This window comes from Lissotriton vulgaris, chromosome 6, assembly GCF_964263255.1.
Source record: "Lissotriton vulgaris chromosome 6, aLisVul1.2, whole genome shotgun sequence".
In the NCBI taxonomy this organism is placed as follows: domain Eukaryota; kingdom Metazoa; phylum Chordata; class Amphibia; order Caudata; family Salamandridae; genus Lissotriton; species Lissotriton vulgaris.
Window position 1 is genome coordinate 589,576,676 of NC_141694.1, and position 144,179 is coordinate 589,720,854.

Here is a 144,179-nt window from a genome sequence, read left to right on the forward strand (position 1 = left end):
GGTAGTGTACAACGGGAGGTATAGGAATCTCAATATATTAAGACACTGAAATATCCTGCTTTCACAGAAACCTATATGCAGGTCATTCAATCTTCAGAGATTTGCAGATGAAACACAAAACTACCCCCCCCCCCTCCCCCAATTAATGAAAAAAGCAACCCCTGCTCAAACCATAGTACCAAACAAATATGGATGTCCAGCCAAAAAACTAAGCTTCTAAATACATGCCAACACCTGGGTCAGTGTAAACTGCAGTAAAAAGGGGCCTAATTGAAGAACTGTTCAGGGAGAAGATTCTTGCTGGGCCCCTCTCACATTCTGTATTCGGACCCCAGGTGGCAGAGAGCCTGGACAGATGCTGTCAATTGAAGATGATTTGATCATGCCATTAGTTTGATTGGCTACCAGCCAGGGAGGCGCAGGCTAGGTAAGGCAGGGAATATGTGTTTAATTTACTACTTCTCTGCCACTCCAACAGGTGTCCGACCTAGGCTGTGGGCTGTGCCATGCTACCACTAAGTGTGGGTGACAGTATACTGTTTGCGAGAAAGTGTCACTCATAGTCGTTGAATGTCACTCATAATTACACTGAAGTTATGAAAATGTCACACATAAGCAATCTGAAACTATGGCAGCTTTGAATATATACTGTTGGAAAGCAGGGCTGTAGGTAATGCTTACTGCTCATGACTCCGCAAGCACAGTTCAGCAATACTCCAAATCCGCTCACACGGAGTCCTTCTCAGGGAAGGAAAGGCTGGCAGTCCTTGCAGAGTGTCAGAGCTGTCTGGAATAAGGTTTTGTGTGGGTGGAGTATGTAGAGTAGTTGTTGACTCATTGACCACGCGGACAACTGCTTTTGTAGGGAGCTTCTTTATTCATGTCTTACAGGCATGGTGGTCAGCAGTGAACTGCCCTTTCGTCCCCCAGCTCCTCCCTTTCCTCCCGCCCTCGGCCTTTCCTCGGGCTGGTCCTAGTGCCTGACCAGTGTGGTCACTGGGCACTGTCTATTGACTACATTACATCTCCCCCCTCGGTGGTTGATGACACAATGACATGTCCCTGGTCAAGTCACAAGTTCGTTTCTTTAAGGTTCTTCAATCAGACGCGATGGTTTCTTAATCACACGTCTGGGGCGTGCTTGAGGTTCAGAGTTGTCGCTCTCATTCTCGTCAGCGATCCCCATGGGTAGCGAGCTGTTGGTTGTCAGTATCTCGGGGTCTTCTGGCTCCAGTTTGGGATTGGCCAGTAACTCGGTGACAGTGGGTCCGCACTTTTTGAAGTATGTCACATTTCTAGTGAGTCTCTTCCCTTCGGTCTCCGCGGTGATCATGGTTCCCTTTTGTTGGATCACTTTGAGGGAAACCTCGTTATATCGACAGTCTGTCTTCCGGTGCTGCTCTTGTCTTGCCAGCACCCAGTCTCCTTCTTTTATTTGCTGGTGGGCCGCATGACGTCGCTCATCAGCATAGTCTTTCATCTTTTCCTTCTTTTCTTTGTCTCTTGCCACGATCTCTTTCTGATCAGAGTCAGTATCCAGTTCTGGCGCAGTCAGGTTCATCATTGGTATTCTGGTGCGCACTGGGCGTCCTAGCATGATGGTAGCGGGACATTTGCCCGTGGTGGAATGAGGCGTGTTTCGATAGGCCCGCAGCACCTCGTCAAGTGCTGTCTGCAGGCGCTTTCCGGTGAGTTCTGCTTGCTGGAGGGTCCTCTTGACCGTGGCCATGAAACGTTCAATCTTACCGTTGGCCTGTGGCCATAGTGGCGTGATCTTGCGGTGTGCGAAGTTGAGGTGTTGGGCGAACTCAGCAAAGTCGTGGCTTTTGAAAGGTGGTCCATTGTCCGACTTCACCACTAGGAGAATTCCCCATGCGGCAAAGACCTCTTCTAGGATGGGTATGGCACTTGATGCTTTCGTGGAGGCGCAGAGCTGGGCGATGGGGAATCTGGAGTATTCGTCCATGATGACCTGGACATATTGGCCCGAAGAAATCATTGGCAATGTGTTGCCAGACGCCCTCCGGTAATGGGGACATTTGTAGCAGTGCAGGGGGGTCTGGACGACTTACGAGTTGACATTGCGGACAGTCCTTCAATGTCGCCTCCACCATCTGATCTAGGGTTGGGAACCAGACCCTTTCGCGGAGTGCTCTTTTTGAAGCTACCACACCCCGATGTCCCTCATGCGCTAAGTTGATGACCCCTTGTCTGAGTTGTCGTGGTATTACTATTCTCGTGTCTCGTAAGATGAGTCCATTGGCGGCTATCGACAGTTCTTCATGGACATGTTTGAATGCCGCCATGTCAGTGTCGTTTTGTCCATTGCTTGACTTGCGTCTCCAGCCGTTGGTTTGGATCATGTTTTTCACTTCTTGCAGAGTGGCATCTGTTTGTGTTGCTTCACAGATGGCATCCAGTGGTACAGCCGGAGGCCTCGCTTGATTCACTACGAAGTGAATGTACTCATCCGATATTGATTGTTCTGGTTTGTTGTCTTTGATGGGGTGTCGTGACATGGTCTGCCGGGTTTGCATCCTTGCCTGGCTTGTGGATGATGGTGTATGTGTACTCTTGCAGCCTTAGGCCCCACCGCTCTATTCTTGGTGGCATTTTCGCTTTCGGGTTTCCGAAGATTGTGATTAGGGCCTGGTGGTCAGTTATGAGTGTGAAGTGTTTTCCAAAGATGAAGATGTGGAAGTGTTCACACGCCCAGACAACCGCCAGGCTTTCTTTTTCTGGTTGCGAGTAGGCCCTCTCTGTGTCCGTCAGGCTTCTGCTAGCATACGCTACTATGTGCCTTTGGTCTCCTTCCCTGTCATACTGTGCTAGGATGGCTCCTAATCCTACAGGACTGGCATCCACCGTTATCTCCGTATTTATTGTTGGGTTGAAGTATGCTAGGTTCTTTGCTGATTCAACAGTTCTCTTAATTTCCCGAAATGCTCCTTCACACTGGGTGGACCACTGGAAAGATTGCCCTTGTTTAGTGAGCTTCCTTAATGGGTAGCTTAATGTAGCATAGTCAGGAATATATCTGGAGCAGTAGCTGGCCATACCTAGGAACGGACGTATATCGCCAACGTCCTTCGGGCTTGGTGTGTCATTTAACGCTGCTACCATTTCTGCGTCTGGTTGCATTCCATTTCCAGAGAATAGGTGTCCGAAAAATTTTAGTGTTGGTTTGTGCAGTTCACATTTAGCTTTGTTAAGTGTGAGGTTTGCGTCCATCAGTGCTTGACAGACCTGATTCAGCGCTTTGTTGTGTTCAGCTGCCATTGCTCCGAATACGAGGATGTCATCACTGTTGTTCAGAACCTGTGGGATGTGGTGTATTGTTCTCCTGATGGCCTCTTGGAATATCTCTGCCGCTGATGACACTCTGAAACTTAGCCTCTTATATCTGAATAGTCCAAGATGTGTTGAGAATGTTGTGATGTATCTTGACCTTTCATGCAACTCTAGCTGATGGTATCCTTTGTTAAGGTCCAGTTTTGAAAATATCTTTGCTCCGTTGAGGGACGTGATCATGTCACTGATGTGTGGGCCAGGATGTCTCTCTCTTTTGATGGCCGTATTGGGCGCTCTCATGTCTACACACAGACGAACTCGGCCCGTTTCTCCTTTCTTTGGGACCACCACGACCGGGGAGACCCACGGGGTCGGCCCCTCCGTTCTCTCGATGATGTCTGCTTCTAGCAGTTCTCCGAGTTCCTTCTCCACGGCTTCTTGTAGGTGAAATAGAATTTTTCGGTGGTGTTGTGCCACCGGCGTGACTTGTTCATCTATATGTAGTTTTATTTGACAGTTCTTCAGTTTTCCTAGACCTTGGAACAGCTTTGGGAATTTTCGGATGAGTGCTGGTTTGTCAGTGACTCTGAATAGGATATCTACCAGTTTCAGCCGTTCGGCAGTTGCCAGGCTCAGGAGGCAGTCGGCTTTGGGCCCTTCAATGACATGGATGTACGCTGGTATTGTCCGATCTTCATATGAAAGGTCAGTTTCGAACTTTCCAAGGCACGTCAGTGGCTTTTCAGCCATACACGTATACACTTGCACATGGGCCTCCATTAGTTCGGGCGGTGGATTCATCCGGTGATATTCAGTGGCTGGTAGATAGTTTAGTGTTGCCCCACTATCGAGCACAAACTGGGTGGGGTGAGAGCCAACGTTGATGTCCAGACGCGGGTATTCCTTTAGTTGGTCAAGGTCTGCCACCCGATAGAGGTATTCTTTTCGGGGAACGGGTGATGGAGATCGAGATCCTCTTGAGGATGAACGCCGAGACTGACATGTCCTGCAGGAGTGGCCACTTGATTGTGACGACCCAGAGGATGAGTCACGTTTGTCTTCGACAGCCCTGACATGATGGTGACTGTTTGGGTATCGTCGGTGGCTTCCCTTGTGATCGCTCTTCGACACTGCCCGCACATGCTTTCAAAATGGTTGTCTCTCCCACATTTCCGGCATTGCTCACCCAGTGCTGGGCATGCATCTGCATGTGGGAAGTCGTAGCCGCATCGGAAACATTTGGTTTGCTTGTCCGAGCGTCCTTTCGTGTATCTCGTGTCTTTGTGCCCTCTGTGGGACTGGTGGTGATGTTTCTTAGACCTGGACGAGTGATCACTTGGCGGAGACCGCCGATGTTCGTGCCGAGACTGCATCCTGAAGGCTTGTTCCGGTCTCTCGCTTTTCCCGCTTTCCATGCTCTTTGCGTAATCGTCAGCTTGCTCCTCTACTCTCGTCATGTCCACGATTTCTGCTAGTGTGTAGCTTTTCTTCAGTAGCTTACGTCTCAATGGTTCAGAGAGGCATCCTTCTATGACTCTTAGTCGCAGAGCGTCTTCCTTTGAAAATTTGTCAAACTCGCAGTGCTTTGCTAGGCGGTTCAGATGAGTCACAAACGCCTCCATTCGTTCACCTATCTCCTGCACGGCCCTGTTGAGGGTGTACCGCTTAAGGTCAACGTTCTTTTTGTGCAGGAATTTACCGTCCAGGGCTTCCCGTGCTTTTGTGTAGGACACCAAGGATTGTTCTGGTAGTTCTTTCAGGACCTGGCCCCCGTCTCTGCCAATCAGGTTACTGAGGAAGAGTAGTTGTCCTTCCTCGTCAGTTATCTTGGATGCTTTTATGAAATCGTCAAAGTCTTCTATCCATTTTTGCCACCGCAGGCCATGCTCCTGCCAGATTCGATAATGAGGGGTTCGGGGTGCCGCAGAAGAGATGCTCGCGACGTACTCTCAGGGGCAGGGTCAGTCATTGTTCGCTCGTAGTGCCTGCCGTCTATTTCAGTCCGTGTTCACTCTCTCTCTTGGCCGGTCTCGTTGCACTCACCAGTGCTTGTTCGTTGTTTGCGTTGCACTCGCCAGTGCTTGTTTACTATGTTTGTTGCACTCGCTAGTGCTTGTTTATTATCTTTGTTGCACTCGCCAGTGCTTGTTTATTATCTTCGTTGCACTGACCAGTGCTTGTTTGTAGTTTTCGTTGCACTCGCCAGTGCTTGTTTATTATCTTCGTTGCACTCACCAGTGCTTGTTTGTAGTCCTCGTTGCACTCGCCAGTGCTTTTTTTTCGTTGCACTCGCCAGTGCTTGTTTGTAAACTTCGCTGCACTCGCCAGTGCTCGTTTGTTACTTTAGGACCTTTGCCTGACTTCAAAATGGCCGCCGGCAATCCCTCGCAGGGGATTGGTCGAGACTGCCTGACTTCAAGATGGCCGCCGGGAATCTCGTTTTCGGCGGGATTTCGGCCGATTTCATTCAATTTTCTACCGGGAGTCTGGCTGGGTCGGCGTCTTCACTCACCGAAGCCAGGGAACCGCCGCTGGAGACACACAAGGTAGAGAGGCAGTCTTCTTCCTTTTCCACCGCCGAGGTGGGCACTCGGTGGGTGGTCTTGCCACGCTTCCGCCGCCAAGGTGGGCACTCGGTGGGCGCTCTTCAGGTACGTGTCTGGCCCAGCTTCTGCTGCCGAGGTGGGCACTCGGTGGGCGTTCTTCTGGTCCGCTTTCGCCGCTGAGGTGGGCACTCGTGGGCGTTTCAAGTCGGCTTTCTTGTGGTCCGCTTTCGCCGCCGAGGTGGGCACTCGGTGGGCGTTTCAAGTCGGCTTTCTTGTGGTCCGCTTTCGCCGCAGAGGTGGGCACTCGGTAGGCGCTTTGGGCAACCGAGGTGAGCGCTCGGTAGGTCCCTGCACAATTCTGCCGCCGAGGTGGGCACTCGGTGGGCGTTTTCTTATCTTGGCACGCAGCGCGCTCGAGCCTCCGGACGTGGGGCGAGCTCCGGGCCAGTCGGTCGCTGCAGTGGCAATTCACAAGCGCAGGGTGTCTTTAGCCTCGTCGCTAGTCGTTGTTGACTCATTGACCGCGCGGACAACTGCTTTTGTAGGGAGCTTCTTTATTCATGTCTTACAGGCATGGTGGTCAGCAGTGAACTGCCCTTTCGTCCCCCAGCTCCTCCCTTTCCTCCCACCCTCGGCCTTCCCTCGGGCTGGTCCTAGTGCCTGACCAGTGTGGTCACTGGGCACTGTCTATTGACTACATTACATCTCCCCCCTCGGTGGTTGATGACACAATGACATGTCCCTGGTCAAGTCACAAGTTCGTTTCTTTAAGGTTCTTCAATCAGACGCGATGGTTTCTTAATCACACGTCTGGGGCGTGCTTGAGGTTCAGAGTTGTCGCTCTCATTCTCGTCAGCGATCCCCATGGGTAGCGAGCTGTTGGTTGTCAGTATCTCGGGGTCTTCTGGCTCCAGTTTGGGATTGGCCAGTAACTCGGTGACAGTGGGTCCGCACTTTTTGAAGTATGTCACATTTCTAGTGAGTCTCTTCCCTTCGGTCTCCGCGGTGATCATGGTTCCCTTTTGTTGGATCACTTTGAGGGAAACCTCGTTATATCGACAGTCTGTCTTCCGGTGCTGCTCTTGTCTTGCCAGCACCCAGTCTCCTTCTTTTATTTGCTGGTGGGCCGCATGACGTCGCTCATCAGCATAGTCTTTCATCTTTTCCTTCTTTTCTTTGTCTCTTGCCACGATCTCTTTCTGATCAGAGTCAGTATCCAGTTCTGGCGCAGTCAGGTTCATCATTGGTATTCTGGTGCGCACTGGGCGTCCTAGCATGATGGTAGCGGGACATTTGCCCGTGGTGGAATGAGGCGTGTTTCGATAGGCCCGCAGCACCTCGTCAAGTGCTGTCTGCAGGCGCTTTCCGGTGAGTTCTGCTTGCTGGAGGGTCCTCTTGACCGTGGCCATGAAACGTTCAATCTTACCGTTGGCCTGTGGCCATAGTGGCGTGATCTTGCGGTGTGCGAAGTTGAGGTGTTGGGCGAACTCAGCAAAGTCGTGGCTTTTGAAAGGTGGTCCATTGTCCGACTTCACCACTAGGAGAATTCCCCATGCGGCAAAGACCTCTTCTAGGATGGGTATGGCACTTGATGCTTTCGTGGAGGCGCAGAGCTGGGCGATGGGGAATCTGGAGTATTCGTCCATGATGACCTGGACATATTGGCCCGAAGAAATCATTGGCAATGTGTTGCCAGACGCCCTCCGGTAATGGGGACATTTGTAGCAGTGCAGGGGGGTCTGGACGACTTACGAGTTGACATTGCGGACAGTCCTTCAATGTCGCCTCCACCATCTGATCTAGGGTTGGGAACCAGACCCTTTCGCGGAGTGCTCTTTTTGAAGCTACCACACCCCGATGTCCCTCATGCGCTAAGTTGATGACCCCTTGTCTGAGTTGTCGTGGTATTACTATTCTCGTGTCTCGTAAGATGAGTCCATTGGCGGCTATCGACAGTTCTTCATGGACATGTTTGAATGCCGCCATGTCAGTGTCGTTTTGTCCATTGCTTGACTTGCGTCTCCAGCCGTTGGTTTGGATCATGTTTTTCACTTCTTGCAGAGTGGCATCTGTTTGTGTTGCTTCACAGATGGCATCCAGTGGTACAGCCGGAGGCCTCGCTTGATTCACTACGAAGTGAATGTACTCATCCGATATTGATTGTTCTGGTTTGTTGTCTTTGATGGGGTGTCGTGACATGGTCTGCCGGGTTTGCATCCTTGCCTGGCTTGTGGATGATGGTGTATGTGTACTCTTGCAGCCTTAGGCCCCACCGCTCTATTCTTGGTGGCATTTTCGCTTTCGGGTTTCCGAAGATTGTGATTAGGGCCTGGTGGTCAGTTATGAGTGTGAAGTGTTTTCCAAAGATGAAGATGTGGAAGTGTTCACACGCCCAGACAACCGCCAGGCTTTCTTTTTCTGGTTGCGAGTAGGCCCTCTCTGTGTCCGTCAGGCTTCTGCTAGCATACGCTACTATGTGCCTTTGGTCTCCTTCCCTGTCATACTGTGCTAGGATGGCTCCTAATCCTACAGGACTGGCATCCACCGTTATCTCCGTATTTATTGTTGGGTTGAAGTATGCTAGGTTCTTTGCTGATTCAACAGTTCTCTTAATTTCCCGAAATGCTCCTTCACACTGGGTGGACCACTGGAAAGATTGCCCTTGTTTAGTGAGCTTCCTTAATGGGTAGCTTAATGTAGCATAGTCAGGAATATATCTGGAGCAGTAGCTGGCCATACCTAGGAACGGACGTATATCGCCAACGTCCTTCGGGCTTGGTGTGTCATTTAACGCTGCTACCATTTCTGCGTCTGGTTGCATTCCATTTCCAGAGAATAGGTGTCCGAAAAATTTTAGTGTTGGTTTGTGCAGTTCACATTTAGCTTTGTTAAGTGTGAGGTTTGCGTCCATCAGTGCTTGACAGACCTGATTCAGCGCTTTGTTGTGTTCAGCTGCCATTGCTCCGAATACGAGGATGTCATCACTGTTGTTCAGAACCTGTGGGATGTGGTGTATTGTTCTCCTGATGGCCTCTTGGAATATCTCTGCCGCTGATGACACTCTGAAACTTAGCCTCTTATATCTGAATAGTCCAAGATGTGTTGAGAATGTTGTGATGTATCTTGACCTTTCATGCAACTCTAGCTGATGGTATCCTTTGTTAAGGTCCAGTTTTGAAAATATCTTTGCTCCGTTGAGGGACGTGATCATGTCACTGATGTGTGGGCCAGGATGTCTCTCTCTTTTGATGGCCGTATTGGGCGCTCTCATGTCTACACACAGACGAACTCGGCCCGTTTCTCCTTTCTTTGGGACCACCACGACCGGGGAGACCCACGGGGTCGGCCCCTCCGTTCTCTCGATGATGTCTGCTTCTAGCAGTTCTCCGAGTTCCTTCTCCACGGCTTCTTGTAGGTGAAATAGAATTTTTCGGTGGTGTTGTGCCACCGGCGTGACTTGTTCATCTATATGTAGTTTTATTTGACAGTTCTTCAGTTTTCCTAGACCTTGGAACAGCTTTGGGAATTTTCGGATGAGTGCTGGTTTGTCAGTGACTCTGAATAGGATATCTACCAGTTTCAGCCGTTCGGCAGTTGCCAGGCTCAGGAGGCAGTCGGCTTTGGGCCCTTCAATGACATGGATGTACGCTGGTATTGTCCGATCTTCATATGAAAGGTCAGTTTCGAACTTTCCAAGGCACGTCAGTGGCTTTTCAGCCATACACGTATACACTTGCACATGGGCCTCCATTAGTTCGGGCGGTGGATTCATCCGGTGATATTCAGTGGCTGGTAGATAGTTTAGTGTTGCCCCACTATCGAGCACAAACTGGGTGGGGTGAGAGCCAACGTTGATGTCCAGACGCGGGTATTCCTTTAGTTGGTCAAGGTCTGCCACCCGATAGAGGTATTCTTTTCGGGGAACGGGTGATGGAGATCGAGATCCTCTTGAGGATGAACGCCGAGACTGACATGTCCTGCAGGAGTGGCCACTTGATTGTGACGACCCAGAGGATGAGTCACGTTTGTCTTCGACAGCCCTGACATGATGGTGACTGTTTGGGTATCGTCGGTGGCTTCCCTTGTGATCGCTCTTCGACACTGCCCGCACATGCTTTCAAAATGGTTGTCTCTCCCACATTTCCGGCATTGCTCACCCAGTGCTGGGCATGCATCTGCATGTGGGAAGTCGTAGCCGCATCGGAAACATTTGGTTTGCTTGTCCGAGCGTCCTTTCGTGTATCTCGTGTCTTTGTGCCCTCTGTGGGACTGGTGGTGATGTTTCTTAGACCTGGACGAGTGATCACTTGGCGGAGACCGCCGATGTTCGTGCCGAGACTGCATCCTGAAGGCTTGTTCCGGTCTCTCGCTTTTCCCGCTTTCCATGCTCTTTGCGTAATCGTCAGCTTGCTCCTCTACTCTCGTCATGTCCACGATTTCTGCTAGTGTGTAGCTTTTCTTCAGTAGCTTACGTCTCAATGGTTCAGAGAGGCATCCTTCTATGACTCTTAGTCGCAGAGCGTCTTCCTTTGAAAATTTGTCAAACTCGCAGTGCTTTGCTAGGCGGTTCAGATGAGTCACAAACGCCTCCATTCGTTCACCTATCTCCTGCACGGCCCTGTTGAGGGTGTACCGCTTAAGGTCAACGTTCTTTTTGTGCAGGAATTTACCGTCCAGGGCTTCCCGTGCTTTTGTGTAGGACACCAAGGATTGTTCTGGTAGTTCTTTCAGGACCTGGCCCCCGTCTCTGCCAATCAGGTTACTGAGGAAGAGTAGTTGTCCTTCCTCGTCAGTTATCTTGGATGCTTTTATGAAATCGTCAAAGTCTTCTATCCATTTTTGCCACCGCAGGCCATGCTCCTGCCAGATTCGATAATGAGGGGTTCGGGGTGCCGCAGAAGAGATGCTCGCGACGTACTCTCAGGGGCAGGGTCAGTCATTGTTCGCTCGTAGTGCCTGCCGTCTATTTCAGTCCGTGTTCACTCTCTCTCTTGGCCGGTCTCGTTGCACTCACCAGTGCTTGTTCGTTGTTTGCGTTGCACTCGCCAGTGCTTGTTTACTATGTTTGTTGCACTCGCTAGTGCTTGTTTATTATCTTTGTTGCACTCGCCAGTGCTTGTTTATTATCTTCGTTGCACTGACCAGTGCTTGTTTGTAGTTTTCGTTGCACTCGCCAGTGCTTGTTTATTATCTTCGTTGCACTCACCAGTGCTTGTTTGTAGTCCTCGTTGCACTCGCCAGTGCTTTTTTTTCGTTGCACTCGCCAGTGCTTGTTTGTAAACTTCGCTGCACTCGCCAGTGCTCGTTTGTTACTTTAGGACCTTTGCCTGACTTCAAAATGGCCGCCGGCAATCCCTCGCAGGGGATTGGTCGAGACTGCCTGACTTCAAGATGGCCGCCGGGAATCTCGTTTTCGGCGGGATTTCGGCCGATTTCATTCAATTTTCTACCGGGAGTCTGGCTGGGTCGGCGTCTTCACTCACCGAAGCCAGGGAACCGCCGCTGGAGACACACAAGGTAGAGAGGCAGTCTTCTTCCTTTTCCACCGCCGAGGTGGGCACTCGGTGGGTGGTCTTGCCACGCTTCCGCCGCCAAGGTGGGCACTCGGTGGGCGCTCTTCAGGTACGTGTCTGGCCCAGCTTCTGCTGCCGAGGTGGGCACTCGGTGGGCGTTCTTCTGGTCCGCTTTCGCCGCTGAGGTGGGCACTCGTGGGCGTTTCAAGTCGGCTTTCTTGTGGTCCGCTTTCGCCGCCGAGGTGGGCACTCGGTGGGCGTTTCAAGTCGGCTTTCTTGTGGTCCGCTTTCGCCGCAGAGGTGGGCACTCGGTAGGCGCTTTGGGCAACCGAGGTGAGCGCTCGGTAGGTCCCTGCACAATTCTGCCGCCGAGGTGGGCACTCGGTGGGCGTTTTCTTATCTTGGCACGCAGCGCGCTCGAGCCTCCGGACGTGGGGCGAGCTCCGGGCCAGTCGGTCGCTGCAGTGGCAATTCACAAGCGCAGGGTGTCTTTAGCCTCGTCGCTAGTCGTTGTTGACTCATTGACCGCGCGGACAACTGCTTTTGTAGGGAGCTTCTTTATTCATGTCTTACAGGCATGGTGGTCAGCAGTGAACTGCCCTTTCGTCCCCCAGCTCCTCCCTTTCCTCCCACCCTCGGCCTTCCCTCGGGCTGGTCCTAGTGCCTGACTAGTGTGGTCACTGGGCACTGTCTATTGACTACATTACATCGTATGCACTATGCAAAAGCGCCCAGATGACGACTACATTTCCCAGCAGGTCATGCACTCTCAGGAAGTTTTGAAATGCAGCAGTTATGCAAATGAAGTTTGACGTTGTGTAGAAATTAATTTTGATCTGGTTTGAATATTTAATAAAAACTTTCCAAAAGATTAAAGGATTTTTACATTACACTTGAGGTTTAGCCTGTGACAAAAAGTTAAGAGTTCTTAAGTCAGGATTATGTTGCACAGTTTATGCATCTATGTCAACGCCTAAAGGGGCAGAATTACAATTACTGGCGCATCCCTGCATATCGGCAAGGATACGCCAGTAATTGTGCGGCGCAGCTCCGCCACCCTTGATGCGGCGCATCATGGGGCAAAAACGGCACAGATGCGTCACTCATCTGTGTCGTAAAAGCGGCGCATTGCTGGAGTTGCTTCACAAGCGCAACGCAGCTCCAGCAATGATCAGGGGGGCCCTATGTGTACAATGCTGCGTCAATCCTTACGCCTGCTTCAAGCAGGCGCAGGGTTTTGACGCAGCATGGGCCTGAGTGAAATTTTGTAGATTTCACTCAGCCACTTTTGGGAGGCGTTCCAGCGCCAGAACGCCTCCCCCTGCAATAGTACGCCTCTTCTGGCGCAGGGCTTTACAACGTGACGCATCTGGGAGATGCGTAACGTTGTAAATACCCCGCACCATGGTGCATCTTTTGCGCCTCCGCTGCGTCACAAAGGGACGCTACGGCAGCGTAAAAGCAGCGCAAGGGGCTTGTAAATCTGCCCCAAAGTATTGTAGATCTGCTAAAGCCTATAAGAATTGCTAAGAGGAATTCAAAAATATGAATGTTTGCTAATTCCCTTTTAGTCACACAATAGTCAAGCAGAAACTATAACTCATCATCAACAGAAGGCCTAGTTATATTACTCTTTAGATAACTACATCAAGGTTTGTCACTACACACTCTGCTAATGATGTGCTTAGTGACGAATCTTAAGAGCTATTAAGTGCCACTATACTTATATTTAAGATAATCCTCTCTTGCATAATGTTTTATGTTTAATCTTCACAGCCCTGGACAATATAGCACTCAGCATAAAGAACGGACATAGGGGAAGGATGGTCACTTATCTTTATTGCACTGGTGTAACAATACTTGAGTGGGGGCCCTTGCAATGCACGTTGAGGACCCCCTCTGGACTCAATTCGGCGCTCTCCGGCCAGAGTACTGTGCTGAGGGCCCCCCTGGAACTTGGGGACCCCCGCACTGTGTGGGATGCGGGATCTGTGTTACACCACTGGTCTATCTGTTAAAATAGCCCTCATCATGTGTGGAGTTGCTCTCCACACGTCCTCTTCCCTCATCCCAGCCCTCTGGAGCCCCCTTCTCCATCTTGTCCCTCCCAGGAGGTTTATTATATCCAGTTCCTCTCTGGGGCAGCTAGACCGCTGACCAGCTTATGCAGGCGTGTCCTTTCCCAGATGACATTACATCTTGCATCTTTAATTTCAAGAATTACAAGTTCAATATTAAAGTACAGAGGGGCAGATTTATGTTAACTGGTGCATCCCCAGGGATGCGCCAGTTAACGTGTGCCACAGTGCGCACAGCTCCGCCACCCATGGTGCGCCGCATTTATAATGCGGCGCACCATGGTGCAAAAACGGCACAGATGCGTGACGCATCTGTGCCGGAAATGTGGCGCATTGCTGGTGTTGCGTCGCAAGCGCGACGCAGCTCCAGCAAGGCTTGGGGGTACACCATCTGTACAATGCTGCGTCAAGACCTACGCCTGCTTCAAGCAGGCGCAGGGTTTTGACGCAGCATTGCCCTGAAAGTGACTGAGTGAAATCTCATAGATTTCACTCAGCCACTTTCAGGAGGCGTTCCTGCGCAGGAGCGCCCCCCCCCCCTGCGCAGGAATGCCTCCTTATGGCGCAGTGCTTTACAACGTGACGCATCTCCTAGATGCGTCACGTTGTAAATAGGGCGCATTGTTTGCGCCGCAGTTGCGTCAAATAAAGTGACGCAATTGCGGCGCAAAGAGGCGCAACAGCCTCATAAATCTGCCCCAGAGAGTTGGCTACCCAGGCATATCACTAATGTACATCCATGTACTGTTGCAGTTAGATTTAGGAGTTTATTGAGAAGTTGGTATAGATTGCTCTTTGCCTTCAGATACCCTCTATGCATCGCAGACATAAGTGACCAGCAGAAGTGACGAGTCAGAGGGGTGGAGTCCAATGGCCCCATTTTCTCTCCTATCACATTCCCGTTTTTGACACTAGCCCTCATATCCTTCTGTATGTGGTCATTGGAGGAGGCAGTGAGAGAGGGAATAGTACATCATTGCCTTTGGATTCCGAGTACAGGGTGAGTGCTCTTGGATATATATATATATATATATATATATATATATATATATATATATATATATATATATATATATATATATATATATATATATATATATATATATATATATATATATATTACCTACTGGCGGTCGCCAGTAGGTATATATAGTTATGATTTTTTCTCTATGAAACTTTTGAAAATTCTATGTCTAATAACTTTGGCGTTTGTGCACGGAATCGGCTGAAATTTTCAGGAAAATGGCACATTTTGTTTTTGATCAGCCCCTGGAAATTTGGGGGGGTTTCATCAAGGGGGGGCCGAGAAAAAAGGGGGGTCCAAAAACGCGTTTTTCCCATTCATTTTTCTATAGGGCGTTTGGCCTCACTTTTAGCTCGAACGGCTGAAGGGATTTGCACCAACCTTGGCAAAATTGTAGGGACTGTTAGCCCGATGTGCCTTTGCTGGGTCTCAATATATGTGCTCCAGTGGATTTTGAGAAATTAACGTTTTAAAAAAATTATATATCTGTGACAGCGTCCTGGATAGCGCACCAGTTCGCGTACTTTTCGCGTAACGGAGCTTTGCGAAGCAAAGCTGATTGGCTCTCCGGTGTCTGTCAACATTCTAAACAGTCCGTAGCGGCCGCCATCTTGTCTCTCGGTAGGATCGAGAGACAAGAGGAGGCGAAAACGAAGGGGGAAATGAAGGAAAGGGGGCAAGGTAGACCCCTTCTGACCCCCTAGGATTGATGAGGGGGGATATTAAAGTGCCCCGCGGGGCCAAAAAAAAAAAAAAAATTGTTTTTTTTCGTGGGGTGCGCCCGGTTCGCGTACCGGAAAGCGGTCTGGGGAGCGTACTATAAGGAAACAAGAATGATCGACTTTTAACTTATTGTATGTTTATTGATTGTTCGTTTTGTTTTTTTTTTGTTTTTTTTTATTTACGTAGCTACATGTAGGTATCCATGTAGAGTCTATAATTTAATAAACGCCGTCTCCTTTGTAGATATCTTGCTTGTTGTTAAAGAAGTTATTGTGGTATATGGAATTCATACCATAGTCTGTCTGGAAAGCCGGAACAACATGGTGGCAGGAGATGATAAAGAGATGTTAAATACACATTGGGGATTATATAGTGGGAGAAAGGAAGTAACTATGAACAAAGTTAGTATGTAACACAAAAAAGTTGCACAGTATATTTTAAGTCTCACTTTATATTATATCTATTTTGGTACTATTTCATAATTTACATATAAAAAAGAACAATGTCTCAAACTATTTTTAATTTTTAAATAAAAATTTATTGTTGTGATTTTTCAAAATCTAAAAGAATTTCCAACATTAATTCATCAGGTATGTCCTCCTTTTCATTCCATGATTCAATTTCTTCTACACAATTAATTAAGTCTTGGTCCAGAGAGTGATCCATAAAGTCTATTTCCTCTTTGTCTTCTTTAGGATTGTTTTCCATTTCAATTTCAAATGAAATATTAATTTCATTTTGTTGTCCTTCCATTTTCTTGCTGTAAATTGCATAAAAAATAAATATATCAGTACAGATAGGGCACTGTTGGGTTTCAGTACAGACAGGCAGTTTGGTTATTTAAACCATGTTTTTTTCTTTGGGCAGTGTATGGTATCAAATTGGAAGTAGAAATATGAAGAAAATTATCAAATAAACTCTTAGTCAATTCTGAATTATACTAGAGAAGTCTAACTCTATCCTTAACTCAGGGCCGGCACTAGGCATGGGCAGCGTGGGTTGCCGTTCAGGGCCTCGCACTCAGCCCACCAGCATGGGGCCACGCACTGGTGATGTGTCCTTTTGTTTTCCTGGAGATCTATCACAAAGAAAGGTGTCGCCTGCAATTAAGGTCCATTGGCGGGGGCCCCCTCCTTGGGCCTCTCATGGATGGTGTCAGGAGGTATAGGGGAGGAAGAAGGAGACGCTCCTTCAATTGCAAGGAGACCATTCACAGACATTGTGGGGGGCCCATTGTCCAGCATTTTGGCGCACCCTCAGTTTTAACTTTTAGACCACAATCAATTCTCACACCTATGACATTCTAGCAATTTTTTTTAAAAAGGGAAGGTAGTTCTGAAAAGAACTTTTTTTTATTATTTTTGATGTTTTATATTTTTTTGTGTTTTTTTTGAGGAAGGGGAAACAAAAACTGATTTGCTTCAAAGGGCTCCACAGGAGCAACAAAAAAAAATTACTTTCTAGGACGTTTTGGACATTGATGATTTTCATATGATCTATTTATTAAAGTAATACTCATCTCTCCACATGAAATTAATTTTCCACATGCTACACAAGTGAATCTCATCTGCCCAAAGTTCTTTTGCAGATTTGGGACCGTTTCCCTTGCCTCTGACTCACTTATTGCTAAGTCATTGGTGGATGTTTTTGCCGGTTGGGGGTTATTCACCATATCTCGAAGTTGCGCTTTAGAATAATTAAGAGGGTGCCACCTCTCCATGTGCCGATGCATGGTATGATTACCATAGCTATATTTTTTTTCGGTCCCTCTCGAGAGTTTTTTTTTGCAGATGAGGCAGGTAACGAACCTGGCATTAACTTTCTTTTCATGAGAAGGAAAAGAAAAAAATTGCCAGATAAAATTCACTTTCACATGGGACGTTCTTGGCATTTCTTTCAGAAAGCCACTTGTCCCTTGCTCCTGTTCCTCGTCTTCCTCTTCTTCTTCTTCCTGGTCGAAGATGACCTGGCTAGTCGGTCCTCTCTTATTTGGTGGTGGAGGAGGTGGTGAAGATCCACCAGCTGCAGCTAATACAAATGCCATGTCTTAGCAAACAAAAACAGGTCTTTCTCTCATAAAAATGAAAGTCGGAGTGAGGAAAAAAGGTGGGACTTTCATCATTTGAGAAAAGAAAATGTTCTAAACCAATGAAAAGTGTTTGTTTTACGTCATATGATCAAGCGTTCCATCATTAGGAAACTAAAAGTAAAATCAACCAATGAAAAGTTTTATTAACTAGTCACATGACCTGTTATGCTTACGTTCCGCGTTCCGCGCCGCGCCTCCGATCGATTCCGGGGATTTACGTTTTGCGCCTTGGTTCGCGTTCCAGAACGCTTCCGGATGCGCTAACGCAGCACGTCATAAGGGGCATTACGTAGTAACGCGATATGTTGCGTTTACGGGACGCGTCACGATGTGCCTTTCTAACGCGGTATTTGCACTAACGGAACGTTTACCGGTTCGCGGATCGGCAGCGAAACAAGAAAAAATAATTTAAACTATAATATAAATTGAATTAAAAAAATATAATACAAATATATATAAAATATATTTGTGAATTAGAATAAAAATATATGTTACAGCTATAGATATTAGCTTTCAAAAAACCAATGAAATTCACTGAAAAAACCATAGGTTATAGACCATATATAGTTAGGGATTAGCATTTACAAAACCAAGAAAATTCACTGAAAAAACCATTGGTTATAGACCATATATAGTTAGGAATTAGCATTTTCAAAACCTTAATTTACTCGCACAAACCATAGAAATTCGAATATATAGTTAGTTGCAATAACTATATATCGCGCACCCGCAATCCACTGCTGATAATGTCACATATTACATCATTCATGACATGGTCAGTGACATCACTGATGACATCACTGATGACATCTCAAATGACATCACTGATGACATCTCATTTGACATTACTTATCACATCACTGATGACATAATTCATGTGATAATACGATGAACCTCTTCAGACTCTAATATAATGTTAGATACAATTAGTGTAAACAGACACTCACAGACTGTCACTCATCCATGGAGTTACTCACACACCTAGTCAGTCATGCAAAGAATCAATCACACCTCCATTTCCTCAACTGTACAGTTATACATACTTTACTTATTCAAACATATTCTAACACATATTTACTCCCTTATACAATCCCTGATACAAGTTCACAATGATTCATACAGCCACTCTCACATTCACTGTCTCTTATGCACAGTTATTTATATATGTCATCTCTCACATGTACTGTGTTTTACATATGTACTTACTTTGACATGTAGCACTGAGATATCCATTCACTCACCAATACACTCATGCACACAGTCAACTGCCCATACAGCTGTTTCCACATGCACGTTTGAACCCATACATCTAGTGAATCAACTGCTCACACATCTATTCACAGAGTCACACACCTCCCAGCCACCCCCACACACACACTCACTCTCCCATACAAATACTTGGGCAACCAATCAATAACCCATATAGTTACTCATATAGCTACTGATCAACACATGCAGCAGTTTACAGAACAACAGATATAATGATGCACAAATTAAGACAGTTTAGTCACTAACCCATGCACTCAGTGAGACACATTTAATCATTCTCTCATACAGTCAGTCATGCACCTACTAAATCCTTCATCCAGACACTTATACATCCACTCATTCTTCAATATGTAAGACATATTTTAACTTTACAGAAACATACAATCACTGGATGATGTCATCAGTGATGTCATCAGTGATGTCACTGACCATGTCATGAATGATGTAATATGTGACATCATCAGCAGTGGATTGCGGGTGCGCGATATATAGTTATTGCAACTAACTATATATTCGAATTTCTATGGTTTTGTGCGAGTAAATTAAGGTTTTGAAAATGCTAATTCCTAACTATATATGGTCTATAACCAATGTTTTTTTCAGTGAATATATATATATATATATATATATATATATATATATATATATATATATATATTCTTTCATACCATGCTCATACGATTGAAGAAGGCGCTGACTCCGTGAATCTGAATCCAAACTTTTATTCTTAGATCAGTGTCTGCTTAGACGCGTTTCGGCGTTGCCGCCTTGTATATATATATGTCACCTAGAATTGATGTGGGGAACTTCTCAAAGATAAAGCATTGTTTGTATTTTATAATTGACATAAAACAGTACAAGGTGCAATCGTCTGTGACTCAGATAATGATTGTATTTATTAGACATCTAGATCTTAATTGGTTTGAAACATGCAGAAGTTTATTCAATCAAGATACACCACTCAGATATGATTGTAACAAAATACTGCAGGATGTTGACTGATGAAGAATCACAATTAAGAAGAAATATTGCCTTTTCTCATGCCCAGTATAGGAAATGAAAGCAGATTGAACCCCACAAGGTAATGGAATGTGAAACTCATAGAGAATAGTCAAAGCTGACATTCTTCATAACATAAACTCACTACAAACAGTGGCTAATACATATCATGGAAAGTATTTGACACCAGAACAAACAGTGCAGAATGCACGGCTGGAGCAAAATACATGGCACTTGAAGAAGCACAATAAAATTAAAAGGCACCTAATAACCGACATTTACATCTCATCTTCCTTATTTTAATTACATCCCCATTTAAAGTTTGCTTCTTTGCACGTGAATGACAGGGGGTCATACTAGATCAATACACAGACTACCACAGCCTGTGATGCAGGTGGTAGGGAGCATTCCATGACCGACCCATTCCTGACTCTCTTTCATAGTATTAGAGAGAGTTATCTACATTATTGTCTCGAACTTCTGCCATACAAAAGGTGATGGGAGGCTCCTTCTTTTGCCCACCATACCACTTCAGATTAGACTCAGCCATATACAAATCAGTTGGTCCTGCTCGGGAAACATCCTTTACAACGAAACTTTTACCACGCAGTGCCTTTACCATTAAACTTTTACAACGCAAACCATTACAACGCATTGCGCTGGGGGGCGCTCTAGGATAGGGAATAAGTTTAATTTACTATCCAACACCTTCCCTAGTGTCCACGGGGACTGGAGTTGGAATAGTAAATTAAACTATTCACTATCCAGCACCCCAAAGCGCTATGCGTTGTAAAGGTTTTCGTTGTAAAAACCGCGTTGTAAAGGCATGCGTGGTAAAAGCATGCGTTGTAATGTCATACATCCGTCCTGCTCTAATAGAAATATTCCAGCCTAAACGTCCAAGCTAGGTCCTCTCTGAGCTGGAACACAAACAACCTAAGAACAGCTTCGGCCTGATATTGGGCCTCTTCAGCTAAATGTAGCTTGCTTTCAGTGGCAAGACCCTGCAGGGGCCTGAGGGGCTCTGCTGAGTGCAATGCGTCCCAAAGAATCCTACGTGAAGTAAGTCTCTTTAAGGCCCTAAAGCTGTTGCCTGAAAGAGGAGAACAACAAACCTGGCTGTCATTCAATTTGGGAAGTGCTCAAGTCTACTAACATTGGATTGGGACACTCGCATTCAACTTCATGAAGGCACCTACAATTCTGGAATAGTGCTATGTCTCACTGGATCATTCAAGTGTCTCAATGGAAAAATGTTTTTTTCTCTTTTTAGAGTTTTATATAGCACAAACTAGACCTAAATGTATCAGGTATCAGAGGGCTTCACATGTGCACCAGTTGCCATACATGAGGACATATTCATTTTTGTTAGGCACGGGGAAATTAAGTGATTTGCCCAGAATCACAGGATGTTGCATGTCCTTGCCAACACTCAAACCCGGTTCCCCAGATTTCAGGTCGACCGCCCTAGCCGTTGGACCACAGCCTCTCCCCGAGTGTTGAATTCTCTGGTGGTGCCTAGTCTGTTTGTACATCCTGTGAATAATGCATACCCACCACAATTTAAATTCTCGCAAGGCCACTGTCAATTCTCTCACTTGTACACTTGTATCGACATAAACTTAGGTTTAGTCAGTAACCTGTGCACTCTCCAGGGAACGACCTGATTACCTGGGGTTTTAAAACTAGGAAGTCCTTCAAAAATAGAAAACAGAATTTGCTGGTGGGAGATTGCTTCCAGCTAACTGGCTTCAGGATCCGCGATGGGCGCTGACGCAAGGGACAAAATAATGAACGAGGAGGTTCGTGATGAATTTTCCAGAAATCTAGATACAATAAAAATTTGCAGTCACTGACCAGCTGGGAAAATTAATCTGACACCCAAATCCCAATACACTCTGATCAAGGTATTTGGAAAGGCATAGAAAGAATTAAACAAATATGCTCAGCCTTTGGTAATTTATGTTTTGGATTTTTTTAATGAAAAAGAGGCACTAATACCTTGTAGTGTAAATGTAGTAAAATACAGCAGTTTTGTAGATACAGGATAGTAATGATACACAAGACTCTAGGGTGCTTATTTTTATGGCCCCTGCACCACTTGAGCGACAGTTTTTGTGACGCTCCGGTGGCGCTGTGTCCTGATCCATATTTACAAGCCAGTGCTAAGCCACTTTGTTTGGCTTAACCGATTCTTGGAAATATCCTTCACTTTGAAGCAGTTTTCTGTGTAAAAGATGCATGCAATGGGTGTTGCTGCTGGTGTTCCCGGCATCACCCATGCCTTTTTGACACGGCCCCAGATTTACAAGGAAACGTAAATCTGAGGCAGTGCCAAAAATGTAAACCTCCCCAAGGGAGGTGTATGGGTGGGGCAACGTGGAGAAATACTTTTATTTCTTCTTGTTTTTTTCTCTTTGTATGTGTGCTGCGTTCTGAATTTGTTAACCAGTGCTAAAGTGTTTGTGGTCATTTGTTAAAACATGGTATAACTGGTCCACATCTGCTTGGTACATTTAAAAATACAGAGATATTTTAACGGTGGACTGTTGTTTCTGCATCTCACATCAGTTTCAATTGCATCAGGTCTCTTGCGCAACAAGCCCTTGCACCAGCCGTCAGGTGATGCCACTGTAAGTCAGATCCTAAGCAAAATAGAGAGGTTGGGCGTGCATCAGGTGATGAAGTCCAAGAAGCCAGTATTTAGTTTTTGAAATTATTCTTTATTTTCAATCAGTTAATTCTCACAGAATAGGTGATTTAACAGTCAGCCAACCCGTTTCGTTCTCATGACGAGAACGGCGATAATGGGCTTGCTAATATGTGTTATAGAATTCCAATAGAAGCCCAGGTTAGATGTCCTGCACATCTAACCATGGGCTTCTATTGGAATCCTATAACGCATATTAGCAAGCCCATTATCGCCGTTTTAGCGTCCGTTTCCTGCCGCTAAAACGGCGATAATTTTAACGAGGTTCTTGCTAACATACCCCTAATTTCGTTGCGCGCTATGCAACGTGTAGCCGATTTGAATCTTTTAAAATTTAGGCTTTTAATAACTTTGTCAATTTCGCACGATTTAATCTCAGAACGTGAATTCCTTGACCGGTTGTTACCAGTTTAAACCACTTGGTGGCACTATTGGTCCTCAAATAATACAATGTTAACTTATTGTCCTTGCCTTAACAAACCAAACAACTCTGTTCATGCCATTTATCGGGGCACCTCGAGGGCCTTACCTGCCCCTTTTTAAAGTTTGAATTATTGCTGACCTTGTAACCCCGACAGGACAGAATTAGTTGCCCTGCAATTTTATTTATTATCATTGCACATTTTTTTTTTCGATAGTTACCCTAATGGTTCAAACACCTTGCAAATCCCCACCCTTGCGCTTATCACTTGAATATTTAGAGCGCCCTTACTTCATTTCACCAAGTATTCTGAGTTTATTCATTTTAGATATATTACTGAGGCCTACTGAGGCCCTGCGATACCCTATTTGTTTCCAGAGGAATAGCCTGGAACACAGACTTGACTGAAAGATCGCTTTTTCTATTTTGACACGAGAGGTGAGGTTATTCAGCCCTAACTACAGTCATACCACTAACCTCATCTAGATACTGCTATGCTACTATATACTGACTCCCACTTTTACTACTTTTGGCGTATAGGTCACATTGGACCTAGGGTACATTGCACCCATTATACCTGTAGAGTGCGATCATTCTCAACGTTTCCCTTTAACTTCAAAGAAAAGATACTCGCCTACTGAGGTGAGACCTGACTGTTACTTCAGGTTTCCTTGAGAATCGTTACTTACATCCTTTTAAACTGATAGGTGAGGTGCACGGCAACCTTGCTTTACAACCCTTGAGTCCGCTGTCCTCTTGCTTTTTCGTACATATTCATTGGTTGACATTATTTTTAGACACCATTCTTAAATTATTAGCTAATGTGCACGTCTGGCTTGCTTTACTCTCCCTTGCTCACTGTTTTCTACTCTTTTGTGTATTTATACTAATTTTTCAGAGTTTAAATGTGTTCTCTGCCACATGTTAGACATGTGTGTCTTTTAATTGTTAGTTTTTACAAACTAATTCTGTAACACTGTCTGTTACAAAAAAGTGTTTTTGTTCATAAGATCTATGTAATACTTCACTCTACATCATAGAGTGTACTGAAACTACCTAGCAAATGCGTCTCTCCCTTCATGTTGGAGTTTTATATAAATGTTAAATTAATTATGTTTCTCACTCCCAAGACATGGGGGAACTCATGTGTCTCTTTGCTCTTACTTCATCTCTTCAAACACTCAACTACATAGCAGAGAGTACTCTTGAAATATTTATAATTGCTCATCAGCTTTCATGTTGGAGTTTTTAAAAAATTGTGACGCGACTATGTTCTTGACTTCTCAGACATGGGGGAACTCATGTCTTTCTTTACTCTTTCTTCTTTCCTCCTTTTTTTCTTTCCCTGTTCTGTAAAGTTATTTCCTCTTCTAAATGTATGTTTATGTTAATATCAGCCCAGAGGAAGTTCTCATAATGAGAACGAAACACGTTGGCTGACCGTAAAATCACCTATTCTGGGGCGACACCGCCTTCCGCATCCAAATGGGCAACAGAACTTGACAGATACATGATTGCAGAGAGAGAAGTCTTTGTAACCCGGGGGTGTCCTAAAAAATGGGACAGAAAATGGGCTAAATGGAATGCTTACTGGGGTGTCCTATGTCTATCCCCAGTGGCGGAGTTGGAACTACATAGAACTATGGACAGAGATGTGACTAATATAATGTGATTGCTTCGCTGACCCATGTATATTGTATCATGATGTGAGCAACTGGTCAATATTGTCAATCGGTAACATATGTATGTTTGTTATACTTTAATTTAAAAAAATAAAGAAAGAAAGAAACACCTATTCTGTGAGAATTAACTGATTGAAAATAAAGATTCATTTAAAAAACTAAATACTGGCTTCTTTGACGACATCACCCGATGCACGCCCAACCCCTCTATTTTGCTTGGTGCATTTCATTTACTTACTAGCTTACTCGTCGCGCGTTGCTGCGATCTCAGAAGAAAGGAAATTTAAGGAAATTTGTTATGATAACATTCAATTTACATTGTGTCATTGTTATTGAAACTTAGTCATTTTAATATGGAAAACATTTTAAAGTGTTGTTTTAATTCTGTTTATTTATTCAAGTGCTTGTGGATACACAGTATTTTTAGTTTTTTCATCTGGTGCGTACAAGAATAAATCAGAAGGTTTTCCGACGCGTGAGCTGGCCACATACAGTTGGCCATGTGAGAAGCACGGATTCTCCAAATCTAGTCCACACGCTTGTAGCGATTGTCCTTGTGCTTTGTTGATGGTCATTGCAAAAGCGAGTCGCACCGGAAACTGTAAACGTTCAGTATTGGAAAGATTATGAGGGCCATGGGGGGACGGGGAGCCGATATTTAACAATTTTCTTTTTGCCAGAAACCTTCGCAAGAGTGTACTCACCAACTTTTAACAAATTATTATTAATTTGTTTTTTTTTGCCAGAAACCTTCGCGGGAGTGTAACCAACAACTTCCCAAAGTTTCATGCTGATCGGATGAATGATGTGGTATTGCATAAAGGACAAACAGACATACTTTCGTTTTTATATATATAGATAAGGCCTTAATAAACTAGTACTACATGGACATAGGGCCTATAAACCAAAAGTTACTAGTCAGCCTGTAACGCTTACACTGGCACCCACTTAAGTAGCCCTTATAAAAATGCCCCAGGCCTGCCTCTGCAGCCTGGGTGCAATTTTAAATTGTCAAATAACCCTTTTGCCAGGCCTAATCCTCACTTTTTAATACACACAAGTCAGCCCTAGGGTAGGCCCTAAACAGCACATGGGGCAGTGTGTGCCAGCATATAGCAGGGTTCTTCTCATTGCACCATGCCCATGTGCTAGATTCCTCTATCAGGGTGAAATCTGAAACAATATATTTATTCCTCCTGGAGAAGAAGGTAAGAAATTCCCAAATATCCCGAACTTACCTCTAACAGAGAACTGGTGCGGCGTGAATAGTAGTAGAGCAATGCTCTATTACACACAACATAAGTTTAGCACAGATAGCATTAGTACGTTTCCTTTATACACACCCACACACCCACACACACACACGCACACACACACACACAAACACACACACACACACCTCACAACCAGCAGCAGAACACACTTCTTTCACCCACAGAGCAGGGGCATCATGAGCTGTAGCTGGACAACCTCTCGCACATGCAGCACCAGCAGAAGCACCAGGCTACACTCTTGCCTCACACACAACACAGGTGCAGGTTAAGCCCATGCATTTCTGATTACTCGGTGCACCATGAGCCCTTCTGCTCATGCCTGGTGATTACTGAAAAATTGACCAAGTCCCAGTTACCAAAAATGCAGCGCGCTTCCAATGCTGCTGGTGCAGCCCTGACTAGAGGCCAGCAGCAAGGACTTTGAGCTAGGGTGGTACATGTTGCACTGAACACAGCAGATTCATAAACCCGGGTGCCTGCCGAGCTGCTGGGGTCCTCATAATAGGAAGCAGTAGAGGCAGTGGTCGAAGTGGAGGGGATTTGAGGGGCATGACGTGCCCATATTTTTTAGTTTTAGAAAAACAGTTCGCCTACTTTTTGAGTAAAGACAACCGTCCTGGGTCAGTTAATTCAAGTTGAAAAGCTTCAGCTAGAGTGTAAGGTTGGGAGTTTCCTGTAATGTGAACCCGAGGGGTGACAGACAGCTAAACAAGCCTTCCTGCCAGGGTGCCTGCTGTTGTAAAAAAAGATGTAAATGCACGCAACTGGAGAATCTGAAAATATAAAAACTCCATGGAAGCCAGTATTGGCTTTAATTGATGGAATCACTTGAAGATTCCTGATGACATACACTTATTCTTTTTGAGCGGCATTGCAAGGTAGCTATCAGCTAAGCTGTGAAGTGTGTGTTTTTAAAAGACAGTTATAAAATAAATTGTACTACATACAGTCTGGGTATTAGAAGTTTCATAGCGTGTGATAGTGCATTTTCCACTAATTAACATAACTTGCATTTAATTTCCATTTAAACTGTGTGTTATTTTATATGTACTTACCTCAAGATGAAATTTTTTAGCCATGCTTTTGACCACGCCCCTTCACTCACCCTGCCAGCATTGCACGCACGCTGCCACCATCTGCCTTTCTTATCTCTTCCTCCGCATAGCTCGCCATTAGTTTCACTTTCACGCCGTGCGGCCATTGCTTGTTTAATTACTCACAATGCCCTGTTCTTTTCTTCTGGAAGGCGTTTGTTTTACCAACTTTCTTGTCTGCTCAAAATTGTGCACACCTGGCAACAACGTAGCCTTATGCTAATTGTGAGAAATACCAGGAGCGTAAACCGGTGCACTTTTTATCCTTCTTCTATGTGTATCACTAATGCTGTGAAACGCTGTACAGTCAGAAACAGTTCTATTTCCGGGTCACAGTCACAAGAATGGCGGTCCTGGCATCAAATTCAAATATTCCTATAGTAGTCTTTGACGTTACTGTAAGGGGGCAGGTGAGGTGTTTTACGGAAGGGGAAAGGTTAGGACACTCCTGACTTCTTATGCTGTGTTCTGTGCGCACAGTAGTTAACACGCTCCCTTCCGACTGTCGCCGATATATACCTGGTGTAGCACCTTTTCCTGCCCCATGTGCTGCACGTTCTCTTCCATGTGGTTCCGTATAGACCGGCATCGCCAAGTTCACCCTTTTCTATTAACTGTCCAAGGATCTGTCTGTCTCTCGCTCTTTACTTTCGTAACTGGTGGGTATACCCATATCGTGTGATTTCGTGAACCAGTCCTGGCTTTTTAGTCCACAAAATGTTACTTTCTGCTAAGAACTTCTAATTTCGATCACATCATTTTCGTGCATGGCTACATTTTGGTGTGTATGCGATTAAGAATTGAATATAGAAATCTGGAGAATTTTATTTTCCATTTTACTTGGACTATTTAGTTATAAGAGCGGAAACTAAATATCCTCACTTTTAACTCACAAAACCATGAGTCTCTAAGTTAACTAACGCACTAAAACATAGCTAAGTTAAATAACGCACACCAGGAATCATAAGTTAATTACTAAATGCTCGCATTTACAACATTGAAAGAATAGGCTCACCAATTATTTTATGAAATCAGTGTTGTCTGAATTCATGGTATATATTAAATCTCCATCCGATACAGCAATTCACTACCCGTCAGATAGTAAATATCACAAACCTACGTGCATTTGCGGTAAGAGAATTTGCAACAACAGTAGCTAATAACAACAAGCATTGGCATAGCCAATAGGTATCGCCTTTGGGACCTTATAAGTGTTTAGCCATGCAACAGTTGGTGTTGTTGCACCAAGGATATTCTGCTGCATAACTAAATACTTATACGGTCCAAAAAGCGAGACCTATTGGCTATGCCAAATGCTTGTTTTTAATGCACTTCAACCACTGCGTAGAGGCGATGCTGTGGCTCACGTAGGAAGCAGTAGTAGAGGCACGGAGAGGGGAGAGGAGCTGCTGTGGCAAAAGAAGCGGTTAGAGGCTGAAGTTGAGGCACGGAGAGGAGCAGCTATGGCTATGGCAGGAGGCTGCAGTGGAGTCATGGAGCAGGAGAAAGATTTACAAAATGCAGAACACCAGGATGGGCAGCAGACATCCAGCAGCCACTGAGGGGAAGAAGGGTGGGGTTTAGAAAAAGATTCGGCCCAGTAACAGGATGAGACAGCAGTCTACAGGCGTTGGGAGGGTGCTGAGGCGCACACCAGCAGTAGTGCACAGAGACTGTCATCTTAAAGGATGGTATCAGTGGAAGGAAGAGGACAAACCTAGGTGGCAAGAATCGCCCATAACCACAGTTGTTATTGCTTGCATCAAGGAGGAGGAGTAGGGAACAGGCAGGCTCGGTCCCTCTTGGATTTGCATTTTGTTAGCCATTATGGCTAAAGGCCGTCCATAATGGCAAAGAGATGTAAACAGCGAAGTCTAACTTATTCTGAGTGTAATATTTAAGTTTCCAAAATATTATAACAGTACATTAGACAAAAATATTGCAGAGTTAATTTGAACCATGGTTGCTTCATGTTCTAACCAGAGCTTTTTATAATGCTCCACGTAGGTGCATATTATGCATATGAATATAATAACAAGGGTTAATATAGCAGTGTGAATACTGCAGTGTTACAAAACCCAGTTTTTCTAATGTAAAATTCAACGGTATTCATTTTATCAACCTTGAAAATATGAAAGGGTGAGTGAACCCAACCAAGATTTAAACCTGCGGATTTCCAGTTGTACACATAATTTAGCTATCTTACTGGCTGGCACATTTATGCATATGTAAAACATCACAATATTGGTGCTATATGAAGTCTGTGTGTTTTTTAAGGCTGGACTGGACTTTAAATCTCAGACCCCAGCCTCAAAGAAAAGAAAAGGTTAGTAATCCCAAAGGAAAAGGAAAATGAAAAACAGACGCAAGGGATGCAAATAAGGTACTGCCACAAAAACAAACTAGCCGGTAAAAAGTGAACCTGAACAATTCAAAAACAGTTGTAAACCTATCAGACATAGAGCTATTAAGCAAGAAAAATACATTTTATCATTGGGCCTCACCTGCTGCGCACCAATAAACTTCAATTATGATCAAACAATTTGTATACATTTGTGAGAAAACTCAAACTTCAGAAACACTTTCATTCTCATGTGATGGAACCTATTGCCCAGAGTGAAAAAAGTCACCCGTTCGGCAATTTGGCAGTGGCGGATCTAGAACTACTCCAGGACTTGAATCAACTGGAGAGGGAAGGCCATGTCAACAGTACTCAACTTGGTGACAATTTGGGGTTAGATCTCTTTTGTAGGATAGGGTCACCATTCAAACCCAAGTCTGTGTCCACAACAATCATGCCGAGGGATGGGTAGGGCATATTTTCAGAACTGGTTACTATTGGACCTGAAAAGACTGGCAACAGAACTGAGCAAAAGATGTAGACTAGAGAATACAGGGAGAATGCATGACTACAATGCAGTGGTATTGTAATGCGTCAATCTGACAAGGGGGGCAACATAGTGCTGTTGCCCCATAATCTCTATAAAGCTGAAACGTACCTGCAACTCAATGACAAAAGTTGTTACAGTAGAATGTCACAGAATAGTTTCAATGTTATCAAAGACAGGTTTCATGAAGTGTTATCCAGGTGGCGTGGGATGAGTCTACTAACAAATGATGAATTCAAATTTTTGAAGTTAGAACATCCAGTTATTCAGATCATGTCTTTGATTCCCAAAATCCACAAACATCCAACCAACCCCCCGGGAAGACCTATCCTATCAGCAATAGGGTTGTTATTTGTTACAACTTCTAAATACATAGACCACTTCCTACAAGAGTATGTATGGAACTCACCATAATTTATTTTAGATACTAGTGATTTTCTCAAGAAGGTGTACAATATTACTTGGGATGACAGTTATGTCTTTATTACCCTGGACGTATCATCCCTGTACACTAGCATCCGACATGAACAAGGATTGAGGGCAACTGTAATGTCTGGATTTTCTGAGTAGGTGGGATCAGCCCCCAGGGGCCCCTCCAACCCAGCCAGAACGTACTCACCTTCCCTCCTCAGGACTCCTCTATCGAGGCACCTGGTACCTACCTGAGGATGGGGAACTCGCAATATACAAGCTCATATTATTAAAAACACCACTAAATCTATAGGGATACTAAGAATACTCACTGATTACTAGGGATATCCATACCCTACACCACACTTATTCACATCAGTTGGTCTCGCGGCCACCCTGACCCAGACCGTTCTACCCTAGGGCAGATATGACACACAATCCGGTGTGTCTACACACGGGCCTGCAGAACCCAATGCTCCCTTTTCCAAACTGTTCGCAATCCTGCGAAACTACACACTAGTTCAACCACCTAGTGCTCTCATTTACTCAAGCCACAATCCTGTGGGTATCGGCACTGGTCTCCCACCCAGTGTTCTCACTAACGCCGCATATCAACGACGACCACATTCCTATGAACACCTATACATATATATATATATATTGGGAAGTCTCTTCACTAAGGGTCTGCTACTACAATAATATTAATATCTCAGTTGTCTACTCGGGATGAAACTACAATAATAACTTTGAATATAGTTCCAGATTATATAGTGTACTCCCTGCTCTTGGCATCAAAGGTCCACTCACTCCCTATTTATGTGATCACCACTTACCTGATTGGGATTACTCATCCATTCACGTAGTAACTACCTAGGAGATACATTTACCTTCAGTGAACAAGAATACAAGGGGACACGTGCCAGTTTTCTACAAACTGGGGGTTGTTTTATTATAACAATATAAACATTTACACAGATCAACAAAGGCTATAGGTAGAACACACCGCTTGAAAGAGAAAAGATTAAACATAACAGGAACACTCCGCTGAAAGGGAAAAGATTGGACATAAAGTGTAAGTGTAGCTAATGTGATGAAAACAATATCACCTGATTAGTGTGAAGTCTTGTTCTAGCTGTCATCTGGGTTCCTCTCTCGTCTGTGCCTTGGCTCATCTCAGACTCTCTCTCTCTCCTGCACTCTTGGGTACACCTCTGCGCTGATCACTCTGTCTCTGGACTCCTCTCCCCCACACGAACTGTCTCTCCACCTTCCGTCTTCAATCTTAATGGTTCCTGCCGCTCTGATCACCGTTCATTCCACTAGCTTATTCACTCTGTCTCTGCGCCAATGTCCAATTAACTCCATCTGCTCCCATAGGTTAGTCCACGAGCTCTCCTCTATCTCTTCTAAAAGGCATTACTTCAGACTCCAGCTATTCACACCTCCTCCTGATAAGCAACTGCTTCTGACTGCTTCCTTCAGTTCCAGCTCACTCTTCAACTCAGCTCTTCTCCAGCTTGAACCCTCTCTGCTTGACTCCCTCTGCTCGACTCTCTGGCTGACTGACCCTCTGCTTGACTCTCTGCTTGACTGACTGACTCCGCCTCTGCACTTCACAAATATAGAATGCTGTTTCCTCATGGAAAGTTCCAGCCATCAGCTTCCTCCCACCAATCCCATGCACCAGGCTCCTTGCGCTAGACGCTCCCACAGTGACCAGTCTGCTTGTTTCGTCTAGAGACCTGAGCCCGGGAACAATTCCTGATTAGATTCAGCTCTGGCCGGTTCTCTCCGGTCCGCTTAGGGCGAACAACAGTTATAACTATAAACATTGCCTTTGCCCTGAAAAGCCTCCCAGTTTCATCAAAATGGAGTCCCTCTAGCTCTAGGCCTGTAGGCCTGAAAGGGGTGAAATGCTCCTTAGCTCTGTCAGAATACCTACATAAACCATACCAATGTGTCTAATATGTCAAAGCCAATAGGCAATAGACAGGTTAAAGTCAAGAATAAAGGCATATTAAGCAGCTATTCTCTTATAGGTCTGGAAAAAGGGCTTAAAAGGGCCAACACAGGCTAAGAATACCTATACTAGATGCGAGCAAGACTAATGATCTATATCACTGCTAAATAAAGCCAAAAACTCTGCCATTACATTGCACCCTAGATCCTTATCTTGCGAGCATCTTATAAACAACAACAACCATCAAAACAAACATCAACATAATCTATCCAACATAGGCTAAGAATACCTATCCTAGATGTGAGCAAGATTAAGATCTATATCACTGCTAAATATCTCTGCCATCCACCCTTAGATCCTTATCTTGCGAACATCTGACAAACAATAACATCTAGATAAACAAACATCAACACAATCTATCAACAAATCAAAACCTAAAAAACTCCCTAAAAACAATGACAACTCAAGAAAATTCCACCTGAAACTCAATTGTAGGTAATAGAAACCTAAAAACAAATCAAAGCACCCTTGACTTGAATGCTGAAACATATCTGATAACAACAGAAACTAACCAAAGCATCCTCAAACTAAATGTGCCTCAACTTCTAATGATAACTGGTGAAATCTAGTGATGTAGGGACTTATGTGTTGAATGAAAACAGCAAGGGGCCTAAATGGGGCCTACTTCGGACAACTTAAGGCTAAATGAGGCCTACCTACTATTGTCAACTTAAGAACTAAATGTGTCTCAACTCCTAATGAGAAAACAAGAAAGGCCCTAAATGAGCCCTACGTACTATAGGCAACTTAAGCTAATGATGACTCATGAAACTATTGGTGTAGGGGCTTGTTTGTGGGATGAAAATAACAATAGGCCTAAATGAGGCCTACCTGCTGACATTTGTCAATTTAAAGTGAAATCTGAGAAATACAGTTGCAAGGTCTGGGCAAACATTAATACATAATCATACTAAAAGACACACCACCCAGAACAATCCAAATTTTAAGGTAACCACCCTTTGATCAATCAAGGTGAAAATGTAAGAACAGTAAAAAACTACAACAACCCCATTTGTACAAGATAGCTGGTGTAACATTAAGAACACATGTGGGCACCGCCATTCAAAAAAAAAGTCCTTCATTGAAATCACGCAAAAACTGTTTTGAAGAAAACAGAAAAACTATAATAGGTGACATATTTTTTGCTTTAAAAGTGGGGCCTGCTTGTCCAAGGGATTATTCATGAAATCCTTTTAAAATTCTGTCCAAAAGTCTTCAGTGTAGGCCACCACCCTGCATCCTCGGTATCCGGACACTTCCTCCAATGCGGCCATCCATTACCCGGTCTGGTCTGGTCTGGTCTGGTTCCATCATCCAAAAATAATAAACTAAAATAAAAACATGAAAGTAAAAAGCTAAAACAATAAAGGGAGTGGGAGGGGGGTGGGCCGACGCACGCACGCACCACAACCCAGCAACCTAGGAACAAGAGAACAAGTATCATTATTCTTGTAAAATAAAATTTTCCATTTAAAAAGCACCCCGGGTGCCTTTCATTATTGAAAAGAAAATATCCTAATTAATTAAAAACATTCAAAATTTAACTTTTAATAACTTTTCGCAGGGCCTAACATACCCTAATCCTTCCTAAGCCAGTCCCACCCTTCAGAGCAGGAGCCATGCTACAGTGGGAAGCTACTTTAAACACTGCAATATGATGAGCCTCTCTAAACCAGCCCCTCCCTTCAGAGCAGGAGCCAGGCTACAGTGTGAAAAAAAAATTTGGATTACCGCCAAATGATGAGCTCACAGCATCAGCAGGGCACTGCAAGCCTCCCATTTCCCTGATCAGAGAAGCCCGCCCAGGCTCACTACGACTAACTAACACCAAGGGAAGAGCCAGGTCACCCCGCCCTTAAATAAACAAGCCGTTCGCGGAAGAAAATTGAATTGTAGCCAATCATAACAAACAGGGACGTGATCGAAACTTGCACAATGAAGGAAAAAAACTCGTCTGCACAAACCAGCTGGTCTGCCAAGGTCGAAAAACAAATTTCTCATGCCTTATTTTCTAACTAACGGAAGCTAGAATTTAAAAAAAAATTCTGTTACAGTGTACTGCCAATTAAAAAAGCTCCAGTTTTTTTTAAAAAAGACGTTAGTCCAACTAATTCAGCTAAAGGCAAGACACTTAAAATATGGGCACTTATTTAGAAAGGGGCAACTACCTTTGGCACACAAGATTATACATTCTGCATTTGAGAAAAAAAACGAATTAACATGGTCCATTTGTCAGCTGCTGAAAAGAGAAAACAACATAAAATGCAGATACATTTCAACATTGTATTTAAGTTAATGTTTTGCTGACACATTTATAAAAGCATACATTTTAATTTACATTTGGGAAAATAATAATGTTACATTTTAACATTTTTCCTTTCAAAGGCACATGGTTGCCTTTCACTAATTAAAAGCACATGTCACCATGCACAGTCGGGCAAGATTTATTATTCTCAAACCAACACATTCCTGTCTAGATGGAAACCCCTCACAGAAATAATTAATGAAAACAGCTCCGTAGCGTGCACTCTAACGGGCCATTTTTTTTTTTTTTTAACATTTCACTCATTTTAAAAGAACACAGCTTTCCCCGTAATCAGACTGGTCGATTTATAACCACATCAGTTCCAAGGCAAACCCACACAAAAATTCGTAGACGCATTCCAAAAGGAATGTGAAATGAACAGAACCCTTCTCAAAACACAAGATGTTACCTTCCCGTCAAGAAACTGACAAAGCACGTAGGCAGACCAAGGAACCAAACAAAAAGTGAAAATCAAACCATCAAATAATCCTTAAAATAATTCACTGACTTTTATAGTCAGGTCAGATAACCATGCATGTTGACAGCATGTAAAAAAAATAAAGACTGCCATCTCAACTCAAGATATTAACCCTTTGGCAGCTCAAGCAGAATCATTTCCCAACGTCCATTTATACATGGGAAAATCATTAGCACATTTCTTCACGTTTACAGATGACACATACGCATATTTTCAAAAACGTTATCCCCAAGCACCCGAGAGAGATCCAGCTCTCTCCTGCCAAACGTAATGATAACATGCCCTGTCCAAGCCATGACCACATGGCGCTATTCACAAGCCATATTTACAAGACAAGCCTTTCACAAACAACATTTCCAAGGCGCAATGCACAAGGAACACAGCAGATCAACATGAGAACCTGCACCTCACAAGCCACATTAATATGGCGCTATTCACAAGTCATATTTACAAGGAGCTATATTCAAAGAACTTCACAAATCATATTACAATGAACATATTTCACATTGCACAGCATAAGCAGATGCAGCAAGCAATTGAATGGGCAATTTAAAAGCATTTTTTACACACATTTATACAATTGGACCATCACAAAGATGTAACTGGCTTCCTCATGTAATGCCATCCTTCAACTCTGACAGTTTAAACACCAAGATGAAAACCATTCCTTCCACCCTGAATAAACCAAATGCCATGATGTAATGCAATCTCCTCACGCTGCAACTGTTCAAGCCCATAGGTCTCACAGGCTACATAAACTGCAACATTACGCCAGATGGAACCAGCGTTCAGGGCACTCCCTCAGAACACATGGGAAACTCTCTAAGCACATGGCCAGGCACACAGGTTTCGTAAGATGACGACTACGCCAGATGTAATGTCTGGCGCTCAGGGCACTCCCACACAACACATGGGAAACAATCTAAGCACATGGCCAGGCACACAGGTTTCGTAAACTGTTCGACTACGCCAGATGTAATGTCTGGATTTTCTGAGTAGGTGGGATCAGCCCCCAGGGGCCCCTCCAACCCAGCCAGAACGTACTCACCTTCCCTCCTCAGGACTCCTCTATCCAGGCACCTGGTACCTACCTGAGGATGGGGAACTCGCAATATACAAGCTCATATTATTAAAAACACCACTAAATCTATAGGGATACTAAGAATACTCACTGATTACTAGGGATATCCATACCCTACACCACACTTATTCACATCAGTTGGTCTCGCGGCCACCCTGACCCAGACCGTTCTACCCTAGGGCAGATATGACACACAATCCGGTGTGTCTACACACGGGCCTGCAGAACCCAATGCTCCCTTTTCCAAACTGTTCGCAATCCTGCAAAACTACACACTAGTTCAACCACCTAGTGCTCTCATTTACTCAAGCCACAATCCTGTGGGTATCGGCACTGGTCTCCCACCCAGTGTTCTCACTAACGCCGCATATCAACGACGACCACATTCCTATGAACACCTATACATATATATATATATATTGGGAAGTCTCTTCACTAAGGGTCTGCTACTACAATAATATTAATATCTCAGTTGTCTACTCGGGATGAAACTACAATAATAACTTTGAATATAGTTCCAGATTATATAGTGTACTCCCTGCTCTTGGCATCAAAGGTCCACTCACTCCCTATTTATGTGATCACTACTTACCTGATTGGGATTACTCATCCATTCACGTAGTAACTACCTAGGAGATACATTTACCTTCAGTGAACAAGAATACAAGGGGACACGTGCCAGTTTTCTACAAACTGGGGGTTGTTTTATTATAACAATATAAACATTTACACAGATCAACAAAGGCTATAGGTAGAACACACCGCTTGAAAGAGAAAAGATTAAACATAACAGGAACACTCCGCTGAAAGGGAAAAGATTGGACATAAAGTGTAAGTGTAGCTAATGTGATGAAAACAATATCACCTGATTAGTGTGAAGTCTTGTTCTAGCTGTCATCTGGGTTCCTCTCTCGTCTGTGCCTTGGCTCATCTCAGACTCTCTCTCTCTCCTGCACTCTTGGGTACACCTCTGCGCTGATCACTCTGTCTCTGGACTCCTCTCCCCCACACGAACTGTCTCTCCACCTTCCGTCTTCAATCTTAATGGTTCCTGCCGCTCTGATCACCGTTCATTCCACTAGCTTATTCACTCTGTCTCTGCGCCAATGTCCAATTAACTCCATCTGCTCCCATAGGTTAGTCCACGAGCTCTCCTCTATCTCTTCTAAAAGGCATTACTTCAGACTCCAGCTATTCACACCTCCTCCTGATAAGCAACTGCTTCTGACTGCTTCCTTCAGTTCCAGCTCACTCTTCAACTCAGCTCTTCTCCAGCTTGAACCCTCTCTGCTTGACTCCCTCTGCTCGACTCTCTGGCTGACTGACCCTCTGCTTGACTCTCTGCTTGACTGACTGACTCCGCCTCTGCACTTCACAAATATAGAATGCTGTTTCCTCATGGAAAGTTCCAGCCATCAGCTTCCTCCCACCAATCCCATGCACCAGGCTCCTTGCGCTAGACGCTCCCACAGTGACCAGTCTGCTTGTTTCGTCTAGAGACCTGAGCCCGGGAACAATTCCTGATTAGATTCAGCTCTGGCCGGTTCTCTCCGGTCCGCTTAGGGCGAACAACAGTTATAACTATAAACATTGCCTTTGCCCTGAAAAGCCTCCCAGTTTCATCAAAATGGAGTCCCTCTAGCTCTAGGCCTGTAGGCCTGAAAGGGGTGAAATGCTCCTTAGCTCTGTCAGAATACCTACATAAACCATACCAATGTGTCTAATATGTCAAAGCCAATAGGCAATAGACAGGTTAAAGTCAAGAATAAAGGCATATTAAGCAGCTATTCTCTTATAGGTCTGGAAAAAGGGCTTAAAAGGGCCAACACAGGCTAAGAATACCTATACTAGATGCGAGCAAGACTAATGATCTATATCACTGCTAAATAAAGCCAAAAACTCTGCCATTACAGCAACCCAACACATCTTAAGTGCCAGACCAATTAGTGCATACCAACACACTTAAATGATACTCCAGATGATGGAATGGTGCTTGGACAACAATTCTTTCTTGTTTGACAAACATATGTTCAAACAAATACAGGGTACAGCGATGGGCACCTGCTTCGCCCCCAGCTATGTGAATCTTCATATAGGATGGTGGGAGGAGTCAAGTCAAGTCAAGTCAAAGAATTTATATAGCGCACTACATACCCAGAGGGTCTCAAGGCGCTTAGGGAGGGGAGGAGGATTACTTGTCAAATATCCACGTTTTAAGTTGCTTTCTGAATGCTAGGTGGTTCTGGGTAAGGCGAAGGTAAGTGGGGAGTGAGTTCCATGTTTTAGCTGCCAGGTATGAGAAGGATCTACCTCCCATGGTGGTCTTGTTGATGCGAGGTACATTAGCGAGGGCTTGGCTGGAAGAGCGTAGTTGGCGGGAGGGGGTGTAGAAGGACAGTCGTGAGTTGAGGCATTCTGGTCCGATATCGTAGAGTGATTTGTGTGCGTGGGTTAGAAGTCGGAAAGTGATCCTCTTATTGACGGGTAGCCAGTGGAGGTTTTTCAGGTGACCAGAGATGTGTTCGTTACGCGGGATGTCTAATATGATCCTTGCTGAGGCGTTTTGGATTCGTTGGAGTTTTTTCTGGAGTTTAGCGGTAGCACCTGCGTAGAGGGTGTTTCCATAGTCCAGTCGGCTCATGACCAGAGCATGGGTGACTGTTTTTCTTGTTTCGGTGGGGATCCAGCGAAATGTTTTTTTGAGCATGCGAAGAATGTTGAAGCAGGATGAGGAGACGGCGCTGACTTGTCTGTTCATTGAAAGTGAAGAATCCAGGATAACGCCTAGGTTCCGTGCGTGGTCTGTCGGGATGGGTGCTTTTCCAAGGGCTTCCGGCCACCAAGAGTCGTCCCATGCAGAGGGGGATGTACCTAAGATGAGGACTTCTGTTTTATCTGAGTTCAGTTTCAGACGGCTGTGTTTCATCCATTCGGCAACTTCTTTCATTCCTTCGTGTAGGTTAGTTTTGGCGGTGCTGGGGTCATTGGTGAGAGAAAGGATCAGTTGAGTGTCATCCGCGTAAGAGATGATGTTGAGGTTGTGTTGGCGGGCGATGGCCGCGAGGGGGCTCATGTATACGTTGAAGAGGGTGGGACTGAGTGAGGATCCTTGTGGTACACCACAGATGACTTCAGTGGCCTCGGACTTGAATGGTGGAAGGCGGACTCTCTGGGTTCTTCCGGTGAGGAACGAGGTGATCCATTCAAGGGCTTTTCCATGTATTCCGATGTTTCTTAGGCGTTGTAAAAGGGTGCTGTGGCAGACTGTGTCGAAGGCTGCAGAGAGGTCGAGGAGGATGAGGGCGACTGTGTCTCCATTGTCCAGTAGAGTTCGAATGTCGTCTGTTGCTGCGATGAGGGCGGTCTCAGTGCTGTGTTTTGCTCGGAAGCCAGACTGTGAGGAGTCGAGGGATTTGTTGGCATCGAGGAAGGCGGCGAGCTGGTTGTTGACAGCTTTCTCGATGACTTTGGCCGGGAAAGGAAGGAGCGAGATGGGGGCGGTAATTTTTGAGTTCGGTGGGGTCCGCTGTGGGTTTTTTCAGAAGGGCGGTGAGTTCGGCGTGTTTCCAGCTTTCCGGGAAGGTGGCGGAGTTGAAGGAGCAGTTGATGACGTCTCGGAGGTGCGGTGCTATGACGGAGTCTGCTTTGTTGAAGATGTGGTGAGGACATGAGTCTGTGGGGGATCCTGAGTGGATGGAGTTCATCAGGCGGATGGTGTCCTCCGTGGAGATTGGGTTCCAGTCGTTAAGGGTGTTCAAAGGGGGGAGAATGTTCAACATATGGTTGGGTGGGTTGGTCTCCGGGTTGGTTGTCGAAGCTGTTGTGGATGTCTGCAATTTTGTTGTGGAAGAATAAAGCCAGGGAGTCGCAGAGGGCTTGAGAGGGGGTGATGTCGTTGGAGTTGGCCGAGGGATTGGTAAATTCCTTGACGATGTTGAAAAGTTCCTTGCTGTTGTGAGCGTTGTTGTCTAGTCGATCCTTGAATGCTGATTTCTTGGCCTTTCGGATTAGTTGGTGGTGTGTGCGGGTGGCGTTTTTGAAGGCGTCCTTGGTGCTAGTGGTTGGGTCTTTTTTCCAGGCCTTTTCAAGGGAGCGGCAGAGTTTCTTGGACTTCTTAAGATCATCGTTGAACCATGAGGCCTTCTTGCTGCCAGGTTTACTTTGACGTTTTTTCAGTGGTGCTAGGATGTCGGTGCTGTTGGATAACCATAGGGTGAAGTTGGTGGCGGCTTGGTCTGGGTTAGAAGAGTGGGCTGGGGTGTTTAGAAGGAGCGATGAGGAGATCTGGTCGATGGTGATTTTGTTCCAGTTTCTTTGCAGAGTTGGTTGGGGGTGGTTGATGGGTTTCGGCTTGTTGTAGGTGAAGTGAACGCAGCTGTGGTCAGTCCAGAGGAGATCCGTAGTGTGGCTGAAGGAGACATGGTTGCTGGAGGTGAAGATAGGGTCGAGTGTGTGACCTGCGATGTGGGTGGGGGAAGTGACCAGTTGTTTAAGTCTGAGGTTGGCGAGGTTGTCCAAGAGGGTGGTGGTGTTGCGGTCGTTATTCTTTTCAAGGTGAAAATTGAGGTCTCCCAGAAGGATGTAATCTTTGGAGGGGAGCGCGTGTGGAGTGATGAAGTCCGTGATGTCTTCACTGAATTTTGCGCGGGGTCCTGGTGGTCTGTAGAGGAGGGTGCCTCTGAGTGTGGTCTTGGGGTCGATGTGGATCTGGAAGTGAAGGTGTTCAGAGTTGGCGAGATTGACGTCAGAGCTGGTTGAGATGTGGATAGATTTTTTATGGACGATAGCGATTCCTCCTCCTGTATGGCCGGTACGGTCCTTGTGTGTGATCTTATATTCTTCAGGGATGGCAATGGTGATGTCTGGGGCGGAGGAGGCGTTCATCCATGTTTCTGTTAGGAAGGCGACGTCTGGAGAGATGGTGTCTAGTAGATTCCATAGGTCGATGGCGTGCCTGTGGACCGATCGGGTGTTGAGAAGGATGCATTGTAGGTGGTTGGTGTAGGGAATCTGAGGTGTGATCGTAGCGGAGTTGGTGACGGTACCGATGAATTTGCAGGAGTAGCATGAGAAAGGACCATGGGTGTGTCCAGGAACGGCTTGGACGCAGTTGGGGGAACGGCCGGGGTTGAGGGCTAGGAGGGTAGTGGCATCGTAGGTAATGCGGGAGGGCTGGGCAGCGCGAGGGGCAGGGGGTCTGGCGCTGGGCGCGGTCCAGGTGCGGACGGGCGTAGACGGGCTTACCTTTGGCGCACCTTCGGCGCGGATTGGGCGCGGACGCTGCGCGTAAACGCTGCGCGCAGGAACAACTGTCATATATGGATAGTGGGGGGGAGGGGCGAGGGCGGCTCAGCTGGGAGGCGGGGCGGGCTCCAGAGGGCGACCACAACAACCAAAATGGAGGCGGAGGGGTCAGCAGAGCGGAGCGCTTGTGGAGAAACGCGCAATACCAGTTAAAGTAGCAATAGCGCTTTAAAAATGCAAAAAGAGTAAAGCGGCAAGCAGGGCAGACTGCAGGCAACAATTAGGAGGCAGTAAATAAAGTAAATGTGGAGCAACGATACCACAGGTCACCAGGGGAGCAGGGGAGCGACCACTCAGCTCGAGAGCGAAGCGAGTCACAGCGCGTTCAGGTAACGGAGCGCTGTTTGTGCTTAGTGGGAGGGCGGCTCAGCTGGGAGGCGGGGCGGGCTCCAGAGGGCGACCACAACAATCAAAATGGAGGCAGAGGGGTCAGCAGAGCGGAGCGCTTGTGGAGAAACGCGTAATACCAGTTAAAGTAGCAATAGCGCTTTAAAAATGCTAAAAGAGTAAAGCGGCAAGCAGGGCAGACTGCAGGCAACAATTAGGAGGCAGTAAATAAAGTAAATGTGGAGCAACGATACCACAGGTCACCAGGGGAGCAGGGGAGCGACCACTCAGCTCGAGAGCAGGTGCTCACAACTGAGTTCACTGGTGAATGGATGGACAACATTGTCCTCTGGGCCCGTATATATCGATGATCTCTTTGTTTTATGGAAGGGGTCCTTAGAATCTACTAGAGGGTTTGTAAGTCGCATACATTTTAATGACCTGAACTTACCTTTTACCAGCAAGATCAGCAAGAGGGGGGTTGAGTTCTTAGACCTTAAGGTATTTGTGCATGACAACAAGATCCACACGAAAACATTTAGAAAGGAAACTGCAGGGAGCTCAATCCTTCATGCGGAGAGTTTTCGTCCATTGAAATTGAGGCAGAGCATTCCCTATGCCGAAAACCCACAAATGAAACGTAACTGCAGTGATGAACAATCCTTAGAACAGGTCCAAGAAAACTAGAGCAGAGATTTCGAGCAAGAGGCCATGATCAAATATTATTGAATTGCTCCAAGGCTAAAGTGAAATCTATACCTAGAGAGACATTATTGTTTAAAGAGAGAAACAGTGAGGCAAGCAGCAGTGAGAAGGATTACAGGCTTCAATATGTCAATAAACAAGAAAAGAGTGTCAAATGGTTATACCAGACCACAGTTAGGAGCAGCTAAGAAAGGGGTTGACGGCCTCACTCAGGACGTTAAGGAAAGCCCTCACTCACCACCTGGTGATGACATGTTTCATCATCGGGCCCCATCAAAGAGGCCGAGTGCCTCTTTGGTGTGCTACAATGCCAGATCTACTGCGGAGCAGGATAGTGAGATTCAGACGTGTTGTGCAAAGCAAATTAAACTAATGAGTGGTGAGGGTTTAAAAAGTCAGTAGTGTATCAGAAATAATTTTATTCTTTGATCACTAAGGACAGGTTATTAAAATTGTATGTGTTTGGAAAAGAGTCCACAATTAATTGAGTGGTAGTTTCCTTACAAATCAGTCGACATGTTTCAGCCATGAAACGGTGTAATGTTACCAGGCATTCTTCAGGACTTATTGGTGTATTAAACCCTGGCGGTACGGACGCGCTAAGGCCCACCCTTACCTAGGGACGTGAAAGTGAAAATAACAAAAAAAGGTGAAAAAGTGCAAAAAATTTTTAGGAAGTAAGATTTGCTTCCTAATTACTCCTGGTTTAGGAGGCTTCCAGCTTTATGGTATCTGCACCTGGAAATAACAGAAGGACATAGACGCACATGTAGGACAGAACAAACGTTTAGTAATAGTACTGATCGCAGTTGTAAGTCTATGGTGCTCCAGTTCGTGGTATAGAGACATTCGTGGCAAAATAACGATATAGTTATCACCATCTTAGCCCCTGGGTTCTTACTCACTAGCAGGAAGGAGGTGCTGTGTACTATACGTGATACAAGATAATCGTGATGGTGAAAGTAAAAAGGAAGTAAACTTCCTCATTGCGATCAAGGTTATGGTATGATCGCTTCAAACAATAAAATTAAAATGTCTCACTTTTGTGGTGTCAGGGAAGTACACCATGGGTCACAGGAGGGGGGTGGGAACATAATTGGCACACCCTGCGCGTTTGTCAAAAAGGGGTAAAGAAAGACATACAATAAGTCTGTAACACAGCGTCGGTACTTAGCTTTGAGATGAAATGGCAGTTGAATTGCAGCTTCTACTCACGCCCTCGACGCTCGGCACCCTCAGTGTACCTGCATCACCCTCAACTGGACCCCGAAGATGTGGACGCGGGGCCGGGAGCTCTGTATATACCGGTTAGACAGCGAGGCGGTGATTGATTTCCGGGTGGGGCGTGGCCGAAGACGGAATGCCGCCGGCGCCCTGGTTTGGACCAATCCGAGAGCCTTCAGGACCGTGACGAGGTGGTCACGTGCTCGGATCAAGTATGCTCGTTGTCAGGGAAACTGGGCGCGTCACCCTGCGCGCTCGCATTCGCGAAGGCGGAGATGACGTCCTACTGCGTTGCCATGGTGATGTGAAGCAATGCGGGAGAATGTAGCGCATTTGGTACGCTCTTGTCAGAATCTCACATCGTGTAAATGCCATTATGAAGCGAAGTGAGAGTATGATATAAATGGACGATGCAAGTGAAATACTCCCTTAATCACGTGCATTTAATGCCGGAGGGCGAAAAAATGTGACGAACAAGTGCCACGTGAAATTGAGGACTCAGTTGGCAAGTAAGCTAATATAAGCCAGTGCAAGAGGGCAAAAGAAGGTCGTTACAGTGCCAGGTAACTCTCATGCACTTCCATACTAGGTGGAGAGCGTACAGGCTATTGTACCCCTTATCTAGTGTGTAGAGGGTGAGGCTGTGCATTAAGACTGTGAGGTGACATGTCATTCTAGCTGCAAGGTGGTATCGAGTTGATGATAATGTCTGAGCTCACACGATGTTCACTTGATCACGGAATTCCAGGAGATGTCATCATTTAATCCAATGACATGGGTCCCAAGTCTATATACCCATTGTTGTTCTTTCTCAAAGAGGCGATTGCAGATGTTGTTGCCACTGTTCAGATGTTCAATGACCGTCCATTGCATATCATTGGTTGTATGGTTGGTTTCCAGAAAATGTCTGCTCATTTTTGTTGTCGTTTTTTTGCACCTAATATTGGAACGGTGCTCACAAATTCTTTGTTTGACCTTCCTGCTGGTCATGCCCACATAGCGTAGGTCACATGGGCACATGATAAGATATATCACGTTTTGTGTGTTGCAGTTAGTGTGATCTCTTTGAGTCCACGTTTTGCCTGGCTCAAGCTCAAGTGTTTTAGAGTGTGTAGTGAGATAGCAAACACTACAATTTGAGCAGGGAAAATGGCCAACCACTTTTGGTAGGCCCCATCAATCTGTGACTGATCTTACTGTGTCAGGGGCAGCAGGTTTTGGTCGTGTATGGACCAACGCATCTCTTAAGCTGCGCGCTTTCTTAAAGGAGAAAAGGGGTTTTTCCCAAGTTTTGTTTGTACTGGACAGGATTCTCCAGTTTTTTGGGATCGATTTCTTCATGTAGTTAGACAAAGTGTTGTATGTAGTTACACATGTTAGTGGTATGTCTTTGGGGCCACTGACCTTATCCTCAAGGAGTGCCTCCCTTGACTGGTTACACGCTCTTTTGTAACCTTTGTCTACTATTGCTGCTGGGTAGCCTCTTGACTTCAGTTTGACTGAAAGGTCTGCAGATTGAGCCTTGAAACGCTGCAGGTCAGAGCAGTTGTGTCTTAACCACAGGTACTGGCCATATGGGAGATTTTCTTTCAGTGGGCGGGTAGTGAAAACTGTCATTATTTGCACTTTTTCCCCTTTTTTTGTTATTTTCACTTTCACATCCCTAGGTAAGGGTGGGCCTTAGCGTGTCCATACCGCCAGGGTTTAATAGACCAATAAGTCCTGAAGAATGCCTGGTAACATTACACCGTTTCATGGCTGAAACACGTCGACTGATTTGTAAGGAAACTACCACTCAATTAATTGTGGACTCTTTTCCAAACACATAAAATTTTAATAACCTGTCTTTAGTGATCAAAGAATAAAATTATTTCTGATACACTACTGACTTTTTAAACCCTCACCACTCATTAGTTTAATTTACTTTGCACAACACGTCTGAATCTCACTATCCTGCTCCGCAGTAGATCTGGCGTTGTAGCACACCAAAGAGGCACTCGGTCTCTTTGGTGGGGCCCGATGATGAAACATGTCATCACCAGGTGGTGAGTGAGGGCTTTCCTTAACGTCCTGAGTGAGGCTGTCAACCCCTTTCTTAGCTGCTCCTGACTGTGGTCTGGTATAACCATTTGACACTCTTTTCTTGTTTATTGATTATAACCGGGGAATAAGAGTGTTGCTTAACTCTCCCTACCTCTCCTCCTGTTGAAGCAGGATTCAATATGTACCATCAGAGAGTGAGAAATAACCTCAGATCACATTGGAACCTAATCCGCAGTGACCCCATCATTGGGCAATCTATGCCCAAACACCCCCTGCTCTCCTTCCAGCGGGCCAGATCCATGAGAGGAGAACTATGTACTAGTAGCCCTGAAATGGTTAAATCAGAGTCTTGGCTCACTTCCACCACTGGGTTCAGAAAATGCCATAAATGTAAGGCTTGTACTATAGGTCTCAATAAGAGTGAATTCCATAGCCCGCTGTAAAATACCCCTTTTAAGATCTGTCACTCCTCTAATTGTAGCAGTGACTTTGTGGTTTATGTACTACAATGCTCATGCCCCAAGATGTACAAAGCAGTACAAAACATATGGTGCAATTAAGGATTTTACAGCACTTGCATGCCGTAGCTAAGGATGACAAACCTATCCAGTAGCACGCAATATTCACGAAAGCCATGCGGGGTAATACTTATGATCTGGGGTACTTTGTTATTGATTCAGTCCCGAGCAATGTGAGGGGAGGAAACAGAGAAAAGTTGCGTAGATTGGAATCTCGATATATCATCATGTTGAACAGTAAAATACCAAATGGTCTGAATTCAGATGAAGAACTTTACATACATTTATAACTGCATCAGATAAGGTTTCTATGAAGTTGTTCTTGTTATTTCTCAGCCCAGTATAAGTGTTTCATGCCGCAACTGCAGAGGTCTTATCTGCAGCTCACAAATGTTTTATATTCACCAACACTTGGGTATTGCTATGAGCATAATTTGCACATTATTTTGCAACAGGTTAAGTGTAGGTCAGTTTTGTAACTACTTAATTTTACTATGTTTGTAAGTGTCTTTCCAGAGAGCAATTAGAGGCAGGGTGAGTGTGGCCTGCATTATTTCATATAACATGCTATTCCATCAAGTTTGAATGATTTGGACACTTGTCTAAAGTACAGCTGTCAGTAGCTCCTATGTCTCTCCATCAAACACAGTTGTAGAGCCCCAATGGGGCTGACTTGTGTGGTAGAGGACACTATGCATATATGTGTGTGTGTGTCTATATATATATATATATATATATATATATATATATATATATATATATATATATATATATATATATATATATATATATATATATATGGGGCCTCTGGACCATTAAGGATGCAAACAAAACAATGCTGGTCTCAGCGATGGAAAGGTTTTAAAATTTAGACAAATATATGTAAGTCTATCAGAAATGCCCAAAGCATAGCTCTCTTGAAATCAGATTGAAGCAGAGTGATTGTGGTACCTTGTATGGTGTAAATTCATGATAACATGTGTAATTGTTTAATAGATTGCAATGTATTATTCTTTGATATTCTTAGATATGCAATACAATATGTAAAGGATTTATCACACTGCCTTCTGAGATATCTAACAACGATATGGAATTTTAGGAATGCCATGTTATTAATTTTGCACTCTGCACTTTATGGTATTTTGTTTTATTGTATTTTATGTTACTGTATTTTAGTACAGTGAGTAGCTTAATGATTTATTTACCTTTTACACATTGAATGAATTGTATTTGTTGCATATAGTATTTCTTCGGTGTGTACACTAAGTTGAGTAGTCCCAAGTAATATTTAAGGGCAAAGAACAAGGTGGTAGTGACCACCGAAACGCGTCGTCCTGGGTCAGCTTCTGCCATGAAATAAATAAGTTTTCTGAATTCCATGTTGCCAGTGCCTGCTTTGGAAGAAGAAAGGACAGGAACGCCATTGATATATATATATGTATATATACATATTTATATATATATATGTATATGTATATACACACACACATATATATATATATATATATAAATATATATATGTGTGTGTGTTTATGAAATGGAAAAATAGACGTGCAGGTACTCTGTACCAGAGTACCTGCCTGTTTCTGAGAAGTGCTGGTACTCTCCAATTAAAAGATTTACTTCTCTCTTGAGAAGTGCCGGTACTCTCCCACTCAGGTGACACAAATCAGAGCTCTGCTGAAGCGCTTCGTAAACAAGCTGGACATTTACATTTTTGCCCTTGGATATTCCTCTATCAGAGAAATTAACTGATTTAATGGAAAGTGGAGCACATGCAGCGATGGACCACATAAAACAAATATTTAAACCAATATGCAAAATATGGGTTCTTTGAAACACTAAAAGGAAAATTAAAACTAAAACCACTTTCCCATGTGTGCTACAACGAATAGTTTCCATAATATTGCAACCATTGGCAAACCCAATAAGCCTAGCTCCGGCAAGCTGGGTTGGTTTTATTTTTTAATTTTTGTTGCAAGCATATGCTTAAAAAATGCCATCACCTTAACGAGGCCTCCCTATTCTTGCATTTAAAGAAATCATTCACTGATGTGGCTGTTTTATTAGTGTTTTTTTTATAGCAAGCCATTCAATTAAGTTACACATTTTGGTTTTCTTCAGAAAAGAGAGAGAGGAATAAATCACCGCCTACCTAAGCACTCAATCGCAGGCAGCTACAATATTACAATGTCACTTTATAACTGCAAGGTGGAAAATAAATCACAATTTAACTGGACCCCTGAAATGCAGGCACAAAAGCAAGTATTTGAAGTTATTATAAAAAATAAAATGGAAAAGTGCACTTTGAAACAGCTCTGACACTGAAAAGAAAGGCACTGTTTTATGTAGAAATGAACTACATACACATGCTTTGTGCAGTCACTCAAAGTGAAGGGAGCCAGTTGGTAAATGGGTTGACCAACAGCCCCATGCTGTATGCTATGGTGGGCAGAAGCAAAGTGTGAATGCCAATTAAATAAACCAATAGATAAAGTGCACGGACCCCCCCCCTGCCCCCCTCTGTTTATGTATATCAACTATGCATTTTATTGTACAAATAGTACGGTGAGGCAGCTAAGGCTGTCTCAAAACCTCAAAGGCCAGACCTAAACAAAAGTGTCTGTGTATTGAAGCAGCACCTTGATACACTGTCATAATTTAGAAAAGTTCAAACGACAACCAGGCACCTAGTTTCAGGGAGGTGTTTTGGGTGTGACACCCCCTCAAATAAATGCAAACGTGAGTTGATAGTTGGGTCTATGGGCCCTGAGTCAAGTCTGATATCTCTGTTTCCAAGTGTCAACTTTATTTATTTAAGTTGCTCAGTTACTTAAAAACCTTGCAATAAGGTTTAAAGGACAATAAAGGCATACCTTTCCATCAGTTTAAAAGAATGTAACAGCTTACAAAAGATGCTTTCAGTGATGGTGAGCAGGTTTAAAAGACTAAAATTAGTCTACAACATCTGCTAATGTGATGACAGGTCGGATAATACGAACTAGTTATCAACATAATGACAGACAAACTTGAGGGGGGCCGTGTGCAAGGTACATGGAGGGCCTCCCAATCCAGATTTAATCAGGAGCTCTCAGGCCAGAGTACTTTGCTGAGGGGGCCCCCTACAACTCGGGTTTCCCGCACCACAGGAGTTGTGGGGGCCTGTGTTACGCCACTGCATAATGACTTGCCTTTACCAGAACATTGGGGGCGAAAGGATCTTTAGAGCCCTTTAGAACTGGGGTACCCATAGATTTAAAAATATTTGGCATCTTACAGCAAAACGTAATGGCCGTGAAGAGCAGGATAAAAAAGTATAAAACAAAAATCTTGTCCTTTAAAAAATAAGCAAGATCACTACAAGCTGTAAGAATGATGAGAAAGATCTAATAGAACCAACAATGTCGGGCGAGGAGCAGCAGTACACTAGAATACAGGTTGGGGAAATTCGACCTGTTAGGCCGCCCTTTCCGGTAGTGTGTGAGATGATAGTACTGTTGGGCCATTAGCCACTTGTGTGTTCGAGTAGATTGGTTGCACCGCCCCCCACACCCCACTGTCAGTGGATTACGGCAGAGTGGTGCTGGGGTCCGACTATGTGGCTTACAATGTGATCGTCACATAAGTCTGCTATCACTGGGTCAGTTTTTTCCTCATGAGCCAAGAATGAAAGACAGAATAGTGACCTTTCATGAAAACAAGAGACAGAGAGAAAGAGAGAAAAACTGAGAGTGACACCCATTGGTGGGTTGAATTCAAAAGTGTGAATCTAGGTTACCCGGAAAACTGCTTAACTGCTTGTCCAAATTGTGCGGTCCTAGGCACATATTTTATCACAGAGCCTCCTTTTTCTTTATCTTTAATATCACATATGTGCTCTCTTTTAAAAACTTGAATTGAAGATGTGCTCTGTACAAGCACCTCTTATATTTGATTAATTAGACTGTAATCTTGCTCCATCTATAACAAGAATCTAGGAGGGTTTACATGACGACTGACTTGCCTCTCAGTTCACTAATGGCATTGTTGTGGGGGAGAGCTAGTGAGCCATGAATGTTTCTAAATGTTTCACTTCATATATAATATGTATATTATAAATGTCCGTCTATGCAGCGAAAAATTCTGATGTACTAAGGTGAAACACATCTGCATGTTAAAGAAATACACTTTCTTGGATTTTGAAGAGATTGTATCATATTTTTAAATTATGTTTGTTGCATGATATACATGCCAAACATTTTCATGGCTCGCCTTGGTCATAGATCTTAGAGCCAACCCAGACTTGTGGCTCGTCTTGCCCTCTTTATTTGTCTGCATGCCCTCATCTAGTTGTGTAGAGGGCTTAGAACAAGGGGCCATTAGTCACTTGAAAAAATGATTTGTAAAAGGCAAGGGCTCCTTAACACATGCACCTATTTGACAACTCTACAGTCAAGGCTTCTGGTAGCAGAGCCAAAGAAGAGCAAATGCAATGAAAATACATTTAATATAAATTAGTGATCCCGAGACAGGGACTCCTGGCCATTGTTGTCTACATGACCATAGACATGAGTGCTCAGGGTGAACTAGTTGAGGTAGGCTCCGCCGACCTCGCCCTAGCAGAAACCCTACGCATCCACAAAACAGAGCAGGTGGAAGAGCCTTCTCCTACATCGCAGCCAAAGCCTGAAACGAGCTCCTGGTCAGCATCAGATGCTCCCCTACTCTGCACACCTTCAAGGAGAGCCTCAAGACCTGGCTTTTCAGCTGACTCGGAGCTGCACCCCCCACCCCCAACACCTTGAGACCCTCACGGGTGAGTAGATTGTACTACCAGGCGCAGGTGAGACAAGCTGGGGCAGAGCTTCAACTGCAGTGTTTGGGGTGTGATGCACCTCAAATTCATCCTTGTTTTGGTAGATGGGTCTGGGAGCAATAGGTTGAGTCTGCTATGTTGTTTTTTCACATCACATTTCATTAAGATCTTTAAACCTGGCCATTTTTTTGATTCGTTCTAAAATATACATAGTGACCAGTTAACCAAAATAGTAGTAAATATGCACTCACAGAAGTACTCTTTGTTTGTATCCAACTTTACTACTTTGTGGAATTCACAAACATTGGCAGTAGTAGGCTTGGAAAGTTGTGCCAGTCTCGGGTTTCCAAGCATCCTACTGGCAATCAAATGCACCAACATAGTCTAACCAGTGGCAGTCGCTTGGGGTATCATTCCAGCTCATCGTTTTTCCCTTACTGTGCCACTCTAGGGAGAGGCCCACCTAATGACCATATTCCTCACAGAAACAGTCCATCCTGAACCTTAGTCATCACAGCCCTCCACACTGCAGCCCATTACTTTTTTAGTTGGAAAATATGGGATTCACATCCCTCGATTCTCGCTGACTAAGCTACGCCCCTGAAGACAACTTCTTTCTTCTCTCTGTCCTAGTTGAATGCGCTCTCACCTTTTGGCACTGGCAGTCAACCACACTCCTTCACTTTTCAGTCACATCTTTCTCCTCAGTGGCTTAATTTGTATGTGCATTATTTCTAAATTAATTTGCATAAATGTAGTTGGCTTGTGTATATTTGAATGCTTGTGTAGTAGATGGATATGTATTTAGTTGCTGATGAGCTCGTGTGAGCTCGCGATTATTACTGGCTTGGGGCTCGTGTTGAGCTCGTGTGTTATTGTGTTCTTTTAAATACATGTGTGTGTTCTGGGCTCGTGCGTCACTCAGTGACTGCAGTTGCTGAAGCGGACTCCGGGCTGAGAGCACACATTATTTGTGGGTGAACTTCTTGAAGAATAAACCTCTTCTTCTTCGAACAAGAAACTGTAGACAGTCTCATTTATTACAGATTGGCGACGATTGGGATCCTCGTTCACCCACCAACCCACGCTAGATTTTTTTTTCTCCTTTTTGAACAGTAAAAAGTTTGTTAACAAGCTGGCATATTTCACCTTCCCTACGTCTGTAGCATTGATTTCTTAAGTGTCGGATTACGGTAGGATTAATGCATTAATGTTGCTGCTTGTTTAACTTGACTTTAAAAATAACTTTTTACTCGAGAGTCTAAACTGAGCGTTTTTGATGGATCGATCGCTCTACTCTCCTTCACGTGTTGCTCTCCTTTTTCATTATTCAAAGAAATTTCAGATTAAGAAAATCTTTGATGAGTTTTGACTTTGTTATTATATAAAACATTATTCAACGTTCTCTTACCAGCTCGCTCAAGTCAGTTCAGGCTGTGGATTCTGTGACGTCGTCGCTAAGAATTCTGGGAGCGTCTGGTGAATCCTGGGACAAAACGTTTGACGTTACACGAAGCGTATGATGTTTGACGCTGAGACGCTCCATCTCCTGCGAGTCTCAGTGTCACTTCGCTGAGAAAAACCACATTTCGTGGTTTACAGAGCTGCTTCGTCTGGGAAGCATTATCGGAGCCTGTAACTATTTCGCTGAAGCCGTTTCCATTACCGGAGTCTACAATTTCTTCACCGGAGTAGTTTCCTCAACAGAGATTGTTAATTATTTTTTTTTGGGCAGTTTTTAATTATTTATTTTCCTTGGTCTTCTGTTCGTTCTGCAAACACTGAAGGTAACTTTTGGTTTTCCTTTCTTCAAGACATTTATTTGACTATTTGGAGCTTTAACTGTTTCAAGCTTTCAGTTGGCACTGGTTATTTTTTTTTATCTGTGTAAAAAGAATCTACCATGTCTTCTATTAAGGAGATTACACAACCACCACCATTTCTGGATAAACCTGGTAAACCAAACCTCTTATGGCGGAATGGTTAGTTTTATTTCAGAATCATTTAGTAGCCATTGATGCCGTGGATTATTCCCCACCTCGCAAATTTGCATTATTACTTGGCAGTTTAGGTCTGGCAGACCAACGTATTTTTAATAGTCTTACACCTATTCCTCCTCCTGTAGGTCAATCTGGTGACAGACAGTGGAATGTGTATCGCTAAGCTTTAGCTAGACTTAAGAAACAATTTGATGAGTCTCCAAATATTATGCTTGAAAGACATAATTTTTACAAAAGGAAACAAAAAGATGATGAGAAAATAGAGGAATATGTGGCTGCTTTAAGGGTTTTGGCTATTTCTTGCGACTTTGGTCCCCTCTTAGATAATTACATTAGGGACCCGTTAGTGTTTAACTGTGCGTCTTCTAAAATTAAAGAAAGAATTCTTAGCTGTAAAACCCCTTCTTTATCTGAGGTGATTGACCTAGCTTTAAGCATAGAAAGATCTGTGTTATCCACTAAAGCAATGTCTTCGAATTCCAATTCCAAGATCAATTTAGTGTCAGAAGAGACTGAGGAGAATGGTTTGTATGCTGTGGTTAACAAAGATAAATTGAAAAGTTTTCAGAACAAAGGTCAACATTTTTGTTTTAGATGTGGATCAAAGTTCCATATAGGTAATTTTAAAGGCTGTCCAGCTTTGGGGAAACATTGCTCTGTTTGTAAAAGAGTGGGTCATTTTCAAAAAGTATGTAGATTTCAAAAGAAAAGTGTTAAAATTAACAATGTGGATTGGAGCGATTGTTCTGAATCTATGGACAATCTACTTTTATCATTGGACTTGGATGAAGAGGAAATCAAAGGTCCTTTATGTGCAGCAGTTATTGGTGGAGTGGAACTACAGGTGATGGCGGATTCGGGATCACCCATCACAATTCTTCGAGATTCTACTTTCTTTGAAAAGTGGGGAAAAGATGTCAAGCTTTCTGAATCTGATGTGAACCCTAAAGCCTTTGGGGAAAAGGATATTGATATGTTGGGGTTCTTTGTGGGTTCTGTGGAAGTTTTGGAAAGGTCCATATGTACGAAAATATATGTGGCAATAAAGGGTAAAAACATTGAGGGGTGGAAGGATCTTGCCAGAATGGGACTATATTTGGTTCCAGGGGATAAAAATCCAATTAGAGTTAGAGATGTTCCTATTTGCAATGTTGAAGAAATGATGTTGGATTGTGTAGATCTGGTTAAAGAATTTAAAAAGGTCTTTAACAATAAGGTGGGTCTAGTGAAAGGTGTGGAACATAAAATCAGACTTCTTCCAAATGCTTCACCCATAGTTCACAAAGTTTGTAATGTTCCTCTTAGTGTAAGATCTGAATTGAAAAAAATGTTAGATGATTTGTGTGAACAAAAGATTATTCAGCCTACAGAATCATCTCAATGGGTCACCCCGATTGTCATCGCACGAAAAAAGAATAACGAGATTAGGTTGTGTGCAGACCTCAGGGGTTTAAACAAGAACATCAAGGTGGATTGTCACCCTCTGCCTAAGATTCAGGAATTATTGGCAAATCTGGGGGGTGCAAAATGGTTCTCTTTAATAGACCTAAAATCCGCATACCATCAGGTCCCGTTGAGCAAAGAATCTCAGGAGTTGACCACTTTTGTCACTCCGTTTGGGGCGTTCAAGTTTTTAAGACTCCCCTTCGGTTTGGCATCAGCGGCCAGTGTGTTCCAGAGGCTGATGGATACTATTTTTAAAGATTTGAAGGGGGTCCAAGCTTATCTGGATGATATTCTAATTTTTGCTGATAGTCTGGATGAGCACAATGTGTTATTGAGAAAAGTTCTGTCTTTGTTGAGGGAGCGTGGGATGACAATCAGGGAAGATAAGTGTAAATTTGGGGTTCTGGAACTTGAGTATCTTTGACACACTGTTTCCCAGGTTGGTAGTAAACCAAAATGTTCTGTACTCAAAGCATTGAAAGATGCGAAAGCTCCTGTGGACAAGGATTCTCTGTGCTCTTTTTTAGGGCTGGCGGAATATTACGCCAGGTTTATGAGTAACTATGCACAGGTGGTGGAACCTCTCAGGGTGTTGTTAAAAAAGGGCCAAAGCTTTGTATGGTCTAATGATTTGGAAGGAGTTTTTGAAAAGGTGAAAGAGTTGATTATAGCTGCTCACCCTTTACATGCATTTCGTGATGATTGTGTCTCTACGATTGCGGTGGATGCAAGTATGAGTGGTTTAGGTGCAGTGTTAAGTCAGGAGGTGCATGGGGTTGAGAAGACAGTGGCTTTTGCTTCAAGGTCTTTAAACAGCGGCGGCTCGTGGAGGGAGTTACGGTGGGGCAGGAGGGTGGGGAGGGGGAGGGGCAGGGTGGAGGTTGCTAAAAACCGGCATATGGATAATTGCAGGTAAGTAAACAATTTAATTAATAAAACGAATTTCGTAGTGCGCCTTGCATCGCAAAATGCAATGCAGTGCGAGCTACGAAATTCGTTTTATTAATTAAATTGTTTACTTACCTGCAATTATCCATATGCCGGTTTTTAGCAACCTCCACCCTGCCCCTCCCCCTCCCCACCCTCCTGCCCCACCGTAACTCCCTCCACGAGCCGTCGCTGTCTTTAAAGGAATATGAGAAACGTTATAGCACCATAGAGCGGGAGGCCTTGGCTTGTGTGTGGGCAGCACAGAAATTTAAAATGTATGTTTGGGGCAGAAGGTTTATTATGTTGTCAGATCATAAGCCTCTCTCTTTCATTTTTAGTAAAGTGTCTGGGAGTAATAATTTGTCTCCTAGGTTGACTAGACTAGTGTCAAAGCTTCAGGAGTACAATTTTGATTTAAGACATATTTCTGGAGGAAGAAATTTCAGGGCGGATTGTCTATCTAGGATGTCTTTGGAGAAGGATGAAATTTATGATTTGTTGGATGATGACGTGGAATGTGTAACCTGGGTGGACGTTTCTGATGAACTTAAGCTTTCAGTCTCGGAAGATGCTTGGTTAAGTGCAAGTAAAAAGGATGTGACATTGACCAAGGCTTTGGAATTCGCGTCTGGGAGTTGGCTGGATGGGAGAAACTTGTCGGGTGATCTGAGGTCTATGTCTGAAGTGGCGGAGGAATTGTCGGTAAATGGTAATGTTCTGCTACGCGGGGACAAGGTTGTTCCGCCTGCTGAATTAAGAAAGGAGATTATCAGGTTGGCTCATGTGGGTCACCTGGGTGTTTCTAAGACATGTTTGAGGATTAAGCCGTATTACTGGTGGCCTGGGTTGGATGCACAAGTGAGATCTGTTGTGGATAATTGTGAAGAGTGTTTGCTGTCGGACAAACACTGGAAGTTACCTAGTGTACCATTACATCCCACTGTGTTCCCTGATGCTGCTTGGGAAAAAGTTGGTTTGGATTTCTCCGGGCCTTACAGTATTTTGCCAGATAGTATGAAGTTCCTGATTTTGGCGGTGGACTACTTTTCGAAATGGATATATTTCAAGTTTGTGGACGCTCCTAATTCGGATAACACAATATTGTTTTTGAGGAAACTTTTCAGGTTGGAGGGGTCTCTGAAATTTTTGGTGACGGACAATGGAACCCATTTTGTTTCAGAGAAAATGTGTTCGTTCTTGAAGTCTCAAGATGTTAAACATCTTAGGGTGGCGCTCTATTCCCCGGCTTCTAATGGTTTGGTGGAGGGGGATAATAAAGTAATGAAAGAGGGTATCCAAACGGCTGTGGCTTCAGGTTTGGAGGTAGGAACTTTTGTTGAGGAGAAAGTTTGGAATTATAACACGTCTCCGCATTGTACTACTGGAGTTACCCCATTTGAGTTACTTAGGGGCAGGAAGGTTCATTCGTCTCTATTCCCTTCTTGGTTGGATAATAAATGTTCAGGAAAAGGGGTGAAAAGCGAAGATGGAAAATTTATGGAAGTGGTTAGACAGAAACAAGAGATTATGAAAAATAATTTTGACGGGAAAATGTCCCCGATGACTCAAGGTTTGGTGGTCGGGGATTGGGTGATGATTAAAAAACCATTTAGGGTTTCGAAAGGGAACTCTGGGGCATATTATCAAGGGGGTTTATCTCCGCTTTTTTGGCTTTAAAAGCCAAGAAAGCGGAGATAAAATTATCTCCCTATTACCAAGCTGTCGCTAACACCAGTTAGTGACAGCTAATAGGAGATAGCGACCATCTTGGGCCCCGTTTTGCATGTCAGTGATATTTATCACTAATGACATGCAAAGTGGGCGTGCCAAGATGTTAGCGACTGGAAACAGTCCCTAACATCGCTATCTCCTATTACCAACTTTTGGAGATATTCGCGCTAAGGGCGAATATCTCCAAAAGCTAACACCTGCCCTGAGCAGTTCTTAGCCATGTTATCCAATGGGAGGTGGATAACATGGCTAAGAGCATTTGCTCGATAATGCATGAATATCGCTGACTTTCCAGCGATATTCATGCATAGCGGCCGTTTTTTATCGCATTTGCGATAAACCTTGATAATAGCAAGGTTTATCTGCGATAAAAATCGCCGATGTGCGGCAATAATTTTTGTCTCTAAACAAGTTAGAGACAAAAATTATCGCTAGTTGTTGGTAATATGCCCCTCTGTTTTTTCTAAACCTGTACAAGTGATCAAAACAAGTAAAGGGGCTGTTTTCTTGGGTGAGAAGGGTTGGTGGAATGTCAGACAACTTGTTAAGATGTCTGAAAGTCAAACGTTGGTGGTTAATAGGCATAAGGACAGTGGGGTCGAGCATAACTGTGGCTGGTCTCACTGGTTACCTAATTCTGGTGGGCGTAATGTGAACTCTGCTGTCCCTGATGCCTCAAATTCCTTCACCTCGCTTTCTGCTTCTGCTTCTCTCATTCAACCTTCTACTTCTACCTCTTTGAGTAGAAATGGTAGGGTTTTAAAAGTCCCTGTTAGATTTAATGATTTTGTTAGATATTAGGTTTGATATTTTTTTTTTCTTTTTCTTTTTTCTTTTTCTTCTTTCTTTTTGTTTTGGTGTTTTCTGATAAGGGGGAAGGTGATGTAGTAGATGGATATGTATTTAGTTGCTGATGAGCTCGTGTGAGCTCGTGATTATTCCTGGCTTGGGGCTCGTGTTGAGCTCGTGTGTTATTGTGTTCTTTTAAATACATGTGTGTGTTCTGGGCTCGTGGGTCACTCGGTGACTGCAGTTGCTGAAGCGGACTCCGGGCTGAGAGCACACGTTATTTGTGGGTGAACTTCTTGAAGAATAAACCTCTTCTTCTTCGAACAAGAAACTGTGGACAGTCTCATTTATTACAGCTTGGGAGAATGATCAGCACGAGGAGTCAGATACTTTCCACGATTTTATGGGGTAAGCATGGCAGAGCAAAATTGATTATTTCTTGCTGACCATAAATTTGCATAAAGGATGCTTGTACCTCATTGTTACAACCATGGCGTGGCATAAGGGACACCAGTGGAAGCTCTCTTAGCGAGCAGGCAGCTTTTAGGCCTTAATCTAGCAATACTACAAAAAAAGTTAATATGATGGTGCCATTACGTCAAAATCTAAAAAGAAACAGCTAGTCTTCTGAAAGTAGTGCCATGAAGCCAACTAGGCATCGAGGCACTTTGGAAACTAGTGCCTTACTTTCTAGTGCTGTGACATCATAATCTTCAGGTTCTCTCGTTTTCATGGTGACAGAACCTCCCCAGTTCCTTGCAGTGTCCGTCCAGAGTATGGCAAATGTTACATTATCACATATGTAACGTTGTGCATTCAAATTAGTTTAGAGAACTCTGGCCAAGTACATCTAGAAAATGTACACATAGAAGGTGTTCTCTTCATATCCACACCAGTGGTTCACTCTTACGAGACAAACACCTTTACATTCATGAAACGTATGCCTGCAGTAAACAAACCAGCCCTTTTGTTGTAATGCAAAATGGTTTATTTCAGGTTAAAAAGAAAATGTCTAAGATTTCGTATACCTGAAGAAAATAGGAAAAATGCATCATACACAATGCCTTGATTTCAAACTCCAAGACTGAGAACAATCTTGCTTTTAAAACAGACATTAATATATTCCAGTTTGTTTGCTGTGGTCAAGTCTTCTGAGTGTTTAGGATTTGTGGTAGTAGCAGGTGCTGCAGTGACAATCCGTGTGGTTCTCAATATTCATCCGATCTAAGTGAGAGACCTGGAAGAGAAAGAGACCAAATTATTGCCAGCACATTACTAAAATATGCTGTCAGCTGTGAACAATTGAAGTAAAATGCACCATTAGCTGGTGTCCAACCAATAACATTCGTGAATAATGACTCACTATAGAAAAAATAGCAAGAAGGCAAATGAGCACATATTTTTATTTCCCCTTTTTATACAGAAATACATTAATGACAAATATATTACCATTGTTGCATTAGATTGCATAGTTTATAGAATTACACCACAATTGAAAGATTATAATCCTTTATAAATACAAGTATAGATTTTGACGAAAATGCTACACAACCTTGTGTGCGTCCATTTTGTTCAGCAGAATGCTACATTACTATTTCCATCTAATAGGCACAAACTCTGAAACAGAGAGGGTGGTGGGGGAAAAGATGGCGGCCGGTCTGTGAGTCCGGTCGGGAGCTCCGTGCTGACCTCTTAAAAAAACTATGGCGCGTTCATCTTTCAGACCCGAGAAAATGCGAGCATCTTAGCCTCATCTTTCGGTAAGCTATCGGCGCACCGGTCAACTGAGATCTTGCCTAAAAATGCACCAAATCTCCATCTGCTAACACGCTTGTCTGACTTTAAACTTTGGCAGCCTTTCTCCACTGATTTTACTATTTCCGCGCTCGCACTCGGACTCGAGCTCGGACTCTAGTCAGCCTCACCACGTCTCATCGCGTTAAAAACGCACTTTACAAATCGGATTTTTCTCTTTCCGCCCTCCTACCCCCAGCTCTCACGGACATGATTATTGGGTCCGGGGGTTGCCGTGCAGAGACGCTGCTTTCCTTACCTGTTTCACGTGAGAACCGGGCGCCGCAGCTGCAGCCGAGCTCTGTGTTCCTGTCTCTCCTCAGCCGGTGGGAGGCGGCCTCTGAAGCTACAGAAAACTGCCGGAGGGCTGCAAGGAGAATCTCCGTCTTCTTCCGGGGCAAGGGAGGTGGAGGCAGCACACCCTACGCTAATGCTGCTGGTCTCCGCAAGAGTCCCGGACTTGAGTGTACAGCAGTAAGGCTTGACTTGACTGCAGTGGGGCATGACTCGGAGCTCGCTGCGAATTCTTTCCTGACTGCAGACACGGAGGGGAAGAACACAGAAACCTCTTCTACGCAACATATGATCCGGGTAAGCGAGGGGGGGATCCTGAAGGCGGGGTGCAGCGCAAAAGGTCCCGATAAGGCACAGACAGCAAACAGCAATTGTGAAAGTGTGAGCGTGGAAAAATTACATAAGGGGGATTGCTCTTCTGATACTGACACCGGGGCGTTCTCCTGTGCTTCAATCAAAGAGGGGGGTCGTGGGGCTGTAGAAAAATCTTCTGATATCCCGGAGGTCCCGGAGGTGACGGGGCAGACCCCTGATTGCTCAGGAAAATCAACATACTGTCTAAGGAACAGGCAATTTCTAAAGTCCAACCCTGCCATAAGTACAAAACCCTTGGTTCCCCCTCCTCCTCGAAGTACTAAAAAGAAAACCAGGAAAGCCTGTAAGGTACAGGCTAAGGGTGGGAAGACATTCAAAAAATCCGGGGGTCCTACTGACCTACGAGAGGGGGTTGACCCCCCTAAAATCAAAGTGACTCCCTCTTTGAGATCCTTCTTTAAAATTCAAGAACAGAAACAGGAAGAAAAGAGAAAGAAGGACGGTGAGCTTAACACCATTCAAGTGTCTAGTGGAGCTGAGCCCAAGGTCGGAGCCCCTCCTTGTATCAACTATAGCCCCCCCCAAACCTTAGCCAGCCTGATGTCTACTCTGCCCCCGTCTTTAACGGAAGATGAACCTCTAATCCCCCAAGACCCTCCCTCCATTCAGATTGAGCCTCAATCAGAGACCCCTATTTTAACCTCAGACCAGTCTCACTCTGAGCTCCCGACAAAATCCTCCACTGAAGTCTTTTTAGAGAAAATGATGGTTGAAATGAGGTCCAGATTTGAGATCTCGGAGGGAAATCAAGGCAAGATACAGGTAGCCTGTGATCTCTTAGACACAAAACTAAATGCCCTTGGAGACAGAGTCACGGCAGTCGAGGCGGAGGTTGTCTCACTATGCAGGAGAGTGGATTCCAACCAAAAGGAAATAAGAAAGCTAAGAGAAAATGATAAAATCTTTGCAGATAAGCTTGAGACGCTAGAAAACCACTCCAGACGTAATAACCTGAGAGTCTTAAATGTTCCGGAAGGCAGAGAAAGTACGGACATCAAAAAATTCATTATCGCACTTCTAGAGGAGTATTTCCCTTGGTGCAAGGACCTAGGACTGGAGGAGGACATACAGCGGGTTCACAGAGACCCCTTTGGTAGAAGTAAGGAGAGGAAGAACCCAAGAAAAATTCTAATTAACTTTCGAACATACTCCATCAAGGAAAGACTACTAAGTGAAGCAATAAAAAGTGGTTCTCACAACAAGGACGTTTGGTCCTTTAGGATCAGATCAGATATCTCCAAGGCTACCCAAGACAGGCAGTGGGAGCTGGGGCAGTTGATGCCGGAGCTGAAAGCTCTGGGCGCTTCAGTCCAGATGAAATTTCCTGCATCTCTAAGGATAATGTGGAGAAACAAAATGCATAACATAAAAGACATCAAAGAAGCCGAAAATTTCTTAGAACAACTGCGAGATCAGATGAGGAACTAGTTGGCGCCTCATGTTTCCTTTTCACGTCTGTCAAGCACGGAGCTCAAAGAGGGCTTTAGTAAGCCCAAAGAAGAAGAAGGGGAGGTTTTCCCAGGGGGGGGGGGACTCTTAATTTACCTCGTTTTTATAGGTACACTAGTGATTTAATGAAACAAAAAAATATAAAAAATATGCACGGGATACGGGAGCAAACTAGGGAAAAAAAAAAGAAAAATAGTCCTCAGCAGCAACAGAATGAACAGAAGGAGAACTCGGAGCACCCAAAAGATAAAAACAAAAATAAAAGAACCCACATAAAATGAATAAAGATAATTCTCAAGTTAAAATTATTTCCTGGAACGTCAATGGACTAAGAATCAAGAGTAGAAGAAGGAGAATACTAGAATATTTAAAAACGGTAGACAGCGAGATAATAATACTTCAAGAAACTCACTTATTAAAAAAAGAGTGGGAAGACATCGTGAAAAAACTTCACTGGGTCGATTCATATGTCTGTACCAACCAGGAGTGTGTTATCAAAGGCATTGCCATCCTTTTTAAAAAATCTCTGAATGTCAAAGTGGAAGCTTTTGAAGCGGACCCAAAGGGGAGATGGGCCCTGGCTAAAGTAAGGATTCGAAACAACGCCCTAACAGTGGTGGGGTATTACGGCCCTAACTCGGATGATCCGGTCCCCCTACAATCACTATATTCTCATTTACTCCTGGTCCCTGCTCCAATAATTTTAGGGGGTGACTTTAATATAATCCTTGACCCAAAAACTGACCGACTCCCCATAAGAAGACAAACAACTTTGCCGAAAATGAGAGACTGGCTGGGGGTTTATAAAAGAGATTTGAGGTTAGTTGATATCTGGAAATTAAAAGGAGACAATCAGAACAACTTTACTTTTAAAAACAAAAAACTTGGAGTACAATCAAGAATTGACTTTTTTCTTGTGGACCATAGTCTGATTGAAAAAACAGTCATCGTAGAACACATCCCCGCCCATCTCTCAGATCATTCAGCAGTCCAGATCACCATGAAATTAGAGCCGAATAATGACATCTTCAGATGGACTCTGGACCGCACAATTCTCTTAGATCCCCAGATTATTGACCAGTTAAAATCACGAACTAGCACTTTCTTTGAGGAAAATAAAGAAGGTACCTCTGCACAGATCACTTGGGATGCGTATAAAGCTGTATTAAGAGGCTATATTCGTAACTTGGCGGTGCACAAATCAAAGGGCCTAAAACAATCAATTTCAATCTTGGAAGATAAGATTAAAAATCTGGATATACAAATAGATGCAGCTACATCTTCTGCTCTTAAAGAACATCTAGAGGCGATCAGAATGAACCAAAGAGAAAACCTAGCTGAAATTTTAGAAAATAAAGTGAGAGAAAAATGGGAAGCAAGCAAACTAGCTCATTACGAATATGGAGAAGGATGTGGCAAACTTCTTGCCTGGAAAACGAAGACAGAACAAACTAGGAATAAAGTCGTTTGTGTCGACCCTAGAAACATTGTAGAGAATGGGTCTGATGATATAGTAATAAAACAAGAATTCTTCTCCTTTTTTTCTGATTTATATAATGAAGATTGCTATCCTAACTTGGAAGAAATAGATCACTTCCTAGACCCCCTAAATCTTTCCAGTTTAACGCCTGAATTGAGAAAGGAACTAAATGCGGAAATCTCAACTCAGGAAGTGGAGGAAGTATTAAAAAACCTTAAGAATGGTAAAGCAGCTGGGCCAGACGCCCTTCCCAATGAATTTTACTCAAAATTAAGAGAGGTCTTGATTTCACCTATAACTTCACTGCTGAATAAAATATTTGTAGATAAAGCTAATCTTCCCGATTCTTGGAATGAAGCCATAATTACCATCCTTTTAAAACAGGGCAAAAACCCAAGAAAATGTGAGTCATATCGTCCTATCTCGATCCTTAATTGCGACTATAAAATCTTCACGCAGATTATGGCGAAGAGACTGGGAAAAATAGCAGGGCTCTTAATAAACAACGATCAGAAGGGGTTCATTCCGGGAAGACAACTACAAGATTTAACGCAGGAGTTGTTTGCCACCATAGATATTGCATCCAATGAGAAAACCCCTCTATCGATAATTACCATCGACGCCGCAAAGGCGTTCGACAGAGTCAACTGGGTATACCTAAACAGAGTTTTGGAAAGGTTTAATTTAGGGGGAAACATACTAAACGCGGTCTCTAAAATATATACTTCTCCGAGAGCCCAAATCCTAATAAATGGCAGTCTGACCCCAAACATCCAGATAAAGAGAGGAACTAGGCAGGGATGCCCCCTTTCGCCTCTCCTGTTTAATTTCTTTATAGAACCGATGGCGGAACGTCTTAGATCAGACCCCTTAATCTCTCCTTTTACTTTTCAAGACTGGTCTAAAAAAATCGCGCTTTACGCAGATGATCTTATGATCTTTACAGATAACCTTAGGGGGGCACTAACTACAGCTGAGGAGTCATTGACCAGGTTCGGGAGTATCTCTGGCTATCAAGTCAATCAAAACAAGACTGAAACCATGACCTGGAACGACAACTTTATTAGTCCCCATAACAAAGATAAAATTAGATATCTTGGTATAGACCTAGTCAAAGACTTAGACAAAGTCACCCATATAAATCTCCAAAGAATAGACAAGGACGTTAAAAGATTATTGAAAGTTTGGGGGGGTCTCCCTTTGTCGTTTCAAGGCAAATCGAACTTAATTAAAATGTCAATCCTGCCAAAATTTACTTTCATCTTTGGTGCTATCCCCCTTGAATTTAATAAAATAACTCTAAAAAAAATCCAGAGCGAGATCACAAGCTTCATATGGTCTTCAAAAAATCCTAGAATTGCCTGGAACAAGTTAAGAAGGAAAAAAATCCAGGGGGGCATTGCAAGCCCTGATCTCTATGATTATTGTAGAGCTTTCCAATTTAAATCTAATAGAAAGCTCCTATGTGTTTTTAATTGCTACCCTTTGTATTTCCAGACTATGACCGGTAAAACCAGCCACTTTCTATATAAATTCGGACACCCGAAGTTCTTTAAAAAAATTAAACTAAAGATGCTGAAATCCGCGGCCAAATTGTGGTTTAGCATAAGATGCACTCTAAACATTCCCTATTATAGCGACCTGGCCCCCATCTGGGATTCTCCTGGCACCCCTGAGTGCCTTAAAGACAAACTAGCTCTCCCTATAAAAGCAGCTGGTCTAACCACGTGGGGTCAACTGATGTCTGGAAACAACCTTTTGGAGTGGAATATCCTATCCTCCAAGACTTTGGGCACACTTTCTAAATTCAAGTTCTATCAACTTTCAGGTTGGTCGAAATCATTAAAAGAATCTAGATCTGGGAACCCTTCCCTGGAAAGTGAAATGCAGAAAACAGACACTATTCATAAAGAAATCGCACTTTGGTATTGGGCCTTGATTCTGGGAGGAGAGGAAGATTTCAGGATTCCGGAGAGAGTATGGGGGAAAGATCTGCCGACGCCGGAGTTAAACAACCAATGGCAAGTATCTATGAGTAAATGCTGGACAATCTTGTCTTCAGCTGCCTTAAAGAGAAACCATCTTTTCACCTCTCATAGAGCCTACTGGACCCCTAAAAAGTTATCGAAGTTTGCTGGGTCAACGGTGAAGGCCTGCCCCAAATGTGGGCTGGAAAGAGCCGACGATCTACACATGTTTCGGCAGTGCCCCCTTCTCGACGGCTTCTGGAATGATGTGGGTAAGACCTTGGATGGGGTGTTAGGAAGACATCTAAATGTAAGTACCGACTTAATTATCTTTGGGGTGAGGAGCTCAAATGCATTTGATAAGCTTTCTACTCTCCAGGAAAATCTCCTTTTTTTATTAATTTTGCTTGCAAGGAGAGAAATTTGTATAAATTGGGTAAGCTCTTCTCCTCCAATTCATAGTGATTGGTTAAACTCCTTACTAAGAATCTATAGACTTGATAAAAGAAAGGCCCCCAGAAAAAAACTCAAGTTCTGGGAAATCTGGGAAAATTACCAGCAAGGTGCAAATTAAATAATAGAGGTATCCAAGATGTAAAACTGGCTGTGTGATTGATACGACAAACGTTTACATAAGTCCAATGATTATGTGTAAGCAATGGAAACGCAGGAGAAGGCCTGCTGAGTAGCCATAATGGCTAGCTCCACCCCCCCGTACTCAATCCTTCTACAAAGTATTGGAAACAAGGGGACCCTCCTCTCTCATAGTTGACGCTCCAGGGGAACTGTCCAGTTACACACACCCTATGTTAGGACAGTGAAGGGTCAGATTTAATGAGAGAAAGGGGCCCCGACAACTCCTTACTTCAAATATTGCACTTATGAGGACTAAAAAAAAAAAAAAAAAAAAAAAAAAATAGGCACAAACTCTTTGTATATACTTTCGGTACATTTTATTATATGGTTCTATATGCCGTGATAGCCAACTCTTACGTGACCTCTTGACATTGCTGGGTACATTGTTGGTAAGCCCTGACAGAATCACACAAAGACTATCTTTGGGGGGACCGGTGCGCTATGAGGACTGGTCCCTGAGGTGTTTTAGGTAATTTCGAGCGAGTGTATCAACAAATGTAAAGTGCAAGAATGTTTGCCCTGGTCCGCTTCATAACTTGCCCCATTATCAAAGTCCGCAGGGAGGTAGAATAGTAAGTACAGACTCGATTCTGGTCAATGGCTGTTCCTCATGAAGATAGAAATAATAAAATGGTGTGGGACTATTTCCTTGTCCCACTGTGTTCAATATCTCCTCTGTCAGTGTCTCCCTTTCTCGGTCTGTGATTTTCCTGTGTAGCCTTGTTTGAGTGGAAGTGACAGTCTTTCCCTGTTTTCTTCGGGGTTTGTTTCCCTGTCCTAATATCTGTGTCCATGTTTCTCTCTCATGGAGCCATGTCATATGTCTCATGTCTCAATGTCCTAGTATCTGTGTCTAAATGTCCCAATGTATTCCCTGTCCCAATGTTTTGTGTTATTGTATTCATTGTCCTGTGTCAGTGTGTTTTATTTCCTTGGTTCATTATGTTCCATTTCGATTGGCAGTGTATTCTCTCTCAGAGTCCGTGCTTTGCAAACAAAGTGCTTGTGTTTCTTTATCCGAGTGACTGTTTTCAGTGTGTTATTGTATCAGGGTTTTCTCTATGTCCCTGTGTCAATGCATTTCCTGTACTCAGCCGCTGCCTGTCCATACACACTAAAGGGCCACACAACCTCAACTTTTTCAGAGAAGAAGAGTGTCTGTGAGGCTGAGTAAAGGTCAGCCTGACAGACATTCTTTTTGTTCAGGTCAAGCAGCCAGGAGCTAGACATGCACTAAATGTGGAGGCTTCTGGCTCCTTGAGCTGAACTTTGCCAGGCAGAGGATTTCACAGCCCTGTTTGTGTGACCTCCTCAGTGTAGCAGAAGTGCCTCAAGGCCCTCCCCCTCATGACAAGGGGCTGCATCACTGATTTACTTGGACCTGGGAGCTTCAGTTTTAAGCCCTGGAATGCTCAGGGCTGAATGTCAATTATTGATACCTCGTCACAGAGTGAGGTGGAGTCAACAGTCTCACTGACCCCATACGACTGTGACGAGTGAGGGATTGATGCCTTCGCTCAATGGCTGGGACCTACGAGGCTTTCTGCTCCGGGTGTTGCAAGGCAGGTAAGTTTTATGTTTTTGAATGTTTGGTGCATGCGTGCATGAAGTGCTTAATTTGTAAAATAATAAGTGCCAGGGCACTGACCAGGAGCCCACTGCAGCTTGCACCACCTATCACCCCTGTCATCACTACCAAAACAACTACTAACCATCTCTTTCACCTTCAAGTGGGACAGTTCAGATTATTCCAGGTCCCCAAATCTAAAGGAATGGCTGGGGAGGCAGGTATTAGTACATTTTACTGTATATTGTATTCATAAACAACTGTTGTTCTGCTCATCTCTAAATTGGATAAACAGCGCCACCATGTGAAAGATGGTCCTAAGTGCTGGTGATAATTAAGTGTTGGTGCAGAGCACCAGAAACCAATAAAGTGCTGGTGCTGAGCACCGGAAACCACTGGCTCAAATTAAGCACTGCACACATGTATGTATAATGGGTGTGTGTGCGAGTGTGTCAATGCATGGGTGTGAGTAAATGTGTGCATATCTGTTTCCCACCCACCCTCGTCCCTGCTATTATTACCTGCCACTACCGCCTGTACTATTATCATTGTAATCTCTGTCACAGTTTGTAGGTTTACCCCTGTCCCAGTTTTGGTGCCTGTATGTCCTAGCATTACAGTATCCACAGTCTAAATGTAAGTTTACTCCCTTTCGAAAGTTAGGAGTCCCACTGTTCCAGTCTACATCTCCTGTGTCCCAATGTATGTCTCTGTGTATCACTAACTGCAAGTTTCCGGTCTCTACAGGTGCTCCCTTTCACTGTATCAGTGTAACCCTGGTCCAGTGATTATGGTGTCTGTGTTTGTTTCACAATAATGATGTCTGGATGTGCGACATTACACTTATATTTACTGCCCCATTGCTCATACCTCCCTGGTTCAATATGAGTGTGTTCCCTGTCCCATTGTTAGTGCATTTAATGCCTCACTCAGTGTCCTCACATTCCATTGTAAGTATATTTCCTGATTGCACTTATACACTGCGAGGGGTGGGGAGATGTCAGAGGACTTTGCGGAGCTACAACTCCCAACAAGCCCGACCACGAGGTACGTTGGCCCCACTCAGACAATGCTTGATAGGTCAGGATAGCCTGGTCCACAGACTGCCGCTACAAAAGGTTCCTTACGGTAGAACTATACTTGTACCTATCTCCTTATACAGCTTGTCTTAAGAGCCATCAAGTTTGGTAGGTAATGCACTCTAGTCAGACTATTATGCATTTTGCTAGCTGACCTCGGTGTTGTCGCTAATTGACTGGTCCTCAACAGACGTAATTGATATGTTTACCGATTAAGGTGTGCCACCTAAGGCCAAACAAAGTAGATTATGCAACTTGCCTATGTTCTTTATTGTAATATTATTATGCATTTTTGCTCACTTAGATACAAGGAAACTAATAAACAGATATTTTTTTAAAGCATATTCCCTGGTCAAAGATATGACATTGTCTATGTCTGTTTCAGTATACGTGCCTTGTCTGTCTCAGTGGGTGTCTGAGTTACAATAATTACCAAAATCAAGGGCTGTCCAAAATCCACCAGGAACCAAGGGGGTATGGACAGTAGCACAAACAATGGTTCCAGATTGGCCATGGAATTAACAAGAACCAGCAAAGGTTTTCAAATATCAAAAAGGTAAAAGTGACACAAAGAACACAATTAAAGCAAAACCTGGTCAGTTTACAAAATATATACTTGTATCAGTCCTAGTGGATGGGGTCCCTGGGGCCTTCAAATGTGTTGGGAAACGGGGTGGCAGACTGAATGATTTAGATTACCATTTTAGAACACTGTTAGCAAGCTAAGTGCACTTTTCCTCTAAGGATATTAATGACATGCTCTTGTGTTAATATCTATCCTTCAAGATGGACTTCAGAAGTCATCATAATAAAGAGCCTAGGTGCACTCAAGGAAGAGGTTACCACAGAAATCAACGCAAAGGGATACAAACATGATAGATGTTGATGAAATCCTCTAAAAATAAGTGTGATTAGAGAAGGGATAGGTACAAAATATTTTTAAGTAAGGTTCCATATAACCCTACTAGGGAGGACAACTCTTTGGCAGTTAACAACTGATAATATGTGATCGTCGTATTTGTTGCTTGACAATAGCATTGTTTAACTTTGTATGTGTGCCTTGACATACTATGGGCCTCCTTACAATGTGCCAGCAAACTGTGTTTGCGCTTAAGTGGTGTTGCAACGTTTTACTGCCATTCATACATATCTGAAATATTACCCAGCATATGGTGCATGAAAACATCTGACACAACGTGCAAAGAGGCAAAACATGCACAGATTGGGGGGACAAATTCTAAAAGCAAAGGTTATGTCTCATTTCATGCGGGAAAATACAAAATGGTGTTGTAATTACGCACCCAGCAAACAGCACACTATGGGGCATATTTACAAGGGCTTTATCTCCGCTTTTTTTGCCTTAAAAAAGCAGAGATAAAAATATCGCCCTATTTACAAGAGGGTGCTAACATGCATAATCGCATGTAAGCACCCTTTTTCCCAAAGCCTCCCTTTGCATCTCTAATGAGATGCAAAGTGGGCGTCACTGGGTGTTCCCCGGATGGACTACCTTGCAAATATCGCTGATGTTCACATCGCGATATTTACAAGGCAGCCCACAGGATTTTAGCACACGTTAGATGTTGGCGAAAACTGCGGTTTTTGCCAAAAACTAACGTCTGCTACAATCCAGACTTACCTATGCTTTACATAAGGGGTGGATTATGCTGATACGACCACAGGGTGTATCAGCAAAGTTATCACCATTTTGTAGGAAACATCGCTGGAAAACCAGCGATGTTCCCTGCAAAACCGATAATCTCGCTATCTCTGGAATTGTTATCGCCCTGTAGAAACGCATTATTAATAACGATAATTATCGCTGCCCGTTGATAATATGCCCCTTGGTGATGTCAGTGTTTACTGAGAGCACAACTACAACGCGAGATTGTGCGCTTTTGAGTATAAGCCTGTATATGTCTTTCACAATAGTAGAAGCTGTCTCAGGATCGCACTGTGCACAAAGAGCTCTGTGGCTTCTCCTTACCCTTGTAAATGTCTTTGCTACACAACATGTGGCTTCAGATGTAATGTTCTTTGGAACCAGCATGGTCTTCTTTGATCTCATTGGAGTGGGATAGGCTCTTGAGAAACAGCATCCCATGCACTGAAACACCGGAACTCCGACTAGCCTCGAGATATATGTATTTTCTTTCAGTCTGCATTCTGGACACCCTGTCCCAAACAAGACATAAAGAGACTTTTGTTTTAAAGTGCATTGGATTACAAGGATCATTCCTTGAGAAGATGGAAACAACATTCAGCAACCACATATTATCAATCCGAACTAACTGGACAATTTGTGAGCAGAGCACTAAAGCTTTAGTCAATTTACACCTTGTATTTCTTCATGGTCCTTGTCGAGACCATGTGGAGTCGGGACAAAGTACTGGTAACACTCACTTACTTTTCTTAAGTGAGGTAGCAGGGGTAGGAACTTTTTGCAATTCATCAGCGAACGTACTTTTGTTGGGCAAAACTCACATTAAACAATTAGACACAACAAAAATCAAAATACAACCGTGCTATAAATGCACTGACTTTGCCTTGTATTTTCCTCAAACTTGCCTCTATCCTTTCACTCTTATAGAAGCCTGTTTAGGTGTTCCAGATCTACTACCAATGAGAACCAGTGAAGCACGTGCTATGACTTACTTGCTTGCTGGTATCTTTTTCTACATTTTGTCCTTGATATTGTGTCCAATCAGTTTTATTAGGTCGATATTAAGAGAGCACACCATGGAGAGATGAATGAAAACCTCATTAGAGCAATGAAACTAAATAGGGCACATAAAATAGGACGGTGCTGTATTTTTCTTATATTTTTATTTGTATTTTGTATTTTTGCATGCTGGCAGCAATGCACGTCCCTCTGCTTATCTAGTATGGCTTAATAATTTTTTTTAAATAAAATTCCAGAGTGACGCAACTTAGATGGAAAACTACTAGACTGGTGTTTAGACAGAATATCAGAAACAAAAATGTTGTGGAACAAAATATTGTGTCAAGAATATCAAGGACACAAATACTGTGAAGGTAAGTTTCTATAGGTAAGCAAAGTTTTACTATAACTCCACATATATGTACCTTGACAATATACATATAATATCTCCAAGGTATCTAGATGTGGAGTTAAGAATGGTAAATCCATACTTACCTATTTGCACTTATCTTCTCTATATTTTAATCCTCAATATCTTTTAAATGATTTTCTGTCCACACAATATTTTTTTCTGATATTCTTTCAGTGATCTGTCGAGACGAGCATGTTTAGTAAACAAGAAAAACAATAGCAGATTGATCCTTAGGGAAAAAAGAACGGTTGTGCCTGACAAACAGCCATACTGCCTTATGATTGTGATTTCAGTAGACAAAGAGGACAGTGCTGGGCTGACATGATGAATATGACCAACCTTCATGTTCCAACATCTCTAGTGCTACCGAGAGATGACCTGTAAATACAGGAAGACAACAAGTAATACTGCATATTTCTCAGTAATATTCAAAGATGTCTCTTGATTTGTGGAACCACATGCAGAAACAAACTTTCTGCATTGTTAATTCACATGTTACCAACCCTGAGTCTAAACATGACTGCCTTTAAAGGCATAACAAGTTAAACCCTTTTCCGCCATTTACTGGCTAATTTAGTAATCGGAGCCCAAGTTTGATTATAATCTGAGTCTTTGGAAGGACTCAATCTGATCTCACAGCAACATCCAAGGAGGTATGAAATTTTGGTGTTAATAAAAACTGTATGTGGCAAAGGTAAGAATATTAAACGATTGCTACGTAGTTCAAAGCTGAAAAATATGATTGATACGCTGCTTCTATCTAATGTACCATGGTCTGGCCCAAGTCCATCTTAACTCCAAGATTCCGCTCCACAAAGACGGGGACAGACTAATTGGGTGGACAAAAAATGATTGGACCTTAGAGGGGGATTCTATTCATGAAATTTATGACACATCCTTACACTGATGGTGAAAGGAGTTGCAGGAAAGGTGTAAATCTTCAATAATACAGTAGAGAGAACAAGGACCGGAGGCTCAAGTGTTGCATATACACATGCTGAAAATCATCTTATTAATTGAAAAGTGCAGTGAATTTTCCTCTACAATTGAGAAGCAGGGAGGAAGATATTTCACCAGTGAAGTCTCTTTCACATTTACTCCTCCTACTCAATCCCAGTCTGAGACATGTGAATTTGACCTACTCAATCCCAGTATGAGGCATGTAAATTTGACACGTTTGACACTGGGCAACTTCCTCCATCTATCAATCTTGCAGTCTGTAAATGATTTGCATTAGTTAGGATTAAAGTGCACAGAACTAGCATCCCTACTTGGAAAGGGACTTTACTTGTTTACTTTATTGTGAAGGAAATCTTGAAGATTTAGGCTTTACGTGATAGAGCGAATGCAATTGGGACCTGACTAACTTAGGAAAGATGAGAACCATTACTGGTAATAACTAGATGGCTTAGGAGTGTAAGAAGCATGAGGATAAGGGTTTAGCTCCATGCCTAATCTTTAAAATGTAGTCTGAATTGTTCAGCTGCTCTTTTCTGGGATCGAAATGTTGTTTCTCAATGTGACAATGTAGTGGGCCTAATACTCTTAAACCAGGAAAATGGATTAGGGGTAAGTTAGAGACTGGGGGAACGCAAGAAACCTAAGGTAGCTCAGGGGTCTCAAGACTCTTCCACTTAATTATGTAAAAACATCAAAGACTGTGAACACTGTAGCATATTCTTTCAACTCACCTGTCACTCTTCAATTGTTCCTTCTGCGGAGAGGGTGTTTGAGAAACACCTCCAAAAAATCAGGCCAAGTTAATGCAACCTCTGAGTCAGGTCTGCAGCCTATCAATGCCAATTTATGATGCTTCCAAAAAGAGTTTTTCTGCTCCTTGACCAAACCTCTTGAAATAGTCTAGGCATACTGCTATGAGTTTGGGGAAGAATAGCACACAGGATGTTTTGCAAGACAAACTTTAGAGGTCTAAACACATGGCCAGGCAACAACATTTGCAGAGGTAGCCAGGATTCAGGTGGTGTAGATCTCTTAGAATAACAAGGAGTGCTTATGACCGCATAGTTGCACACTCTGACAGCCAATGAATAGATTTCACGGCCAGTGGGGGGCGGGTGATCAATTCTCTTATGTGATCGGTAGTTCTAAGCACCATTACATTTGGTCATCTACCCGTCTGGTAGCTCCACATCAATGACATCAAAAGTTGAGGTGGAAACTAAGCAGAGATAGGACCAGAGTAGTCTTATTGGGAGCGGTCAATGTGTAAACACTCCAACTCAGAAGTCTCAGGTAGTTTGAGGCTCTTTTATGAAGATCACTGCTTTGGATTGAAAATAGCTCAGAAGCATTCAGTTGAATGAAGCTGTGTAAAGGGTAGCTTTAATACAGAAAAATGAGCTGTCCTAAATTATTACCTATACACCTTTACATACCACTAGGAAAAGCAATCTCTCTAGTTTTGTGTAAATTATTTAAACATGTCTTGTCTACAAGTATATCAATGTTTATGAGGTTGGTCGACTAGTGCACAGCTGGTTGTGAAGTAAGTTTAGAAATGTGCTTATTTGAGTAAGTTCCAACTAACTTTATTTCCCTCAGCGCTATGGCGACGAGTAAGAATATCGCGCTATATAACGAAAGTCGACTAGGCGTTTTCTGATACGTCCTTAAACCGATACCACGCCATTTTGTTCACATTTTATGAAAAAGGCGTCTCTTAAACAACAGCATAAATTCACGCTACTTAGATTCTCGATACTAACGCACTAGCCAGTTGCAAGTAGTCACTCACAATTCACCGCTTTGAAGAACCACGCATTTAGCCCTGTTTTAGTTACCCAACAGCACGCCCTCACCGCTAGCCGATCACCATCTTAGTTTAATAGAATTCACCCATTCACCTACACACACTTTAAGCATGCCATTAACTATCAGAGTTTTTATGATTTTTGTGAATTTGATACAGATATGTCACATATGCCATATATGTTGTTTTTTTTAGATGCTCCCAGAAGAAGGCTATTAACCCGAAATGCATTGGAGCTGGAGAATGTAACAGTTGAGAATTCAAAAACTTTATTGATTATGTGGAGAAACATACATCAATGGAAATGAATAAACTAAACCTTTTTCTTCAAGAATAACAAGAGTTCATATATTCTTTCTCATTAATATACGGAGGATAACTACCCCGATATCAGTGTGCCCGAAGGGATGCCATCAATTTCCAATTGACAGCACTTCCAGTTGTCTACAAGTATCACATCTGGAACTAGGGTGTGATGGGGAGGATGGTTGGAAGCATGGCAGAGCCATATGATATTTTAGCCAAGTTCTGAAGCCCAAACTTGAGCACAAACCTAAGAATTTAAAGGTCAACATCCTAGCCATTAGACTACATCATATATGTTGAGCAATGCCTCAGGAAAGTTTGATTTTGAGTGAAGAGGCTCCAGTAGTCATAGTGGTGTAGGTCCTAGGTGAGCTTACAAGCTGAGGTAGGGATGAACTTGACAGGGTAGATGCCTGGGAGAACTTTGGAGTAGTGTAGGATCAATCATGCCTAGAGATCATTCTCTGCAAGAGTTTCACTGATTGGGCCACTGTGCTTGAGGTGCTGTGTACCACGTTTTAGGAGGTCTTAAGAACTTTAGTGCCAGAGAACGGGACTACTTTAGGCAGGATGTTTAGAATAACACATTAAAAACATTCACCAACTAAAGAGTTAAAACATATCTCAAGAAATTGTCTAGAAACGGAGTACTCAAACAATGTTGCATTTCAGAAAGGCAACAAACTACAACATAACTTCACATTTTAATGACCCATTACTATATATTATGTTGGCAATAACTGCATACAAGCGAATAAATAAAAGGAACAGGAATTCAAATGATACAATGAAAATTATTACATTTAGGCAGTGGTTTATGGACTAATAAGTACAAATAGGTTTGTTCCTTGTTAAAGAAAACACGTTTTTTGCCAAAATGTAGTATTGCAAAATACTTTCCACTTAAGCTTCTGCACTAAGTAATAGTTCCTGACATTCAATGTTCACGGCAATAGGACTTGTACCAAGGGTCACCTCCTAAATTTACATTGTAAAGCAAATGATGTATATTTTAAACCCATTTCACTTCTGCCAGCTCCACAGCTAGGCAAAACAAATCCTTGAAAAACTAATATTCATTTTGGTTTTAATCTAACACTCCAAAATAGCTAATGTTATTGAAGGTTCACAGGACAGCAACCAGAACAGGGTAACATTGGAGAATTACTTCCTTTGCTACCTGATCCACAGAAAAACAAAGTATCTTTGCATGTAGAGGCATTTGGTCGCCATGGAGTACAGGGGTCCTGGGTAGGGCAGCACTTTGTATGGCACAGATCTGTTGACAGTGTGGTGTGGAAAGTTTTATAGTTAGTACAATCTAAGCGGCTAACTCCAGGTCATACAAACAGTATACCGAGAAACAGGTGAGTCACTTGTACAGCAGCTTGTGCTGCAGAGTTTTGGCCTTTTGGACTCTGATCTATTTCAGAAACACTTTTGTAGTGTAATCCTTAGAGGCAGGTGCTTCTAAAACAATGCCAGTAGGAAATTTGCATTTTTTTAATGCTTTCCACTTTTCTCATTCTTAAATACTGAGAATGTAATGTACTTCTTCAAACTTCAATTAAGAAGCATCCATGTTGCCAAAAACGATTTCCTCTGCCCTTTGTGGCCCTTTAAACCCAACTGGTACCCTCTTATGGGGATAAAAGTCACCTTTCATGTGATGGTTAGGTGCAGAATGGCTGCGTAATTATTGAAAGGAGTCACATTTTCTTCAGGCAATGAAAAACAGAAGAGAGAGCTTCACTGCATCCAGTTCTTGACTGTGAGTTATGGGTGACAAACATCTTAACATTGTCCTCACATTAAAAATAATGTAAAATTTCCTAGGTTAAAGTGTACCCTTCAACTTGTGTCCCACTGCAACATATTAGGTCAGCCTTCAACTCTAACCGTGTTATTACTTTCTAAAGTATAACATTGTATTTATAGTTTTATCAAAGGTTATGTGACAGCATCATTTTTTGTGACACTGTAGAGTCTTGCTAAATGGTGGGCGCATCATGATTTTTGTATTAGCACTCAGTGGTGAGGGCCCGATTGTATGATGGGGTTTGAACTTGTGATGGTGTTTGCATTGGTGTATAGTTGTGGATGTAATTTGATATGGTTGTGTCACCTGAGTAATCCCTTGACTAACTTTGAAATGTAATTTGTGAAGGTTATTTATGTTTGTAAGTGATAATAGGATGTTTAATTCCATTACTAAGGGACTGGATTGACAGTGTATAGTTCAGTTAAATCTTGGTTTAGAGGTTGTATGGCAGCCATTGTGGTGGCTTTAGAAAGTGGATGTTTTGGTGTATTACAGATGCTCTTAGTATATGCTGTGGTGGGTGTTCAGATACATAGGTTTTTTAAATGTAGATTTGCTGGCATAAAATGGTGCCTTGTGGGTGTAGTATGATGGGTGGGTGGGTGTGAATTTAATGGTGGGTCTTTGGCGGCTGTGTGGTAATATACTATAGTGAGTGGAAATCTGTATTATATTTGTTGAGTTGCGATTTTATGATGAGATGTTCTACATATGAATGTGTTTATGTTGATACAATATGTTGTTTTTGTTGATGAATAATGTTAATTGAATATATGCATGTGTTGGTGTGTTGACTGTGTTTTGTTAATTATGTATATATGTATAAAACAAAACACAGTCAACACACCAAAACCACACACACATACACACACACACACACACACATATATATATATATATATATATATATATATATATATATATATATATATATATATATATATATATATATATATATCATGAGTGATTTATTATGTGAGGTCATAAGCAGTGCATTACGGGAGCGGGAGTTATAGTTAACTCAGCTAACTATAACGGCTGAATTTCTCTGGTTTTGTATGATTAAAATCTGACCCTAACTATAACGTTCCTGTAACCTTTGTTATTTTTACTTAATTTCTAAGGTTTTTTTAATTCAATTTGACTTACTATAACGTCCTTGTAAGCTTTGTTCTTTTGGGTGAATTTCTAAGGTTTTTTAAATGCTAATTCCTAACTATAACATCCCTGTAACCGTTGTTTTTTTTTCCTAAGGTTTTTTAACTAGCAGTCACGTTTGTAGAATGGTGGAGAAAGGGAGCTGAGCCTCCAACCAGCTCTCAGGAATTAAGCTGCTTAGGAGTTACAGGAGGTACCAGGAGGTCTTCTTGGTCCCCAAGGTCCCTCTAGAGCCAAGGGGGCTTTATCCACCAACTAGTAGTGCATCAGGATGTGCCTTTGAAGAGTGGTGGAGAAAGGGGGCATGGCCTCTGACAACTTCTTAGCAATCCTGCTGTGTGGGACTTACTGGAGGTAACAGGAGGGGTAGTAAGCCCCCAAGGAAGTCTGTGGTGGTCAACTACCCTCCTTTTACCTCCAGTAAGTCCCATAGAGCAGTATTGCTGAGATCAGAAAGCAGGTCAAGCCCCCTTTCTCCACCACTCTGCAAATGCACCTCCCGACGCACTACTATTTGGGGGATTGAGTCCCCTTGGCTCATGAGGGTCCTTGGGGGCCAACTAACCCTCTTGTTATATTTAGTATGTCCCACACAGCCAGATTGCTGAGAGGTGGTCAGAGGCCACGTTCCCTTTCTCCACCACTCTGCAAACGCACTTCCTGGCACATTGCTGCTTGTGGGATGAAGCCTACTTTAGTCCAGGAGCCTGACTGCAGCGTGAACAAGGGCACTTGTGCTCGAAACGCGTCGCTGAAATGGCTTGTGAAATGCAATAAACAAAATATGCTGCTTGAACTGGTGGTCCGTTTTTCCTTCCTGTGGTTGGCGTGGAGGCTTTGGCCGCATTCGCAGATCTAGAGAGAGGGAAATCTGTGCTCTCATATATATATATATATATATATATGTATATATATATATGTATATGTATATATATATATGTATATGTATATATATATATAAATATATATATATATATATATATATCATGAGTGATTTATTATGTGAGGTCATAAGCAGTGCATTACGGGAGCGGGAGTTATAGTTAACTCAGCTAACTATAACGGCTGAATTTCTCTGGTTTTGTATGATTAAAATCTGACCCTAACTATAACGTTCCTGTAACCTTTGTTATTTTTACTTAATTTCTAAGGTTTTTTTAATTCAATTTGACTTACTATAACGTCCTTGTAAGCTTTGTTCTTTTGGGTGAATTTCTAAGGTTTTTTAAATGCTAATTCCTAACTATAACATCCCTGTAACCGTTGTTTTTTTTTCCTAAGGTTTTTTAACTAGCAGTCACGTTTGTAGAATGGTGGAGAAAGGGAGCTGAGCCTCCAACCAGCTCTCAGGAATTAAGCTGCTTAGGAGTTACAGGAGGTACCAGGAGGTCTTCTTGGTCCCCAAGGTCCCTCTAGAGCCAAGGGGGCTTTATCCACCAACTAGTAGTGCATCAGGATGTGCCTTTGAAGAGTGGTGGAGAAAGGGGGCATGGCCTCTGACAACTTCTTAGCAATCCTGCTGTGTGGGACTTACTGTAGGTAACAGGAGGGGTAGTAAGCCCCCAAGGAAGTCCGTGGTGGTCAACTACCCTCCTTTTACCTCCAGTAAGTCCCATAGAGCAGTATTGCTGAGATCAGAAAGCAGGTCAAGCCCCCTTTCTCCACCACTCTGCAAATGCACCTCCTGACGCACTACTATTTGGGGGATTGAGTCCCCTTGGCTCATGAGGGTCCTTGGGGGCCAACTAACCCTCTTGTTATATTTAGTATGTCCCACACAGCCAGATTGCTGAGAGGTGGTCAGAGGCCACGTTCCCTTTCTCCACCACTCTGCAAACGCACTTCCTGGCACATTGCTGCTTGTGGGATGAAGCCTACTTTAGTCCAGGAGCCTTTAGGGGGCAAGAGGACTTTATCTCCCACCAGCAGTGCACCGAGGGGCGCGTTTGCAGAGTGGTGGAGAAAGGGGCATGGCCTGCAGCCACCTTTGTGCAGTCCCACTGTGTGGTGCTTACTCGAGGTAACAGGTTGGCTAGTTGAGCCCTAAGGACCGTTAGCAGCAAAGGGGACTTCATCCACCAATCAAGAGTGTGCCAGAAGGCGTGTTTGAAGAGTCGTGGAGAAAGGGGACAGGCCTCTGGCGAGTTGCCGGCTTCTGGGTTTTTTTCTATTTGAGGAAGGGGGCTGCGTGGCCCCCCTTTCCTTGACACTGTTGGGCCCTGGGTACCCCATCCCCCGGCTCCTGACCCATTGTTCCATTTTTTTATTATATGAAATGGAGGAGGATGCGAAGTCTCCCTCCCGAGGCCGATTTTGGTCCCCGGGTCTAGGCCTTTGCTTTTATTTTATGTTAAAACGAGAGGGAGGTGATGCGCCCCCCCCCCCTCCCAGGCCGATTTCAGGCCTGGGGCCGTCCATTTATTTTTTTTTAAGAAAAAAAGGGAGGGGCAAGCGGCCCCCTCCCGGCCCCCCTCCCGGTCCATTTTTGTCCCTGGTAACCCCATCCCAGGACATGGCCATCTCCTTGGGACCCGTTGGATTGCTTTTTACCCCCAGGGAGCTGCTGACATGCAACTCCCCGGGTGTAAAATGCAAAGGGCTCCACTTTGAACAAGTGAGAGCAAATTGGGCCTGGCCCACCTCGGGGCCTAAAGTAAAGGAAGATTTTTGACTGGATTCACAGATCCAATGCGAATCCCACCTAATTCCTTTTAAGAAAAATGCTTTTTTGGGCACTGGGGGTCCCTGTGGGAAACCCTGAACAGGCCTAGTGGGTCAGGGGGTTTCCACGCTGCCCCCTTTTTAATTTTGTTATTTCTGTTAACGGTTGAACCGAGTCACAAGATGGCTGCCAACACTTCCTGGTTTGAAGTGTTGGCAGCCAATCAGATCTCAGGCTCGAGATCGGGAGGGTTCGCGGATCCACCGTTGTATATTAGAGAAATCTCTAAATTTCTCAGGAACTACTGAATGGATTTACACCATTTAACAAAAAGAGTGCTACCTTTTTGCCAAGAAAATGTGGAAGGTCCCAAAACACGTTTTTTCCCATGTAATTTCCCATAGGAACTTTAGACATGATTACAACCCAAAACGCTGAATGGAATTACACCAAATGTGGCAGAAAGCTAGATCTTAGTCCAGAAAGAGGGCTTTTTGTAATATGGTGCAAATCTGTTCAGTAGTTTCGGAGTTAATAAAGAAAAAAGATTTATGTATATCTAGATGTGCGGATCAATGGCACCAACAGCAATGCCAAAATTGGCTGGCCGCAACCTAAGGGGAAAGTTGCGGCTGCCATTTTGTGAATCAGGACTCCAGGGGGGGAATAAAATGCAAAAAGGATAGAGGGGGTCAGGATAGAGGTACACATGACTGCATGGGACCTATGGAGGGACTAGTGAAAGACCCCTCATGGACAAGAAATTGACCATCCACCACGGCGCTCTGTGCGGCCCCCTTTGTGAGTCTGCAGTTGATCCAGGACCAAATTTTAAAAAAACACATACACCCACTCACAAACCCACTCACACTTTCTCGAGCACCCACACAACCACTCACACATCTACTCACACATCCATGCACCCACTCACACACCTATATACACAGTCACACACCCTCTAACATACCGATACACTCACTGATACATCTATCAAAGACCCAGAGAACCACTCACACACCCACTGACAGACTCACAGTCACGTGGATGCCCATACAGCCACTTACACACCTACAGAGCCAGCCATTCATGCACTGACAGACTCACAAGAACCACATACATACCCACACAACCAATCACACACCTACTCACACACCCATACAGCCACTCACACATCCAGTCACTGATACATCCACTAAGAAATCAAGAGAACTATTCACACACCCACGCACATGCCCACACAACCATTCACACATCCAAACAGCCACTCACTCACCCACTCAGAAACCCTGAAAACCACTCACAAATCCACTCACATACGGATACAGCCACTCACACATCTAGAGACCCAGAAAACAATAAAAAATCAATTTGCACACTCATACAGCGAAGCACACACACACTTACAGACTCAGAGAACCACTCATCTATCCACTCACAAACCCACAGCGGCACTCACACACCCACATACAGACTTCTACAGCTAGGGACACACCCACTCACAGACACCCACAGCCACTTACACACCCAGGTGCCTGAGGGTTGGGTGCCTTTGGGGGGTTGGCCTAAGGCTGTGTGGCTAACCATCACTATTCACAGTGAGAGGCTGTGCATAGCATGGGATTCGCTGCATTTGGACGGTTTGCCACAAGGCCTGGCTGGAGTTATACTTATCTCAAGTAACTATAACTGGCTGCAGACTCTTCAGACACTCCTGCAGCCCAAACAGCTGAATGGAATAACACCAAATTTGGCGGAGAGCTAGCTTATGGTCCGCAGACTGTGTTTTTTGTTATTTGGTATAAATCCGTTCAATAGTTCTCTATATAATACAGGAAATCCAAATTTGACGATTTGTGGTCGAGAAGCCTTCACATATAATGACAAGCTCATGCAGAGATCTACAGAGATCTGATCAGCTACCAACACTTCGAATAGGAAGAGTTGGTAGCCATCTTAGGACTCAGCTTCAGCTGAGTACCAAGCAAAAAGTAAAAAATGAAAAAAAAAGAGGACAGAGTAGGAATACCCTGTGAGAAGTTGGCCTGGTAGATGATGCTCACTAGTTCTAGTGATCACCTTGTACCATGCCAAGCAACCCTTATGATGATTGGTTGTAAGTCAACCTTATAGACCAGCTATCCTAGAGGTAGCGTGGACAAAGCAGTCTTAGGCTAAACTCTGTAAAGGCATGTGAAGCAAGCTGTTGTTTTACCATATACAATCCCCTTGAATACCAAACGAAAGGACACCACACAGATATATATTGAAAATATATATATATTTATTTACTCCAAGTATCCCCTATACTCTTTATGAGCACAGAAGCAAATGCGTTAAAACAAAACACTGTTTAAATTTACAAAAGTTGCACAATATGGATAGGCCCTGGTGGCCACTCAAACCATATACTAAAATAGTGGTATAAGTATCACTAATCGAAAAGGAAGAAGGCCTAGAGCCTTGGGAATCGCTGGGACTATTCGGGACTAGCAGTGAGGAAGTCGGGAAAGGCCCGCGGGACTCGGGTGCAGCGCTTAAAGCACACGCATGCACCAATTCAAAGTCAATGGTGCGTAAAAGTTACAAAGTTACTGCAAAGAGAACCTTCCGGTTATCCTAGAACCTAGCAACTTGGAACATAGACACTAGAGGTGTATTGCTACACAGGAGCACTGGAGTGCCAGGGTTACCTCACCCACAGGAAGCGGGTGCATATGTCTCAAAGTGTGTCGGGTTTCGTCGCGCTGGTCTATGGAGCCTGTAGATGAAGATGCTGCAGGCGGGTCGTCGAGGAGAGTTCCGGTGGATCCAAGGGTGGATCTGAAGAGGTGAAGACCTGAAAGCAGAGGGGACAATGTTCAAAACCACTAGCCAGTGACTACCATGGAACCAGGAGGGAACCAGGCGATGTCGGGTGCAAACAGGCGAAGAAGTAAAGATTGTCTCTGCAGCCACGTGGACACGAAGAGGTCGAGGACATCCAGGTGTCAGTCACGAGTTGTCTCACAATGGCTCTAGCTGATGGCAGTGTCGGCTTCTTGATTTGAGCCAACAGGCCTTGGCTAATGCAAGCCACGCAGGAAATGATGCAAGCTTCTCACTCGGACCAGCAAGGTCAGAGGGGCTGCTCCTTTTTACAGGAGTGAGGGCCAGTCTGGAGCAACCAGACCAGCAGTGTTGATTTTGGATTTCATCACCAAGATGGCCACTAGCCAACGGGCCAGTAACCGGGATGACACGTCGAGTGGCAAAATGCAAAAGGGCCCCACGCAGATCGTAGAGATGCTGGGGGGCTCCTCTTGGGTGCAGATGCTGCTTGGTAGTGGGGCTTCTCAAACCCCATAGCACAGCATCGAGGATGCCTCGGGTGCTGCGTAGTCAGCTTCTCGTGAATCTTCCAAGATGGCTGGTCCCACGTCCCTCGGTGCCTCCACGGGTCTCTTCTTTTCAGGGACTGTGGATCGGGCTCTGAGATGTCTGGGAATCCAGGTCTTGTTGGGCTCTGGGCTCCGGCTCCAGCAGGAGGCGGCGGCAAAGCAGACATTGAGTTGCTGGATGGTGCCTGTATTCACAGGGTGGTCACTCCTTGGCCAAAAGGGAGATGCTCTTCAGTCTTCTGTGCAGCAGAATGTCCAAGTCCATTTTTCTTCTTAGTTTCAAGTCGAGTTCAGGATGATCTGAAGTCTTGGGACACAGCTCCTACTCTTATTCCAAATCTAGGGGCCAGATCACCTGCTAGGTCCTTCCTCTGGGTGGGACCAGGAAGGGGGGTGGTTACACCCCCTTTCCTTTGTCCAGTTCCACGCCAGGACTGGGGCTGGAAAGCCCCAGCATCGGTTTGGACTGGCTTATGCACAGGGACACCTTGTGTGCCCCAGGCATGTATCATTCTATTCAGCCCTGTCCTACCTAATACACAAAAACCTGTCTGGGGTGGTGCTAGCACCTCCCAAGGCAGGAAACCCTTTGTACAAGCCTCCCTCGCTGGAAGGACTCCCAGCAGCAGGAGGTCAGACTTGTGTCTGTGGTGGCAGCATCCATTTTGTGATGCTGAGGCTCGAGTTAACTTTAGCCGGGGTTCAGGTTATGTACATGTCGTGTCCCTCTAGAAGGGTGGAATGCTACCCCCGTCACCAGAATTGGCGACGGGGTAGTATTCCAATTCGTATGACACCATACTCGACATGTTTTGATAAAGCCAAACCAAAGTTAGCAAGTAACCGCGTGGATTATAATGCACTTAAGAGTATATGGTATGGCAATATCCCGGAACAGCTAAGGGAGTTGTTCCCGACAGCTGCAGACAGGCTCAGCTCGTGCCAGAGCACCATCTCACATGAAACCAAGCACTCTGCCTCCAGGATTGTCGAGGCCTTCCATAGGAGTGGCTTATAGGTTAACATGCATCCAGATATGTTAGATATAGATATACTATATCTAAGTAAGAGGGGATTACACCAACTTACCCCAGCTGATTGATCAGCCAGTTGTGTCAAATATGGAGGCCAGGCCAGGGGTGGCATAATACATGCTGCAGCCCCTGGTAGGCCTTGGTTACACCTATGCCCTGGGTGCCTAGGGTACACTGTTACAGGGGCCTATAAGTTGAACCAGTTCCAATTGTGTATGTACCTAAGGTACATGGAGTCCATTTTAAGGAGAGAGCAATTAGCCTGGGGCCCTGAATAGCAGGATCCCAGGCCAACTAAGTCAAAAACCATCTAAACACCAGGCAAAAAGTTTGAGGGTAACCATAGTCAGATATCCACCTTCCTACATACCCCTACTCTCTAGCTCTGGTGCTAGGGTCCCACAGGGGCCCCACCAGGGCAAAAAAAACTGGCCAGTGACATCATTGATCACATCACTGATGACATATCAAATGACATCACTGATGACATCATCCACAGAAGCACCCTCTCTCACCCCTGTAGAACTTCTCATATACTCACTCATTCATAGACCCACTCACACACCTGCCTACACACTCATACAGCTGCCCCCACAACCACTCACTCACCCATACAGCTAATCATACAACCAGTCATTTATATATACAACCACTCACATCACACAGCCACTCACTCACCCATACAGCTACTCGCACACCCTTATTCACCTATACAGCCCACTAACACACCCACTCACTCACCCATACAAGCACTCACACAAGCAGATCGTAGAGATGCTGGGGGGGCTCATCTTGGGTGCAGATGCTGCTCGGTAGTGGGGCTTCTAAAACCCCATAGCACAGCATCGAGGATGCCTCGGGTGCTGCGTAGTCAGCTTCTCGTGAATCTTCCAAGATGGCTGGTCCCACGTCTCTCTGTGCCTCCACGGGTCTCTTCTTTTCAGGGACTGTGGATCGGGCTCTGAGATGTCTGGGAATCCAGGTCTTGTTGGGCTCTGGGCTCCGGCAGGAGGCGGCGGCAAAGCATACATTGAGTTGCTGGATGGTGCCTGTATTCACAGGGTGGTCACTCCTTGGCCACAAGGGAGATGCTCTTCAGTCTTCTGTGCAGCAGAATGTCGAAGTCCATTTTTCTTCTTAGTTTCAAGTCGAGTTCAGGATGATCTGAAGTTTTGGGACACAGCTCCTACTCTTATTCCAAATCTAGGGGCCCGATCACCTGCTAGGTCCTTCCTCTGGGTGGGACCAGGAAGGGGGGTGGTTACACCCTTTGTCCAGTTCCACGCCAGGACTGGGGCTGGAAAGCCCCAGCATCGGTTTGGACTGGCTTATGCACAGGGACACCTTGTGTGCCCCAGGCATGTATCATTCTATTCAGCCCTGTCCTACCTAATACACAAAAACCTGTCTGGGGTGGTGCTAGCACCTCCCAAGGCAGGAAACCCTTTGTACAAGCCTCCCTCGCTGGAAGGACTCCCTGCAGCAGGAGGTCAGACTTGTGTCTGTGGTGGCAGCATCCATTTTGTGATGCTGAGGCTCGAGTTAACTTTAGCCGGGGTTCAGGTTATGTACATGTCGTGTCCCTCTAGAAGGGTGGAATGCTACCCCCGTCACCAGAATTGGCGACGGGGTAGTATTCCAATTCATATGACACCTTACTCGACATGTTTTGATAAAGCCAAACCAAAGTTAGCAAGTTACCGCGTGGATTATAATGCACTTAAGAGTATATGGTATGGCAATATCCCGGAACAGCTAAGGGAGTTGTTCCCGACAGCTGCAGACAGGCTCAGCTCGTGCCAGAGCACCATCTCACATGAAACCAAGCACTCTGCCTCCAGGATTGTCGAGGCCTTCCATAGGAGTGGCTTATAGGTTAACATGCATCCAGATATGTTAGATATAGATATACTATATCTAAGTAAGAGGTGATTACACCAACTTACCCCAGCTGATTGATCAGCCAGTTGTGTCAAATATGGAGGCCAGGCCAGGGGTGGCATAATACATGCTGCAGCCCCTGGTAGGCCTTGGTTACACCTATGCCCTGGGTACCTAGGGTACACTGTTACAGGGGCCTATAAGGTGAACCAGTTCCAATTGTGTATGTACCTAAAGTACATGGAGTCCATTTTAAGGAGAGAGCAATTAGCCTGGGGCCCTGAATAGCAGGATCCCAGGCCAACTAAGTCAAAAACCAGCTAAACACCAGGCAAAAAGTTTGAGGGTAACCATAGTCAGATATCCACCTTCCTACATACCCCTACTCTCTAGCTCTGGTGCTAGGGTCCCACAGGGGCCCCACCAGGGCAAAAAAACTGGCCAGTGACATCACTGATCACATCACTGATGACATATCAAATGACATCACTGATGACATCATCCACAGAAGCACCCTCTCTCACCCCTGTAGAACTTCTCATATACTCACTCATCCATAGACCCACTCACACACCTGCCTACACACTCATACAGCTGCCCTCACAACCACTCACTCACCCATACAGCTAATCATACAACCAGTCATTTATATATACAACCACTCACATCACACAGCCACTCACTCACCCATACAGCTATTCGCACACCCTTATTCACCTATACAGCCCACTAACACACCCACTCACTCACCCATACAAGCACTCACACACTTGCTCACCCACACAACAACTAACATACCCATTCACACACCCATACAAGCACTCACGCACCTGCTCACTCACTATACATCCATTCACACAGCCACTCGCTCTACAATACAACCACTCACATACCAACTCACTTAACCAAACACCGACTCAAACAGCTATTCAATCACCCATACAGCCACTTTCACAGCCATTCACTCACTCATGCAGTTGTTTAGACATCCACTCACTCACCCATACAGTCACTTACATGCCCACACACCCACTCATACAGCCTTTCCCACAGCCACTCACTCACACATACAGCCACTAGCACACCCTCTCACTCTCCAGTACAGTCACTCACACAGCCACTCACTCACCCACAATGCTACTTACACACCTACCTATACACCCATACAGCCACTCACACACCCATACAGGCACTTACCTGTGGAAGCTCAACTCTTTATAAAATGAGTGCTGTAGGTTTGTGGCAGCCAACGACTGTCTCTCTTCTTGCTGCACAAAAAGAAGAGAGAGAGAGAGACCGCCTCCTTCCAACCCTACGCTGCCTCACATGCAAACACTGCAGGGAGGCACCTAGTAACCACTTCACCTCTAAGCCAAACCAGACACTGTTCCTGCTGTTACAGCAGTGTCAGGATTGGCTTTGGCAGGCAACCTCACAGCACATTACAGGGCCGGAGTGACGGCTTTGAGTCACCCCCGGCTCACCAGTGCCCAGATGGAGAGACTCTGAGAGGCCTCTAGTGCGCATGTCATGCTGGTCGGATAAAAGCAGCCATCCAACCCGACATGAGCATTTGGGGCCAGGTTCAGTGGCAAGTGACGTGATGAATACATACTATGAGTGTCTGTCGATATTGTTTAGCCCCACCCTTCGGGCCCTCACTGGCTTCTCCAGCACCTGCCTCAGGCACTTAATGCATGCTGCAACCGCCCTGCGGATGAAGGACTCTAAAATGTTTAGTAGTTTACTAATACATTTAATTGGGGGTTCAGAGGGCCAAAGTATGAGTGGGGCAATGCCCTGAGGGAGGTATAGCCTCTCCTTAGATTCACACTTTGGAAAATACGGCTTTCTGGAGATGCCCGTGGAGGCAAACAATTCAGAAGAACACTGTCTTCATTTGAAATGGCCCTTTGTAAGCATATGGTTATCACAAGAATATGATGGTGCTCAGCCAAAGTCTATATACATCGATCACAATGTATGTTATGTGATAAACAGGAAAAGAGCCTTACCCTGCATGGCGAACTCACCATCGGGAAAAGAATGTAAAACATGGATGAACACAGACAGCATGGCCAACATGACAGCCAGGTATTTTCCATAGCAATCCATCTTTTTCTGCAAATACAAACAGAGTGTACGTTAAGAACTAGCCACATCATGTATTTACTTTTATGAACTACATACAGAGAAGCTGGGGAGTACATTTCACAAGAATAATAGTTTATAAACACTTTTAGGATGATTCACAATTCACTTAGTTATGCAGAAAGGCACTGTATGGATTTAAATGCACAGTCTAAAGCTTGCTGTTAGTTTACATCCAGAATGTATTCTGGAGGGATTGGTCCGATCACAACTGCAGGGCAAGGGGGGCTTGCTATGTTTTAAGTCAAACTCACAAGTTTGTGGATAGTCATGTAACTCTCGCTAACAGGTTCCCACAAAGAAACAAACACATACAGAGCCACCCTTCAGGTTGAAGCTGAATTTAGACAAGATGGATGTCCTCATCCTTGGCTCCACCCCCTCAGCCTGGGACGACTCCTGGTGGCCAACATCGCTAGGAACAGCCCCAGAACCCACCGACCACACACGCAACCTGGGGGTCAACCTCGACTCCGCCCTCTCCATGACCAAGCAGGTCAACGCCGTCTCCGCTTCCTGTTTCAACACCCTCCGAATGCGCTGCAGGATCTTCAATTGGATCCCCTCCGACACAAGAAAAACCGTCACCCAGGCCATCGTCACCAGCAGACTGGACTACGAGAATGCCCTCTACTCAGGAACAACAACCAAGCTCCTGAGACGGCTGCAATGCATCCTGAACGCCTCGGCACGACTGTTCCTCGACATCCCCCGACGCAGCCACATCACACCCAACCTGAAAGACCTGCATTGGCTCCCCGTAGACAAGAGGATCACCTTCAAGCTCCTCATCCACGCACACAAAGCCCTACACAACGCCAGACCAGCATACCTCAACGGTCGACTCAGCTTTACACCCCCACCTGCAGCCTCCGCTCAGCCAACCTTGCCCTTGCCACAGTTCCACGCATCAGGAAAACCACTCCCGGCGGCAGATCCTTCTCCTACCTCGCCGCCAAGACCTGGAACACTCTCCCTACCGGCCTACGACAGACCCGGGACCTGCTGGCCTTCAGAGAACTTCTCAAGACCTGGCTTTTTGATCAGTAGCAGCCCCCCTTCCCCCTTCCTCCGCCCCCCCCCTCCAGTGCCTTGAGACCCTCACAGGTATGTAGTGCGCTCTACAAATGATTGATTGATTGATTGATTGATTGATTGATTGATTGATTGATTGATTGATTGATTGATTGATTGACCCTGAGCAGGGTTGCTGGGTGGGAGGTTCTCCAATGTGAAAAATTATTTTACCTGGGAAGATAAAGCAGCTCTATGTGCAAAAGCACATTTGTGTCACGTTTCTACATGCAGAACTGGCTTCCATGAGTGTTATGCAGTGTATCGTCCAGGGAAGCAATGGCTGTTTCCAGGTCTGCATTGTGCGATTAAATGCGAGGAAGCCCAGCTGGGATATGTACGTACTGCCCCTTTAAATGTATGTAAGTCCTGCTGAGAAGTACTGGTATTGTCCAGAAAGAGCATAGCGTTCCTGTAAAGGACAGTACTGTCTTTTTTTTGCTTTGAATGTTTACTGTTAATAGAAGATTTGAAGTAACCCCGTTCATCAATTTTTGCCATAGTATGGTTATGACCAAACATGAAAAGAAAAAATAATTGTTGCCTCTGTGCCATTTAAAGTATTTCAACTAGGCTGAGATACTGTCCACAAGAAGTACAGAGGCAATGCTCGGAACTGATGGTGCTAAAGAAGTGTTGACATGGTCCTATAAGATGCTTAGAAAAACTTGCTCCCTCTCCACAGCATGACTGTTTCTATTCCCAGCACTAGTTGCAGGTACCCACACTTGGCAACGTCATAGTGTAGATGCATTAGTCGCAAAGGAGGCCCAGCAAGTTTGTGTATACCTGTTCAAAGCAAAAGAGGCAGCAGCATAGGGGAAGCATGCCCAGGGTCTGCTGCTATTGAAGGAGTGGAGGCGTTCTCTTTTTAAAAAAATGGTACTTGAGCACAATTTCCTATTTAAATTACACATGATTATGCTCCAAGGTAAGCATAGTACGCCTGTCAAGGGATAGGCTCGATCTCAGACCACACGTTTGCACGCAACCTGTGTCACCACCGCTCATTACACTAGCCTGTGAGACAGTAATGCTGGCTCAGCTCGTAGAGCAAGATGTACAACGCATTTAACTGGGCCATTTGCGACCAGTAAAATGCATTTTCCTAAGTACCAATCCTATTTCCCGAGTTGGTAACCTATTACCAACTTGCAAAATTGGGTTCGCAAGTCGCTATTAGGAAGGGGCGTGTAAAGGGTATCCCTTCCTAATAGCGAGTCGAACTGGTATGTATGAATGCTTTGCGACTGGGACTGCTGTCATAAAACATTCGCAGATTAGCACTAATCTCAAATTGCTGGTAAACCATTCGCAAATGGGAAGGGGTCCCCAAGGGACTCCTTCCCTTTTGTGAATGGGGCGCCAACATTTTTTCAAAGCAGGTAGTGGTCTCACGAACCACTGCCCTATGTAACAAAAATTTTAAGAAAACTTTTCATTTTTATTTTTTAAATGCATCCCGTTTTCTTTTAAGGAAAATACCCAAAACTTTTCATTTTTATTTTTTAAATGCATCCCGTTTTCTTTTAAGGAAAATACCCTGCATTTAAGTTTTAAAAAACTGCTTAATTTAAAAAGTAGTCACAGATATGGTGGTCTGCTGACCCCAGCAGGCCACCATCGCTATCAGTGTTGTCATTCCAAATGGAAAAAGAACAATTGATGGACAGAATGTTGAACAATGTCAAACATATAGAGATATTGGCCTAAATCCATTGTTTTTTGGCTCCCCATTCCAGTTTAGACCCAGCCATGTGCAAATCAGTCTTGACCCTGCTTCTGATGGGAACAGTCCAGCCGAAACTGCCAGGCCAGGTCCTCCCGGACTAGAAACAAGCATCCTGGGACTGGTTTTGAGGTTTCACTCCTCATCAGCCAGGCTAGCTTGATTCCAGTGGCATGGACACAGGACCCATGTCTGGGTGTACCAAATGGGACACAAATTGTGACCTGCCTCATGAATATTAATGAGGCAGGTAACTTAAGACCAGCACCAGACTGGCCTTACCGGACATCGGGCATTTCCCCGGGAGGGTGGGGGCCTGTTCTGCATTGGTGGGGGCCGAAATTGTTACTGGGGGGCGGTTTAACAGCAGTGCTGCAATATTGGCCCCTGGTAATAAAAGCAGCAATCAAGACTTTCCAGCCTCCCGGGGCTACGCAGTGCTTGCCATGGGGCTGGTCTGAGAAAAATGCCAGGGCTGCTTTGGGTTCCCAGTCTGGCCCTGCTTGCGACCCATTTGGTAATAGCAAACAGTGTCTGAAACACTGTTGTACATCAAGTTTTGTGAGTCGCTAAAAATCACAATTTGCGAGTCGCAAAACCTGATGGTTGTACATGTGGCCTGTAATCCTTTAACTGAAGCTGAATATTGGAACATGGGTTGCAGTCCTGCCAAAGGCCCTCATGCCCCCACCCTCAAATGCAGTGAGAAGTCCCTATCCCCTCCCCTGACTCCCACCCACAAACCCTGTGTTATGTTGGTGTGGGAGGTCATGCCCTCAAAGTCTATACACATGACTGCATGCCCACGCTCACGTATGAGTTTGAGATCAACGTTCCCCAGTGACTTTTGAGGCACTGGGAAACACAATGGAGCACAACAACCAAGTTATATTAAGATGAGGAATAATGTGTGTGTATTTTGAGTGAGGTGTGTGATGGAGCACACTATGTATTTATTTTGTTGCAGACCAAATGCCCTGTCACATACCCAGGGCATCAACTGATTACATTCTTCTGATTGTACTACTGATTATCGCCACCAACAATATCGTGTCAATCTAATATCGAGGACAGAATATGGAAGGACAAAATATCGAAAAGTAAGTGCACATAAGGTAGTACAGATTTACTATTCCTAGCTCCACATCTACATAGCTTGAAGATATATGTACAGCTCAGGTACATATATATGGAGTTAGGTTAGAACTCTAGACTTATTGTCAATATTTTATTGTTAATAATCTGTCCCACCAATATGGTTGATTTGATATTGTAGGGGCACACCCAATGGACTTGTTAATGTCACATGGAAGGAGATGAATCCCAAGAGGTTGTACCAGTACTGTATTTTGCTGTGTGCCCTGTAGTGTCTTGTGAGAATAGATGGCTGCTTGTAAGTTGTCTTTTTAAGCTTTTGTTGGTAATGCTTTATTGTTCAGATGCACATCACTATTTCAGAATGCTGATAGTGAAAAGAAAGAAATGTATGGTTGAGGGAATTGCAGTGGTGGCCCGCACAGGTAGACACCGTGGGGTGGGGCAGGGCTCGGTAGGTAGTGAGCCGACAGATGACGGAATAGGTGTTATTTATTTATTTAATTATACCTAGTCTTCATGGTGCAGGGTGTTCATTTTGAGGCTCCACGCAGTGATGCAAACTCGCACCCCTGCTCTTTAACTAGGGCTGCGAAGCTCACTCACTGACAGCAAGGAATGAATGATCGCTCTCGCCAGTATCTGGTACCCGGCTCTCCTGCCGATCTTGCAGAGTTAATAGTGCTGATTCGTTGGTTTATTCTGCTGTTAGCAAGTTGAAGAACAGTTTAGGTTATCAGGTCAAATGATTTAGCAGCATTGACAATGAAAGGCAGTCATTGGGTGATTTTAAAATAAAATGTGATTCAAGATTATCAGTTTTTTTGCTGATGTATTTTGTCAAGGAGTGGCTGGGTTATTGGGCTGGAATTGAAGCCATTTGGGGTGCAAAGTAGGTTATGGAGTTCAGAGACTATTCTTAAGAACATTTTTGGTGGGCATGTGACATCTGGAATGTGACTTCTCTTGGTAACCTCGATGGAAGCTTCGAGATTTTGCAATGTCAATGGAGCCAATTGTTATCAATGAGAGTGCATGCATTTCTCTATTGACTCTCAAACCTTCTGGTTTCAGTTTTAGTAGTTTTACCTCTGTGTTGACAAATTCAGCCTTACAGCAATAAGGTTAACCATATGTTGCTCTGAAGGGAACAACTATGGTAAAACAATTGCTGGAATTGCTTTGAGGACTTTGTTGGATTCAGGGGCAGTGGAGCAGTGGATTTTCCTAAAGAACCTAAAAGTTGAAATGAAAAAATAATGAAAGTGGGTAAAAAGCAATGTATGACAATGTTTTCATCTGTATTTTTTTACTGCAATGGCGCCACTTTACCAAAGCCTTGACACCAATGAGAGGGGCTCTTTAGAGTTCAAATAGGGACAGAGCACCAGTAACAGTTTAGTTAAAATAAGTTTCCCTATGGACTAGATCACTAAAGTTACACCTCATACACACCACTCATTTGTGGATTTGGAACAGATCAAAAGCAAATAAAGTATGTATCTACTCAAATGTATTCAACTTAAAATAGTTAAAAACATTTCTTCTATGTCTTGTCACTCTGTAAAATAGTGCATTTCGAAATACATAACAAATTCATACATGTACAAATATATAAAATATTTTTAAAAAACACAGTGTATCAACAATGAAAGGTTAAAAAAGCAATATATGAAAGGAAACCGAAAACCGGGGCCCTGTGTATCAGCCCTCAAAGTTGTTAATCTGTTTCATGCTACAAACACGGCTCAAATCGGCTATACGATGATAAGGCTCTGTGTCCTGCTTCAGATTTAACATAGACCAAAGCGTTGACGCGTTTCAGTGGGGTAAGATTTTTTCTTCCACCTTTATCAGGACAAAGTATCATAAATTTCCTTCCTTATACAGTTCTTCTATCCTAATTTTAGGAGATCGTCTCTTATTTCAGCTTTATGATTTCTAATCGAGATTCAGTTGGAATACACTTTCTGTTCCGTATTACATAGTGGCATTCATATTTCATTGCTCAAATTAGTCGGTCAGCTTTCTATATCTTGTTAGCAGCGTGTAAAACTTCTACCAGACCCTTGATATGGTTCTATGCTCCACTTTCTATTTATCTCATTTATCTTTTATTTGTGTGGAGACATGTTCTGGCTGGAGATGTTTTTATGGTCGCCTATCACTTGTGTGGCGTCTCTCTTTTCTGGCACCGTGCGAGAAAAGAAAGACGATCGCGGTAGCTGCCGGGTGTAACAGGAGCCATATAGCCCTGAAAATCCTATTACAAAGAAAACAACCACAATGAAAACGCCACACAAGTTGATAGGCGGCCATAAAAACCGGGGTAGCTACAGTTTTTAGGCCTGTGCTCAGCTACCACCCATGGAAATCTAATTGTAATTGTAATTGTAGCATTTCTAAATCGAGCTAAACCCGCCGGCATCAAAGCGCTAAAACAAAGGAAACTGTGCGAGACGTGAGGACCCAAAGCAAAGAAAACCTCAGCTGTCTAATTACTTTGACGAAGTACTAGTTAGCAAATAACCATGTTTTCACCTGCTTTTGAAAAATCAGGTACGAGTTTAAGCTCCTGATGTGTTCCGGGAGGGACTTAAACAGCCTGTCGACTGCCAATGTAAGTACACACTCCCCCACCTGCCTTTCCAACCGACCCAAAAATATTTTGACAACTAGGCACCCAGAGGAGTTCAGGGTAATGTGCCTTGCATAGATCCCACACATAGTACCCTACACACCACAAACCCTGCCCTGCCCTGCACACCACAAACCTTGCCTATAATCACACATGTTCCTCACATTTCTGTGATGGAAACCTGAGGAATCAGCAGGAATCCACAGAATTGCTACCACCCAGTGTTCACACCCTTTTCCAAACTCTATTACATTTGTGTGACCCAACCTAACACCCACAACACAAAGTGTATACATCAACATTTCCCAAGTGGGGTATTCTTTTTATGGGGAGTACTGGATGGTAGGAACTGTGTGGATCCACACAGATTCTGAAAGTTTCCCTTATAGAAATGGAAGGAAAAAGTGTGATTTTTAGGCATAGTTTGAGGTCTGTTGGACATTCTGGATGAAATATTTTTAGTGGGATCCACGCATGTCACACCACCCTGAACTACCCTGGGTGTCTAGTTTTCAGAAACATTTGGGTTTAGTAAGTTTCCCTGGGTGGCGACACCAATTAATGCAGTCATTTAGCATGGAAAGAAAGAGGGAAATTCCACCCCCAAAAATGTGAATTTCTTCTCGCCATGGGGATGCAAATGCTGTGTGCCCCAGTTGTACAGTAAGACCTTTGAGGGATTAAGGATGGAGAATAATCTCATCTGCAGGGAGGCCCACCAACACGCCTTTTTTCTTTTCTCAAAAACAAAAAATATATCCCTGAGTTCTAGTGGGCTTTTGGCCTCACCGAAGACAGAATTGTTTTCAGCCTCCAATCTGCCCTGGGGAAAGTCAGAAAGAGTGTTGGGACTGTTCTGGGGGGAGCATTGCCAGATACTTGGAAACCCCCCACATCTTTTATTTTGGCCATTTTTTCCATGGCACCTAGTTGGTGTTTTGCCCACCACAGGGGGTAGACTGGGGGTAAACTCCTGCAATCTCCCCCTGGAGAGGATGAAAGACTGTTGTGCCAGTTCTTGGGTGGGGGCACAGCACAATTACTGGGTGGGCTACTACCGCCCCCACTTTTTTTATAACTTTCTTCCCCTGGTGTCTAGTGCGCTTTCTATCACCTGGGGGAGGGGGTTAACACTTCCTTTCTGGCCCAAAGATATTAGAAAGGCTGATGTTTCTGTAGTGGATTGAGGCACAGGCCCATGCCCATGAGGGCCACTACCCCTCAAACACTAATTGAAAACATTCATGAGTTGTATAGTGGGCATGAAGGTTGGACATAAACACCTTCTATCTGCCCCGAGAGGGGCAAAAAGACTGTTGTGCCCCAAGTTGGGGGACGAGCAGGGTGATGCTTGGAGTCCTTCCCCCATAACAGTAAATAAAAACATTCACTGGTGGTCGTGTCGCCTTTCTGCTGCCTGAGTTTGAATGAGTATCAGCACCCCATACATGTCTTCAAGATGGAAATAGAAAAACCTTGTGCCTGGGATGAATAGGGGAGCACAGGTCTGTGGCCAGGTGGGAAGCTCTCTCCCAGAACAGTCTATAAAACATTCCCTGGTGTGGTGTTCTAGTGGACTTTCTGTTCCTCCAGTGGCAGATTGAGGGTGTAAACAGCCCATACCTAGCTACAGACAGGTAGACAGACTGCTGTGCCCATGGGTGAAGCGACACAGACCCATACCCAGGTAGCACTCTTGCCCAAAACAGTAAACTGAACATTTCTCTGGTGCCTGATGGGCTTTCTGAACCTCTGCGGGAAGATTGGGGCTAAACAACACCTATCCCCATCCCAGGGGAGCCAGAAATACTGTTGTGCACTGGGGAGGTGGGATGCAAAGGACACAGTTCACTGGACAATTCCCTGGTACCTAGTGGGCTTTCCACCGTAGGTGGGGCAAATTGGGGTACCACCTATCTGCTGCCTCGGGTGCAGAAAGACTGCTGTGCTCAGGGAACATGAGAGCATACTCCCATGGCCAAGGTGGCAACTCCCCCCAAAACAGTAGACTGACAATTCTTTCATGCCCACTTCAGGTGAGCAGAAAGACTGAATTGTCAGGGATGAGAGGGAACACAGGCCCATGCCCACAGGGGCTGCTCTCCCTCAAGAAAATATTCCTGCTGTTTAGTAAAATTGATCCCTGCTTGGGGATTACCTTCTCTGTGTGTTCCTTAAGCAGGGATCCAGTATGGTGAGTGAGTGCTGGGCACATTGTTCTCTTTCCAATGCTGCCTCAGTCATGTTGATTGGTGTTTGGAGGGCAGAGTTATGCCCCCCGGCACTGATCAAATGTGAAGTCGGACGCGCCTTTAGCGCAATCTGCTTTCACGTTAGTTTTGTTGTGACATTAGCGCTCTATGTTTGTGCAGCTCGTCACAGCAAAACAAAACAAATTTACACTTGGAATGCCACAACAACTCTTCCCTTGCATAACAACTTTGATTTCAGAAAAGAAAATGTTTCTTGTGTTTTCATCAGAAACATTTTCTTTTCCAGTACAGTGAATGACCCGTTGACATCCACCGTACGATGACAGTAGTGGGGTAGACATTAAAGCGTCATCCACCGCACTAAAGTGGTTAATGGTGGAGCTTGATGAATTGTTCTGCATGCCATCACTCATTGCTATTATCCCTTGCAGCCCTGCCAATGGCCGTATCAACACAACTACTACTCATCACACTCCTAAAAGTGTGACAATTCAAATAATTCCAAGCCACACAAATCAATTAGAATGGTGTGGGAAACAAGTATTATCAGTTTTTAATGTGCATTGATTTGTTAAACACTGTTATTGTGCTCATCTCTAAATTAGGCAGACAGCGCCAGCATGTGGTGGACTGCCATTAATGTCGGTGTTGAGAATTAAGTGCTGGTGCCGAACACTGTAAACCACTCCCTCAAATTAAGCACTGCCATCACTAGTCCTCCATGGCTCTTCTTATCCTTGTTTTTGTTTTTCTAAATCTGGTCACCCTGCAAGGTGCCCATTGTCAGTTAGTGCAGTTTTAATTTCTTTATTTTGTATTTCGTGATTTGCATTCTAAAGGTTCGAGATTTCTTTTTGTTAAATGGTTTTTCAGTTGCGTTGTACACTTTCAATGGGAGACTTGACATCAGTGTTTCTTTTCTTTGACTTTTTTACCTCCTTTCTACCTTTTCTGACACTTTCCTTATAGCATTAGTAGTTCCCTATCCTTTTCAGTTATTCTTGGTTAATATGACATTTTTGACAATTTATCACATTGGTAGTTAGTAAGGTGACCAACTGGCATGCGTGTAAATTCAAGATGGTGAGTGTAAAATTTCAGTACAAATTGTCCAAATTCAGGACAAAGCTTCGGGACAAAATGTAAGTTTTACAGACCCATAAGAGGAGGTTGCACAATAGTATATAAGTAAGCCCATCCATATCCAAACATATTAAACCATTTGCAAACCTATCCATCATGTATCCTTCCATCCATCAATTCACTCATCCATCCCTCCATCCACCCTTGCACTCTTCTATCCATCCACCCTTTCCATCTGAACACTCATCCATCCACTCTTCTACCCATCCATCCATTCACTCATCCATCCAGCCATTTACCCTTTCACCCATCCAGCCATCCTTTCACTTACTCATCCATCCACCCAGTCACTCATCCTTCCACCCATTCATCCCACCAGTCATCAATTCTCCCTTTTGCTGTCCATCGACCCTTTCACTTAACCTCCCTTCCATCCTCCCACCCATCCATCTACTCATCCACTCATGAATCTATCCATTGACCCTATCACTCATCTATCCTTTCTCTCGTCCATCCACCCTTTTACTCCATCACTCATCTATCCATCTTTTTGTCCATCTTCCTTCCCTTTCACTCACTCATCCATCCTTACATCCACCCTTTCCATCATCCATCTATCCATTCACCATTTCACTTATCAATTCATCAATCCATCATTTCACTCATCCATCCACCCATTCACTCGCCCATCATCCACCCTTTCACTCATCCATTCACCCTTTCACTCATCCATCCACCCTTTTACCCATCCATCTACCCATCCACCCATACATCCATCTATTTACCGTTTCTCTCATCCATACTTCCTCTTGTTCAATCACCCATCCATCCTCTCTCAGTATTCATCCATTCAACCTTCCATTCATCCATTCACCCATTCACTAACCCATCCACCCATCCCTTCAATTACTCACTCGCCCACCTTTTCATAATAATTATGAGCTGAGACTTTGTCTGCAGAGTTGCAGACAGAAGAGGCCCATCAAGTACTTCTAACTTGCTGTAGTTCCTAAAGCAAGAGATTGGGTGGGGGTGGGGGTCACTATGCCCCTGCACATAGGCAATCTGAAAAAGTGGAAGTCATGAGTCATGCATGATGCACAGTGCCAGGCCATGAGATGACTGTGACATGGTGTTGTTTCCAGGGCTTTAAGTGGGATAATAAAACTGAGGGGGTCTCTCCAAAGAGGGTGTTTGATGTAATAAAGGGCCTGGGTTAAAACATCTAAGCTAAAAATCTGTGCTTAGTATAGTGTACCGCCCTGGTATTTTGCCTCTTCTGTCATTGTACCAAATATATAACACAACAAGTAACGTTACACCTGCAAGAAGCCAGAACTATTGGCTTTGTCAATGGTTGTTAGTTGCACAATATAAAAAAGCAGAAACCATGGCTTCGTTGAATAGAATATTGAAAATGCATCAGTTTTAAAATGATGAGACTGTGGAAGAACTCCAGCCCCTTCTTTTTACCTTCTATTCTTGAGCTGGATTCTCACGTAGCAGCATTGACGTTTTTGCACATTTCTTCCTTCTGGCAGAATGCCCTGCCCTAGACGGAGGCTGAGGGAGGCCTTCACATGCTTTAACAGCCCAGATTGCCCATTGTCATTCTGTATGTAGCAATCATCAGCCGCATACAGAATGACAAAGGGCGGGGTGGGGCTGCTCTTGTTCTCCGAGGAGGAGTGCGAGGCCACCCAATCAGGGAGTTGAGGCTCCATGCAGGGTTACAGTGCCCATCCCCAATGCCCAAAATTACGGACAAAAAGCATCCATAAAAGGGATCCTCACGGACAACGGACGTGAGGTCCAAATTACGATTACGGACAGTCTGTGAAATTTATGGACGGTTGGTCACCCTAGTAGTTAGGTTCATTTTTCCATGTTCTCCCTGTCCCTCGCTTTCATTGTTACTTTGCGGCCTCAATGGTGGCTGACTAGAGCTGGCCGTTCTGTCTCGGCACTCGGTGAATGAGATTGTTTCATTGCTGTCTGAATTGCGGTATTGGCATCTTAACGGCTCCGTATTGCTCACCGGTGCCTCTTTGTTGGCAGAAGCCAAAAGCCTCAAGCGGTCTAGTTCCATTGGGCACAAGTGCACAGTGCTGTTCAAACGTTCCGGGCCGCGGGAACTCTTTCTTGCTCCTCTTCTGACCCTTCTACCCCCTGGTGCAAGCTTCCATCTTCTCGCTGAGTGCAGAAACATTGTTTACCCTAAACCCCTGTTGTCGTGATGGCTGGGATTTATTTTTTGACCAAGTGACAACAAACAAAACAAGCACTGGCAAACCCAAGATCTCTGGTGTTGGCTACTAAGATTTTGACGTAGTCAGTCAATGCTTGTTTTGCTATGGTATTTATAAAACTTTAATTTTGAGGAAGCTGTTAGGCCCTTGCCAACATAAAAAAGAAACTGGTTACAAGCAAAAATAAAATGGTCTCGTATAGTTTGCATAGCCATGTTAGTCCGTGCCACTGAAGTGTGCTACTTTGTGTATGAATGAACTCCTTGGAGAAGAGCGGAAAGCCATCACTCACAGTGAAATTATCCAATCACTGAGCTCCTAAATGGGCTACCCATTGATCCATGCAGAAGTGGGAGGATGGAAAATATAAACAACACAATAACAGACCAATGGATGAAAGGAGCTGGTTGAAAGGTCCTGTAAGTATACTATATATATATATATATATATATATATATATATATATATATATATATATATATATATATATATATATATATATATATATATACATATATATATATATATATATATATAAATATAAATATATATATATATATATAATTTTAGTAAAATCAAAAGATATTGGCTAATGCCAGATCTAATAAGCCTCATCTAATAATGCAAGGTCTACAGCAAAGTGCATCATAGGGATTAAGAATTTACTTTCTGTATATGATTTTTATGACATAGTCTTGGCTGATACCAGCCTGTTTATCAATACTTTATGAACAGGCCCTTCTGATTACAAGGTAATGTATCAGGAGAAATAGAAAAGGAAAAGGGGGAGGTTGAGCTGTAGTCACTCATCAGTCATTAGATCTCTAAATACTCGAGTGTCCGCACAGTACCACACAACTGATTCATTATTGAAAGAGTTTTCAATGAATAATTCGTGTGCCATCCACTCATCACTAACGCAGGCTACAAGTGCTGACGTCAATCAGCTACAATCTGTTCTATTAGGCTAACTGAAAACATATCAAAGAGCATTACATAATATTGGTGATAGCAGGGCTCCTCACGTGATACATTCAAGTCAAGACTTGATGATTTTGTAACGAAAAAGATCGGAGTATTAGCGAACCAACAATGTGAAGAGGGAACTCACATTTTGTGTTGATGCAAAATGGCATATAAATTATCAGAATTTTCTAATATCTAGATTTTCTGGTGAATAGGAACAGTTGTATAGCTGTTCAAACCTCAACTAAAATCAAATAAAGTTTTAGAAACTTTTAGAATATTAAATAGATACATGGAGGGTATTTCCAGAGTATAGAAAAAAAAATATTGATGTACAAAAATGTGATCTAATTTTCAGATCTCAAAATACCATGAAGATAAGTTTATGAATGTAAATATGTATTTGCTATTCATAAAACCACATCGATGCACCTTGACAATATATATGCGTATTTGTGCATGCTTATTTAAAAAAGTAAGTGGAGGTGCCCCAGGGTTTCTTAGAAGCTGTGGAACGCCTTGGTTGCTGTATACCGATTATGCTTAGTTTTGACTCTACCTAAAAAGATTTTCTTCCACCCACTACGCTTTCTATTTTCTCACTGCTGTAGGTTATTTTTTCTTACCTCCTTGATCTCTCACTGTTTTATATATGTTTCTTCCTCCATATTTCTCTCTTTTATGCCTATCTCCCTATTGTTCTCGGTCAAAGAGTAAGGATGAAAAAATCAGACCTGGTCCCTAACAATGTGTGGGAGCGCCCACCACTGTCAATCACAAGCACAAATACAGGGCTGATTTCCACCAAACAGAACAAATAATACCTGCCCTCAGCTCAGTGGACTGGATTCTGCCTGCACGTCACCCCAAAGTTGATCTAGTTTGATTTCATTAACAGTCATTTTGTTGTTATTCCTTTTCAGGATGGAACAAGGCATACAGAATTGGTCTTGAACAAACCGCAGCACCAATGAGGTGAAATGTTTGCACCAATTTAAGCGTGTTGAGAATCATGTTGAAATTGGGTCTGCAGATCTTTTAAAGACTACAGCATCTCTGTGTTCACTTACAGTTCCAACTTGTTGGAAGAGTAGCATTATCGTTTAAACTCACCTGAAATATTTCCTCTTTAAGATTGCCAAGACAACTCTTCTATTTATTTTATTTTATAAATCTTTTTATTGTTTTGAAACACAAACAAGACATGAAAAGGGGCCAATACAAGTACAGAGCATTCCACATTCCGTGTTGAAGTAAGACTCGACAATTATGCAGCAATTAACACAGCATATAATCCCTATTCAAATCTGATGCTGTAATGTCAAGCCCTTCAATCAACACATGGTCGCGCCAAGACAACACTTCTATATCCTAAACTTCTGGTATCCTAAAACCAAAATCGTTCAAATGTATGCTGCACTATTTTGCTGCTTGCATAACATTTCTGCCACAATCTAAAGTTTGAAACGTGCAGAAAATGCAGCAAAATATTGCACATTACCATGTTTGCCTTGTCTGAATAAGGAGTGGAGAAAACCCATTTGCCTCTGTCGTTCCAATGCGAAAGGATGCATCAAACTGGGGTAAAATAATTTGGTGCTGTTCTTTCAGTAAGAGATTAGCAAACTTTGTGCACCCTATTCTCTATTACACAACTTTCAAAAGTGTTGCATAATGAATTAGCTTTATTCATGGCACCAGGGATTACAGAACATGCTCCCCATGCAGGAAATGGAAACATGGTCAAAAGCAGTCATTGCATGTCATTGTCTCACTGCTCTGTCTCTCTGGCTCCCAGGTTCTCTTGCCTAAATCACTGCAGCACTGGACATTGTCGACAGAATGAAAACTAGTGAACTTTGAATCAAAAGGAACGCAGAGTCTTCTGTGTTATGACCAGTCCAACGTATGAAGGGGTGTGTGGGGGGGGGGAGGGGGGTATGGAAAAGCCCTCTAAAATGCAGTTATTTTTTATTTATTTATTTGCAAAGCAGGAGGCTGGTGAGACAGCCATAGCTGTCTCTCGCCTAGACTTTATAAAACAACCTTATTTTTCCTCAAATGCATTTCTATCTTTTACGTGGGAGAAAAAATGTATTTCCATGTTCTCTTGTTATATCAATAGAAGAAAACATGTGACAGTCTTGTTTTCTCGCTTTTTCGCTGGTACAAAAGTTTAGGGTATACCACTTCCGGTTTGCACCATTGCTCTTTACACAAGCAGCAAAAATTACTCAAACCGGATTCACTGCTGTTATATAGCCCATCCCAAGTGTTAAGGTAATGAAAGCATTCTGATTGGTTTGACTGTTAATTTGATTCCATTTTTCTTTTATTGATGTTGCTACTAACAGCTCTGGAATTTGAAAAAATGCACTTAGGGAACCAATACATTGAGGGTGAAGGTGTGACTGAAGAAAGGGTTGGTAGTCACAAGAGAAGGAGCCATGAACGGCAGTCTGACAGCCAACTCATACATTCATTAATTAAAAAATTACTGGAAAGAAAGTGGCAACAAGGACAAATGCGACATTAAACCTGTTCTACCTTACTTAATTGGTCACAAATAGGCTGCATTTAAAATATCTTACAGGTTTAAGACACCTGCTGCACATTGCTTGAAATGAAAATATAGAAATACAGGTACTCTTTGTTCGAGAGTACCTGTTTGCTGCTAAGTGCTGATGCTCTCCCATTAAAAGCACTGAAGTAGTAATGAGAAGTGCCAGTGTTATCTCTTGCAAATTAACAAAGTGCAGGTACTGAGTATGTGATGGTACCTGAGCATTTAAAACACTGTTGCTGCAGAGATCTTTGTGTGCCAGATAATTTTGAGGGGATTCTAAAAGTATTAAGACAACTCTGGTGGTTAATGGAGTACCAGGAGAGTCCTCTGTTTTTGCAATCACAGTGCTGATTGATAAAGTAGCCTAGATGGCTATGTGCCTGCTGCAAAGCATACTGTGTAACATGTAGATCACAGATTTGTATGGCATGTAGGTAAGTAATTGGATTACTGCTTTTGACACCAACATCCTTTTCTTACTTCCAGTCCATTAAATGCAATCCTAACAGAGCAAAGTGAGCTAATGGCCAGCATTAGCGACCTGCACACAACTGAAAGTCATGGATTTAGATACTTATTTTGTTCTCAATCTGTTGTTATTCTAGATTTGGAAAGAAGGTTCCTTTGGCTAGTAATAATGTTTTGTTAGTACAGACAAACCAAACGCTGCTTTACATTTTAAATCCCGAGTTTGTGTTTCTCTAGACACGTGGGGCCTCATTTATGAGAAATTACGCATCGCTGCGTGAAAGCAGCGATGCGTCACTTCTCAGTGCGCACTTCTTGCGACAATCCTGATGCGTCATATTTAAAGTATGACGCATCATGAGGCAAGGAGTTACAGATACGTCAGTATTTCTCACGTATCTATAAGTGCAAAAGTGACGCATTGCTGGAGTGTGTCACAAAAGTGACGCAACTCCAGCAATGCGTCCTTTCACATGGGGCAAGCCCCATATGAAAGGGCCTGCATCAGTCTTACGCCTGCTGTGAGGCAGACGCAAGATTTCTACGCAACGGCGTCCTAAAAGTGACGCAGTGACATCTATTTCACTGCGTCACTTCTACGACCCTTCCTTGCGTCAATATGCTCCCCTTGCATACATTATACCTGGCGCAGGTATAATGTGGCGCAGGGGTTTACAAAGTGACGCATCTACCTAGATGCGTCACCTTGTAAATATGGCGCAATAAGGCGCATTTTTTACGCCACTGGTGCGTCACAAAAAATGACGCACCGGCGGCGTAAAAGTGACGCCCGACCTCATAAATGAAGCCCGTGCACTCTTAACATATATCAAGAAGTATACATAGATACAACTGGCATTTTTTATAGCGCATGCACATTTCATATATGGGACATGGGGAGGTAAATAATGTCAACCGACTGCCTCCAAATCATAGTTTCTCATAAGCACTGATGAAGTAATAAGTTGTGGGCCTTTGCTTCCTTCCATTACTTTGGCAGGTGTTCGGTTCCAGATGACTCACATTAAGGAGGACTCTTGAACAAAAGAAGGGCTGATGGCCTTTTAAACCCTGCAAGCTGGATGTGAAAATAAGAAAGCACTCTCATGCCCTGCACATTGCTGCTCTAAACAGATAGCAGGCATGCGCATCTGTAGTGCCCGATTCAGGAAGGAAGCTCTCGATTTTGTAAGCCAAAAATGGGTTTATTTTGGCTGTCATCCATGGAATTGCCCCTCATTTAATTTAAGTAAATGGGAGAAAAAAAGTTCACCTGATTTATTTAGAGTGTCTGCCATTTATTGCAGTATTATCCTTCTACCTGTTTTTGGTATTCTTTTGTAACACATGCCACTTTTCTCTTGTAACACACTGTTGGCTACCTCTTACATTTTGTTTGCTTTAGATACTTGCTCAAGTGCCACCATTGCCTACGTAACGATTGTTCTTGTGTTTGAGTGTCTACCATTTATTGCTGCGTCATACCGCTACTTGTACTTTGTATACCTTTGTAACCTGCACAGATGTCACGTTTTCCTCCTATAATTGTACCGTTTGCTACCTCTTGCATTTTGTTTGCCCACATGTGTCACTTTTGCCTCATGTAACTTAATGTTTGCTGTTGTACTTTGTTCACTTGTAATCTTCTCCTCATGTATCATTACTGTTCCTTTTGTGAAGCGCTCTGACACCTTCGGGTAAAGTCCGCGCAATATAAAAACGCATAAATGAATAAATAATGAATAAAAGTTATTGCGGGAAAGTTGGAAAACAGTAAAAAAAAAACAGCAGAGGGCGCTCGTTATCTATCTGACCCGGAAAGTATAATTGGAAAAAAGACATGCAGTTTAGAAGGTACCACAAAATGGATTGCTTTCCGTTTTTTTATTTTTTCAAACGGTAATAAATTTGAGACAGATAGGAAGTAATTTGTGCTCCTCGTGGTGAAATCCTGTAGTGGCTCCTCTGCAGGTGAACCCGGGGAAAAAAGGTCCGATTTTGAAGGGAAGTAGTTTAATAAATTAAAGAGCACTTCCAGTAACATATCAATACATAAGGACTCTACAAATATTTAATAACAGCAGAAATCTCCTGCTGACATTTTTTCTTAGTCACTGTGTCGGTGCTTCGATTGGGAGTTCTGATTGGGCTGTTACTACACCAAACTGCGTCACTGAAATATAAGTTAGGAAAGATGCATAAAATGAGAATGAGTTATTTGCTATAAACAGGGCCGGCTTTAGCACTGGTGGAGTCCTGTGCAACAATGTCTGTTAGGGCCCCCCTAATGGCCACCTCTGCCACAGATTCCCTCACAAGCACCCTTTAACAGTGCCCCTCAAGTCCCCATAACCACCTTCTCAAAAAATCATTTAGGGCAAGATGCACGACGCTTGCATTTTGCGACTCGCAAATTGGGTCGCTTTGCGACTAGCAATTTGCGACTCCCAATTTGTGACTCTCAAACTGCAATGTACAACAGTGTCTCAGACACTGTTTGCGATTCCCAATGGGGTCGCAAATTCCATGCCTCATCAATATTCATGAGGCAAGCGCAATTTGCGACCCCATCGGGAATGGCCAGCACTCCCAGGGATTGTGGCCTGCTGGGGTCAGCAGACCACCATATCTGTGACTGCTTTTTCAATAAAGCAGTTTTTTATTTTTAAAGCAGCCCGTTTTCTTAAAGCCACCTCTGATACTAACTATCTCATTATGAGTAAGGCCTCTCCCCACCACTGGTCACTTATCAAAGTGCCTGGGCTAGAATCAAATACTGCAGGCGAGCTCTACTCTCTGCACTACTTATAACTACAACCACCCCACCACCATAAAAACAATCTTAGAAACTCCTGACCTACTGGCCATTACTTACCTACCACCACTGGACAGACGTGCAAATGCTACAGTCCCTGCCACCTCTGTCAGTAAGCATTTTAGTGCAGTGATGCGCATACCAGACCCTTAAATGTGTTAATCTAACTAGCCCCTAGGTACTTGGCAAGACTCTAAACATATAATTAAATATTTTGCACATTTTGTATGCTTCTGAATCAGAATACTGCTTTTAGAGACCATGACTAGGGAGGTGCTTGCCCTCTACCAAACCTAATTGAACAATGCACACTACATTGAACTCGACTGGACAAAACCCTGGTGCAAATTCCATTTAATAAGTTGCAAATTGTTTTTAGTAAATCAAGCTGGTAGAATATACGCTTTTGACGTGGTCATATTAGGTACAATTGTATAGGTGCAGGGCAATTTTGTATCAATGTTTGCAAGAAACAATGGGAAAAAAAACATGAATGGCCCGACTACTGAAAAAAACAAAAAATAATATTTCACACTACTCAGTAAAAAATTCTATTTTACAAATTCAAATCTGAGTGCAAAATTGGCCTGTAATGGTGAACATCTACGTAATCTGTCCTATTTTACACAATTGAGAAGAAAAACCCAGTTTATTTCAGGTGCATTTTGGGATTGTTTATTAGTGCCAAATTGTGTATGTTGGTTTTAGTAGTTATCTTTTAGGCAGTAGATTTTTGGTCATTTAGAGTACAATCCCGAAAAATATATGTTCTGCACTATACATGCACAACTCTTCAGACGGCATTCAACTAGCCGAGCTGTCCTGTTTGACTTCAAGCACACACAACATAAAAGTATTTTTGTAAAACACTATCTCACCGCCAAAAGAATTTGTTTTTGCTCGTTTTATAGGTTTACTTTTACCCAACTCAATGATATTCATTTTATTTACCTCAGAAGGATGAAAGACTGAGTAGAGCGGCCAGGAATCAAACATTTAACCTGTTAAAAACAGGCCCCTGGATTTATTGTATCAGTCTACTGAGCAAACAACTTTCTCTAAACATAGGGGCATCAGAAAAGAACATCTACTTCGTGAGATTCATTTCTGTGCGCTAAGTATGAAAACAGTGGTCGCTATGACAGACTGCCATTGTCAACATAAACACAACTTTTTCATAAACGAGATAGGAACTTACATGACTTTGAGCAGCAAGAACAGAGTGGTTGGTTTGGAGTACAAGAAAAGATGGTTGCGTGGCTTGGTGGAACTCTGCCCTCCTCTTCACTGCTGCGGGGTCAGGCTTTCTCCTGCCTTTTATACCTGTAGCTATGGAAGCACCCACTCGTCTGCTTCTAAGCCAGGGGCTCAATTCTAAACTCTGCTCAGTTTCCCGGTGCTACTCTATTTAATTACAACACATCCTTTTAGCCGGATCTTCCCCTTATCCCTAACACGTAAGATATATATATATATTGTTTTATGCGAAGATGCGAAGGTTAACTCGCCGGCAGCGAAGGCTCATGGAAATTTGTTATCTGGATATCCTCGGTATCAATTTACAATTTGAGGTATTGCTTGTATTTGCTATCAGCGGCTTAAAAAGTAGCTAATATTGAAATGTGCCATCAAAGAGCAGAAATACCCAAAACAGATAATCCTGTGAGACAGCTGGCGACACACTAGCGCCCGTCTCCTATTTCCGCAGGTAGCGTGTCGATGAAAGAGCAAACCGTGCATGTAATCAGCATTTAACCTGCTACGAACATAGGAGCTTCTCAAATGATAGGCCTGTAGAGGGGCCTGCACGTAGAACAGAACATCTCAGGAGATGGACCTAAGCAGATATTTGATCTAATGGATAGGCCGTTATAGGGAATGTTACATAAGAGCTAGAAACCATGGGGCATATTATCAAGGGGGTTTATCTCCGCTTTTTTGGCTTTAAAAGCCAAGAAAGCGGAGATAAAATTATCTCCCTATTACCTAGCTGCCGCTAACACCAGTTAGCGACAGCTAGTAGGAGATAGCGAGAATCTTGGGCCCCACTTTGCATGTCAGTGATATTTATCACTAATGAGATGCAAAGTGGGCGTGCCAAGATGTTAGAGACTGAAAACAGTCGCTAACATCGCTATCTCCTATTACCAACTTTTGGAGATATTCGCGCTAAGCGGGAATATCTCCAAAAGCTAACACCTGCCCTGAGCAGTTCTTAGCCATGTTATCCAATGGGAGGTGGATAACATGGCTAAGAGCATTAGCTCGCTAATGCATGAATATCGCTGACTTTTCAGTGATATTCATGCTTTGCGGCGATTTTTACCGCATTTGCATTAAACCTTGGTAATACCAAGGTTTATTTGCGGTACAAATCGCCGCAGCGCTGCGGTAAATTTTTGTCTCTAACCAAGCAATAGCGATAATTATCGCAATAGCGATAATTATCGCTATTGCTTGGTAATATGCCCCCATATTTTAAGTCAAATCTGCAAGCTCGTGGCATTCTAAAGTGATAAGGTCAGAAATTCGCAAGTCAGAAATTTGCTCCCATGATATACCTCCTACATTCGGGCAAATTTCCAACTTCTATGGGTTTCACACATGATACCAGGATTATTCAAGGAAGTCTGTGACAGTTGCACATTTCCTTGAGGACTACTGGATGTAAAATGTACGCATTAGAATTGTCAGATGGTTGGCAAAATCTGCATAAATCAGATACAAATGTATATTTGCGTACATAGATATATTTTTTTGTTTCTCCCGAAAGGAGAAACACCTTCGGCTACAACCACGTTATGAAGTTTTCCTTTACTTTTCATACGTTGGTAACACACAGTGCTGCATTACAGATATGATTTGCCATCAATTTCTAGGGTGGAAATCTACATGCAAGAGGAGAGTGAATACCCACACACAGAGCTTGTTCATTTGCCTACATTCACAGGTGAGCCCTCTAAGAACTTCCAAAAAACCCACCCATAACAATAACCAGGGCAGTTGCCCCCCGCCAGATTAGGATGGCTGAGGGATCTATTTTCCGTCCTCCGCTTTTCCCGCCGCGGTCGCCTTCCGACCGTGGCGGAAAAGTTCTAACATGACTGGCGGTGTCTATTAGACACCGCCAGCCATATTACGATAGCTGCGGTCATATGCCTTTCCACGGCCGCATTTCCGCCGTGGAAAGCCATACGGTGTCGTCTTCGGGGGCCCGTTGCGGGCCCCCAGGGGTGAAGGGGTAAAGGGGGGGTGGGGGTGCACATGGGGGGGTACCTATGGTACCCCCTGCCTTTGCGTGCACGAAGCGGCAGGCACCACGCGGTGCCTGCAGCTTCGTGCACGCAAAGGTAAACATTTTTTTTTTTTTAACATTGCGGCGTGTGCTGCTTCAAGCAGCACCCACAGCAATGTTAAAAATACAGGATGTGACGGCCAGGGTGGCGGTCACATCCTAATTAGCACGGAGGGACCGCCGCTGCCCCTGGGGACGGTCCCTCCTTCTCTGGGGTGGTGGCCGGACGCAGGTCCGTCTGCCATCCTAATAGGCCCATAATTGGTGCCGTAATTGGCACATGTTCTTCTCGAATCACAATCAGTGCAACAACACACATACAGAAGAAGCACGAAGCGGCTGCAGTCACTGAATATGTAGATAGCAAAGGATAAACACCCTCGTTCATATACTTGGATAATGCCCTGATAAGCGGACATTTGTTCAAGCACAATGACACAAACGACTTCCCACCTCAAAACTGTTGGTTCCTTCGCAGGTTTATGTTACTAGCCAAAGTAAGCTAACAGCCCCACCTTCACCTCAACCCCATACACGTGACAACACATAAGGTATTGATGCTTAGATTCTGACATCCTTCCTAAACCCGACCACGGCAAGACACCAGTATCAAACCAAAGCATCTCTCGTTACCCGCAGTGTAACACGCAACCGCCATCTTGAAATCTCAACACAAACGCCTCTGCAAATCACCTTACAATGTATTCCAGTGGCCTGCTGAAAGATAGTAACAAAATAGGAATGTTACATAACCATTACAAGATAAGATCATGTAGAAATACAAAACCCAAGCAGATGAGGATGAAAAGCTATGTGTACACAAGGACGTGATGAGAACCGAGTCAGTGACGGCAGAGCAAGAAGGAATAAAATGGCTCAAAATGTTCAGCAGCTTAAAGATGCGCAAGTGCAATGAATAAAGTAAAACAGAATATATGGATGCTCTGCATAACTTTATGTTTGATGGTAAAAACATGAACATCTGTAGTCCATAAGCTCGAAGTCTACACCGAATGTATATACACATGCAATGATTCTGAGCAGGTTGGTTGTATGTCACAATATCAGCCACACAAATATTGTGGTTTACAACTTTCATTGATAAAATATTGATACAGAAATGCTGGCATTCCATATTTAAAGTAAAAAAAATACAGACTCTCGAAATATCAACTGTAAAAAATATAGTGAATGCAAAGCTATGTATTACAAAATTATCTACTACGAAAATATTGTAAAATAACATACAATTATAACAAATATCTACTAAAAAATATAGCTCATAAAAAATAGAAAAATATTATTAAAAACTATTGTTAAAAATACTACATGAACTTGTGAGGATTTGGTTGTATTATATGGAATGGTCGTGTGACCTCCTTACCGTGTAATACACTTGCAGAAACTATCTTGGACCCAGTCAGGCTTATTTGTACAACCTTTAGCTCAACCCTGAGTAGCAGTGGCTTCGAGCAGCAAGGCTTAAACAAAGGAACTAGTGTAAAGCGTATAGAAGCACCAAACAGCAAAATAAGAAACTCACACAGCACAAAAGAAATCCAACACCAATTTACAAAAATAGATTATATTTTTATGCATTTCTACTAACCACGATGAGCAGGACTCGCCAGAGGGTTCTAGAGATATAGATTTTTAAAGAAAACATAAATCTCAGTTTAACCACAAACAAGCATTGATAACCATAAAGTTTGCAAACATTGAAAAGTTTGAAAGACTGGAGTGAACAAATCCTGCAGGGAAAAGGTCAGGGGGCCACGGTAGGCAGACAAAATATCGATTTTTTAATATCGACCCACAATAATATCGATGTTTTAATATCGAAGGGACAGAATATAGAAGGTAAGTAATATCGAATTTTTGAATATAGAAGGGACAGAATATCAAAGGTAAGTAATATCGATTTGGGTAATATCGAAGTAAGTAATATCGATGTTACTAATATAGATGTTAGTAATACCGATGGTACTAATATCGATTTTTATATGATTTTTCTGTATAATGTTATGTATTTAATATGTATTTTATAATTTTTTTAATGTAATTTAAGTACATTTTGTATTTTAGTACCGTAGCGGGTTCTGGGTTTATAGGGGAATAGGGTGGGAAGTAATTTAATTATACTAAATTAATAATGATTTTTTTGGATTTATAAATTAATTTTAATTAATTGGTAAATATTTTTTTTAATTGGTAATACATTTTAATTAATTGATTAATTGATAGTTATGTTCTGTAGCGGGTTGTGGGTTTATAGGGGAATAGGATGGGAAGTAATTTAAATATACTAAATTATTTATTAATTTTTAGGAATTATACATTAATTTTCATTAATTAGTAATTAATTTTTATTAATTGGTAAAAAAAATGATTGATTAATTGATAATTATGTTCTGCAGCGGGTTATGGGTTTATAAGGGAAAAGGGTGGGAAGTAATTTAAATGTAATTGCGTAATAATTTATTTTCATTAATTGTTTTTGCTAGTTATACTATTACTAATTGGTAATTCATTTGTACTAATTGGTAATTCATTTTTATTAATTGATTAATTGATAATTATGTTGTGTATTATTTTATTATTGACGTTTGTTGTGCGTTTATAAGGGAATAGTGTGTAAAGTAATTGATATGTATTTAAGTAGTTATTAAAGTTTATAGTTGTATATTAATAATTAATTTATTGGATATTAATTAGTCATTGGTAATTATGTTTTTAATCATTATTTATTGGTATTTGTAAATAGTTTAGATTTATTTAATAATTTATTAAATATTTTTAAATATTGATTTATTTATAAGTATGTTATTTTTAACTTCTACGCTATCCAACACTTTCCCTTCTGTTGCACTCTCTGGAGTTGGAATAGTAATTGTTACCCCTATTCTATCCAACACTTTCCCTTCTGTTGCACTCTCTGGAGTGGGAATAGTAATTTTTACCCTTACGCTATCCAACACTTTCCCTACTGTTGCACTCTCTGGAGTGGGAATAGTAATTTTTACCTCTACGCTATCCAACACTTTCCCTACTTTATTTTGCATAATTATTTTATTTTTATTTATGTTATTATTTGATGTGTATAGATACATTTGCAATTTATCATATTTATAATTATTTAGAAGTTATTAAAATAATTATTACAATTGATTATTAAGGGGTCCATTAGGATGGCGGGCGGAAACAGTCCGCCCGCCACCCTAACGGAGATCGGGACCGCCCGCCTAAAGGGCGGGGGTCCCGACATTGGCATTAGGATGCGCCCGCCACTGTGGCGGGCGCATTCCTCAAAGTAACATTGTGGCGGGCGGTGCTCACTGCACCGCCCGCCACAATGTTAAACACAAATGCACGCATTTGCATACTCGAAGCGGCAGGCACCGCGCGGTGCCTGCCGTTGTGATTATGCAAATGCAGGGGGGTACCACAGGTACCCCCCATGTGCCACCCCCCTTTGCCCGTCACTCTGGGGGCCCACAGGGGCCCCCCAGAGTGAACACTGCATGCCTTTCCGTGGCGGCATTGCCGCCACGGAAAGGCATTGAGAAATGCCTATGCTAATATGGCTGGCGGTGTCTGATAGACACCGCCACCATGTTATCCCTTTTCCGCCCCGGCCGCTATGCGACCGGGGCGGAAAACAGGCGGGCGGTCTTTCCGACCGCTGCGGTCCCCTCCGCCATCGTAATATGGCGGGGGGGAATGCAGGGAAGGATGTCGGGCGGATTGCCTCCGCCAGGGTGGCGGTGGCCACCGCTACCCTGGCGGAGGCAATCCGCCCGACATTCTAATGGGGCCCTAAGTATCCATATTACATATATGTATATGTTAAAGTAATTTGTTATTACATTTAATATATTACTTATTAATTATAACATATTTTTAACTATGTTTATTATATTTTTAAGTATTATTTACTTTATTTTACATATTTTTGTATTTGAAAAATGACATTTAAAAAAAAACGATATTTTTGACATCAATATTTTTTTTCTCAATAATTTTGCACTTACCATGTTGTAGATAGGATGTTGATATTGTTGACATCGATATTTATGCTCGGATATTTTTGTAGGTCGATATTTTGTCTTTCTATATTTTGTCAGACATTCGGGGGCCACTAAGGAGTATTTGAACAGCTATCTTTCTGCTGCTATAGTACAGAAGAGTTCTTACTCTATTCAATATATCCTTAACTAGACAATCACTTTTTGTATATACTTGCCACATATGTTCCCAACTTTAGTGATTACATTAGATGTCAACCTATGTGCCTGTTAATGTCAGGATTCTATTGCAATAGCCCCCTTACATGTTTTACCCCTCATAGAAATGATCTTACTACATTTGGGTCTTCATGTCTTTATCTGTCTTTATCTTATGATGTTTAGCTCCTATTGGTCTCATGCTCTTAGTATCTGTTGTCTATGTTTAAAAGTTTTCTGCCATTCCAGCTGCGGTCTACAGCGAGCACTATTAAAACAACCTAAAATAGTTATTTGCACATCAGGGAGCATCAGGGAGCTCTTGGCTCCCAAGGACCATCAGCAGCCAAGGGAACTTCATCCTCCACAATAATCAAAACAAGAAGGTTTGCAGTTCCTAAGAAGGGAAGAGGGAGCGGACAACAGGACTGGGTGGTCCACAGGCCTAAGTTATAGGAGGAATGGGGGATTCCCCTTATTGTAATGAGGGCCCTCACACACCCAGCTGGGTGTCATGCTTCATCATAGGTCATGCTCCTTGTCAGGTCGGCGGTGCAATACCTGATCGGCTCTCTATGAGGGGATCTTTGTTGGTACCACACTGTAGGTTTTGGCTTGGATAATCAGGGTCACATTACCAAACATCCCTGAACAGTATTTCAGCAGTGTGCCACCCTTATTTTAAATGGGTTGGATGTCTCGCTGATTACAATATTTCTCTTGAGTACTTCCATATCCCATTTTAAACCACCACTTAGAGCACTCACATGTACCATATCTGTCTACACACCAAGGTCCTATACCCACACGGCACCCAACAGCACTTTGGAATAAAAGATCTCCAACAAAGAGCCCCTCATAGGGAGCCCAAGGACCCTCAATAGCCTAGGAAACTTCCTCCCCCAATCAGTAGTGTCCCAGGAGGCGCTTTTGCAGATTGGTTGAGAAAGAGGGCAGGGCCTCCGACAAGGTCTTAGCAATCCCACTGTAGAGGACTTACTGGTGGCAAAAATCGGGTTTCTTGGCCCCCAAGGGCTATAGCAGCCAAGGGGACTTCAGCCCCCAAACAGGAGTGTGCCAGAAGGCGTGTTTGCAGAGTGGTTGAGAAAGGGGGCGGGTCTCCAGTGCGGTCTAAGCAATCCGGCTATGGGGGACTCACTGGTGGTAACAGGAGAAGTTTCTGGCCCCTAACTACTCTCAACATCAAAGGGGACTCAATGAGGGCTGGTGGAGCAATACTCCAACCACTCAGGGAACTCCACAGAATTTAGCAGAGTTTTTCGGTAACTCTACGGAAATCCGCAGAGTAAAACTCCAAGAGCTCTGCCCAGGCCTAACAGAAAGAGGAAAAATAAAGGTCAGCAACAAGCAGGAAGAGGCAAAATAAAGGTCATAAGTGAGCAGAAAAAAGGCATAAAACAAGCAGAAAATGAACAGAACTCACTCAGACACTCCTGCATCCACTCACAGAAAAACTCAGACACTCACGCATCCACTCACAGACCCACTCAGGTACTCATGCACCCACTTACACACCCAGTGAGACACTCACTTACACACTCACTCAGACACCTACTGAGACACTCATGCACACACTCACACACTCACTCCCAAAGGTTACAGGTTACAGTTAACCCTGGGTGGAAGAATCCGCTCTGCTTGCGGAGTCTGAAGAGTTTTGGCAACTCTGCGTTCCACGTAGGACGCAGAGTTGCCCTAAAACTCCACCTCCGCAATGGAGCGGAGTCTTTTTTTATGTTTGCACACCTGAAATGTATTTTCACATGTGCAGGAGCGACTTACCGGATGCTTGCGATCGCCAATGAGATTTGCTGAGCTATTTGCGAGTGCCACAAGGTTTGATAGGCACCACAAGGTCCCGCAAGAGTTTGCCATCGCGAACATGTCATTCTAGCGCACCATCAGACTTCCGGCGGAGGTTTTGTGAAGAAGGTGATCCCAAATGTGCAGAATCTACCATGACTACAGTCTGGAGAAGGTTCTCTCCACGAGCAGCATTAAAACCTTCTCGAAATGATGATTTTGATTTAAAAAAAACTCCTCAAATTGACATTTGGCTGTACTTTTTTGTGCATGGAGTCCTTTTTCTTTTTTAACTTTTTTTTTAAGAGGCAAGTAGTGCCCCAAAGTCTCCAAGTACCTGTTCCCGTCCAGCAGGCTCCTCCCAGTGCTTTGTCCACCTCCTGGTCACTTTTAATTTGGATTTGGAGCTGGAAGGATCACCTGCGTCTGCTGCATCATATATCATTGGATATGTGGAGTTTTGAATTTGAGATTTTGTAAGTAAGTTGGAAAATTGGTGTTGTTTGTTTGATTGGGCCATGCATCTAGATTTATTTGTACTTTTCATTGTTTTTTAAAATGTATTATGGTGGGTGGCCTGTAGTTTCAGTAGGAGCCTAGTTGTTTCTTTGCAAGTAATTTTTCTTCTTTTATAAAGGAAACACTTTGCACAGTTCACTACATTCTTCTCCATGTTTTGAAAACAATATGCAATATTTATTTAATTCACTATGTAGCCCAGTAGTCTGCCAAAAATAGGCCTTTCTCGGCCAGTAGGCCAAGAACTACTCATGGGTGCATCAAACAACTGTTTCTGTGGTGACTGTTGAATTTAAATTTTACTAACATCATTTTGGCCATGGATGGCATTGGATTGTATGTGTGTTAAATAAAATGCCTTTGTTGGATGTGTACGGTTGTTACTTGTAAATCGTTTTTTGGCCCCATGGATTTTCGTTTTTGGCATTGTTGCATTAAAGATGTGTTGTTTAGCATGCCTCCTTTGTCTTGCCTGTGTATGAGTTTTTTTGTAAAAGTGGGCCACCATTTGCCTTGTCTGAGCATTCCCATGTTGTCAGGGGCCTTTTTGTAAAGTCTGTGTCCATATAGGCCTGCTTGAGTTCATTGTTTTCCAGGCCCCCTTCTTCTTGTTGGTGTGACCATGTGGCTAGCGGCCATTTTGTGTAGCCAGTTAGTGTGCTTTTGCAATAGGCCTGCATGTCATTCCTTTGTTCCTCTTGGCTTATTGCTTCTTGTTGTGGTAGCCTAACCATGTGGCTGGCGGCCATTTTGTGAAGGTAGCAAGTGTGCTTTTTGCCATAGGCCTGTATTGTCTGTCTTCCCTTTGTAGACTTATTGCTTGTTGCTTGTTGTTTTAGCCTGGCCATGTGGCTGGTGGCCATGTTGTGATGGCAGCTAGTGTGTTTTCACCATTGGCCTGCATTGTCTTCCCTTTGTAGTCGTAATATTGTCTGTTTTTGTGGCCTGGCCATGTGGCTGGTGGCCATTTTGTAATGGCAGCCAGTTTGCTTCTGCCATAGGCCTGCATGCCTTCTTAGTGGTGGCTGTGTCTTCTTCGTGGTTGTTGTTTTTATTCAGTAAAAATGTAGCACAGTTCACTACATTTTCTCCATGCTTTTAATAAATGTGCAATATTTATTTAAATTGATTTGCTGTGTGACCTAGCCTGCCAATGGGTTTTTCAACCAATAGGCCCAGAGCCACTTAGGGGTGCATAAAACAACTGTTTCTGTGGTGTCTGTTGATTTTAAACATCATTTTGGTGGCCCTGAGCCTCCGCTATATGAGATCTGGCTGAGAGCAGTATTGAGTATGGCAAGACTGGAACAAGGGGAGGGGAAAATCTGGGTACCTTTAACTAGCTGGGGTACAGAAATGAGGCTGCTTTAACTACCCTACTGTCAAATGATTACACCAAGCCTCGTACGAAGAAGCTGGCCTGGTCGGCCTAACAGCGATGCAAGAGCATGGATCCAGGGTGCCTAGCTTGGAAGTTGATCAATATGCAAAAATGCAGATGCTTAAGGTGAAATGAGGACAAAAAAAAATTGTAAAAAAATAAACATCATTTTGGCCATGAATGGCATTGGATTAAAAATACAAAATGTTTTTTGTGGCATTTCACCAAGTTTGTTTTCATATGGGTTGTTAAATTAAATGCCTTTGTTGGATGTGTGTGGTTGTAACTTGCAAACCTTTTTAGCCCTGTGGATTTTCATTTTTGGCATTGTTGCATTAAAGATGTGTTGTTTAGCATTCCTCTATAGTATTGCCAGTGTGTGAGTGTGTTTGTAATAGTGAGCCATCATTCGACTTGGCTGAGCCTCCCTATGTGGCCACGGGCCATTTTGTAAAGTCTGTGTCCATACTCCAAATAGGCCTGCTTGAGTTCATTGCTTTCCAAACCTCCTGCTTGCTGTTGTTATGTGACCATAGCTGGCAGCCATTTTGCGGAGGCAGTTAGTGTGATTTTGCCATATAGGCCTGCATGTCTATCTTCCCTTTGCTCTCCTTGGCTTATTGCTTCCATTGTCATTTGTCAGCTGCAGCTCCATGAGTGCTGCATCCAACGTGATGCACAATGCCAAACCGTTATATTTGTATTTTTGTTGTTGTTCTTCTTCTTTCCTATCCTTCCTTAGTGTACTGTAGTGTACACAGCACACCATGAAAGCCCTTGTTCTTGTCAAAGTCTCACAAATTGTTACACTGTATTGTTAATTGTTTTACTAACTGAGGCCTAAACACTAACAAGTGTGACCACACACACTAAATATATGGTATTTATTTGTACTAGTAATTGAACCACAACAATGCCACGGTTCACGGATGTTCTTCTTGCTTCTTTGCTTTTAGGTGCACAAAAGAGGAGGAGACAACAACACCCATTGTACTGCCATACAGAAGGCCTACGCCCTGCGCATGACATCATGTGACGCGTGACCACAGACCGAGATCTCTTCAGCTTGTGCCACTATGTGCTAACTGACATCTTTAAGATGGCCCCCAAGAAAGGTACCAGGTCCAGTACCAAGAGATTTGCCAGTGAGAAGAAGGCACTGCCACTTACCACCACAGGTATGTCACCTAAGACCTTTTTTGGGAAACCAAAAATTGTACCTGCAGCAGCAGTGGCCGGGGAGCAAGCAGGGAGCAGCACCCCACATCAGTGGACCCACCACACCAGCCTAGGCTCAAGACCATGTCTGTCGCAGAGGCAGCCAATCTAATCATGACAACGCTGACAAGCAGGGATGTTGAAATTGACTTATCGTTATCGCAAAGTAGTACCCAATCAATGCAGGAAACTCAGATAATTGGGCAACAACAGCTGCAACCACCCCAATAGTAGTTGTTCCTCCCGAAGTAGGGGCAGTTCAGGAGACCGAGCTTCCTGCTAATGAAGAATAAGCGCAAGCCACTCTTTCAGAAGATCTATTGTCTTCCAGATCCCCAGCAAGGAAAAGTCAACTTCTTCTGCAAGCCCCCCTTCTGATGATCTAGATGCCACTGAGATCCCACCTCAGTCTGAGAGTGAGACACACCACAAGACAGGGCAAGGGAAAAGGAAGGTTCCAGAAAGCCTTAGAGTAATGGAGGCAGATGTAGAAGAGGAGGATGATGACAAGCCAGTCATCATGCACATTAGCTCTGCCCCAGTGGAGACTGATATTACCCCAACCCAAATTGCTGTGAGGGATGTGGCATGGATACCACCAACACAGATACCACCATAACCACCTCCAGCTGCCATATTTACAAAGACCTGGCAGCGACATACATGCACCACAACCACCTCAGTACAAGTAGGTACTGGGGAGAGTCAAATGTCATGGCCACCTACCAGTTTATCCGACATTGCAAGTGGCATTATCAGCGTCAGTAAGTTGACCTCCCTAGTTTGGGACTTCTTTTTGGTTAGCAGAAAGGAGGTGAACATTGCTCTATGCTCCATTTGTAGAGTAGGTGTTAGTCGGGATAATCTAGGTCCAAACTATGGCACTGGAGGCCAAACAGCCCATCTGAGAAAACACCACTTGATCCAGTGGGAGGCGCACCTTAACAGACAAAAAACTGCAAGTGTTGTTGGTGGAGGGGATGAAGAAGATCCGATCACTGTGGAAGGTGAACAAGAAGGAGAAATTTTCTCCGGTACACAAAGCAGCCCTGTCGCCAGCAGCGCAGTGGTACCACCCACATCATCATCAGCAACATCGTAATGGCACAAGAGTCATGCTGAGACACCAAGCGGTCCAAGGCAAGAGAGAACTGCATTGAAAAATGCTCATTGAGCCTAACATCTGGTGTCAAGAAGTCACCTGCATCAGTGGCATCAGAAAATAAAAAAATACAGGCCACCATTCTCAGCATGTTTAGGTCGGAGGGGCAGTACAAACGCAACCACCCAACTGCTGAAACTCCTCCCTTTTTCTTTTGTGGAAGGGGTGGGTTTTCTTGAATTTGTGGCAGCCATCTGCCCAAAATGGAAGGTCCCCGGCCGGTCCTATTTCACCAGAATTGTTGTTCCAGCACTACATCACGACATGCTGGAATTGCTTGGACAAGCTTTGCTGTTCACACTATCCACCTGACAACAGACATGTGGACCAGTTGCCAAGCCACTGATTACATGTGCATCACTGCACACTGGAACTCTTTTATGGGGGTTAGAGAAAAGATATCTGCAGCTGTTGACACTGCTGAGAGTTTTAATGCCACTTGGAAACGTGCAACAGTAGCCATGTTCGCCATGGAGAAATCTCATACTGCTGCAAACATTTTGGAAGACTTTGACAACAAGGTCTTTGAATGGCTGCGACCAAGAGGGCTTAACATTGGTTTTGTTGCCACTGAAAATGGCAGTAATATAGTTAAGAAAAACCAAAGGGGGTGATGGACGGAGCGTTGACAATACAAACACTCACCCCCAGTCAACTGATCTGGGTTTAATCCATCACCGTTCTTTAGCTCACTCCGCCACCCCAGTTCAGACATGGCCATATGCAAATCAGTCTGGCCCTGTGCCTCATGGGAACAGTCCAGCCCGAACTGCCAAGCCATGTCTTCCCTGGACCGGAATCAAGCATCCCAGGACCGGTTTCTGGCATTCCAGCCTTCTTCAGCCGGGCTTGCTTGAATCCAGTGGCAAAGTGAGCAAGGGACTCACGTCTGAGCATACCTTGCCAACTTAGGGCAAACAAAGAAAAACCAAAGGGGGTGATGGACGGAGCGTTGACAATACAAACACTCACCCCCAGTCAACTGATCTGGGTTTAATCCATCACCGTTCTTTAGCTCACTCCGCCACCCCAGTTCAGACATGGCCATATGCAAATCAGTCTGGCCCTGTGCCTCATGGGAACAGTCCAGCCCGAACTGCCAAGCCATGTCTTCCCTGGACCGGAATCAAGCATCCCAGGACCGGTTTCTGGCATTCCAGCCTTCTTCAGCCGGGCTTGCTTGAATCCAGTGGCAAAGTGAGCAAGGCTGATGAGAGGTGTTACCTCGAAACCGGTCCGGTCCTCGGATGCTTGATTCCGTTCTGGGAAGGACATGGCTTTTGTAGTTCGGACTGGACTGTTCCCATGGGGCAACAGGGTCAGAGCTGATTTGCATATTGCCATTGTCTAACCCAGGGTGGTGTGGAGTGCAAAAAAACGATGGATTTGGGCCCAGATCTTTTGACTGGGGGAATGTGTGACATTGATCCACATTCGGTCCATCACTTGTTGTTTTAGTAATATAGTTAAGGCCATGGCGGCTATTTCAGGGTTCTGTGTTTGGCGTACTGCATTAACATAATTTCTGAAAAAAGAAGACTGAGTCAGCAACTTACTGACCACCTGCAGAAGAATCTGCACACATTTCAGCCGTTCTTTTAAAGCCCAGAAGCAGCTGAGGATCATTCAATGTGAGAATAGCATGCCAGTTAAAGCACTCATCCGGGAGGTGCCAAAATGTTGGAATTCAACTTTTTACATGCTTGAACGTCTGTTTGAGCAGTACAGACCAATCAATGAATATGTCATGAAAAGAGGGGATGCTACTGTAAAAGGCATGATCATTGAGCTGGAGCAATGGGGCCTAATTAAATGCCTGATGGAGATGCTGTTTCCTTTCGAGGTCTTCACACGTGAAGTCAGCAAGGAGGACTGTACCATGGGCTAAGCAATTCCAATGTTGCAGGAACAGCTAAAGGAGGTGTCTGCAATATACACAGGTATGGAGGGAAACAAAAGAAGCATATGAGTTGGTGGAGAGCTTAACCCTTTGCTTATCTGAAAATACAAGGGTACTGAGGCATTGTGTCATCCAACCATTACATTTGTGCCACAATTCCTGATTCACGGTACAACTATTACTGCACACTTTAATTCCTTTTTCAGACAGGGATGTTGCCAGCTACAAAACTTGGATAGCTGTGTAAGCCAGTCAGCTAGACAAAAAACGGCCGGGGATTAGAGGCCCGCTCCTCCAGGGCACAGTGAGTACTGGAGGGCAGCCTTCAAGTTCAAGTTCAGAGCTTTAAGGCAGTGCGGTTGGCTCACAGCAGCCAAAACCACCAACAACATCAACAACAACAAAAACAGAAGCATCAGCCTCAAAATCGGCACAGGAATGGTTTCTACAGGCAGGGCTTAAGTCCAGTGCTGAGGCAAAGGCAAAGAGGCCGAGCAAAATGGAGCACCCATGACCATTGAACGGATGGTTCATGCCTAGCTGGATGACCCAACAGAGGTCTACTTTGATCAAAACCCATTGCTGTATTGGTATGGTAAAAGGAGCCAATGGCCAGTGCTCAGTAGGCTGGTGGTTGAAAGAGGTAGCCGAGTGGATGACGACCAGCCGCCTGAAACTGAACTCGGACAAGACGGAGGTCCTCATCCTGGGCTCCTCTCCCTCCGCCTGGGACGACTCCTGGTGGCCTCCCGCCCTGGGCACCGCACCCAAACCGACAGACCATGCACGTAACCTGGGCTTCATCCTGGACTCCTCCCTCTCCATGACCAGGCAAGTCAACAGCGTCTCCTCGGCGTGCTTCAACATCCTACGCATGCTACGGAAGATCTTCTGGTGGATCCCCACAGAGACCAGGAAGACCGTCACCCAGGCCCTCGTCACCAGCCGACTGGACTACGGCAACGCCCTCTACGCCGGGACCACCGCCAAGCTCCAGAAGAGACTCCAGCGGATCCAAAACGCCTCAGCCAGACTCATCCTCGACATCCCACGATCCAGCCACATCTCCGGACATCTGAGAGACCTTCATTGGCTCCCCATCAACAAGAGAATCACCTTCCGCCTCCTCACCCACGCACACAAAGCCCTACACGACCAAGGCCCGAGCTACCTCAACAGCCGAGTCAACTTCTACGCTCCCAAACGCCACCTCCGATCAGCCAACCACGCCCTCGCCGCCGTCCCCCGCATCCGAAGAGCAACTACAGGAGGAAGGTCCTTCTCCTACCTGGCCGCCAAGACCTGGAACTCCCTCCCGTCCGACCTGCGCCTGACCCAAGACCACCTCTCCTTCAGGAAGAAGCTGAAGACCTGGCTGTTCGAGCAGTAGCGGCACCCCCCCCCCCCCCAGCGCCTTGAGACCCTACGGGTATGTAGCGCGCTTTACAAGTGTCACTGATTGATTGATTGATTGGTGGTAAACTATCTGGATTGCCCCGAAGCAAGTGTCTCGGCTGAGTGTGTTTTCAGTGCTGCTGGTACCCTTCTGACAGTGAGAAGGACCAGACTCTCACCCCAAAGCGTGGAGAGAATAACCATGATCAAAATGAATCAACTTTATATCACAGGATTACACCATACCTGAAGTACCACAGCAGGAAGATGATGACAGCGACTCAGGTCATGGAAGTAGTGAGTTAGGTGACCTACTTCTGGTTGAATCACCAGAGTTTGAAGACAAGTTCTACTTCCCTAAGAAATAGGCTTTTGAGTTACTTTCTTTCTTGCTTTGACACCAAAAAAGCCCCAAAAAAGATATAGCTAAGGAACATTATTTACTTTATTATTTGCGTGTGTCACTCTCTTTCTGGTTCACAACAAATCCATCCCCACCATCTTACTCTTTTATTGCCGGATTGGAGTTGCAACTGTGTGCAGTCAGTGTAGAAGTAAGTCCAATCCCCCTGACTCGCCCTAAAGCCATTTCCCTCAAGCCAGAAAGTAGATGGAGAATACAACAAATGTGAAATATGTGGCTGCCTCCAAACCTGGGCCCTGACTATATATCTATCCTTTCCTAGCCTAGAGGGACTGCCCCGGAAGAAAAGGTAAATGATTGCATGCATTGCACACTGAGGGATTGTTGTTTGTTGTGAATGATGGCTTCTATTCTTCTACAACAAAAAAAGTGACTGAAGTTAATCTTTCCCTACTTTTTGTTCAATAACAAAATTTTACTACTGTAGGCCGATCCATTGCATTTTCAAGTTGGGACGGGTCTGGGACTTACTCTGGAATGGGGACACTGAGGGTACAGTGTTGGACACCATACCATACTCGCAGTCAGAGTCATAAGGAGTATCAGAGATGATTGATGGAACAACTCAGGGTGTGAAGTAGCCTAAAGGTAAACAACAACACCTGACCTACATGTCTGTGTAGTGGTGGTGGCGACTGTGGTGTGACTGACAGCGGTGCATTGATTTTTTAGTTAATTTGGCAAATGCAATGTTTCTGTGAGTGTGCTCACTGTGCTGTCTGGTTCAATTCGAAGCTAAGTGGAGATTGGGTGGGGAGGCTTGTTCCTGCTGTTGGAGGTAATTGCCGGAAACAGACATGATTTAGCCATGCCGCCTCTGAAAGTCTTCTCGTTGCTCTCCTCCTTAATTATGCAGTTTAACTGTTCTCCTTGATTTTTCAATATCCTTTTGGTTTTTCCATCTACAGGCCCTTTACCCTATGCCATACTGGAAAAACAACTTACACTTACATTGCCAAACCACATCCGCCAAGCACCCAAGATTAACGAATGGACAGTCTAAGGAAGGACCAAGAGGAATGCAGAGATGCAACTCCCAATTTGGCAATAATACAGTTTCATTTTTTTTTCTCTTCAATCATTACGATGGCTGTGTTTGCTGTTTATGTGTGCTTATATTTTTTACTCCTACAGATATTTAAATTGTATTTGCTATCTTTCAAAGGAAGCCCGGTACAACTGAACTTATTGTATGTAACGTGGGTCTCTCTGGGGGCAGACGGACAATTGCATAAAATATACTGCCCTGTACTAGTCTAGTACTACTCATCATCATCATGCATGCCTTTCCTTTTTCTCCCTTACCAGATCTATGATAGTTGACTGCCCAGATGAATGTGTTCTGATGGTGTAGTGCTTGTCTTTTTCAAACCTTAAATCCCCCTTCCTACCCAATTCATCAAACCCTAATCCTCTTACCCCGGGCTGCGTGATCTGATTTATTGAGGTGTAACTAAATTAAATTTATATCAATAATTGTTTACACACTTGCTGGATCAGATGTTGGGAAAGCAACAGTAGCTCAAGACAGGGCGAGGATCTTCTTATGCTCTAAGTATCACACTGGCAATATATAGATTAGATTGCCCACCCATGCACAGTATTCAATATTCATTTTTTTTCTCCAGAGGAACATAATCCATCATATTAATTGCCAGCATCATCATCCATCCAGCACTAAAGGTTACGCTTGTCCGCTTCATAGCTCGAGTTGACTTCAGTTTGTAGCTTGTAGTAGCCTAGCCCACCATTCTGTTTTTAGCATTGCTTATCATCATGGTTTTTCTTTAGCAGTCTTCTTTTCGTGTACCTTACTTCTACTAGTCGTTCACTAGTTTCCCACAGGTGACTGTCTTTTTTTGCAAATGCTACTGCTATTACTACTAACACCACCATGGCACCTTGGGAAATCAAAGCACCACCATGCAGCCATCGCTTCGCCTAATCATCAATCACAGGTAAGAGAAGTAGTGTAGGGGATGCAATAATGTACATACTATAGAAATAAATTAATTCACACACCCACACACTTCCCAGTCCATAGAGGTTTTAGTTGCAGACTGCATAGACTAGGAGGAGAGACTGACAGTAGCTGGTGTGTTACACTATCAGCAGATTTCAAAAACTGGCTGCGGCCCTGCAGGAAAGGAAACAGTGCGAAGTAAAAGAGTAAACCCCCAAAAAGATTTTTAACATATGTAAAACTATAAATAATTTGTTACCCTAACAAATATAAACTAGAAGGAAAGAAATTCACAACACCTGACCCACCCCTCTCCCTTATCCCAACCAATGTCCAGTTAAGCAACGCAAGTCCAAACATATTGTCCATAAAAGCAAATGTCCACAAAATAAGAACACCCAAGTTTTCCTCAACTCCCACATTCCCACCCTCTTCCCAACAAGTCCCACCCACCGAAAAAAAGATTAAAAAGGGGCAAGAGTCAAGAGATTGAGGTCTAGCAGCCGGCTAGCCGGATCTTGCACTTAAGATGGTGGAAGCGCTCCTCCATCCTGCTCTCTTCATGCCCCATGCAAAGGAGCATGCAGCGCTGAAAGTTTTTACAGGAACAGCAGAGGTGAGCAGCAGAGGCTGATTTGTGGTAGGCGGCTGCCAGACCACGGTGCCGTACCACCGGTGGCACTAGGGGGGGCCTGGCTGGGGCCGGGTGCATTGGAGGCTACAGCTGCTGTCTTCTCCTCCTCTGCCAGAGCCACCAGCTGCCAATATTCATCCCTGATGGCCTCCAGCTTCCGTTGCCGGGAGTTGGCTGCTAACTCCTGCCTATTGAGTTGGGAAGGAGTAGCTATATCAAGAAAGAAAAAAAGACAATTGTAACCAATACTCTTAGCAAAATAGTAACACAAAATTATACCCATAAAATTATAGTGGCACTAGCAGTACATAACATTTGTGGTATCCTCACTTCCTCAGCCCCTAAGATTTGGATGTGATTAGAGTTTCAGGCATTAGGCACTATGGAGTAGACAAATATTTTTCTCTCTCTTGTTTAGCTAAATTAATCTTGTAGGCATGCCAGCTCAGTCAGCTTGTGACCTAGACAGACGTACTCGTGTCGCAGACTCGCATTACTTTACTACTGTCTGCGGGTGGGTCAGCTGTACTAAACAATTATCTATTTTAATAGAGGTCCCTATAAACATAAATCTGGTAGTGACAAAAAATCCTGGTATAGTAAGAATTGTAGGGAAGCAAAGCAAGCTTTGTTGACCTCGCTTAAGGGGGCCGACAATGTCTGTATACGGGAAGCTAGGGCTGTGTTCAAGAAAACAATCGCAAATGCTAAATCTGATTGGGAAGCAGATAGATGGCAGGCCATCAAGAATGCTTTGGATCTAAAAGATAGTAGGAGCTTCTGGAACCTAGTTCGCTAAGGGAATTTGGTGGGCAGGACTACCCTTGACCCAAATATTGATGAAGAAGCCTGGCACCTAGACTTCAAGGAATTATACTCAAGCTCTTCTATCGATCCAAGTACTAGTAAGACCCTAGGGTGTTGTTCCAATTCTGAACCTCTATGGGATATACCACCATGTACTATGGCTGAGGTTCTAGCCGCCGCCGTTCTAGCCGCCTTGGTTATACTACAACCCAATAAAGCACCAGGTTTGAGCGCAATAGAGGTGAACCATGGTCACAACATATAATTAAGTGTTACACACGGTTTGTTTGAATTTTTAGAGCATTTCCCTGATGAAGGCGTGTAATCGCCGAAATGCATTGGAAAAGAATAAAGTCATGATGCATAACAAGGAAGAATAATCAGGATGGCATATAAGAAAGAAAAGTAAATGTGATTTAAACATTTAAGAAGAAAATCGAATAAACATATGAAAATACGCATTGAACATTGTGTACAATTTACTTATTGGAACAAGATTGAGCTGGATAACACAGCACACATCCAGTGCCCTAGGAGACAGCCCTATAGTCTATAGGACTGCTACCGATCAATATTGCACTATTCCCAGCACGGTTGCTGCAGCTTTCCTGATGCTTCGGCCTCACGTTGGAAACCCCAAGGACACCGGGCACCCTCACCCTCAGTCCCCAGCTGGGTGCCCTTATGCTACTCGCAGCACTCCCGCTAACCACGATCCCCTCCTGCGAGGGTGGAGCACCATCTCTGACAGCCCCACAACAACCACACACAGCAGGAACAGCAGCCTCTCTCTCCTCCTGCTGCACAGTAAGTGTATTCTTTTTCTTTTTTCTCGCCCTGAGCCTCGCGGGATCTCACACCATAGAGGCAGGGCCTCTACTCCAGCTCTTTTTCACTTAATGTTCGTGTTGACTGTACTGGCACCTCTCCCCCCGAATAAACAGTTCTGAGCAGGCAGCACCTCTCTCAAGGTCGGATGGGAAGCCTAGCTCCACTCTTCCTTTTACTTGCCACTGGTGTCCGCACTGAGGCAGCGGGCTGGAAGTGCCCATTTGGGCCTCCCGCTGTCTGGCATTTCTGCTTGCTGCCTCCGCTCACCCGGCTGTCACAACTTGCACATACCTTGCAGTGCACATCATCCTGGTGATTCTGCCTTCTCACTGTGCACTGTCACCAGCTACTACGTGCCTGGTGTTCCCAGTAGCTCGCTTCTTGACAGGGGTCACCTCTTGTGGTACCGCGCAGACACACCCCACGCTGTGCGTACAGGGCCGGACTGGGAACAGAATCCGGTCCTGGTAAACTGCTCAGCCGCCCCCCCTGGAGGGCTGGGGAGGTGCAGCTGAGCAGTTTGCAAAGACCGATTTCCGCAGATTTTGTTACCGGGGGCGATATTGCAAGCTCCTACTGGTAACAAAAACAGCCCACCCCCAGTGGTCCACCGGGGATACGCCCGGTGCTCACTGCGGCCAGTCCAGCCAGGAGTGTGTACCATAACACTTCAGCCCCCATTCTTAACCACACAAGGCGGGTGTCTCCCATGTCAGGCTCTACCTCTCCCCACTCCTCAGACTTGCAGAGTAATTATGATTATCTGCTTCACTGAGGGCCCTGTGGGCAGTCTCCACTCTCCCCTCTTGGGCTCTTCAGATGACCCGGCTTCATTCACCTCACACTCCTGGGCTCACCTCATGCCCCTCAGGCAACCAGGTGCTTCCTACGCCCACTGGCAGGGGGTGCCCTCAACTCAGGCTACTCGCTCACCTCTACCACTATCAAGGCAGCTACACACTCATGTTCAACCACTTGTCGCCTATGTAATGGGCTGGGGCCCTAGGCCCCCATACAGTATAATTAAGAACACATACACAGTTACATGGTGTCTAGAACTGGCCAAGGGCACGTATGCCCGGCCCCTTTTGTTACCAGGGTCACATGTACTGTGACGCCTGGGTTCAATGGATGTGTAAACCAGCCCTTTGGGAGTGGCTGGCACAGCAAAGACTAGAACAGTGACCAGCCGGTCATTACACCCTCCAATGTTTTGCTTGCCTCTACCCCATGTAAGGCTACCCTCACACACGGATTGCTACTCCCCATAGTTTACATTCATGTGTTTTCATGGCGTTTTCTTATCCCCTCCCCCACCACCCACTGTCCCTTCACACTGTGCTTGTGTTCGCACAGAACCTGCTACTCTACCCACTCTTATTTTCTGATTCACCTATGCAACCTCTGCCTCCTCACAGTGTTTCATGCTCCTTGCACACACTACACTGACAGAGGGGAAAGGGGGAAGAGAGAGAGGAGAGAAAATGAGAGAAATAGATACAGATATATACAGAGAGAGATGGAAAGAGAAGGAGAGTGAAGAGAGAGAGGAAGAGAGAGAAGTGAAATACAGAGTAAGGGAGCAACAGAGAGAGAAAGAGGATTGTGGAAGTTAGAACATCTAAGAGGAAGATGGGTGCAGAGGAATATGTGTGAGAGAAAGAGAGCAAGAGCCAAGCGATGGAGGGAGAGGCAGAGAGAAAGAGAGAGACAGACAGAGAGAGAGAGAGAGCGAGAGAGAGAAAGAGAGAGGCACATGAGAGAAAAGACTGCAGCTGCACCCACAGAAGTCAAACTAAGTAAAACAAAGGGACAAACTCTGAAGTTTCCCCTTCTCTGCATTCTGAGCGGTGGTGTTTATATCACCTATTGTGCTGCTAGCTTGTGTAGTGTTTGTCTGTGTCTTGTAGGGTATAGTGAATGGCTGATTACCCACATGACTTTTGTGGGTATAGTGTGTGGGTTATATTATACTCTTTGAGAGTATCATGTGCCAATTATGCTGTGCAGTTTGTGTTTGTATGTGGTGTGCAATTAATATGTGCTTGATATGTTGTGCTGTGCAGTTTGCGAGTGTTCACGTAGTATGTGTATTGTTTTGATTGTGGGTGGGGTGTGCCGTGTGGTAATGGGCTCTTCACAAGCAGGCAGCCCTCCACCTTCCAGTTGTGGAATGTGACTCAAAACAGTCCCGAACTGGCCATGATACACAGCTGGTTCAGTTGGTGTGCTGTGTATGCAGGCACAATGATGTGACACCACAGCCCCTGACTCCTAAACATTTGTGTATTTGGTGGTACCAGGTAAGGGATGCATGCATTTGTTCAGAAGTTCTAAGGGGGGGGGGGGGGGGGGGTCCCAGAGGCACATGCAGTGGGTTTTACAGAAGGTATCACAGGGATCTTATAGAAATGCGTGTTTGTTTACATGCGGAGAAATATAACGACATGTGCATATATAAAGAGACGCACTGAAACGTGTGCAAGTCTGTGTGTACTTTTAGGAAAACAGTAATACATGCATACATAAGTAAATGTATACGGAAACGTGTGTGTGGGTGTATACATTTAGGAATATAAGAACAGGTTCAAAAGTAATTATACACATAAAAGTGTGTTCGTACATGTACACAGAAAAATAGATGGTGTCATGCATAAACATATATAAATATATATATAAACATGCTTGTGTATATGTGCAAGTGTGCAAATATGTCAATAGTAACAAAATCATAAATAATTTGTTTGAACCGAAAGACACATGTTTACATTTTGGAATAAGCCTACATGTGCACACATGAACACACGTGTTTGGTTGCATGTGTAGTACAGCATATGGAATATGTATATACACAACTGGTGTGTGTCTGTGAGTGTATGTGTGTGTGTACCTCTTGTGGATCGCTAGTTCACGCAAAAATACATATATAAACACACGCATGTGCCTTTATGTTCATTTAAGCGTAAGCATGAGTAAACAGATGTACATAAACTCTGCTAAATGTTTGCAGGTGGTAGTAACTAATACACACACAAATATATGTAAACATATAAGACATAGGTCGTGTACTATGATGACATCAGAAGGGAAATACCGATAGAAGGAGTGACATTAAATTACAAATACGGTACACTACTGTGACATCAGAGGGGAAATGGTGATTACGGAGACCCACCGTGAAGTCAGAGTCCGAAAAAAGCCATCAGAAGGTGAAAAGAGAAATCTACAGTGACATGAAAGAAGAAATACACGTAACTACCTCACTATCAGAGAATTAATGTAGATAACTACAGTGACATCAGCAGATAAAGTACAGAAAACAATGTTTAAACCTCAACGGGAAGCACTTACAAAGATAAACAGAGCAGGTGCCCCAATTAAAGCTCCACTTCTGTAAAGGACAAATGATACTAACTTGCTGGCCATGGTGAAGGCAAAGCAAGTGTGTTTTTGTATTTAGTCCACATTGAAAAATGATCTGAAATCCTTGGTGAAGGTGAATGCATCTATTGGAGTGCAATCTGTAATGGGTGTGATAAGTGAGTTCTTTTTTGGCTTCTCTTGATGAGAGCAGAGTCCATGGTTAAATGACTATGAGTATGCAAAAGTGCAAAATCACCTGCAGGCATAGCCTATTTGGCCCCGGCCAGTCCACCTTAGTAGTATGCAACTCACAGACCCATTCATATACCCACAAAACCAACCAAACACCTACTCACACATTCATACACCCCTCATACACCCACTCACATACCCATACAGCAACACACACTCATTCACAGACCCATACAGCCACTCATACGTCCACACATAGGCCCATACAGCTACTCACAAACTAACTCACACACCCACAAAGCTACACACGCACCAACTCACAGACCCATACAGCCACTCACACACCCATAAATGCCCCCCTACACACCCACTCACAGACCCATACAGCCACTCACACACCCACTCACTGACCTATACAGCCACTCACACACCCTCTCTTAAATGTTACAGGTTACAGTTAGGAAATAGCATTAAAAAACCTTAATAATTCCCTGAAAAACACAAAGGTTACAGGGACATTATAGTTTGGCTCAGACATCAGTGATGACATCTCAAATTACATCTCTGCTGACATCACTGATGACATCATCTACAGAACCACTCACACCCCATACAACTTCTTGTTTGCCCACTCACCCACCCACACAACCACTCACATACCCATTCACAGACTCATAGAACTCCTGACACACACCACTCGCTCAGTCATACAGCTTCTCACACAACCCCTCACTCACCTCATACAGCTACTTGCACTACCACTCACTCACCCATACAGCTGCTAACAGAGCTACTCACACACCCACACAACAACTCATATACCTATTCACAGACCCATACCAGTACTCCCACACCCACCCACTCACTCCTCCATAAAGGCACTCACACACTCACTCAATTGTACAACCACTCACACAACCATTCACTCATCCTTACAGTCACTCATACAACCAGTCACTCACTCACCTGTACAGCCAGTCACGTAGCCACACACTCATCCCTACAGCTACTCACACACCTACTTATCTACCTACAGCCTCTCATTTCATTTCATAAAGTCTTTTTTCCGAAGTGTAACGGTATAGTGTCTGTGTGGATATTCAGCGGGTCTAGGTCCAACTCAACATCTGGAGCCAGAAGGGCAAACTGGGTTGCGAAATGTGAAACCCAAAGATCAGGTGAAACATGATTAGTGGGTTGTCCCCTAGGGTGCCCCTTACCCCATTAGACCAGATCCCAGAACGTACTCATGTTCCTTTCGCAACTAGCATGGTACAGCTACCTCCAATGCTCCTCATCCCATGCACGTTTGGCGTCCTGTTGCGCTTACTTATACGCCATCCGTGCTTTTTTAATGGCGTCCCTATTTTTCTCTCTTATAGCCTTTGCCAGGGCTTTATACGCATCCCTGCACGATTTACCATATCAGGATTCCTTCCTTTTTTTCGGCCGCTTCTGAGTGAGATACCTTTGTTATAAAAAAGCCCTGAGTTTATTAAAAAGATTTGTATGGATAGGGATAGCTTTGGCCAGCATATCCTCCTGTGTTGTACATTCCTGGAGGTCTACTGTCGCCTCTACTGCGAGATTCCTCATTGCAGCTAGATGGTCCTCTTTCAAGAGACAATTTGACCATTTTAGTCTCCTGGTATTGTTGGAGAGAAAGATGTCGGTCCCTTCAGAACAAACTTCACGGGGATCACATACGGCCAACTGAAAAGATAGTACTAACGGATCATGGTCGCTTTCCACTCTTTCTAATACGACCATGTCCATAATAGAAGACCAATTTTCCTCATTGAGGGGGATGTAATCTATACGGCTCCTACGTAATCCATTATTTAAAGTAGGAGCACCGGAGGAGGAGCTTCGCGCGCAACAAAGATGGCCGTGTGAGCACAGGGCTCCCGAGACCCTCGTAACCTCCCACATTTATCCTGTAGTGTATCCTGAGTTTCATATATGTCCCCGTGAAGACGAACCACTGGGGAGGTGAATACTGCAACCAGAATCCGGATCGGACCCCGGGAGCCGGAGTTATGACGATTTGAAGATTGCGGCCTGCGCCTCCGTGATGCCCGGCTGTGGAATTGGCATGGTGCCCGAGTTGTAGTTGAACAACATCGGCCTGAGGCGGTGGAGACGACCGGTCCGGCTCACTTTTACTTTCGTTTTCATCTGCTGAAGAGACCAAATACCGTGGGTGTCCCCCCCCCCCCTGGAGGTGACCGCCTGGTCTGGTACTTAAGTGTGCATATCCCACGGTTGGACCTGCCCTGAAGAGACGCTTAAGCTGAGTTTTTGGGCTGATTCCGCACTTCTACTCGAGAAACCTTAGCGGTCTTCATCTTTCTACTTTGCTTGACTGTCTTGGGCTGACCAAGTTCGATCGCTGCCGGGCATGGCCTTCCACCCAGTCTCTTGATTGCGCGTTTATCCCTCCGCCCCAGTTTGGATTCATTTTTACTATCTTTCAAGATAGCCGGGAAGCCAGAGGGGGACAAGCAGAGATCAAAGGCTACTCGGCGGGGTAGTTATACCCAAACCAACATCATGGACCGCTATGCCCAGGCTAAGGTGTCACCCAGTGGACTGGGCAGGTCGATGGAGGGAACAAAAGATCCACTGACTTCAGCGGTGGAGCCTACCCTGCAAGACGTCATGGCCACCATTGATGGGATCAGATCGTCCCTTGGGAAACAAATGGAGACTCTCGCCCACAAACTCGACACTGTGGCGATTGATGTGAATTTGATTCGCACGGACCTAGCGAAAACCAACGAAAAGGTCAAATCGCTGGATATTAAAACTTCTGGTCTGACGGACGACGTTGTTGAGATACAGATGGAGGTTCGCAATTTGAGGGCCTCCAATGACCTCCTTTCGCGTCGTCTGGAGGATTTTGAAGGAAGGTCTAGGCGGAACAACGTCCGTATTATAGGAGTTCCGGAGAAGGCGGAGGATTCAGCAACTGATCTTTTTGTGGAGAACCTGATCATGAACCACCTTGCACCCAAGGGACTGAGTAATTTTTTCACTGTGGAGCAAGCTCACAGAGTTCCCTGGTGGCCAACCCAAGACGGGTGCCCCGCCACGGCCTATAATAGCACGGATTTTTAATTTCCGCGATCGAGACGCTATCATGCAGGCTTCGTGTACAGGCGGTCCCTTAAAGTTTGAGAATACCACCATTAGTTTTTATCCAGATTTCACCCAAACTGTTCAGAAACAGAGACTTGGTTTTCTTGGGGTGAAAAGGAGACTCCGAGAGATGGGCCTCAAGTACTCCATGCCTTTTCCAGCTAAGTTGCGTATCGAACATGCAGAGCGGACTTATTTTTTCGACAGACCAGACGTAGTGGCCGACTGGCTTGATACTCTTTCGGCCCATCATCCGCAGGACGGGCAGAGCGGTGGTGTGGAAGGCGAATCGATGGACCAGGAATAAGCTTTATCATTGACTGGTTCCGGGGGTATTCTGGAGGTTTCGAACTGTGGCACACTAATTGTGTACTGTGATTCTGTGAGGCATTTCGGGGGGTTGTGGGGCTATCGAGGGGTTGTATTCCTCCTCTGCTTGACTTTCTGTAGATTAGATTAGATGTGGGGGCAACAGGCACACTGCAAGTTGGGGTGGCTTTTTAGTCTTATGCTGTTGTGCTGGGTGGGGGGTATTGTAACGGGTTGTTGGGTGGGGAGGAGGGGGGTTTTGTTTTTTTCCAGTTTCGTTTTCTGCAAGGCAATGTATTACAAGACTTTCTGATTGGAGCGCTGGTTTCTTCTTGGGGTTGGATCTTCTTTCTTGTGTGGGATGGGGGGGGGGGGGTTGAAGCTTTTGAGCTGGAATGTGAATGGGCTGGGGGAAAGGATAAAGCGTGGGGTGGTACTGCAGCAGTTAAAACGTCATTCCCCAGATGTGGTCCTACTTCAGGAAACTCACTTGATAGGAAATGCATGCTATGCCATGAATAGGAAGGGGTATCGTTTAGCCGCCCACTCAGGGTTCTCCTTAGGTTCCCAAGGGGTGGGTATTCTTATTAAGAACTCTCCCCCGTTGGAGGTAGATGCAACGGTTCTCGAAGATAGAGGGCGCTTTGTCGTCCTTACTGGTCGTTGGGAGGGCAGGACCCTTTCCCTGGTCTCCGTATATGTCCCTCCCGGCCTGCAATCCACTACCTTCGCAGATTTGGGGCGGGTTCTCCTGGCTCTCCCCAAGGGATCATTAATACTGGGTGGTGATTTTAATTCAGTAGTGTCTGGTATTTTTGATAGACATCCACCAAGGGACCTCAAGGGGGCGCAGAACTGGCTTCATGATTTCATCGATACTTTAGGCCTTGTAGACTGTTGGAGACTGTTCCATCCCACTCAGCGGCAATACACATTCCACTCTGGTGCCCATGGTAGCCAGTCAAGGATTGACTACATGCTAGTGCCTGCTGCACAGGCGCCTTATGTCGCTGAGGTTAAACATATGGCTCGGGGAATTTCTGATCACTCTCCTCTGTGGCTTTGAATTGAATTGTCTTTGGGGACCGAGGGGCGGGTGGCCCCGATCTACCCTTGGTATCTTTGTAATCCTAAAACTCGTAACAATTTGACAAAGTCACTTGACCTGTATTTTTCAGAGAATGAGGGCTCTGTTTCGTCCGCAGTGTCGCTTTGGGAGGCCTTTAATGTAGTTCTCAGGCGTCAAGCCCTGTCTTCGATTGCGGGCGTTAAGAAACAGAGGAATGAGGTGGTTGTAAATGTTGAGACTGAAATAGCGGACCTTGAGTTAGATCTGGAACAGAAGGTTACCCTTGCGAAGACACATATGTTACGATTGAAACAGTTGGAATACAGGGCTTTAGTTACTGATGCAGCTAAGGACATGAGTCGAGAGCGACAGGGTCATCTATATGACGTGGGAGATAAAGCAGGTAAATTGATAGCGTGGTTGGACAGGAGGGATAGAGCTAGTCGTGTCGTGCATGAGATTGAGAGGGTGAGTGGTGTGCGGGTCTCGGACCCGGTAGAGATTGTTGAGTGCTTTGCTGATCACTTTCGGACGGTGTACTCTCCCGTGTCGGATAGACCGGAAGAGGACTCTCATTTGCTGCTGCGTGACATTGCATAGCCAAGTCTTTCAGACGCCGATACAGAGCAAATGGGCATCGCAATAACCGCCGATGAGGTCGCCCTTGCGATTCTCTCCTTGCGGTCAGGTAAGGCCATGGGTCCTAATGAGCTGCCGATAGAGCTATACAAGTTGTGACCTGATAAGATAGCTCCCTATTTGAGGGATATGTTTTTGGAGTCTCGTGAGTGTGGTTCTCTCCCCCTAGACCAGCGACTTACAACGATTGTTGTTATTCATAAAGAAGGGAAACCTAGGGACAAGTGTGGGTCGTATCGCCCAATATCTCTTTTGAACGCTGAGCCTAAGATTCTCGCAAAGGTGCTGGCTAATCGCTTGATTACTGTTATTAGTGACCTGATCCATCCAGATAAGTCCGGTTTTATTCCCCATCGGAACACTGCGTTGAATCTCAGGCGTCTGCATGGAGTTCTCGCGAGGGCTGCGACGTTGCGTGAGCCGGCCATTTTGGCGTCCTTGGATGCCACGATGGCTTTTGATACTATTGAGTGGCCTTATTTGTGGGCTGCATTAGCTAAATTTGATTTGGGTCCCGGCTTCATAGGTTGGGTCCGGCTTCTTTACGAAGACCCGCTTGCTCAGATCGTGGTCAACGGTCGAGTATCAGTCCTGTTTAGTCTCGGGCGTGGTACCCGTCAGGGGTGCCCCCTGTCACCGCTCCTGTTTGCCCTGGCCCTTGAGCCCCTTGCCACCTGGATCCGCTGGGAGCCCTCGATAAGGGGTATTCGATGGTCCGCCGACTATTAATATCGCATTTCGCTCTATGCTGACGACATATTGCTATGTCTAACCTCGCCTAGGAAATCGTTGATGGTTTTCTGTGATGTTCTGGACTCCTTCGGTAGAAACTCTGGTTTAATTATCAATTGGGCAAAATCCTATTTGTACGTTCTTTCTGGTGACGTCCCCCTTCTCCCGCGTAACTGCCCCATACAGGTGACACAGGCGGGTTTCAAATATCTGGGTATCTGGGTCTCCGCAGACCCTGTGGCTCGGTATGAGCTGAATCTTCTCCCACCTTTACCTCGATTGCGGCAGGATGTTGCAGGATGGCGTAGACTTCCACTCTCGCCGTTGGGACGCGCGGCCCTCTTTAACACCTTGGCTGCTAGGCGTTTTCCCCCCCTGTGCTGGAAATTGCTTTATTACTTTATTTATGACGAGCTCAGCTCGTCATCAGCACAGCTCAACTGTGCATCATGACGAGCTGAGCTCGTTATGAGCATCGAAAGGGTTAAGATGATGTCTTTGCCTTGTTTCCTATATGCCCTCTGTTAGACCTGACATCATTGGCCTGAGTCTCTCCTCCATTTTTTTCTGTTTGCCTCCACTGTTTACGATGTTTTTGCTGGTATATTGCTTTGGGCACTGTGCCACTGCTGATCAGTGCCACAGTGCAAGTGCTTCCTATGTAAAATTGCTGTATTGATTGAATTCCATGATTGGCTTATTTGGTTTACTGTCAGTCCCTAGTCTAGTGCACCAGGAGCGCCAAGGCTTGTAAAAACGAATGCTGCTCTTTCTTCCACAACAAGATTGCAGACATCCACAACAGCTTTGACAACCAACCCGGAAACCAACCCACCCTACCATCTGCCGACCATCTTCCCCCCGTAAACACCCTTAACGCCTGGAACCCAATCTCCACTGAGGAAACCATCCGCCTGATGAATTCCATCCACTCTGGATCCCCCACAGACCCTTGCCCTCACCACATCTTCAACAAAGCAGACTCCGTCATAGCACCGCACCTCCGAGACGTCATCAACTGCTCCTTCAACTCCGCTACCTTCCCAGAAGTCTGGAAACACGCTGAACTCACCGCCCTTCTGAAAAAACCAACAGCGGACCCCACCGAACTCAAAAATTACCGCCCCATCTCGCTTCTTCCATTCCCGGCCAAAGTCATCGAGAAAGCCGTCAACAACCAGCTCGCCGCCTTCCTCGAAGCCAACAAATCCCTCGACCCCTCACAATCTGGCTTCCGAGCAAAACACAGCACTGAGACCGCCCTCATCGCAGCAACAGACGACATTCGAACTCTACTGGACAATGGAGACACAGTCGCCCTCATCCTCCTCGACCTCTCTGCAGCATTCAACACAGTCTGCCACAGCACCCTTCTACAACGCCTCAATAACATCGGAATCCAAGGAAAAGCACTTGAATGGATCACCTCGTTCCTCACCGGAAGAACCCAGAGAGTCCGCCTTCCTCCATTCAAGTCCGAGGCCTCTGAAGTCATCTGCGGCGTACCTCAAGGATCCTCACTCAGTCCCACCCTCTTCAACGTATACATGAGCCCCCTCGCGGCCATCGCCCGCCAACACAACCTCAACATAATCTCTTACGCGGACGACACTCAACTGATCCTTTCTCTCACCAAGGACCCCAGCACCGCCAAAACTAACCTACACGAAGGAATGAAAGAAGTCGCCGAATGGATGAAACAAAGCCGTCTGAAACTGAACTCAGACAAAACAGAAGTCCTCATCTTAGGTACATCCCCCTCTGCTTGGGACGACTCCTGGTGGCCGGAAGCCCTCGGAAAAGCACCCATCCCGACAGACCACGCACAGAACCTTGGCGTCATCCTGGATTCTTCACTCTCAATGAACAGACAAGTCAGCGCCGTATCCTCTTCCTGCTTCAACATTCTTCGCATGCTCAGAAAAACATTTCGCTGGATCCCCTCCGAAACAAGGAAAACAGTCACCCACGCTCTGGTCACGAGCCGACTGGACTACGGAAACACCCTCTACGCAGGTACCACCGCGAAACTCCAGAAGAAACCCCAACGAATCCAAAACGCCTCAGCCAGGCTCATATTAGACATCCCACGCAACGAACACATCTCTGGTCACCTTAAAGACCTCCACTGGCTACCCATCAATAAGAGGATCACTTTCCGACTGCTTACCCACGCACACAAATCACTCTACGACATCGGACCAGACTGCCTCAACTCACGACTGTCCTTCTACACCCCCCCCCGCCAACTACGTTCTTCCAGCCAAGCCAAGCCACTGTACCTCGCATCAACAAGACCACCATGGGAGGCAGATCTTTTTCATATCTGGCTGCTAAAACATGGAACTCACTCCCCGCTTACCTTCGCCTCACCCAAAACCACCTAGCGTTCAGAAAGCAGCTTAAAACGTGGATATTTGACAAATAATCCTCCTCCCCTTCCTAAGCGCCTTGAAACCCTCTGGGTATGTAGTGCGCTATACAAATTTTATGACTTGACTTGACTTGACCCACAAGAGCGGCCTAGTAAAAGTATGTCAAAAGGTCTGCCATTGCTAGACCTACGTGCAGTCTGGTACTGTCACGCTGACTGCGCAAGTACACCTACTTGCCAGTCCCCAAACCTTCCCTTAACTTCATGTTAGTCACCCCTATGATAGGTCCGAGGGCAGGGTGCATTGTAAGCATAAGGTAGGACAAGCCTGACAAAGTTGGCATGTACTAATAGTGAATTACAGCCATATTCGTTGTTCACTATTGTAAGGTAACCTGCTCTCCATTAGTTAGAATGGGCTGCCAGGATTATTAATGCTATAATCCTAGCTGGCTCGGGGAGCATGGTGCAATGTCGATTTTGGTATCCCTGAACTCGGGGTTTAATAACGCATCCGTTTGTGTGGATGGTTTTTGGACTCTGGGTTTGAAAATAGCACTTTTAGAAAGTGGCTATTTTCTTGTCTAACTATTTCTGGTTTCTGCTGGTTTGGTGTATGTGTGACAGGGGCTGGGTGGCTCCAGAGGTCTGAATGAGTCAGTGTGGGATGAGTGGGACATTTGCATTGAGAGTAGGGGGAGAGTAGCTCCTGATAGCCTGCCCTGCCTGACACAATGCTGGCTCCACCTCCTGCCAGGCGCCTGATGGCCCTGTGCCTGCCAGGGACGATCCTGGCCCCACCTCCTACCAGGAGACCGATAGCTCTGCTCCTGCCAGTGACAATGCTCGCTCCACCTCCTGCTGGGCATCTGAGGACCCAGCCCTGCACAGTGAATAGGCCAGGTGCCTCTGCCTGGCTACACCCACAACAAACCCAGGATGTGGGGAAATCCCCCTGCATGGACAAAGGGATCAAAGCCAAAAAGAGGTATAAGAGAAGGACCCCTGAACCAAGACTTTAGATCACTTCTTACAAGGAACCCTGAACCAAGGACAAGAAACCTGCTGATCCAAGGACTTGACTACCCCTTCTGCCAGTGTGCTGTTTGCTGGGGGGAATCCTGCAGTTGCTTCTTTATTTTTGCCAAGGAACCAGGAGAGAGGAACTGTGTGTGTACTCTCAAGCTTTGCTAAAGAAAATCTCCAAGGCCTGGAAGAGTGCCTGCCTCCTGTTAAAGTCACAGAGCTAAAGGACTTCATCTGCTAAAAGTACTTGTTGCTGGAACCTGAAAGTCCAGCACCTCTGAAAGAAACCAGCAATCTCGACGCCGACGGACGCCGTCGAATCCAGCTCCACATCGTGAGTAACGGCTCCAGTGTCCCGCATCTTCGACGCCGGCCGCCGGGCCCGATCGACGCCAGTAGTGACGCCAGTGAGTAGCGAGTTTGGCTACAGCTCCAAGTGACCCCGTGTCTGCACCGCTGCTGATCGCATCGACTTCGAGCCCTCTCTACGCCGTGAGCGCTGCTCACTCTTGCAACATCATCATCGACATCGACGACGACGCCGTATCCTGCTTCGCCTCGTGAGCGCTGCTCCTGCCTGACATCTGTCGACGCCGCTGCAGATCGCCCCGACTCCGACGCCGGACATCTCAACGCCGCTGATCATCGTGTGTTTCGCTTTTCCAAGGTACTGTGTTGTGGGGGTCTGTGCGACTCCAGGCTCGACGTAGCGCTCCTCGCGGTCGACGACGAACCTTTGGATTAACTTTGCCTCGACGTCGTGTGACTCCCATGTGGGTTACATTGTTTCTAAGAACTGTGTTTTAAAGAAGAAGGGTTGCTTTTGTTACTAAAGACTTTTGTGCTAAGAAGAAACTACACTTGAACTATTATTTGTCCTTCCAAGAGTATTTATAAGATTGTGGTATATTTTTGTCGTTATTTGGTCTTGTGCTAAGCCTTATATAAACATCCTTATTTTTATAATACTACTGTGTCATGTCCATTTGTAGTGTTTTCACTTTATTACTGTATGTGGTCATAAATGCCTAACACACTGCCTCTAAGATAAGCCTGTCTGCTTTGTCAAGCTACCAAGGGGGTGAGCAGGGGTTATCTAAGTGTGTGATCCCCTTGCCCTGACTAGAGGAGGTGAGTCCCTATTTGTCAGAAGTGTATACCTCTGCCAACTAGAGAGAGCTAAGTCTAACACCCTCCAAAATACGCTTGACATAGTCCCTGCCAGTTATTTTCGTAACATCGAGGGTCTCCGGAGGAAATTGATATGGGACGGTTGACCTCGCATTGCGTAGCACAAACTAACGTTCCCGTGGTACGATGGGGGTATTGCCCTCCCAGATATCAAGCGATATTACTGGGCATCTCAGTTTGGAGCCATTAATCACGGTATGTATGGTTCTGAATTGAATCCTGCATTTGCTATGGATAGATGGTTGCTGCCGGGGGGCAATTACTATAAGGCACTATACTCGAAATCAGTGGTCAGGTCATTGTCCGGGCCTACTAGGACGGCAGTTCGTATATGTCATGATGCAACTGCTTATATGGGATGGCAGGACCGCCTGACTTTAGCGACCCCACTTTTCGACTCAGATAGACTTAGTACTCTGTGGAAGACAAAAGGGGTTGATAGATGGGACCTCATTGGTATTAGCAAGGTGGGGGACCTCAGGGTTAAGGGACAAGTTAAGTTGTTTGATACTTTAAAGAAGGAGTTTGAATTGGGTAACTCTGAGTATTTTCGCTATGTCCAGATTCGCCATGCATTGATGTCGGTCTTCTCGACGGGGGAGGTGATACCCGAGTCGACCCCGCTTGAGGATAGACTGCTAGATGGCCATGTTCCGGATAGTACAATCTCCCTTGTCTATAAAAAACTGATTAATGATAGATCGGACCTTCTGTTGCCCTTGCGTGATCTCTGGGTCCGGGATGGTCTTGAATTGGATGATGAGGACTGGCAGTCGGCGATCTCCTCGCCTAAGGAGGTCACGATTCCAGCGAGACTTCGGCTGGTCCAGCTTAAGATCCTTCATAGGATATACATCACGGGCCACCGTCTGGTCCATATGGGCTTTTCCGAGGAGGGTTTGTGTAAGCGGGATGTGGTCTGGTCGGGACATTTTTGCATATTATCTGGGAATGTCCTGACGTGGTGGCTTATTGGAATGGGGTGTACAAAGTAATGGAAGAAGTCACGGGTGTTCCTCTCCTACCGGAGGCCAGACGCTGCTTGCTAAATGTTTGAGAACCCACAGATTACAACGTGGCCCAGACC

The 144,179-nt window shown here is 44.4% G+C and overlaps 1 protein-coding gene across 1 annotated transcript; it reads right to left on the reverse strand.

Annotated features, from left to right (window-relative positions):
* Window positions 1-58,782: 58,782 nt before the first annotated feature.
* On the reverse strand, window positions 58,783-108,755 carry CGA (glycoprotein hormones, alpha polypeptide). Its single transcript, XM_086925236.1, has 4 exons — window positions 108,679-108,755; window positions 88,449-88,554; window positions 70,337-70,524; window positions 58,783-58,945 (listed from the first exon to the last, which is right to left on the reverse strand). The coding sequence occupies exons 2-4, from the start codon at window positions 88,546-88,548 to the stop codon at window positions 58,868-58,870; spliced, it is 366 nt and encodes a 121-aa protein (XP_086781362.1). The 5' UTR covers window positions 88,549-88,554; window positions 108,679-108,755; the 3' UTR covers window positions 58,783-58,867.
* Window positions 108,756-144,179: the final 35,424 nt, after the last annotated feature.

What these genes read in the sequence shown, in the direction of transcription:
- CGA (XM_086925236.1), bottom strand. Translation starts at nt 88,548, where the DNA reads ATGGATTGCTATGGAAAATACCTGGCTGTCATGTTGGCCATGCTGTCT. An exon ending in TGGTGAGTTCGCCATGCAGG is followed by an intron (nt 70,525 to 88,448) that starts GTAAGGCTCTTT and finishes TGTTTGGGACAG; the next exon opens with GGTGTCCAGAATGCAGACTG. An exon ending in TAGCAAAGACATTTACAAGG is followed by an intron (nt 58,946 to 70,336) that starts GTAAGGAGAAGC and finishes TTTCTCTTCCAG; the next exon opens with GTCTCTCACTTAGATCGGAT.